Source organism: Anas platyrhynchos, chromosome Z (assembly GCF_047663525.1).
Source record: "Anas platyrhynchos isolate ZD024472 breed Pekin duck chromosome Z, IASCAAS_PekinDuck_T2T, whole genome shotgun sequence".
Taxonomy (NCBI): domain Eukaryota; kingdom Metazoa; phylum Chordata; class Aves; order Anseriformes; family Anatidae; genus Anas; species Anas platyrhynchos.
The window spans coordinates 47,679,377-47,814,259 of NC_092621.1; the positions used below are offsets into that span (position 1 = coordinate 47,679,377).

The following is a 134,883-nucleotide window of genomic DNA, read 5'->3' on the forward strand; positions in this document are numbered from 1 at the left end:
GGTAAGATGATGTGGTTTATATCTCAAGTGTCAAAACAATACAAATGCATTGTCTCCATAGAGATGGATGCAATCCATTGTCAGATCACGTGACACATTTAGCTGCAGATTCAAAGGAAAATGAATTTTGCCTCCAATTTTCGAAATGGACTGCTGGTTGTAAATGGCAACACACTATTGTAATGCCATGACTCATACAGATATTCCTGGAACTTACTCACTACAGATGTAAATTAGATTGGCACATACTTTAGTAGGATTTTTATAATTGAAAATTAGTAAAAAAAATATATATATATATATTAAGTCCATTTGTATATTTTCTGTTATTCCTGAGGGTTGGCATCAAACCAGCCCCTCAGTGTCAAAAAACTCTACAATGAGCAAACCACATGCTAGTCACCAGGTCTGGGATTCAGTTAAAACAATAAAAAGCTAAGGGATGATTGTTGTTTTTGTTGTTGTTGTTTGGTGGTTTTTTTTGGGGGGGAGGGGGAGATTTTGGTTTTTGTGTTTTTGACTACAGACCTGCAGTCACTGTAAAGGCAATGTGTCCGCAGTCATATTTACATGTATGTCCCTTAAAATGTTACTGTCGTAAGAGGCAATGAAAGTAGTTTTTATGAAATTCAGGTTATTTGTTATTTTTGTTTTATTCATCTATGCTGCTTCATGCATTCTTGAAAACTGAACTGAGACTAACCTGCTTTGCTTCCTCATACTCTAGTAACACCTCAGAGCTGTAAAACCACACTGTGGAAGAATTGTGGTCTAAAAAAAACAAAGAGAAATAACCAAGCTTGCTTGGGTGAAAGTACTTTTGTTACAAAAACATTTGTGATAGATAAAATTTGAGAAATCCATTTATTGTTTATTTGTTTTGCTTTGTTTTGTTTTGTTTTCCCTCACTTCTTGTTCTTTGGGCTGCTTAAGGGGCCATGTAGAGCCTCTGCACACTTTCTGCCTGGACTTTTATCCACAGAATCTTTTTTAACACAGTAGTATCAGGGATATTTTGTGCTCTGCTTGGAAAACATCCAAATACGTTCATGTGATTGTTGATTTCTATGGTGTTACAACTGTGTGAGGTGAAAACAAAAACAACAACAACAACACTGTGGTTTTCAATATTACAGCTGTGACAACATAGTGCTATTTTGTTTCACATAAGGGGAATATGATTCTCTCAGGTTCTCTTTGTAACAAATGTCTATGTGAAAATAGCAATAAAGCTTCAGCTGTTCCTAATCAGACAGGACTTCCTTCATTCTTGATCCAAATTTCTCAGACCCACAAAGCTACTATTTTCCACTGTTGTTGCAAGTCACAAACATTTGAGGTGTTAGCTTCAAACCTTTAAAAATAATACCTGCATCATGAGTCATGGAAGTCTCTCACCGCAAACAAAGTAAAAACTAAACTTTTCATTGAAGACAAATTTACTCCCTACAAAATGATAGCTAGAACTCCCTAATATAGGCATATATAGAGACATGTATACAGACAAAATATAGAGACATAAAATGATTTAAAAATATGTTTTCAGAATTGAGCTATTTTGGGCAGCTTGTTTGAAATGTCTGGCTAAGCAAAAGTGTGAAAGGAAGAGGTATCTTTGTTTCACAACTCATACCTGCTGTGCTGAAGCAAGTTCTCCATTCCTCAGAGAACAGTAGGTTTGCAAGGCAGGAATGCTTCCTCCCACTGTTAGTCATGAAGCATAATGCACAACTAATTTGTCTACAGAAATGTAAATTTTCAGATAGAAAACTGAAGTAAAAGTGGATCTCTGTTGAAGTATTAGCTATCTGCTAAATTAGGAAAATCATGCTGTATATCTCTGCCCTGCTAACTAGTTCTTATCTTCTTGTGGGTCTCTGTTGTCTTTGACATTTCTATTTGCCATGTGTAATAGACATAATAAATATCTTTTTAAATGTATAGTAGATTATGTTCTTAGTTCTGCTTTCAACTGCGGTATCACTTAAATACATTTATTGTATGTGTTATTACACTTTTGAGTCAAAGGAAGATTGAAAATTTATGTAGATTTAAATTCAAGATTTTGCTCTTGAAATTAAATGTACAGACCTCTGTCACTTTCATGACTGTTCATCCCAAGCCTCCACCATCAGTTTCCTGACTTTCTTTTTTTATTAACATCATATTTATTTCATAATATTAAGTGATTCCAAACTATTTTTCCTGTAGTATGACAAGCCCAATTTCTATAACACACAGCTATTTAAAGCATGATACTTGTTTAACAGTGTTGGCTAAATTACATTTTTAATGCCTACATATTCTGTTCATAGAGCCAAAAGAAAAAAAAAAATGTAAAAAAAAAAGGTGAGGAGTGCAAACTCAGACTCATCCATTCACCCTCTAGAGCTTTCAAAACTGGTGATGGGTAGACAACTCAAAGACTGCGTTGCACACTTGTTGCTCCTGAACAGTGAATTCCTTGATTCACCTTGCCTTGCATCCCTTACACATTTTACTTTGGTTAGTTCTTGTTTCTCTTCCCATCTCCTCATTGTAGTAATACAGTAATCAGGGTAGCTCTTCCTTTACACAGAATCACAAAATGGCCAAGGTTGAAAGGGATCTCTGAAGATCATCTAGTCCAACCCCCACTGCCAAGCAGGATTACCTGGAGCACATTGCACAGGATGGCATTCAGGCGGGTTTTGAATATCTCCAGAGAAGGAGACTCCACAACCTCTCTGGGAAACCTGTTCCAGTGCTCTGTCACCCTCACGGTAAAGAAGTGTCCTCTCATATTCAGCCAGAACTTCCTGTGCTTCAGTTTGGGCCTATTGCCTCTTGTCCTGTTATTGGGTACAACTGAAGAGAGACTGGCTCCATCCTCTCAACACACTCCCCTCAGATATCTATGCACATTGATGAGGTCTCCTCTCAGTCTTCTCTTTTCCAGGCTAAACAGGCCCAGTTCTCTCAGCCTGTCATTGTATGACAGGTGCTCTTGTCCTGTTGCTGGGCACTATTGAAGAGTCTGGGCCCATCCTGTAGACATCCTCCTTTCATATATTTGTACATATTGACAAGGGCACCTCTCACTCTTGTCCAAGCTCAACAGGCCCAGATCTCTCAGTCTCTCCTCACATGGCAGATGCTCCAGTCCCCTAATCATCTTTGTGGCCCTCCTCTGGACCCATTCTAGTAAGTCCTCAAGCTCTTGTACTGGGGAGCTCAGAACTGGGCACAATGCTCCAGGTGTGGCCTCACCAGAGCCGAGAAGAGGGAGAGGATCCACCTCCCTTGACCTGCTGGCAACACTCTTCTAAATGCAGCCCAGGGGCTTCTGGGCCCCAAGGGCACACTGCTGGCTCAAGTTCATCCTGCTGTCTACCAGGACTCACAGGTCTTTCTCCACAGGGCTGCTTTCTAGCAGGTGAGCCCTCAGCTTGTACTGGTGCTTTGGGTTATTCCTCCCCAGGTGCAGGACCCTGCACTTGCCCTTGTTGAACTTCATGTTGTTCCTCACTTCCCAGCTCTCCAGTCTGTCCTGATCTCCTGATCCCTATGGTTTGTCAGCCACTCCTCCCAGTTTTGTATCATCAGCAAACTTGCTGAGGGTGCACTCTTCATCCAGGTGATCCTTCATCCAGGTCACTGATGAATAATTTGAAATTATGAATTATTTGAATTATGTTTAAGCTGAAATTTACTTTACCTCTAAGTCATTTGCAGTAGCATTGCTGGTTATCAAGATTGCAAGCCCATGTAAATACTCACTGTTCATGAAAATGGATTTACTGATCCCTGTGCTTCCAAAGGTGCTTCTTTGACTGTTCTCTTCACCTTGCCTTTCATGTACAGAAAAACATGTTTTTTCCAAGTAGACATAATTATGAACAATTTCTAAGTGCTTATCATCCCCCTGAACTCATTTCCTCCTAACACTGCTCATGTCAGAAGAAACAGCAAAAGGGGGTGGGAAGGTATAAGGATAAAGCAGTAGAGTCAGTTGTTATCTATCAACACTGTTCTGCTTAGTTAAACAGGCCTTTGGCTGTATTGGCGCACAACCCCTCCTCCCACTTTTTTTTTTTTTTTAATTCATCTAATTTTATTAACAGAACAAAAAATTCTAGATTCAGATAGATCCTAGATAATTATTGATAGAAAGCTTTACAAAAGTCACATAGCCGTATAGAACAAGGGCTGCTCAGCAGGAAGATAAGTGCCACCCAGCCACTCACTCACTTTCCCCAGGTGGCATGAGAGAGAATCAGAGAGGTGAAAGAGAGAGATCTCATGGCTTGAGATAAAGACAGATCACTAGACAAAGCAAAAGCTGTGTGTACAAGCAGAGCAAAACAAAGAATTCATTCACCACATCAGCATGCTGGTGTCAGCCACTTCAGAAAAGCATGTTTTATCACACATAAAAGTTTCTTGGGAAAACAAACACCACCACTCTGAACGTCCTTACTTCCTCCTTCTTTACCACAGTTTTATTTCTGAGAATAGCTCCATATGGTGTAGGACATTTATTTGGACAGTTCGAGTCATCTGTCCTGGTTCTGTCCCTTCACAGCTACTTGTGCACCCCCAGCCTCCTCTCTGGAAGGGCAGTATAAGAAAATGCAAAGTCCTTGACTTAGTGTAAGCACCACTCTGCAACAACTAAATATTGGGGTCTTAACACTATTTTCATCAAAAATCCAAAACACAGCATCATACAAGTCTCTACAAATAAAATTAACTTTATCCCAGCCAAAACAATGACACACTGCAAGCAACAAAGTCAAGGTACTGCAGAGGCAAAATTTAGTCAGCTAAGACTTTAAAGAAAACAAACAAACAAACAAAAAGTTCTATCTTGTCTCCTCTATGGTAAAGATACCTAAACTGTACTGTATCTAAACTAATACCGTAAAATCATTCATTGAAAAATCAATTTTTTAAACATTAGTTTAACCATAAAAGTTCGCTTATTTTCTTGTTTTGCTCTTGATAATAGGAAGAAACACATAGTTCTCCATTTGAGAACTGTTCTGGACCCAGTAAGGCACTTATCTGTATAATTAGTGAACTTAAATCAGTTCTCTGTACATAGGGCATGAGAAGGCAGATAAGAGGCAGCTAGTTTGGTCCTGTCCTCAGACTGTCAGGCATTTAACTGAAAAAAAATCAGCATTTCTGAGCATCAAAGCGTGGAAATACATAGAGACTACCACATCTCAGAAGTTATTTTTCCACTAAATATCCCTAAAGCATTAACACTCCTGCCCACCTCCACATGAGATTTGGTAGAGTAGGAGCACTCCTAGGCTAGCCACTTGAGAAGACTGGGAAGGCATTGTATCCTGCTATCCTAAATCTGCTTCATGAATTTAAATACATAACAGATGCGCTTTGTAGGCCATTCTGCAGTTCTGGTTCACTTGTGATCCAGACTGCAGGGGAACTACAAAGTCCTAGCTTCCTCCCACAAATTTTGCACCACAAAAGAATCCAGGGTATGCATAAGGATCCCCTCAGGTCTCTTGCAGTTGGTATGTAATATGGACACAGTGAAATGTTTTTAAGGTTGCCAAATAAAGACATGTTCAGTGCCCTTCATACTTATTCGGTCAAGTCATTTATATTAAATCTGTCTGCAGTACCATTCACAGCTGCTTATTTAATGCTTGAAAGTTTTTTATCCATTAACTCTGTGCATGTGTGTGTATGTATCTGCATGTAGAAAGTGTTTATCTTCAGATTGATACTCATTCACTATGACCCAATTTTACTACCAACATATGCCTTTCTTTTCTGTAAGATAATAGGTATATCATGTTATATGGAGCATAACAAAGATGTTTTAAAATCAGATGTGCTCTCAATTCTCTTCTCTAAATAGTTTCAAGTTTCAGTTTTGTCCCTTTTTTTTTCCATTCCATGCTCACAATTTAATCCCACATTAATCAAATAATTTAATACAAATAGAGATTGAATTGTTAGATGACCAGCTGTTTGCTGCTTCTTCCGCTGTAGAGATGTATAGCCAATTATAGCCAAGATCCTTTACTGTATGTTAAACAATATATTAACACCATAAAAATATGAACTGTACTGCACTGCTGGGAATATGTATGTCATGAAAATCTGAAACAATTCAAACTTGCAGAAAAATTGTCTCACTTTGTGTATTTACTGAACCCTGCTGATCCCAGATTTATTATGATTTTGAAGTCAAGTTGGTAGAATAAAATTCCTAATGTATTGAACCATTAATAAAAAGTTCTGAATGAAATTCATAAAAAAATGTGAACAATTTTAGACATTGCATTTTCAGTGAGCTTGTGCTATGATTTAAATTATAGTAAAAAAAAAAAAAAAAAAAAAAAGTAAGAATTACCAGTAAAAAAATAAAATAAAAAATAAGAAATTAGTTACTTTAACATATGCAGATCGACTGCATTAATACTGTATTTAAAAAAAAAAAAAAAAAAAAAAAAAAAAAAAAAAAAACACTTTATAATTAATTTCATTAGTTTATATTTTTCTCTGTTTGTATCTCGTGCTATTTTACCGGTTGAGATGAATCTATGCCATTAATTTTATGCAACTCAAGGCAGAAGAATGTGACTGCTGTGGGAAGAGAGTTAGTGCTGTGGAACACAAGGGAAGACCTCTCATCTCAGCAACTAAAATAATTAAAATGATAAGTGAGATACTTAATCCTGGTTGCTCCTAGAGCCTACTGGGGTGAACTTTCCTAGGAAAATGCAGAATAAATGAACAGATCTCTACAGAAGGAAATACGTTAGTCTTTATTGTATTAATGAATGAGTCTAGTTTGATATTTTGAAATATTTCTGGACAAACTACTTGGTAAAGGTTATCAAATGCCACTGTCGCTAACAACTTTCTAAGCACTTTTTTTTTTTTTTTTTGACTAAAAAATGGTAAAGTGACATTTTCTTAATATTTTCTTGATATATCATCTTGGGAAAAAAAAAAAAAATTAGAAAGTACCTCTAGAGGTCATTACCTTGGGACTTGTTTGGGTGAGCTTTGAAACTCTCTGAAGATTCCACACTGTTTTTGGGCACCTCCTTCCAGGATCTGTCCCTTTGCACTGGAAGCAAATTGTTCTTTATAACTAGCTAGGTTGTACACCACTGTGATTTATGACTCGTTTTGCTGTGCACCTCTGGGAAGTATCTGGCTGGTTAATGCTACCACATGTCCATTCACCTGGAAGATCACTGTTGGAGTGTAATGTACAAGTTTAGGTATCATGTAAGTAAAATGATGTCCTGGTGGACAGCAGGCTGACCATGAACCAGCAATGTGCCCTTGTGGCCAAGAAGACCAATGGTACTCTGGGCTGCATTTGGAATAGCAACTAACAACTCTTTTCAGTTGTGCCCATTAACAGAGCACTGGAACAGGTAGCCCAGAGAGGCTGTAGAATCTCCTTCTCCAGAGATGTTCAAAACCCACCTGGATGTGATCCTATGCAGTGTGTTGCAGGTGACTCTGTTTTCAGGGTGGGGTTGGACTCGATTATCTTCAGAGGTCCTTTCAGCCTCAGGAATTCTGTAATTCTGTAGTGGAGATTAAAGATCTTCTAAACTAAGAAGAAACTCTTAGTTTATTTACTTATAGTCTCAAGTTTCCTCAAATGTTCTTCCAGTTTTCAACATTCCTTTCACTATATAAAGCTCTTTGTAGCTAAGAATATTGCAACACTGGCAACAAAGCTCATAATAAGACCTTGTAGGAAAGGAGAAAAAAAATAAATAAATAAAAAATAAAAATAAAAATAATAAATCACCCATACTGTCATACCCACCAAGCACCAAGAAGTGCATGTCCAAATTGTTTATCAAAAGTCAGGTGCTGCCAAGGGTGCAGCTAGGTGTCTTTCTAGCATTCAGACTTCTAGATGATGCATGGGCTGTTATTCCTCCATACTTCTTCTGGGTCTCTTTTAACATTGTTGATGAAGTGCTGACTTGGATGTACATTTTTATTCTTGTTAAGATCTGATAGACTCTTCATGCTGTCCAGTGTCTGTGGATCACTGGTATTTACTGACTGCCTTTTGTCTTCCAAAGGATGCTCTGATTATACACATAGATTTGAAGGGATCTTGATGATCTGCTAAAATAGGTGCCATTAACTCATTCCATATCCACATCTCTTCTGGTATTGTTTATTCCCTTGGATTCTCCACACGCAGACCCTCTCATTAAAAACAATCTAAACCTTTGTAATACACTACCTCCATCTAGACAGTCATTTGTCAAGAGTTTTAAGCCGGTGGTGCTGACCCCAAACTTCTCCTGTGTGTACATATGCTTGTCTGTATGTAATCTACAATTTTCCTAATGCTACTCAAGCAGCTGTGTCAATACAGTGCAGGAAGGAGGTGGTGAGATGGAGACAACAAGCTGCAGAGGGAGGTAGGAATAGCTTACTGTCCTGATAGTGAGGAAAATGCAGCCACAACCTAAATCCTCATTTCACATCTCTAAGTACTCTGACTGCTTTCTCCTTCCACTGTGCAAGCTGGTGTTGCTAATTGGCCAGTCCATGTTACTTGTTTCCTCTCATTAGTAGTATGAAAACAAAATAGAGTAAAATAAAATAAAGTAAAATAAAATAAAGTAAAATAAAATAAAGTAAAATAAAGTGAAGTGAAGTAAAATAAAACAAAACAAAACAAAAATATTTATTTTCCACCAACATGATGGAGAAAGTATCTTTGAATTCTCTGGAACCACAGAGAGAAAACTTCAAGGATCATTTTCCTCACTCTTTCTACAACATAAAACTACATTTACAACTACAACTACAGCTGAAGATATTCGTAGAATTGTAAACTCATAGAATGGGTTGTGTTGGAAAGGACCTTAAAGATCATCTTATTCCAACCTTCTGCCAGGGGCAGGGACACCTCCCACCAGACCAGGTTGCATAAACAGGTTGCCTTGAACACCTCCAGAGATGGGGCATCCACAGCTCCTCTGGGCAACCTGTGCCGGTGCCTCACCACCCTCTGAGTAAAGAATTTCTTCCTAATGTCTAATATAAATCTACCCTCTTTTAGTTTAAAACCATTCCCCCTTGTCCTCTCAATACACTCCCTGACAAAGGTCCATCTCCTGCTCTCTTATATTGTAAGGCTGCTATAAGGTCTTCCCGGAGCCTTCTCTTCTCCAGGCTGAACAACCCCCCAGTCTGTATTCACTGGAGAGGTGCTCCAGCCCCTTGATCATCTCTGTGGCCCTCCTCTGGACTTGCTCCAACAGGTTCATGTCCTTCTTGTGCTGTGGGCCCCAGAGCTGAGCTCAGTACCCCAGGCAGAGTAATCCCAAGAGTAGAGTAAAGGAGGAGAATCACATCCCTTGACCTGCTGGCCAAACATCTTTTGATGTAGCCTAGGACACAGTTGTCTTTCTGGGCTGCAAGCAAATGTTGCTGGCTCAGGTTGAGCTTCTCATCAGCCAACACCCACAAGTCCTTCTCCTCAGGACTACACTCAATCCATTCTCTGCCCAGCATGTACTTGTGCTTTAATTCAAATATAATCCTGTTGCTAATACTGCTAGTTTCTACTAGTACATAAGACTTCATTGAATCATAAGCTTTTTTTGTGGCATAACTCTAAACGTCTCCTAATAGTAGGAAAGTATCATTTGTTTTGATTTCCTAATGAAAACAAATTCATTCTGTATCAAAAATTAATAGGAACAATTTGCCTAAGTATTTTTCAAATCATTTCCTTACTCTATTAAGTATTACCCAGAATTTGCTTGCTAAAGTACAAGGCTATCAGTTGGTCAAAACTCCTACATTCAGAATTTTGTCAACAGAAGAATAAATTCTCAGAGGCTATTTCACTTATTTTAGATATATTTGATTCACTTTAATTCAAGCCAGAACTGTTTGAGGCAACTTTTCATATTTTTCAATATTGATTTTGTTTTTATCGCACATTTACTCTTCCCAGTGAGCACCCAATTTCAGGTTAGTAGTTTCCTATCACTGTGGAAGTGTGTGAAATTCTCATTTTCCTTTGACAAAAATATGTTTTCCTCAATATAACACTTGAATTAAAATATTTCTGGTTTGTTTAAAACATGATATTTTTTGTAACTATCTACATTCCAGCATCCACAGGCTGTAAACTACTCAATTCTGTCTCAAGAGATGAGCGCCCAGATTAATAATACTTATGCAAGATCTGAAACAGCACGCTGAAGTCTGTCAATCAGTGCTCAAATGCTTATGGAAGACTGTAAGAAAATTTAAATCAGATCTATCAACTTACCCGTGAAAAGTTTGTGTTAATTCTTACTTTTAAAATGGAAAACATTTTAAAAAGTTTGGAAGTTTAAAACATGGAAAAGTTTAAAACATGGAAACATTCAAAGTGTTTAAATGGCAAAGGTGACACATAGAAATGAATGGAAGAAACTGCTGATCTAGAATGGCAGTGACCACTTAATTCTATCACATGAAGGGAGTACTAACAATCTTTCTTCAATAGAAACCTAAATGCTGGATATGTTTCTCCTTCAAGTTAAGAAAGACAGAAAAGATTTGATATGCAGATGCCGGAACTTTGAACTGTCATCCCTGAACTGTATATTAACTGTGTATTAGAAATATATATTGTGTGCTACATGTTGGTTCCAGACTTCAGAAGAGTAGCTGTCTATTCCAATAGTGTTATTCAATGAAAACAGGCTGAGAAGACATGATCTTAGACTACAGACTACAGAATTTCATTACACGAATAATCAACACACTTAGTCTAGTTAGGTCTGGCACAAAAAGCATGGGAAAGCCTTCAGTCCTCTTCTAGACTCTTATGCCCACAAGAATATTAAGGTTACAGTAACTCGACTAGGTATTTATACATGACGTAATTTCTGTTATTGCTTCTACCAATATAACAGGGAGTTGGAGGCAGAACCAAAACAGAATAATTTTTAAGTTATTTTGAGAAAGGAAACAGAAATAATACACACTGAAACAAGATATTTAATCTAAATTTAACTGAATTGTACTAATCAAGATAAAAAAAAAAAAAAAAAAGAGAGAGAGAGAGAGAAACCGATGGTCAACACCACCAAGGGTCCAGAAAATGTCAGAAAGGGATTAAGAAAAAATGAGTGCTAGTTATGAATAAATGAAATTTTAGACCATGTATAGAGGAACACCATGTAAAAACAACATGCCAGTATTTTTATTAATTCTAGTTAGGGATTTTTAGTCCCTTTCTATGAATGTTTGTTCCCAGGCTTATTTTTGAAGTTTTTTTAGGCACAAAGGGTCATCATTCTGTGTAAAATACACTATAATTAAATATGTGTCTCTATCCTCCATTGACTGTCTGGCTCAATGCTGATCAGCAGTAGCTATAATCCGTGCAGTTTCCACAAAGACTAATGATAACTTGGGTTATATCACATTCTGGTAAGCGTATGTATGGAATTCCTATATTTTGCTAGCTCAGCTGTAGAAGGCACCTATTAAAATGATTGTGAAGGTCTTCTGGTAAGTCTTTTTACCCACTAGCCTGGTGCAATCTGTTCTATTTGTTATATAGACTCCTTGAAGCCTGGCTCTAATGAGTCTCTTTGGGCTGTGGGGAAATGGGATTTTTGTAACACACAAATTTTCTTTCAATATATTTAATGAATTCTCACAGAACTTTCAAAATGCAATAGTATATAATTAACTGTATGAGTTATCTATAGTTTTTTTTGTTTTTTGTTTTTTTTTTTTTAATTTATTTTCTATGCTGAGCCTCTCAAACGGTACTACCTTCATGAATCTCCTTGATTTCGTAACATCCTTTTCAGGTGGTACTGCAAGTGCAGAAGTATACAAAGTAACTGAGGCCTTTGTGCAAGTGCATGTTTTAGATCATTTCTGGTTTTAAGAAGGTGCATGTGTTAAGCACACCTAGTAGTTTGTAGGTTGCCGTTTCTTCTGTTGTGCATCATCCTACTATAAGCTTACTGAAAAATATCCCTATCAAGGCAACACCATTAATATACTTAGACAATCACCATTAATATACTTAGACAATCACAGCTGAGACAGCACTAAAATACAGTAAATCATTCTACCAAGTTATGTACGTACTCCATCTGCAGTATCAACACAGAAAAGACTAGTATTCAATTTTGTATTTACACTTAAGCATAAAAACTAGCAAATGAATCTAAACTGAAAGTCACTTTATTATAATTATCACCTCCCCTTTTACCTCCCCTCCAAAAAAAAAGGTAATGAAGATATTATACATAAAAATGTAATGAAAAGGAATAATAAATACAAAGTTATATAAACACTATGGAAAACTGAAACAATCTGAATATTTGTTAATTAATCCAACATTACTATATGCAAAATCACATAAAGGTTATCTGTATCATATTTTCTATCTTGTATGTAAATAAAATTAATTGCTTAAAAATGGATCAACATTTCCTATTTTTTCACTCCTCTCTCAGTATTAAATTTTTTAAATAATAGAGCTTCCCTATCTTCTTCAAAAGCTATCAATAGGTAAAGTTGGGATGTTATGCCTTTTTATCTGATATTTCTCACAATGTTTTTTGTTGTTGGTTTTGTGTTGTTGTTTTTTTTTTTCCCCTTTTTGTATGTTTAAAATATTATTCTTAAATTCTCTTGGAAAGTATTAAAACACATTAAATAAACAGCATATGTGTCTCAAATATTTCTCTACCTGCTTTAGAGCAAAAATTCTCAAATTCTCAGGATGAAAATGAGTATCATGTATTTGCAAATTAAGTTCATCAAGCTTCTTGTGTTTCAAAGTCCATCTAAAACAAATAATGAAGAAAAGATGTATTTTGGAGTATGATCTTTCTTGTCTGTCACAGAGATTTTTTCTATCTACAGAAATTATCAAGGGGTTGGGGGGGAGGGAATGTTATACTTTGCCTACCTGACTACTACTTCTGTGTGTAAGTGAAAGGCAGAAGGGAAGATGTAAGAGTGGGAGGAGAAGGGTTTAAATTTCTGCAATAGCAGTATGGTTCATTTGGTATTCTCTCTTGCTGTGACCAAAGAAAATCTGTGAATAAGGGTCTCACCTTACATGACAGAAAATCATATCTGTTTTAAAAGGATGTCTGGCTAATATCAGTATTTTCCATCCAGGCACATTTACTAGACTCCTTTTCCCCTTTAGGAGTTTATCATTCCTTGACACATAGTAAGGAATCAATTAATTACAAAAGGTATGTAACTATTCTAGTAAAAATGAAGAATTTTACTGACTGGAAGAAAAATCTAAGTATGGATTGAGCCTTAACTATAAAAAAATAAATATTTTTCCCCTAGAATTTCCCCATATTGACTAAGTACTGAGAATGAGAATCTCACTTTATATATGTTATACGTTTTTACAATAAATCCTCCAGCTCTCTAATACTAGTGGTTTATTTTTGAAACCCTTTAACTGGATTGAATTCATTCAACCCAATAAACCTGAGGCTGAACTAATTGAACCTTTCAAACCTCAGTTAGTTTTTGAATTTTAGTAGGATTGAAGTATTGATTTAATTTATTTTAAATATGATTTTCCACCTATTTTTGACGTTTGTTTCAATTCTAAATAAAACTGATTCATTGTAAACTTGCCCCCAGAAGTCAAATAAGTTAATCAGAAGTCACCATCTCTGCTGCCCATGTAGGTGGGGCAGTGTCTCTCTCAACCTATTTTCCTATTTCACAATGCCAACAAAACTAAAATGTCTAACTGTGCCTGCATCTGAAATAAGAGTGTGTCCTGGTTTCAGTTAGGACAGAATTACTTTTCCTCCTAGTAGCTGGTAGGGTGCTATGTTTTGGCTTAGGATGAGAAGAGTGCTGATAACATGCTGATGTTTTAATTGTTGCAGAGCAGTGCTTACACCAAGCCAAGGACGTTTCAGCTTCTCACTGTCCTGCCAGCGGGCAGGCTGGGGGTGCAGCAGGGGCTGGGAGGGGACAGACTCAGGACATCTGACCCAAACTGGCCAAAGTGGTATTCCATACTGTATAGGGTCATGCCATAGAGCAATAGATAGGGGTGGCTAGCTGGGGTGGGAGGGGGGAGGAGGAGCAGCTGCTCGGAGATAGGCTGGGCATCAGACAGGGAGTAGTTAGCAATTGCATTGTGCATCATTTGTTTGTATACATTATTAGTAGTAGTACTATTATTATTATTATCTGTCTTAATACACTGTCTCTATCTCAACTCACAGGCTTCACTTTCCTGTTTCTCTCCCCCCTCCCAGAGAAGGAGGGAGGAGGGTGAGCAGCTGTGTGGTACTTAGCCTCTGGCCAGGTTAAACCACAACAGAAGGGTGGCAGAAGATGACCATGGACCTTAAGAACTACCCCAGCCTCATCTCTCAGACATTCCCTGGTATGAAACACACATGCCTGGGAAAGGGTTGAGTAGTGCTCCTGAACCTGTCCGAAGAGGTGAAGACTAAGCTTTAAAAACCCCAACACCAGAGAGTCCACCAGCCAAGAACCTGAAGAGAATATGTCAATGCAGGATCCATGGGTGGTGACATCTCTCTCTCATTTTCTATCCCTATTCTATCTCTCTCTGTTCTCTCTCTGTCCCTATATTTCTTTTGGTTTATTTAGAATAGATGTGCTTTGCCAAGCCTGTAATGATTCCTCAGCAAATTATCAGCAAACGTTTAACATTTCTGAGATCCTGAGAAACTCCCTTTGTCTTCCTTTCCCAGTCATAGAATCAAACAAACCTATCTACTACCACGGGAAGCTGGATAAAACACTGGGATTTTTGAAGCGTTGTATCCTCCCCCACACTCCCTCCCCCCACCCTGCCAGGCATGGTTTCAGTTTTGGTTTGTTTTTTTCCCTGTTCTGTGAAAGAGAATTTAAAGATCGTCTTATTCCAGCCCTCTGCCAGGGGCAGGGACACCTCCCACCAGACCATAGGGCAGACCAGAGATAGGACATCCACAGCTTCTCTGGGCAACCTGTGTCAGTGCCTCACCACCCTCTGAGTAAAGAATTTCTTCCTAATGTCTAATCTAAATCTACACCCTTTTAGTTTAAAACCATTACCCCTTGTCCTCTCAATACATTCCCTGACATAGAGTCTATCTCCTGCTCTTTTGCAGGCTCCCTTTAGGTACTGGAGGGCCACTGTAAGGTTTCCCTGTAACTTTCTCTTCTCGAGGCTTAACAACCTCAAATCCTTCAGTCTGTCTTAATAGGAGAGGTGCTCCAGCTGCTCTTTGATCATCCATGTGACCCTACTCTGGACTCAGTCTATGTTCTTCTTGTGCTGGAGTCCCCAGAGCTGAACATAGTACTCCAAGTGGGGTGTCACAAGAGCAGAGTAGAGGGGGAGAATCACCTCCCATGACTTGCTGGCTACCTTTCTTTTGGTGCAGCCCAGGACATGATTGGCTTTCTGGACTGTAAGTGCACTTTGCCAGCTCATTGTGAGATTCTCATCAAGCAGCACCCACAGGTCGTTCTTATCAGAGCTGCTCTCACTCTGTTCTCTGCTCAGCCTGCATTAGTGCCTGGGATTGACTTAGACCAGATGCAGCACCTTGCACTTGGCGTTGCTGGACCTCATGAGGTTTGCACAGGCTTACTTCTCAAGCCTGCCAAGGTCCCCTTGGGTGCCATCCGTTCCCTCCAGCGTGTTGCTTGCATAATGCAGTTCAGTCATCAGCAAACTTGCTGAGGTTGCAATCTCCTTGTCCATGTCACCGACAAAGATGTTAAGCAGCACCAGTCCCAATACTGACCCCTGAGGAACACCACATGTTGCTGAACTCTACTTGGGACATTGAACCATTGTCTGCAACACTTTGAATGCAACTGATAGCAGTAGATATTTAATCCTGTTTTGTATGAAAGAGATACAAATAGGTATTTTAAGGGAAGGCAAGATGACCCAGGCCTTGGCAATGTGTAAAGGATGACTAAGTGAGGAATTGCTCATCAAGAAGACCATTATGCTGACATTCTTGAGGGAGACATCCTGACTATGCCTTTGAACAGGCACCAATCAACATAATATGAATAATTGGCTGAAAAACAAAGATTAGAAGTATTCTAGTGTAAATTACCTGTGAACTAGTCTCATCATATAGTAGAAATCATGTCCCTACACTGGGAGACCCCTTCCCAGCAAGGGACCCTTCTTCTCTGAGGATACACAGAATGATTCTGTCATGTCAGTAGTATGTGAATTGTGTAACCAACCAGAGGCTATGGGCTTCTACAAATGTGTATTTGCAGTGATAAGGTATTGAATAAAGAATGGCATCAAAAGTCTGAATGTGTAGCAACTTTGTGGGAAACCACCTGGAACCCAGTCTTGCACAATTCTGAAACAAATAATTTCTAGATCTAGTGTGTGGATTGACTTATTGCACATCAGGTAATGAATCATAATTTTTTATCAGACAACACAGACATCCAGACGATTCCTTAACCTTCAAGTGGTCCATCCATCAAATCCATGTCTCTCCAATTTAGAGACAAGGATATCATGGGGGACAGTGTCAAATGCTTGGCACAAGTCCAGGTAGATTATGTCAGTTGCACTTCCCTTATCCACGAACTCTATAATTCCATCTTGGAAGGTCTCCATAGATTTGCCAGGCATTATCTGCCCTTAGCAAAGCCATGTCAGCTGTCCTCAGTCACCTTCTTATCTTCCACGTGCCTTAGCATAGTTTTATTATAAATGAAGTCTCAACTCAACCTGAATTTTGTAATATTTATAAAACAAATATTTATAAAAGGTATAAAAGCTATAAAAGGTATAAAAGGCAAGTAAACAGCGCTGGGTGTGTGGGGAGTCTATGCTCCACCAACACGCACACACAAACATCAAACATTCTAAATATACAGAACATTGCTTTTACATACTAAACCCGAGTATGCCTATACAATCAGAAAAGGTAACAAACAATCCTTTAAGTTCCATGACTTAACAGTCTCCGTCTTCCATTCTTTTTCTTAATTACAAACAAGTCTCCATTTTCCATTCCTTTTGAACAATATGTCTCACTTTAAGTTGTAAAGCAACTCGGTCTTCAGGCCTTATGTATCCCATTCATCCCATGATTATTGATGACATCATCACATCGTGTTGCCTTTTTTTTTTTTTTCTCTCTTGATGGCAGGCTCCTTTCTTGTACCCTTCTCTCCACAGCAGTTCTTTTCAAAACAACTTTGCATTGGTCAAAGAACTTCACATATAACAACAACAGCAAACACCCAGAAACTTCCATGCCTTAATGGCTGAAGAACACGAAACCCTGAGTCTCCTGAATCACCCTTCTTTGTTCCCTCTAAATTTTTTTTATATTCCTGATGGCCTCACCGTTAAGAATCTAATGTTATCTCAACCACGGGGCTTTCCAACCCCCATGGCCACATTCCCAAATCTTCCCCTTCTTTACTAATATCAACCATTTTCTTGACATGGATTACCACTCCATATATAACAGTTTCCAGTAAGATCTGCTCCATGATCTTACCAGGCACAGAGCTGAGACTGACTGGCCTGTACTTCCATGGGTCTTCCTTCTTTCCGTTTTTAAAACTGGGAATCATGTTTCCCTCTTCCAGTTCACTGGACTGCCACAACTTCATAAATATGATGGACAGTGACTTAGCAACTTCATCCACCAGTTCTCTCAGGACCTTCAAATGCATCTTATCAGATCCTATTGTGGGAACAAAAATGTTTTTGCACCAGAATTGGTAACATAAGCACAGTAAGTACCAGACATTCTGCTTCATTAAAGGAGGCTGTAGCGAGGTGGGGGTTGGCCTGTTCTCCCATGTGCCTGGTAACAGGACGAGGGGGAATGGGCTAAAGTTACGCCAGGGGAGTTTTAGGTTAGAAGTTAGGAAGAATTTCTTTACTGAAAGGGTTGTTAGGCACTGGAACGGGCTGCCCAGGGAGGTGGTGGAGTCACCATCCCTGGAAGTCTTCAAAAGACGTTTAGATGTAGAGCTTAGGGATATGGTTTAGTGGGGACTGTTAGTGTTAGGTTAGAGGTTGGACTCGATGATCTTGAGGTCTCTTCCAACCTAGAAATTCTGTGATTCTGTGATTCTTGGGAATACCCAATGTATGGCAGGAGGGGAAAGAAAGACAAGTACTATATTGATATTCAGTAGAAAAGCATTTATTGGATGTATGTGACCACATAAGAAAGAGATTTTTTTCTAGAGATGTTACATTGCTTAGAGTTATGTTTTTTAGAGGAAAGGAACATGGTATTGAGGTGTGCTTGCAGTGATAAGAAAGCTTAGCAGAGAACCTTGTAAAATGCAGACAACCAGACTCCTTAGAGCAAATCAGGTGAAATTCTCAGTATCAAGTCAAGACAGATAAGGGAAGAAACATTACCACCTCAAAGAGTTAAAAAAAAAAAAAAAAAAAAAAAAAAAAAAAGTCAAAAGAAATTTGAAAAATAACAGGCTGGTAACTGAAAGCCATGTATTGTCTGTGAAGCATCAGATAGGTTGTGAACCTGGATTACCCAGTCACTGAGGAAACAGGGGAGGGTCCTTGTCATTGAGAAATACAGCAGATAAACTGTACTTTGTGACTAGTAGGTACGCTCCTGTTTGCAGGACGCCCACCATTGCAATCATGAATTGATGCTACTTGACTGAGATCCTCATCTGAGCATATGTTACTGGCAACAGAGTGTTTCTCACACTATGGTGGACCTTCAGGTTCTTTAGATGATCTTGAACCTGATCTTCTCCTACAGTGGGTAGTTCCATCATTCTCCCAGTCCCTCTTTGCCTTCTGGGACTTGGGCCATGTGGCTGAAGCTCTTGTCAGTAAAGACTGAGGCAAAAAAGTCATTAAGTACCTCAGCATTCTCCATGTTCCAGGAAACCACGCCTTGTTTCCTTGTTTCCTTCCACAAAGGACCGACAACTTCTCTAGATTTCCTTTTATCACTGATGTAGATGTAAAACCCCCTTTTTTTTTTTTTTTTTTTTTTTAATTGCTCTTGACATCCCTGGCCAAATTTTCTAGTAGGGCTTCAGCTTTCCTGATCTGATTCCTGGCTTCTCAGACAATTTCTCTGTTTTCCTCCCAGGCTATCTGTCCTTGCTTTCACCCTTTGTTGGCCCCCTTTTTCTGCTTGTGCTTGTCCAGGAGCTCTTTGTTCATCCATGCAGGCCTCCTGGCATTTTTGCCTGACTTCCGCTTTGTTGAGATGCATCACTCCTGAGCTTGGAGGAGGTGATCCTTGAATATTAACTGTGTGATTAATTTTTTTTTCCAAGCTTGCATTATCCACTGACTCATGTAGCTGGAGGCTGGATGAACTCTCACATCCAGGTCACATTCAAAGCTGCAAGGGTTAAACACTTAGGTTTGCCCTACCCTGCATAAGGAAGAGTCAGGCAGCAGCTGTTAGCAGTACAAAAGAATGGGTAAATGGCCTTGATGGGCAATCTATCTCAAGCCTTCTCAATCAATTGGACAAACTTTCTGACCAGCTCAGGGGTCACAGGACCACGGATAGGTCTGCCATAGGAATGCATGGCCATGCAATTCTCCCTTCAGGTAAGAACACAGAGTATTCTGTGGACAATGCCCAATACCCAGAAAGAGACAAAGAGCTACTGGCTTGTGATAATCACAGAATGGCAAGGTTGGAAGTGTAGCCAATAACATAGGTGAGGATCTCAGTGAAATAGCAATTTTATTCATGATTGCAATGGCGGGTGTCCCACAAGCAGAAGCACACCTACTAGTCACAAAGTACAGTTTATATACTTTCTTTCTCAATGACCGGGACCCTATCCTGTTTCTCCATTGACTGGGTAATCCAGGTTCACAACCTATCCGATGCTTCACAGACAATACATGGCCTTCAGTTGCCGGTCCATTAATTTTCAAATTTCTTTTGACTTTTTTACTGCTTGAGGTGGTAATGTTTCTTCCCTTATCTGTCTTGACTTGATGCTGAGAATTTCACCTGATTTGCACTAAGGAGTCTGATTTTGCATTTTACAAGGTCGCCTGCTAAGCTTTCTTATCACTGCAAGCATACCTCAATACCATATTCCTTACCTTTAAACAATGTAACTCTGTGCAAAAGCAACATTTTTAATCCCACAGAAGGGACATGGGAAGATCATCAAGTCTAACCCCCTTGCCAAGCAGGATCACCTGGAGCACATTGCGCAGGATGCCATCCAGACAGATTTTGAATATCTCCAGAGAACGAGTCTCCGCAACCTCTCAGGGCAACTCTCTGCAGAGCTGCTCTCCAGTAGGTTAGCCTCCAGCCTGTACTGGTGCTTGGGGTTATTCCTCCCAGGTGCAGGACCCTGTACTTGCCCTTGTTGAACTTCATGAGGTTCCTCTCAGCTGACCTCTCCAGCCTGTTGAGGTCCCTCTGAATGGCAGGACAGCCCTCTGCGGTTATCAGCCACTCCTCCAAGCTTTGTGTCATCAGCAAACTTGCTGAGGATGCACTCTGTTCCATTGTCTAGGTTGTTGATATATAAATTGAACAACACCAGACCTTGTACCGACCTCTGGGGCACACCGCTAGGTACAGGCCTCCAATCAGATTCTGCACCACTAAGCATGATCCTGCTCTCAGTGGTTTCCCAAGGTATTGGCTCTCTGGAACCTCTCTTTTGTTGCCAGGAGAAGACCACTACAACTGCCCAGAATTAGATGCTATAGTCTAGCATTTCCTTTTTAATTTCTCCTCCCTTTACAGGGTAAAGAAACAATAATGTAGGTGTGTTGGAATGAACACATTCCTTGCAAGTGAGTGCAAAAATTTCTCAACAAATGACTTTTTTGGATATCACATGTGGTCTGATGATTTCAGGTATTGTCCCCAAGACGATTCTAGTTGTTCTCAAACAGTATTTCATGCAAGAAGCTGTCCTAAGGAGCACACACATCTTAGTTTTATTCGGCAGCCCATAAACTGAGGGACAGGTCCTTCAGTAAAAGCGGATGGCTTGTGCAGGTTTAGCCTGGCTTTCTGCATCCTCCAGGTAAAAAAAAAATGGAACTCTAGAATTGGTTCTTACAGAAGTCACTCTTAACACTTCTTATTTTATAACCTATAGAAGCAACAAAATTCTCAACACTGTTTGTGTAAAGGCAGTATGGAAAGTGATAAGATAGACCATGCAGCTCAAGCTAAAAAATGTTACTAACCTTCATAAGTGGGTGATTAAATGATGGAAATGCCCATGGAGCATCAGCTGTCCTAAGTAGCAGATTCTATGTCTGCTACGTGTGAAACATACACTAGACATTGCAAATTGACCAAACTGAAAGGAAATAAAATTGACTCTTGGGATATCTGGACTCTGTTGTATGCCTCACATCATGCATAGGATCAACTAGGAGAAAAAGATGAGGAGGTAAAGAACTTAGAAATTCAAAATCCAAGGAGGATAAAATTAACAGAACACCATCTTAATCAGAAAAGAAAATCTTAGGGCTTGTGTACATAGGACCTTTGTTTGCAAACTAAACAATTAGAAGTTGAAAAAGTTCAAGACTTAGAGAAGGGTTTAGAAAATGAGCTAGAGAAAGCTAGAACAGCAGCTTAGTTCCTAGCAGAAGCAACTTAAAGCCATGTAATCAATTTATCAATTCAGTCATTGCAGATCTAAGAGAAAATTTCCTTTGCATGAAGTGTTAATAGCTGTTGTGAAGGCCGAAGGAATTTTTGATATTCTTCTAAACCTTGAACTTTCTCGTGCAATTTTTTTTTTCCAGACTTTGTCAGCCTTCTCCCAAAGACACACTGCTAGAAGTTCCTTCCAGTCCTGAGCTGGGGAGAATTCACCCAGTCAGCACTATAGTGACATAAAGGGTTGGAATAATGGGAAATAGCAAAGCAAGTGTCCAATGAGAAGTACAGGAAATTATCCAGTGGAAGCCCCATGAGGGTCCATTGCAGAATGCTTAGGCCCTTCATATAGGAATACTGTAATTGGTACAATCAAGAGCAGAGCATGTATCCACATTTAGGTGGAGGAGATGCAACTTGGCTCATGGAAGTCTGTCTAACACAGATACACGTATGCTTAGGGAAGAGTTACAAACTTTAGCCAAACCAGACATAAACCTTAGCAGGTGGATGCAACAGATTTTATCCCCGTTATTCCCAGTGAAGAGTCATAATCCTCTCTTTTGAGAGTAATTGCACTGTCGTAGCACACTGGAATCATCAGAAGGCATAGTCAGTCACAGGGGAAAAACTGTGAACCTGTTCAAACTGTGATTTATTCTAATCATGGCCCTCACTCAGCTTCAGGGACAGGATAGAAGATTTCATAAAACCCAAACTTCAATACTTCTACCCACAGTAGTCTAATCTTTAGCCAGAGGAGACCAACCTTTAACCAAAACCATGTGGATAAAGAAAAACAAGGCTATTGAAAGGTGCAGATCAAGTCAGCCTATGGAAATCCCTTTACAAAATCTCTGGAATACACAGAAGATCTGTTCAGATATTTACTCTGAAAGGAATTGAATGATTTTGGAGACTTCAAGAAGCGCTTAGACAAGGTGCTATGAAATATGATTTAGTAGCTTAGTGTTGGTGATAGGAGGATGGTTGGACTAGATGATCCTGTAGGTCCTTTCCAACCTTGTATTTCTACCATTCTATGAGAATATAATGATCTACTATACCCAATCAATTGATACTTTTATGGAAGCTTTCACAGAGATGGAAAGATGAAGCAGGGACTAGAGCACCTTCCACCAGAAATCACTACAAAACCTGACGCCTTTGCCAGTGGATTCTTGAGGACAATACTCAGTCAAAATGGCCATTAGGAACCTGGGAAAATTGGCTCAGTTTGAGACAAGGAACAACGTGAAGGATGTTGATTCTGTGGGTCTTAGCTAACACAATTGCATGTTAACCACAATGACAGGACAACGCCAAAGATAAGGGAGTAAAAGACTGTATTCATAGATAATGGAACCAGAAAGAACTGGCTTGACTGCTGAAGCCTGTCAAAGAAAGGAAAGATCACAGGTTTAGTAGTGAGGAAGACTTCTGGCCATCATCAAAAGACCACCAGCGTACACTGGACAACCACCCAAGAACTCCAGAATGCATGTGAATAGGGATGGAAACCTATGTTAATGATTTTTCAGAGACATGATGAATACGCAAGAGACATATGGGAAATGCAATGAATATGTATATATGGCACTAGTATAAGCACACTGCCAGTAACCCTTGGTGTGTGTGTTAGGTGGAGTGATCCCCCACACACCCAGTGCTGTAATAAAGAATACATGCTTAGTAACTTTGGTTACAGAGTTTTCACTGTGTCAGGTTCTTAACAGACACAGGAGCATCCGTGAACATTATTGCACTGTCTATAGTAAACTCAAGCCAGAAAACCTCAAGAGCAGGTCATTTTAAGTAGCTAAGATGGAGGCCATCTGGATGCCCCAGTTTGGGAAAACATCACATTACAACCAGATAAATTAAAGGGAATAACATATAGCACTATTAGCAAAAGTCCAAAAGGAAGAATTTGGGGTGTATCAAACTTAAAGTAAAATTACCTTACAGTGGATTTGTCAAATACTTTTTAATGGTATTTTGAGGAAGGACCAAGTTATTTCTGTTGTGCATAGCCATAATGCACTACCATTGTTGGACCCATTGCAACCACAACTGATGATGCTTGGGCAGGTAAATTCATGAAAACCTGGACACAAAACAGACGGAGTGTGGTAGGATTAAAGCTGATACAATGATTGAAGTTTGCAATCATGCAACTTGAAAAAAAATATAAATACTGAGATGAGACTGAGGTAGTAATTAAGGTAATAGAAAATTTTGTACATCAAGGTGTTCTCATAGAGATGTTGACAATCTGTAATGTTCTTCTGTGGCCTGTGCACAAAGGAGATCAGACTTCGAAGCTTGGTCTAAAGAGCTTTGCCTGTACACTCTGGAAACTCTTGTAGTTGCCAAATAAAAGGAAGTTGTGACAGCAATTGCAGCAGTGTCTTTGTAAGTAATTATTACTGTAACAGACACCCTTGTACCCTTGCAGCAGGCTTTCTGTTACAAATGTGAGTTTTGTATTTCAGGACTTCTTTTTGCATTCACTCACACCCCCAAGGATTACTAGTCTTCCTTCAGTATCGTCTATACACATGTAATCACATATGTCAGAAAAATTGTGATCAGAACCCAAGCAGTATGTAATGTCATTTGTGAATGACATTTTAATCCACTCACACACCAAGGAGAGAACAAAAGAACTCAGAGAAGAAGTACTTCATATTGCAATTAAAATATGACTTAAAACCAAAAGGCAAAAGGCTCAGTTAGTTCAAAACTAAGTCAAATACTTAGAGATGTTGTTGGGTGAAAAATGGTTGGTCCTTAGATGTTCATAAATTGGAAACACTACAAAAAATCTGCACTAACCAATATTTACTCGTTATGGTCATTTTTAGGCCTAATTACTTTTTCCCAAGATATTACAAAGCCCTTTGGAGAAAAAAAAAAAAAAAAAAAAGCCATGGCTCTACAGTGGCAACTCAAGAGAAATTGTAAAAAGAAAAAGATGTGGGAAAAGGAACAGAGTCAAACAGAGTCAAGAGTCAAAGTCAATATATTTACAAAGAGCTACTGCATTAGCCCACCCAGACTCATCTCTCCCCTTTTCACCAGTTACCTGGATCCTATGAAAGCACTGGAGCCATCAATTCTCAAATTCAAACAGGCAAGTCAAGGCTTATGCATCCAGACTTTGGATGTAAATGAATAGAAGTTCAGCTCATGTGAAAAGGTTTGCCTCATCCTAGTATGGAATATGAAATATTGGAGTTACGTAAATGGAAGGTCCAAAGTGATGATGAAAACTGTACATTCCACTTTAAGGTAAGTAATTTTGGGTAAAAACAAGGAGAGTCAGGTTAGCAGCATCAGAACTGTACATCAGACAGTAGTTTTAGCTCATCATAATGTCAGCAATATCAATGCTGTTGTCAAAACTCCGTCCCAGGAATCTGCAGCCCTATATGGGTGGTTAGTGGAGGGCGACTGGAAAGGGATATTCCATACCATATGAGGTCACACGCAGCAATAAAAGGTGGGAAAGGGGAAGGAGGAGGTTCTTGTTATGAAGATGACTGTCCTCACAAAAAACATGACACGTGTATTGAAGTCCTGATTCCCAGGACATGGCCAAGCATTGCTTGTTGATGAAAAGTAGAGAATAGATTTTTTTTTTCTTCCCTTTTTGCTTCCACATGGCCTTTCACCCCACCCCCCAACCCCCCATTTACTCTTTAATTAAATTACCCTTATCTCAACCCGTGATCCTTTTTTTTTATCTTTCCATCATACTTTCTTCTTCCCTCTTTTTGAGGAGGAGGAGTACAAGAGCGGTTTTGGTGGAGTTTAGTTGTCCAGCAGGGTAAAACCAGCATAGAGCCACAGGCACTGCTGGAGGTTTTGAGAATTTGAATTGTCAAATGTTCTTCTGGTGGTTTTTATGGCTCAGCCTAGATCAAGTCTAGCAACAGTCTGGCCTTCATGTTCAATTAACAAGGAATCTGGAGACTTCAGATGGCAAGCCAGTAGCACAGAGCTCAATGGCAACAAACAGCTAATCTTTTCCAGATGAAAACAGGAGTTATCAGAACCACACACTCCTGAACATAGTGAATAGCAAACTCAAACAGCACACTGGAAATAAGAAATAGGGTCAATAATATGTCCAAGTAAGCTGTATACAAGTCTGAGCACAGCACAGAGCACTATCCTGCTTGCAGCTGTAACAACTTGTGTTCAGGGCAGAACTGGGAAAGTCATTTTGGAATTCAGCATCCTCTTGGAAGGGGACCCTGAGTTTAAAGAACTGGCTGAAGAAGGAAAAGATAAATCAGATCAACTCACCACAATACAGGAGAGGAATAATTATTACAACACAAGAAGAGTGAATGACACTAGGTGGAGACCTAATATAAAAATGAATGTATACTGCTAGTATGAGAACTGACTTTCTTGTCTATGGCCAACACAGATTGCACAGAAGTAAAAACTCCAGTCCAGAACCAATATATTAAATGACCATGGTCAGCTGATTGACTTTGGGGTACCTCTGCCAGTGACAGTTCAAAACAACATATATATTTTGGTTGTAGTAGAACCTTTAAGTAACCAACACTGCAGCCATGACTGCGAGGTTGTTTTTTAACATCATTTTATAATTGAGTCTGCCCCATACAATAGATTTTGATCTCTGCACCCCCTTTCTCAGAAAAGTTATATACAAACTGTGCAAAGCCCTAGGAATAAAGCAGAAGTTCTACACTGCCAGGCACTCCACATCTTCACATTTAGGTAAACCACACAATTAAGGAAGCTTTAGAAAAACAGTGCAAAGCTAACTGCAATGCAAGAATTAGGATGAGAAACTCCCCATCATTTTCATGGAACTGAGAGAATCTAAAGCAACTCATGATGATAGTCCTAATTTATGACGGGGCAGCAAAGGAGAATGCCCAGGTCCTCATGGTTTGGAATAGGATTACCTGACCCAAGCATAAAGTAATTACAGATGAGTAGGTAGAAACATAGAAATAACTAGGGATCACCAACACATAGAAAGACAACTGGGGAAAGCCCAAATGGATATGGATGAAAGGTTAGCATGTGACTGAAAACCAGTTATGTGGGGTGTAAATGAGGCAGTAATGTACGGGAAATAATACCCTGTGAACATTCTGACACGTAAGTGGGATGGACCAGTCTACTTTGTGGATGAGGTTAGTCCTGATGTTTATCAGGCTGAAATTTCACAGGGTAAGCGTGGTAGGCCATGGAGGAAATAATTCCGTTCTTCTCAGTTGAAAAAATGAAAAAGTGAACCTTCATCTGCCAAAGATAAGCACCCATAGATGAGTTCGCTGAGCAGATTTGATTAACTTAAATTTCATCTTTGCACAGTGTGGTAATAGCCATTAAAATGTAAATAGTTTCAAACACTTCTGTTACAACTTTGTCCTTTACTGGGGCATGGGGGTGAGGGTTTGGCCAAAACATCCTTCTCTAGTTCTACTCTTCACAAAAACAAACAAAAAAAAAAAAAAAAACATGCAGTGATATTTACTAATTTTGTTGATAAATGCAATGAGAGTAATAACAGCCAAAAACATCCAAACAACTGATGAGGAGCTAAGACCTGTGCCTTTACTGGTTTGGAGTTGCTGTACAAAGTAGTACATTGGATTGGACTCTTATATGCAATGGTTTGAAGGCAACAGCATGAGTGAAACAAATGAATAGACCTCTCATACTTTCCATACTCTCAGATGACCTGATAGTCCCATGTGCCTCTGGTGATTTGCTATGCTTTTATTATAGCACACACACTTTCATAGATGATCAGAAGGGAATTATTGTGTCTTGTAAACCACTGTGGAATTATGCAGGGAAAATCCCAGATGTCAGCATCACCCATGATGTTTATACTGAGAAGCATGAGGCAGCACTGTCACCCATTGCTTGAGCTGCAAGTTCTCCTCTTAGTTTTGTTTTTGTAACAGGGCCTAAAGTCTTAAAAGAGACAGGCTGTGTCTTAAAAGAGATGAACTGTACTTTGGTTCAGACACCCTCACCTGTCTTAAAACTAGCAGAGTTGCTGCAGAAAGGACTTCTGTGACTGGTACCCTCTTCTGACCCTTCGTAATATGGTTAACATAACCAACACCATTTTGTAAGGCAAACTGTCATAACTTGTAAGGGGAGTGATCACATATAACCCCCTTTTTCCCTACCTGTTTTTGGCACTGTGATAAGAACATCAGCCCACCAGTGATATCAAAGCCTGAGCACGAGGTCACGAGTGTGTGATGACACCCATTATGGAACAGGGAATTGTAACAGTATTTGAGATACAAAATCAAGAAACAGCACATCCTAAGTGGAACTTGGAACAGATCTGCTACTGGACAGAAAAACCTTTGTTTCCCTGGTGGTCAGGAATGCCTCCACCATTGCCATCTTCCTCCAAGGATCAACTGAGTGACTCATGTTCATTTAGGTATAGATTATGATTATTGGATCACACACTGATCATTAAGAATTTGACTGAGTCTTCAGAGGGTCCAGGTGACTGAAGAGTCCAGTATCTCAGAATTCTAGATAATAAGAGAATTACACAAGTTAATAGCAATTCTGCGTAATGGTAAGCTATGCCAATTATTAGAAATTCTGTGTAAAAATATACTGTGTTAACTATTAGAAATCACAGATAATAACCCATGCTGATTGCTAAAATTTTCATGTAATCATAGAATCATTAAGGCTGGAAAAGACCTCCAAAATCATCTGGTCCAAATATCCCCCTACCATCCATGTCTCTCTCTAAACCATGTCCCTAAGCCCCACATCCAACCTTCCCTTAAACACCTCCAGGGATGGTGACTCCACCACTTCCCTGGGCAACCTGTTCCAATGTGTGACTGCTCTTTCTGAGAAGAAATGTCTCCTAATTTCCAGCCTAAACCTCCCCTGGCACAACTTGAGGCCATTTCTTCTAGTCCTGTCACTAGTTATTTGCCAGAAGAGGCCGACTCCCAGCTCCCCACACCTTCCTTTCAGGCAGTTGTAGAGAGCAATAAGGTCTTCCCGGAGACTCCTCCAGACTAAACAAGCCCAGTTCCCTCAGCTGCTTCTCACAGCACTTGTGTTCCAGGCCCTTCACAAGCTTCGGAGACCTTCTCTGGATGTGCTCCAGGGCCTCGAGGTCCTGTATTAGTGAGGTGCACTCAATTCCCTCATTCAAATCATCAAAAAATATATTAGAGAGGATGGGCCCCAACACCGACCCCTGGGGAACACAACACAATCCAGCTGGTGACCAGTCGCCAGCTGGATTTCACTCCGTTCACCACTACTCTCTGGGCATGGCTGTCCAGAGAGTTTTTATCCCAGCAGAGCGTACCTGTAATAATGTTCTACACATAACTACAACTCTGTGGCCAGTCCTCATTCTACAGAGGATCCCTAAAAGAATCTGTCTGTCCCTATAGCAGTGTGTGACAAAGTCCTTCAACTGGGCCATTAAAGACAGAGATTTGAACAGAAAGTATCACATTGGCTCATCCCACTGAATGGAACCACATCCAGTAAAGATATGTCAGTTATCCCCTACAAACGCTTTGTGGAAATGTAAATTATCTTTACAGAAAGTCTGAAAGGGAATTACACTTTGGCATTGGGAAGAAAAAAATCAAACTCTCCATGGGTTTAATCCTATCATCATCAATTAAATGTATCTCTAAAACAGGACAAGCCAAGGCATTTAGAAACATACAAATTCAAGTTTAAAAGAGGTTTGCAGAACTTTTTAGGTCCTGATGGAGCAGGTTTGTTTGCTAGTGATGCTGTAAATCAACTAGACAGCAGACAGTGGGATATTGGTAGAAGACTTCTGATGTGGGAAAATATTCTAGAAAATCATGAATTGTTTTTGCTTTCAAGTACTCAGTATTTGGCAAATACATGTATTGTATATACGGCTATACTAAGTACGCAAACTCAGGAAGTATTAAAGATTATAATCATTGTCATGGCTGGAATGGCTAGAATAGGTAAAATTTTTACAGAGGTGGTATAACTGATCAAATAACAACCATGACAGAGATATCTCTAACTGAATGCAGCCCATTGATAAATGCTACTTAACATCCAGATACAGAACAACTGATTTTTCATAATCTCAATTTCAGATGCTGACGTATTTAATGTCTATCCTGTAATCCACTTCTGTTTGCAAACAAACTAGGATTTAGCAATGTTTTCTAGAGAGATGAACCACTATACAAACAAATAAATAAACATCTCTATAAGTACGAATGCAGAAGGTTGTCATGAATATGAGTCGTGGTGTTGTTTGTGATCTTCAAAGGCTAGAGAAACAATCCTTCTTGCCACACCCCACAAACTATCTTTATGTATATTCAATTTAGTAAAGAATAACTGCTCTATTGTCTAGGTTGGTAAAGTTTTGTGTGTCAGAGCTCCTGGCAATTACTGTCATTTAAATCTAGGAAAATTAAACAAATAGTTGCATTTCTCAATAGCTGTTCCTGTAATAACTCTGACATTCATATGGGATTTCCGATTTGACAACCCCATTTAAACAGTATGCCATTATTAAGTTCCAATTTCAAATTTACCAATTCTTATCACATATTTTATTTGGTATAGGTCTCAACATAAAGAGAGGTTCTCAAAGTGAACCTTATTCACCCAGTCCATCTTATATCAACAGTTAGAGCAGTAAAAGCAATTTGAAAAACAGCACCCTTCATTTCCATAACAATATATTTCTAGCATCAATGCTAAGGTAGGCAGGAGCAAGGCATTATGAGTAGTGTTAGACCTTGTTAAATTGGTTGCTCTCCCATAAGAGATGTTCTCAATCATCTTCCATCCCATAATAACAAATTCAAATACTCACAGTTCTCACAAAATTTTGGATGGCTTGTTGGACCAAAATGAAAATTTGTACAGCTTGAGACACTGACTTGCAATCACTCACAGTTCTTCTTCTAGAAAAACACCCTGGAAGGTGCCCAGCAAAGACTGTGCAGGGAGCGTAATGCAGACTCCAGGCTTGCGCTCAAGCAATCCCGGCTCACGCAGTCTGAGTCCAGCTGAAGCAGAACGTCCCCATCACATCCAAAGCTGCAAGGGTTAAACACTTAGGTTTGCCCAGCCATGCTTAAGGATGAGTCAGGCAGCAGCTGTTAGCAATACAAAAGAATGGGTAAATGGCCTTGATGGGCAATCTATCTCAAGCCTTCTCAATCAATTGGACAGACTTTCTGGCCAGCTCAGGACCACCGATAGGTTTGCCATGGGAATACATGGCCATGAATTCTCCCTCCAGGCATAAACACAGAGTCTTCTGTAGACAATGCCCAGTACCCAAAAAGAGAGAAGAAGAGCTACTGGCTCATGATGATCCTGCTCTAGGTGGCTTCCCAAAGTAATGGCTCTCTGGAACCTCCCTTTTTTTCCCAGGAGAAGACCACTACAACTGCCCCGACTCAGTCCAGGATTAGTAGAAAACTTATTATTTTGTGCTTGTACTGCCTCAGAGTTTTAAAGCTATGGACTCAATACATGAAAATCAAAAAAGATGGTGTTTCACTTAATTATAGGGTCTATATGTAGGAAAGACAGAAGCATCTTGGAAGCATAAGTAGAAGCATAGAAGGAAAGCAAGAAGATCCAAACCAGACAACAGAGAATTGCACTCCATCCCACACAAAACTTCAAGACAGGTATGTAATTCTCCTTACCTCACTGTTCTAAGAGAATGAACCCCTTTCTTCCACACAAACACACTTTTTTTCTAATGGTCTTGGAGAACTGTATCTTTAGTTATCTTTGCTGAAAGTTTCCTTAAGGTGTGTGAGAAACACTCCACAGCCAATAACTTAGGCTCAGGCGAGGATCTCAGTGAAGAAGTAATTTATTTGCAATTGCAATGGCAGGCACCCCACAAGCAGGAGAGAGCACCTCTACTAGTTCCAAAACACAGTTTATATACCTTTTGATGGCAGGACCCTCCCCTGTTTCCCCACTGAGTGGGTAATCCAGGTTCACAATCTATCTGATGCTTCACAAACAATGCATGGCCTTCAGTTTCCGGCCTGTTAAATTTCAAATTTCTTTTGACATTTTTACTGCTTGAAGTGGTAATGTTTCTTCACTTATCTGGCTTGACTTGACACCGTGATTTTCACCTAATTGTCCTAAGGAGTCTGGTTGTCTACATTTTACAAGGTTGCCTGCTAAGCTTTCTTATCACTGTAAGCATATCTCAGTACCACATTCCCTCCTTCTAAACAATGCAACTCTGAAAAAACAACATTTCTATTCCTACAAGGTGTAAATAGATAATCTCCCAGATTCTGGGGGAGACCTTTGCAAGAAGAATTCCAACCATTACATACTATCTTTGAAGAAATAGAGAATTGTGAAATTAACCTAGAGCTGTCTAAATTCTTTATTCTCCTGTTTTGAGCAAAATATATATGCTTGAACACTTATGGTCTGATATTTTATTTTCTCTCTCAAAAAAAAAAATACTATGATTGAGAATTTGGAGCTTTTCCTGCACAATTGCTACAACTGACTACACAGATCCCAAATGTATAGACTTGCTTGAAATAATTTCCAAAAATAAGTTTCCATTTTTGTACATTGACTGCATGTCTCTCCTAGTTACATACCTACACCTAACAATACTGCATGGTTCTGTTGATGCATTAAACTTTCTTTGTCTTACAAAGTTTTAAAGAAAAAATCATATTGTGTCTGATATGCTTGCCAAGGCCTACCCTGAAAAAAAAGCACTCATTGCATTTGTTGAGACAGACCATGCCTCAGCTGCTCAGCCGCTTTCAGTGTTGGACCAATTATTTAATTTGTCAGAGAACACCATCCTACTCATCAATGTTTCCCATTCTGTTCTCTGTCAGTCTGAAGCTATGAATGGCTCATGGACTTCCATGCTTGAACAATGTAGCAAACCCTGAGGGGCTATGACTTGATGACACCAGAACTCATTTTCATCACTCCATCTAAATTTTTATTCTCTTTTCTACCAGAACATCTACAGATGATTCTTCTTGTCTTCTGGCCTATGACTAGGTGCTTATGCATGGTTTCATCTGACAGTGGGATTGAGTGCACCATCAGCAAGTTTGCTGATGACACCCAGATGTGTGGTGCAGTCAATGTGTTGGAGGGAAGGGATGCCATCCAGAGGGACCTGGGGTGGACCTGGTGGACCTTGAGGGGTGGACCTGTGCAAACCTCATGAGGTTCAACAGGGCCAAGTGCAAGGTCCTGTATAAATCCCAAGCAAAAATACAGGCTGGGTGGAGAATGGAGAATGGCAGCTCTAAGGAGAAGGGCCAAGGGGTGCTGGTTGACGAGAAGCTCAACACAAGCTAGCAATGTCCACCTGCTGCCCAGAAAGCCAACTGTAGCCTGGGTTGCATCAAAAGTATGGCCAGCAGGGTAAGGGAGGTGGTTGTCCCCCTCTACTCTTGTCTTGTGAGACCCCACCCGGAGATCTGCATTCTTCTCTGGGGCCTTCAACGCAAGTACACTGAAATATTTTTATGAGTCCAGAGGAGGGCCGTGAAGATGATCAGAGGGCCAGAGCACCTCTCTTATGAAGAAGGGCTGAGGGAATTGAGGTTGTTCTGTCTGGAGAAGACAGCTCCAGGGAGACCTTATAGTGGTCTTCCAGTACCTAAAGGAGACCCACAGAAAACCTGGGGAGGGAGTCTTTGTCAGCAACTGTAGTGGTAGGACAAGGAAAAATGGCTTTAAACTAAGAGTGTAGATTTAGATTAGACATTAGGAAGAAATTCTTTACTCAGAGGGTGGTGAGGCACCAGCACAGGTTGCCCAGAAATGCTGTGGATGCCCCATCCCTGGAGGTGATTTGAGGCCAGGCTGGATGGGGCTTTGATCATTCCGGTTTAGTGGGTGGCATCCCCGCCCATGGCAGGGGGTTGGAACTGGGTAATCTTTAAGGTCCCTTTCAACCTAAACCGTGCTGTGATTCTGTGACAACCTCTGGTATGTCTCAGTATATTTCTTCCTTGTATTTAACTCTCTCAAGACTGTGCACGTTTCTTTGATTAGAAAATGATGGCCACTGTTAGAGATGAGAAGCTTGCTGCCCCTACTCTAGATGTCCCTGGATTTAACACTGATGGCTCAGTAGATGAGACATGTCTGGCAATTTCTAAACAGTTGCCTTGGCAGTTGACACAGGTGTTCTCCCAGCTGCCATCTCAGGTATTGTCCTTCAGTGTAATGAAGACAGAAGTGGGGAGCACCAACTTAAGCTGGGAGTCATGAGTGAAGACCGTGTTAAGAAAGTTGTCCCTAAGGCTCTTGCTGCTGTTTGCCTGGGATTCTGGAGGTGCACCCCTGCTCCACACGCACACACGCTCTGTTTTCCTCCCTGCTGCATGGAAGCAAAAGAGGACACTTGTTGGGCACCGCGCTGAGGGACCCGCTCCGCCATCCCACGAAGCGATGCCACCGCTCCTCCGACACGAAGGCAGCCTCATGCCAAGCGCAGCCTTCGCCCTTTCGAGGTCTCCTTGCCCTCCTCCCGCCACCGTCCCCCCCCCCCCAGCACCCGCTGCTCCCCCCGGGGCTGACGGACAGAGAAGGGGAGGGGGTGCGCTGAGGCGCCCAGTAACAGGGCAGGAGGGGGCGGCGGGCGAAGCGGCCGCGCATGCGCGCTGCGGGGAGGGGCGGGGCGCGCTCCCTGCGCTCCTGTCGCAGTTGTGCCGGCGCAGTGCGCCTGCGCGGAGGCCGGGAGGGAGGGGGGGCGGCGGAGGGCGGGGCCCGGCCCTGTTTTGAACGGGCGGCTGCGGTTGGCTCACTATTTGGCAGGAAGGTGAGCAGGCCTCTATCCTGCCGGCTGCGCTGGCGTAGGCAGCGGGGGGCTCCAAATGTGGCAGAGCCGAACAGGAGGAGGCGGCGGCGGCGACGGCGGCGGCGGGGGGCAGGCGAGACGAGGGGAGCGGCCGAGCCCGCTGCCGCCGCGGAGGAGCTGAGCTGAGCGGCGAGGCCAGGCCAGGCACGGCGAGGCCAGGCGCGGGGGGGCGGCTGCAGCAGCGCTGGCACCCCCGGGCCGCCCGCCCCGGCGGCAGGTGAGCGGCGGGGGGGAGGTGGCGGGGGGGGGCCGGGCCCAGTACCGGGCAGGGCCGGAGGGAGTCGCTGTGCGGGGAGGGAGCCGCCGCCGCTCCCGGCCCGGCCTCATCTCCCCTCCCCTCCCTCCCCTCTCTCCCCTTCCCTTCCCTTCCCCTCCCCTCCCCCGGGGCCCGCACCCTGCCCTCCTCCCCGCTCCGCCCCCGGCCCCGCCACCGCCACCCTTCCGTGCTCTGCGGCCCCGCTCGGCGCCCGGCCCCCGCGGCGGGGAGGGCGGGCAGTGCACCCCCAACCCCCCCCCTAACACAGCACACCCTCCCCTTCCCCTTCCCCTCCGCCGCCCAGCCGTTGCACTGCACCGCCGGGCTGGGGCCCGCCGAGGGGCCGCCCGCACGGCTGCGGCCCCCGGGGTAGCGGGGGCGAGGCGCCCCGAGCGGGTGTGTGAGTGTGTGTGAGTGTGTGTGTGTGAGTGTGTGTGTGTGTGCGGGGATCCTTTGTCTGCCGCCGCTGTTCCCCTCCTCCCTCCCTCCCTCCCTGCCCTCGCTCTCCCGGTGCCTCTCGCGCTCTCCTCCCTCTCTCCCTCCCTCCCTTCTTCCTCGCCCTGCTCCCTCCCTCCCTTCCTTCCCCTCGCTCCGAGCGCTGCTGCAGCTGCAGGTTTGTAAATACTGGACCAACACACGCACACACACACACACACACACACAACATGGCTGACGCTCGCCCTGCTCCTCCACCAGGCTCTCCGCCTTCTCCCTCTGTCTCCGCCGCTTAGCCTCATCTCCGATTAGGCTTTTGTTTCTTCCCCCTCCCCCCCACCCCCCTCTCCTTCGTCTCCCATCCAAAAAAAAAAAAAAAAGGGAGGAAAAACAATTCACCCTCCTTATTGCGCGCATGGCGGGATTTCAAGGGTAAGGATCCTCGCTTTGGGAGCTTTCTCCTTTCGTTTTGCTGTTTACCACAAAATGAAACCTAAAATTCAGAAGGGGTTTGGGAACCTGGCAAGGCCGGGGGGAGGGCAGGAGGGGAGGGGGAGAGCTGGATGAGCCCTGCTGAGAGAGGCTCGATTGGAATGTGCGTATCATTTTCGCTTTTTGGGTGGGGGGAGGCCGATGCACCAAAGTGCTGGCACAGACGAAATACTGTATTACACTTACAGAATGATCTAGGGCCATTTCTTTCGTTTCAGGGTGTAGTTCAGTGTAAGGTATCAACTCGGCACAGTCACATTTAAAAGACCTGAACTAGTTGGATCAGAACAGGCATTGTGCAGATAAAAAAAAAAAAACAAAAAAAAAAACAAAAAAAAAAAAACGCAGAACAGTCTTTTTGTGTTTTGTTGCATTCCCTGTATCATCTTGTCAATATCTCAAATAGCTGGCAGATCATGGGGTACAAAACTGGAATTAATGCTTGCCAGGTCTTTGTGTTGCTAGTTTTTTATCACAGATTAATTTGCCCTTGTGATGACAATAGCAAACTGAAGCATTTCCTTTTTGTTAAAAGGAGCACTCCTGCCTTCCAGCTTCCTTTTTTGTTCAAAAGGCACGGCATCGTGACTTAACTGAGCTCCTGAGCTAAAACAAGACAGCATGCTTCTGACCTCTCCTAATGCAAGGCAAATGTTCAGTTCGATACCCCTCCCAACCTCAGTTATTCAGAGCACCCCCTTATGGCTTCGATGGAAATTGTTTATTTTACTGCTTTCTTATGGCCTAAAACCAAAGTAAGGTAGTTCGCTGGGCACATCTGAAATGACCTACTGTGAACAGATTTATACCTAGGATGTAACTGTAGGGAAGAATGGTGACGATGCAGAGGTGGATGCCTCCTATTGCTTTCAAGATGTGTTATTGTCACTCGCAGTAAATGTTTCATTCTTCAAAGGTTGAAGGCATGGGATTTATTCAAAGCATATGCATGTGGATTGCCCCGGCTTCTCTTAATACCTTAGCAGTGCCCTAAAGTAACAAATGTCCTAGCTAGCTCTGTCCTCTTTGTCTACTTGGCTTTGGAAGCTTCTAGTGGAGAAACACTGGGATGGCATAGTCTTACAGCTTTTAACTGATACATAGTTACTTAATTCTAGTGTTACAGTGTAATGTATATAAATACTTTTTAATTTTGTGACTCTTTTCACCTGCTTTTTCTATCCATGTTAGCAAGTGTTCATTAACGGGCATGAGTAGAAAATAAATTGTAGTAATGAGTTTACAACAACGTAAAACTCGAGTGGAGTCATCCAAGTTACAAGATCATTTTGGAATGTGTATCTACGTCATGGCTCCTGAGCCAACTGTAATACTCAGATGGAAAAGTCTGAGCAGAAGTCTGTAACTTGATATATCATTAGTTTCCTACAGCAGTCAGTTACTCTTTTTTACATTTAACAACCTGTTCAAGAAAAGAATTTTGGTAAAGCCACTAGAATACTGTACTAGCAGTAAATAATCTGTCGCTCATTACAATAGCCACTAAATATTTTGCAGTCACCACTCTTCTACTAGTAGTGTGAGATGGTACCAAAGGGAAACTGAGGTATGCAGCTCTTCGATCTGAATAGACCTTTGGGTGCTTAAGCCTGTTCCTTAGGCTACTGAACAAAATGAACAAAATAAAAATATGCTGTCCACAACCCACCCATTTAAGGATGGATATGGATTGAAAAGAACCACTTAGTTGCATTTCTTATTCTACTTAGTTGCATTTCTTATTCTACTTAGTTGCATTTCTTATTCTAGTACATTCTAGTTTTGCTACAAATGTTTTATTCTGTAGAATGCAGCTATGATTTGTTAGCCTTATTGAAGTTACATATTGTTTATAACATCTTTGCTCTAAGTTGGAATTGTTCTTTTGTGTGATACCTGGAAGACATTTCTTCTGTCTTTTTTGTGTTGATGATCTGGTCAAAAATCAATATTGTTGCTTTAATAAGTGTCCCATGATGAGCCAATCTAGTTCAGTAACTTGCCAAATCTTTGTGTGTTTGGTGCTTCTAAGTGAGGACACTCCAGTGTTTTTGTAACTGTGGGTAACACCGGGCTCTTTTTAGCCAAATTAAAAACTAAGTATTGGTAAAACCTTCTTTTCCAAAACTGTTCAGTTGTTCATATTGGGAAATAAGCCTGAGGAAAAAGTCAGTTAACTTTGATAGTTTGCTTGCTACTGTAGAAATGAATAGTCTTTTTTTTTTTTACAAGAAATATTTTTCAATAAATCAAATATGTTGTGACGCAGTTCTACATGTCTGTGAAATTACCAATTGAAATGTAAAGTCTTGAAGGTAACAAGTACTTCTAGTTGATCTCATGCTTCAGTAATTCCTCTGTATTATTTTGATCCATGTGTTCTTCCATTGACTTTTTAGCCCGTGTCATCCATTGCCAAGATTCACTTTTTGACATGTTGAGATCTGTAAACATCCAGCTGATGCAATAACTGCTTTAAAGTGTTTTTCTTAATGTAACACTTTATTTGCTTAGTGTTTAGCAAAGGAAAGAATCTCACTAAGAGTATATTTCTGAGGAAGCGAAAAGAAAAGGCCAGTCTTTGTAGACTTTAAGGCCTGTTGCTGTGAACTTTTTGTGCTTTCATTTTGTTTTTCCCTACTTGCTTCCCTCTTTTTCCCCCAGGTATTAGGTAAAATTTGATTTCCTGCTGGTAAGGCATCAGAATGTGCTTTTCTTTTATTTTCTTTTTTTTTTTTTTTTAATGACTTTAAAACTTATTTGATGAATTATTAAAAAAAATAAAAATCTTTAGAAGCTGTTAACTGAAGCTGAACCAAAGGAGAAAATTAACTGTTATGGAAGGGTTATCTTTCCTAACATGATCAGATAGCTTGCTTCTCATATCCAGTGTGAGATAATTTATACATATAAAAAACTAATATATATATTTATATAGTTTGTTTTTCTCGTTTTCCTTGCCTGACTACTCTGCCAAGTTTGTTAGTTTTATGATTGGAAGTCATAAACATGCTGATGTTTCTTGATACTGGTTTTCCTTGTAAGTACTTTCTGTATATCAAGATGTGTCCCACTTGCTATGCAGATGCTACTTAGATGTCAGCATACCACATGACTTAAAGGAATTTGGAACGTGGTATAAATGTTCAGACCACTTCCATCTGTATCTCTGTGACATGGATAAGTGTTGAGTTCCTCAAAGCAGTGTAGTTAACTAACTTGCAGTTATGTATGAACAGTTGATTCTAGTGACAGAGAGGGCTACATCATTAAAGCAGTTTTCAAGTGATGGTGAAAACGTTTAATTCAAACAGTTCTTTCAGGGTGTGGTAGTGGTTGGATTTTACTTCCTATTATAGCGTAAAATGTGAATTTGCTGAAGGCAAGCAGAAGTTAGGAGGTGTATTGATTTGGCTATTAGGTTTCTGTACATGTTTCTGGTTATTAGGTTTCTGTATGTGTTTCTTTTTTGTTTGTTACCATGTTGTAAAACTGCTGTAAATCCATGCTACATGAGGTCTGTTTTGACATGCTTACTTGGAAATGTTATTGTAGTGCTTCCACAAACTGCTGAGTTAGAAGTTGTAGTCAGTAACTGTGGTGACTAAAGACTAGCTAACTGTATTCGGATATTTGCCGTTATTGCAAGGTGTTTGAGATGTTGGACTATCTTTTGTGATTATTTTTTTTTTTTTGTGCTCTGTCTACGGAATAACAGTAACTGATAATATACTGTAGGCACAGGTAGGTAGGTTATTATAGCCTTTTTGTTAAGGTCAAGTTCATAGGTTTTTTTGATTGCTTGGTTATTGCTTTTTGTTGTTGTTGCTGTTCATTTGTTCCCATTACTGTTGAATGCTCGAATAATATATTCAAGTTCTTGAGCTACAAATAGTGGTCAGAGATTATAAGTCTTTTAACAGTAGCTGTATGGATTTCAATGATCTAGTAAATAATTAACCTATACAGAATGATAGTTGAGCTCTAGATTTTTTTATTTCAGATGTTAGTTTGAGCAAAACAGACTTGTATCATTTTACTTACTCTGTTACTGTGTTCTGTATTAATTTTGTGTTTATTCTGGCATTGCTAACAGTGGCCTTGTACAGGGAGAGTATTTTTTTTATCATGGTCACCAGTTGCTGAGCCCTCTTGCCGTGTTTGAAGGCATCTTCTATCTCTTCCTTTTTCACTTCTTGCATAGCTGTATGTGTATACTACTTTCTGATCATCTTGCAGCTGGAAGTCCCCGTTTGGCTGTGCCAGCTACCCCAATTGAAAAGCCTTGGGTCCAATCACTATTGATAGCAGAGTGCAGTAACAAAACAATTCTTGATCCTTTTCCCAAGTTGTTTTTTTTTCTCCTTTCTTTGATTTAGTGTTAAACTGCTGCGGAGCCAATCTGGTGAAGTCTCAGACCACACGTCTCCAAGTTTGAAAATGCTAGAGAATTAAAGTGCACTTGTAAAATGTTTTGCTACATTTAAGGTCAGAGGTGGGTCTTTCACCCTTTTGGTTTAAGAGCTTTCCTAATTGTTCAGAGGTAGTCTTGTATCATGAGTAACCCTGACACAGTAACCACGTAACTTTGGGAGTAGCCTGTTAAGATAACAGTTCCCTGGGAATGTGTACTTCCAGTGTTGTTTTTTTTCCCTATATGTTATGCTACTTGTCTTTTTTTTTTTCCTTCCTAGATGCCTGTTATAGCAAAGCAATTAATGAACACAGAATGATTGTGACTTTCACCTGTTTTAAGATTACTCTACTGAGTTGTAAAGTATAACATTACTTGGTAGTTTCATGTCTACCATTGGTGCTGCTGCTATGTGATATTGCTCTGCACAGATGTGGTCAGTCATTTGTTAAATAAAAAAAAGTAGAGGTTTAATACTTCTTTTTGGTAGTGTTAATATACTTGCTGTGAAAGCTGTTCTAGATGATCTATGGTGATCATCCTGAAGGCTGCAAAATTTTACCTATATACACTTTGACACCCCCTCAAAAAAATCAGATTACTTTTTTTTCCCTTTATTAATCCAATTTAAATCTAAAAATGAATTTTACTAGATCATGTTCTCTTACTCTCAGTGGGTGAAAACTGGAAGATTTGTTGAGTTTCTCGTCTGGTATTTATTAAAATCAAACAATTATGTGTTGCAAAACCCATTTTACTACATTTGTATGTATGTTCCCCATGCAAAACTCTTCACCAGTGTGTTGAAAAAATCAGCTTAAATAAGGTGTATAATCTTGTATTTGCTGTTGAGGTTTTTAAGTATGTAAGTTTCTATCATTTTAGATTTAATTTAGGTATTTTGAGCTAAGTAGTATAGAAGAGAGCATATTCTGGAATACTTCCTTAGTGACATTTCTGCTAAGTTCTCTTGGCAACTTTTTCAAATACCTTGAAAAACATAACATGTGCTTAAGTTCATCACAGTGTTCAGGTCTCCAGTAAGCAATAATATGTACCTGTCAGATACTGATGAACATCGTGCCTGTTCTTCTTTGTGTCTGTAACTTAGTCACTGATCTTCAATTTATATGCTCCAGTTTTCATTGTAAAAATCTTTGGAGGGTAGACAGACTCTCTTTTCTTTTTTGGTAGGAATGATACAATGAAAATAAAGCTTGGAGGGTGTAGGTCATGTAATTTATATCTTCTACTCACAAGGCAGTTGGCTATGTCTTTAATTCTGGACAGTTGCTTGCCCATTGTCTTCTGTAATAGTGTTTCATGCAGTCACATGAATAGCAAAGTGAAATCAAAATGGGAGCAAATACATTAGAGATTAATTTACTACCTTTTCAAAATCCTTCGGTTGCAGGGAGCTTTATTAATGGGCATAATAACTTTTTGTTCATTAATTGCTTTTGGAAGATCTTTGTCTTCATCTTGAAAGATGACACACGAATTTGTTAATGGTTGTTTTGCCATCAGTGGAGCTGCAGCTTTGAGAGATTTGATCAGTTAAACTGAATGCTATGACAAGAGTATATTCAAAAAATAGCTTATCAGAAAAGTCTGTCATTCTCTGATTCAAATAATTAACAAAAAAAAAAATCATTATCATAAGTTCTTCTAGAGTTAAGGAATAGGCAAGGATTTGATGTAACAATGAACCAGAGTACTGGGTGCTTGCGCCTGATGTCATGTTGGTAGATGGAGCTTTCACAGGGGCTGTCCTCAGGGTCATAGTCTCTCTCTGCTGCTGAAGGGAGGAGAAAAAGTCTTCTAGGGGTGAATGAGGACAGAAGTCTCTTAGTCCCTTGACTGCAGGAGTGTGTTACCTTGGGGTGAATTATGCCTGTCAGTATTCCGCACCTCCTTTTTTTTTTTTTAAAAAAAAAAAAAAAAAAAGAGTATTGTTAGTTGCTAGCTATAAGGCAGAGAGGGAAAGCAACCTTCCAGATCGTGTGTTGGCCTAAGTTTTGGGGGTGGGATTCACTCCTACTCTCTGTTTTACCTGTATTGGTTTGTATAGAGAGGATCATGAGACAATTTTTTTTCATATCACTAGGGACATGTGACTTTTACTTTGCATCCATTATTAATACACTTTAAAATAGTAATACCTTCCTGCAAACATGATGGAGACGGGATGATGAAGGAAACTCATTGCATTACAGATAAATCCTTCCTGCATGTACCCTAAAACTTTTATAGGAGAGGGAAGTGATTGTCCTGCTCTACTCTGTGCTGGTGTGGCCTCACCTCAAGTACTGTGTGCAGTTTTGGGCACCACGGTACAAAAAGGAAGTGGAAACTGTTGGAGAGTGCCCGGAGGAGGGATCCAAAGATGGGCCTAGAGAGGAAGACATACGAGGAGCAGCTTAGGTCACTTGACCTGTTCAGCCTGGAAAAGAGGAGGCTGAGTAGAGACCTCGTCTTGGTCTACAGCTCAATAAGGGGAGTGGAGGGGCAGGAACTCATCTGATACCTTTAGTGACCAGTGGTGGGACCTGCGGGAATGGTGTCAACCTGCAGCAGGGGAGGTTCAGGCTGGACGTCAGGAAGAGGTTCTTCACCGAGAGGGTGGTTGCACACTGGAACAGGCTCCCCAGGATAGTAGTCGCTGCACCAAGCCTGTCTGAATTTAAAAATCGATTGGACTGTGCACTTAGTCACATGGTCTGAACTTTTGGGTAGACCTGTGTGGAGCCAGGAGCTGGACTCGATGATCCTTGTGGGTTCCTTCCAACTCACGATATTCTGTGATTCTATGCAATGTATTCATTTGAGATGTTTCTTTTATCTTTGTTCCCTGGGTGTATAAAAATTAACTGAAGGAGAAAAAGTAGTGGGGTGAGATTCTTTGTGTGTAAACATCCTAGTTTCTGGTCATGCTTAGGCCTCTAACTACGTTGCTCGGAGACTGTATGTTTGAGTGGAGTGGGCACACAGCAGGGATCAGCACGAAAGGCAGAGAAGTAATTCCCTATTTTTGTGTGCACCCTGTTTATCTACAGGACAGATTTCTAGAAAGCCTGTCTTGGTTTTATGGGGATAGATACCCTGCCTTTTGAGGTGGTGTTTTCATTGGAAGGTGCCTGTCTTTCCTTTTCTGGATTTCTTTCTCCCCGTGTCTGATAGTTGTGTAGATTCGATCTGATTTCAAGCACTAAAGGTCAAAAAAATTGCACAAAAAGGTGTGTTGTGTTTTTTTTTTTGTTGTTATTATCAATGCGTAGACTGTTGTAAAATTTCAGGAAAAAGGGCATAATTATGTGTTTGTTAGTTAATCTATTTCAGGTCAGACACAGAGCTTTCTGCAGAGACTACCAAGCTAACAAGAAGAGAAAGATCTATACCTACCTGTTGCTGCAGCTGAAAGTTCTTGCTCTGAAGTCCTATCTTGATGAATGTGCTTTCTCATTTCTTTTCCATTTGTGCAATACAGTAATTACATACACAGTAAAGTAATTTCAATGCAGGATTTTTGACGAGAGCTTATTATCCAAGTCTAAGAAAGGAATGCATGTTTTCTGTGAGACCAATAAGGTATGGTAGGGAATAAAGAGTACTTCAGAATCACTTTGTTTTTAGGGGCTTGACTTCCTTCTTACCCTCATTTTTCACCTTTCTACTATGACAGGACAAGAATTAAATGTTGGAGGCAACTGTTCTTGCTTGTCCGTAAAGGCAGTTCCTCAAAGCCAAGCAAATTTATTCACAGGCAGTACTTCCAGTTTTAAAAACATTTTGAAATACAATTCCCAAATAAAATTATCTTGCTTCTGTATTGAATAGTGTCTTGCATTTGTGAATAACTTCTTGATAGCATTTACAAACTCCTAATTCTACCAAAAGCCACAAAGGGAGTGTTGATTCCCAACGAAATAGATACCACGCTTTGGGAGGGGAGGGAGACACCTCTAGAAAGGGGGATGAGTAGCTGGTGTAGACTGAGATACAGGCTGCTTTTGACAGCTGAGTTTAAGCGGATCCCTTGATTTTTAGATTAGTTTTTCTAATTTCTGAGCAAAACTGTCATATACACAAACTCTTGCAGGTATTCTCTAAAATACATTTCTTCCACAGTTCAGTGAATGACTTTTCACAGAGCAACGTGAAACCTTTCTACAGCCTTTTAAATACTTCAAGATCTAATTAGGTTAATGAGTGTGCAGGTAGCAGTTTCAGATCTAGCTCTTTGTGTATTTATCTGCCTATTAAAAAGTATGAGAATTAACCTGTGTGGGGTTCGATCTGTTTTCATTTCCTCACTGCTTTTGGGAAAAACCATTACTTTCAGAATTGTTTCCCACCTTCCTCTTTGCAAGCTGTCCTTCCCTATCAGCCTCGACCGTTGCAGGATGTGGTGTGTTTTCTGCCAAAAATCTGAAAGATCTGTATATAAACAAAGAAAATACCATGTAGTGTTCTAATGCTGAGGGTTCTCATCTTTCATACAAAGAAAATAAATAAAACAGTATAATCAACAATTTAATAAGTACTTATCATTCCTTTGCTCATTTAGCCAGTGTTGATTTAAATATTTAAGTAATCAGTATTGGAGATTTCTTTTTTTTTTTCTACAGCTTTACTGCTCTTCTACAAGTAACAGTTTTTATTTTAAAGTGCTGTTCTTTCCCTGACCCTACAATTTTATCGGAGTTGGGAGGAAGAACGCGCACAAAAACTAATGTATTTAGCTGCAGCTGCTAATATAATGCTGAATTTTGTTTTCAGTGCCTTACCATTACTACACATGACAACTTTGACAATCATTGTTTGACAATCATTGCAGCTATTCACCTTCTAAAGCTGATAATCTGTTTAGGTTGATATTTATAATAGCACCGTAGAAGCAAAGTGGATATTCTGCAGTTGGTCTGAAAAATAACATATCATTGGTTGCCGTGGCAAGAGTCTTGGCATTCTTACCTGCAAATGCGTTCACTTAAGTGACTTACTGTTCCAATGTAAACAATTACTTTAATGTATTTGCATGAGAACTGCTTTTGGCTAAGTTAAAATGGCTGGAGGTGTAGAAAATAGGTAAGATAAATTCAGTTCATGACTAGTTGCTTATTTTTTTCAAGATGCAAATAAAAGACAAGAGATACTTTCCGGGAGTCTCATTTCTTTTTTCTCAATTTCAAAGATAAGGTAAAACTGACTGCTGATGATTTAAATTGTCTAATCATGTCTGTAAGTTTTTCTTTGAATCAGGCATGTAAGGAGACATTTTTTTCTTTTTTTCTTTTTTTCTTTTTTTGCACTTTGACTAGCAACTTAAGATCTCTGTATTGGTGTCATGCAGCAGCTTGCAAGATGTTAATAGTTACAGTAATTTTAATGACATTATCTGTTCATTTTTTACGTGACTAGAGGAGGCTTTTTGAGTCCTGATTTACCCACTGTCTCTAATTCATTAATTCCTTTCCTTTCCCCAACTAATTTTAAAAGAAACAGACTTCTAATAACGTAAGGGCAGTCAATATTTGGGTATGACAGATATTCAGGTTAGTGCCCCTGATGCATTCAATGGTCTGATATGATTGTAGTTACAATGACTTTGATTGTGGGAGAAGTATAGGCATGCATGTCTCAAATCCAAGAATAAATGGGCTCATAGAACAACTTGTCAACTTTTGGGTTGTATATAGAGGTAATGCATTGGAAATGCATTGTCCCTCTTACCGATTATTTTGCAGCTGTATCTTTTTTAAGTGCCAAATTATTGTTTATTTGTTTATCGTTATTCATTATTTAGGTTGAGGTTTGTAGCAATTAAATTTTGACTTCTTTTAATTAATGCTGTGAATGATAGCTTGTCATGATAAAAAATTCAAACATGCATTGATTTTTGTCTACTTTTAAAATTGGTAGATTAGTTGCTGTAGCAAAGATCTTAAATAATGTTACATAAATACTTGATTTACTATCCGACACTGATGTCTTCTGACACTGAATTCTAGCTCCCTCCAGACTGGTAATCTGCTACTGCTCATCTTGGATAAAGTGATTATGCTGTGAGTAAATTATAAAACAGCTACAGAAATTGAATGTAGACCCTAAGAATCAACAACTTCTAAACCTTGGACTGTCATTCCTGAAAGAAGGGAACAAAATATGTTCTTGGTTGAGGACCTTGGTGAATTAAAGTTGTAGAAGGCTTAGGGAAAGTTCCAACTATGTCACCAGAATGTTTGCTCTAAAAAACTGGTGCCACAAATTTTAAGGCTGACTTAGGAAAACACTTCAATTACGCTTATTTTAAATTCAGTGTCACAGTGGCTTAGTTCAGTACGCCTTAGAATCCAAACGCGTTGGACTTAGAGGTTCTCAAAACACATGTTAAAGACAAATTTTTTACTTACAGTCCACTGGTAAATCAAGGAGCTTGAAAGTGGTCTGTGATACAGCAAGTCTGTTTTTTCCATTCCTTTATGTTATGGTATCAAACTTACATTGCTGCCAACATTGTAGGAATGTGTAGCAGGATCTGCTAGTCTGGATTGTTGAGAACTGACTATTGGACACTTAAAATGTCAGTGAAAGATCAAACAGTCTCCTGAAGAAATGTGAACCCAAGAGTTTGATTTACAATGATTAATTAACATAAGACTAAGTGTAGCAACTTACAGTCCATTATCTTCTAACAGCAGGGTTAACTATGTTTGCCCTGGGCTTGCTCTTCAGAATGCCTGGTATATCCTTTTGACTAGAGCACATTTTAGACTTGGAGAATAGCAATTAAACCTACCCTTCAAACAAAAGCTAATGACTTAAGTAGCACCTTTGAGGAGACACTTAAACAGGGAACAGGGAAATGTCTTTTCAGACAGGCATTTCCCTCTCTGATTTGCAGAGATCTGTCATTGTAACTGTTAACCAAACCAACACGAGTAAACTTGCTTACAACTATAAAAAATGAGTTAGGTCAACTCAATCTGTAAAAGAATGAGTAAGGACAAAATTTGCATTATACTACTAGAAGTTGCATTTACCACAGAATGAGTGCGAGCGCATTATGACTGGCAGCACCTTATTACAGTACACGTACCCTGGGCAGGGGTTGTTTCTGTGCATATGCTGTTGGGTTCGGAGGAGGAGGATGGCCTATCCGTGATCAGAAGCTACAGTACTTTGTATTTACCATGATGGTAAAGTGTGCAACTTAAGGCAATTATGTGGACGTGTAATAGCTTGTTACCGTGATGCCTGTACATGTTCTTGCCCTGTGGTTAAATGCAAGGTAATTTGAAGTAGGCTAAACAATTAGGAGTAATTTATGATTACCTTTGGGTAAAGGGATCCAGGGAAGGTTCTCATGGATTTGAAAAAATACACAATCTTTTCAAATGGTTGATAGGAGCATTGCCTTGTAAGATTTTTTTTTTTTTTAATATTAAAGGCTGTGCCTTTATTAAATGATCAGTCAGTAGAGTTGGAACATACAAAAGGCTTAGCGAGTAGTTTTGCATTGCCATGAAGAATAACTGTGGGATACCTTAAAAGGTCCACTGTGCTTCAGAGTCTTGGCATATTGTGCAAAGTCACAAGAAGAGCTGAAGCACTGGGATGAAAAGAAAGTCATATCTTTAATATTACCAAGCGATAAATTTTACCACTTTCAAAGCTAGCTGGCTAAACTAGCGGTTTATATTGGTTCCATACTAGAACAGAAGGATACTGAAATCAAACTGTTAAATTCCTATTCTCCTAATTCTTCTGTTGGCATAGACAAATCATTCCAGAACAAACAAAAGTTTTTGCTTAGCCAAACTGCTTGAGGAGAGTAGAGTACGGATTTAAAAACTCTAAAAATGCTCTACGATTGTGTCTTCGGTGTTCTGGTACTGAAGGCATGCATAATATTGCAGTAATGGGCAAAATATTCTTTGGCACAACTAGTTCTGCCAAAGAATAACTGAAAGTTTTGTATATAGAAAAGTGTTACGCTTGTTTTTTCCACATCTTAAAAGGGAACAGACCCATAGTTAGTTTTTTAATTTAAAATCCTCTACGTAGTTTCAGGTGGAAATTCAGTTTGTTGATGAGTATATTCTGTTGATTTTCTTTAAGTAAGCTTTTGTAAGCACATTGGACATTAGCCTATTCTTTTCACCCTTTTTAGCTCAATTCCTATTGATAGTGGAACAGCCAGCGTGCATGTTTTTAATACCAAAGTTCAAATCAAATTTTTGTGATTTTTGTGTTCTGCTTTGGTATGTGTTATTTGGATTAATACTGTAAACAATGAATTCTTCAAAGGGCAGAGATATGGCAATAATGTCATTCAGTCCCTTAGCCAAGTATTGGTGTGATGTTGCTGATGTGGTAGGCAAGTCAAATAAGAAACCATTATGTTTAAATCCATTTGATTTTAGACAAATATATGGTACCTGGCTTTACTGTGGGTAAGTCCTAAAAGCAGACTAAAACTCTAAAGCTCTGCAATATGTTCTCCTGGAGAAATTAACCCAAAGAACTAAAAGTTATTTTTGAATGTGTTCTTAAAGTGGTAGTCATATAGTTGTCCTTTCTCCTGATACCTTGGGGGGAACTGCAGAAAACTAATTTTATTTACTGTGATATAAAACTTCAAACTTAGAGTTCAAACAGTTTGTCTTTTTTTTCTCATTACTTTTTGAATATATAACTACCCATTCCCACCCCCTTTTTCCTCAGGAATTTCATTCTTTAATGATTTTTGTCACTTTAGTTTTGTTAGTGCTTTTAATTTTTTTGTGTGTGTGTTGATGTCTGTCTTTGAAGAAAAATCCTATGCCTATACTGAATGGTAACCATCAGTGGACATACTTACTGACAGCCTGTCTGGTTTAGTGAACGTTGTTTGCTGTGGTCAGTTTCTTACAGTCAGCCAACATGACTTGAGGATAGGTACTTAAAGATTGGATATAAAACCCAACTTCACCAGTTACAGTGAAAGTGATACAAAAAGGCTACATGTCTTCCTTGGCCTTTTTTGTCCTCTGAAGAATTCCAGGGACGTGTAGAGCAGCACATAATTACCATAATGATTTGATCAGAGGTCCCCTAAGAGCTTATAGTTTATCTCAAGCCCAAAACAGTGGGAAGAGCCTTGATCTATGAACTACTGAGCTGCATCAGCCACAGTGAACATTTCTTGTTAGGTGCACCTGTCAAGGAAAGATCAAGAACTTTGGAAAACAGATGAGCTAATTTCTACATAGCAGTACTGGTCTGAATAATGTATCTTCTCTGACTTCTGTGTGAAAAAATGTTGAAAAACAGATCAAGCACATTAAAAATACACTTTTCTTTCAATGAAAGCCAAGTTAGTTATCCCCTTTCTGTCCTTCTTTATCCATGTTTTTAAGTCCACAAAAAGAAAAATCAGCTGGCCTATGGCTAGCTCATTTGGTAGCAGAAGGTTCTGGGGAGAAGAGGAGTCAGTCTTGTGTATCTGCATTTGCAGTGCTGTTGTGAAGATCACTCAGTTTTAGTATACGTGGGTATATCCGCATTTGGTAGTCTGCATGGTGTGCAAGTTCCTAAAGTTCAAAGGAATGCATTAATTTGCTGACTATACACAAGACAAAACTGAATATGTAAGTTTTTTGTATTGCTTTGACTTCAGTAATTGCTATCCCTAATGCATGAATAAGGCTACAACTTGAAAAGAACTGTGCTAGAATATTTTACAGACAGCTTAATGTTCACAAATTTTATGGAAGCTTAGTATTTCTGAAGATTTCTACTAATATCTGCTCTGCCAACAGATGATTCTTCCTTTTATTAGTTCATCGTTCTTCCCTGACCAGTTTCAATGGCAGTATCAGCCTCTAGTGGTTTGGAAATTCTGCAAGTCTGTTTACAATTACCTGTATGGATTTCTTGCTTTCTGTTGAGCTTATATTAGCTATAAGTTATCCAATGTTTTAACATTATTTAGGAAACAGATCTCAATAACTGATAGTGAGTTGTCCTATGTCTTGAATTGTTTTGCTGCTTGGAGTTAGTAAGCTACATTTCAATGCTGCCAATTTGAGGGCTGAGAGGTATATTTCTTATCAATTAATATCATTTAAAACTTGTGAGGGCAAAAGAGGAATTTCATTGCTGAAGTTCATTGGGATAATTTACCTTGACTGTGTTTGTGCAGGTATTAAGATATACTTTAAAAGAAAAAAGGGGGGAAAAAAAAAACTATATATGGTGATATTTCAGGTGTTTGTGTGCACCAAATTTCTGGACTGTCAGTTTTTCATGAACTCATCATTTAAAAATACTAGTAGTATTTATAAAAAATTACTGTATTTTTGCTCCATAAGGATCTGTTGCAATGTTTACATGTTCTTTTGGGAAACTAAATGTTAAACCTATTAGAAGTATTTTTTTAAACATAGTGAGATATAGTGGGGGAGTTGTATTGAAACAAGTGGCTGGCTATTGCAACTTACATCAGTGGATATCTGTAAGCCTTCAAAAGTTCCTTGCGTAATCTGCTAACGTGTCTTTATAGGTGTTCCATAGAAAATCCAAATATTTAAGTGTTTAGATTATTAAAAATATCTGTTTTATTATAGCAGTAAATCTTTCACTTAGAAGTAGTTAGCATGGTTGGGATATGACAGTAAAGCTTGTGGAACCTTTTGGTGGGTGGTAGGTGCTGAATATATGGGAAAATGCAGTAAATCAGTTTCTCATACTCTTTTCAGGAAAGAAATCTTATTGGGTAGCCCCGTACCATATGAATTAAAAAGCAAAGCTGCACTCACGTTGATTTGAAAAAGAACAAAGTCACTTTCTTTCATCAATCACCTAGTCTTTAAATGAAAAAACATTGTTTGCTTTAACCTGCTTACGGAAGCTGTTAAGTACCAAAAATAAATTATGGTTGTGTACTGAGAGGTAGTTTTCATTAGGAAGGTTGGTTTCTTTAGCTGTTGATGGTTCTTATAGACATAAAATGTACCATGGTCTCCTGGGCAGTTCTGATAAACAAACCATGCTTAGCACATCTTCTGGGATTCGTTTTCATTCATGTTCCATTAGTGATACAAAAGGTAAAATGGAAGCATGCTTACAAAATTTGACAGAAGATTTTTAGGCAGCATACTTCCTTAAAAATAAAGATGGAAAATGTATAGGGACAGTATAGAAACACAAAATTTAGGAAGTATGGGTTGAGCTTTAATCAGCATTCTGTCAAATAAAGAGATTAAAATAGATGGCCTTGAAGACTTCTCAAAATGGTCTGCTTCTCTAAGGTGCTGTTTCATTATATGCATTACAGGGAGGGGGTAAGCACTTACCTGTCTGTGAAGCCTTCAGAATACACAATAGCTCAGAAACATCTGGAAAAACTATAGACTGGTAATGCAGACATCTTTAGGAAAACTGTTGCCTTGTTTTTATATAAGCTGGTAATCACTATTTTTAGAAACAAAAGAAAACGCTGATAACTGAAGTAAAACTCAAGAGTTCGGTCAATTACTTGCTTTTTTGTTAGGGTATGTGTTTGTTTGTTTCAAAACAAGTTTTTTTAATTTGGTGACATGGTGTGGATCATGTTGTTTACTGTAGAGGAAAATGGTATCCTGCCCCTGTTTTTAAAACAAAATGAAGAGTCTTTCTTAAATCATATGAAGAGAATTGAACAATGTGATAAATTAGTCTTAGGACAGCCAGGATCATCATATTCTTATTGTGTTCAGACTGGACCACCGGCATATTAGTAGAATTAGGTGTTAAGGCTTCTAATGGAAGAAATAAAATTCACCAACTTGTTAGTGAAGTCATAACCCAACTGCTGGTGTCCTGGAAAATTAAAGGAATAGGATAGATTTGTTTTCTAACAAATATTACAGTTTTTTCTTGTGTTATTACAGCAAGGCATATCCTCTAACTCTACCAGTATGACAAAAAAAATCTTACAGAAATAGGATTACATTAAATAACAATGTTACCTTTTCATGATTTCATTATACTGGGTTAGTAGGACACCTCAGCAGTGTTGGTCATGGAACTCGATTCCAGCCAGCTCTGTGTGTGAAAAGATCTGTAATGCAATGGAAACGGAGAATATTAAAAGATATGATTGCACAAGCTGAATGTTAAAGCTGATGGTCTGGGGAACCTTTCAGCCTCAATATTTATACCTAGAAAAGTTAGCTTCTCTTCTAGAGAACTAGCAAGATCCAACTTTGTGACTCTTTTGTAAGGAGTTGTAGCTCACATGACCAAGGCTGAATTACATTATAGTAATCTTTCATTTAAAAAAATAAAAATCAAAAATCCAATGCATTGCTAATGGAACTAGTTAGCATGAGAAACTGTGTTTCTGAAGATCTTCTAGAAATAGCTGTATTAGTAGAGAAGATCAAGAATGATTTTGGAACGCTAAGATCCTGCTAAGTGCATCATGAGAGGTAGATGCTGAGTTGCTGGACAATTGGGCCAAGTGTTTAGTGTGGTGTTCACAGCTGGAATGTTTGGCTTTTAGAATATTGAAAATGCCTAAAGCATTTCTTAATACCATTTAATTAAATAAAAATAAAAAGTGGTTTTGGTTGTCACAAATTGGGTGCCTATGTGCACTGGTTCAAGAAAGCAAGAACAATAAGCAGGTCATAGAGTCCCAGAAAAGTTTGGGTTAGAAGTGACCTTAAAGACCACCAGGTTCCAACCCCCCTGCCATAGGCAGAGACACGTCTCTCTAGACCAGGTTGCTCAAAGCCCCACCCAGCCTGGTCTTCAACATATCCAGGCATCCACAGCTTCTCTGGGCAACCTGTTCCACTGCCTCACCACCCTCTGAGTAAAGAATTCCCTCCTATCATCTAATCTAAATCTACCTTCTTTTAGGTTAAAGCCATTGCAATGAGTCTTAACACTGCACTCTGATAAATAGTTCTTCTCCATCTGTCTTTAGATACTTGGTCAGAAAGAACAATGTTAGGTGACTGCCTCCCATAGAAAGAGCAAGGGACAATTTCTCTTCTCCCCAAGGTGGGAACAAGAACAGATTTCCTGTTGATCTGCAACTGACAGTCTTAATTCACTGACTTTATAAAACAAGAAAACTTTTATCTCTTTCACTAGAAATGTTGATGATCTTACTAATTCTCTATACCTAAAAACTGTTGCTTGGTTAGTGTATGTGAAGTGCTTATGTGATAATCACACTTTAACTTGTTTTCATCTGTTCTAGTTAAATATTTTCTGCTTGTAGTGCTGTTCCACCTTTCAAACCTGTAAAGTGAAGATGTCATCCTGAGTTACTAGTATAGTTCTTTTGCTGTAACCAGTAATGTATGTATGGATACGTGTGCTTAAAATTCATTCTTATCAGTGATTTTCATTAGCTTTCTTCCTAAGTGTTTGCTCTGAACAGTTGGGAAAATCAGCTTCTTTTCAGTCACTTTCATTCATCAAGAGATAAAGGCTGATGTGATTAGGGCTAATAAAGTGTTATTTGACAGGACTTTTGCTTCTTAACAATATTAACTCAATTTGGTCCATTTTGCAGAATTTGGTAAAATTACACTTTTTAAACAGGAAGGAGATGTGAAAAACACTTCCAAATTCGTTTTGTTTGTCCTTAAAGTTGTGACTCATAATTTAAAATCAAAACTGTGAGCCATTGAGTTCTATGTATTGTAATGAAAAATTTTGCTGGGATTACTTAACTATTTTTTCAAATACTATTTTGAAAGCTTATATATACACCTTTTCTTCTATAACTTTAAGAGAATATGTATAACTGCTTGTGTGTGTCCTGCATCGTGCAGTAGCATGGCTTAAAAATCTTCGATATTTAACTGAAATTGATCTATGACTTGTCAAGTATCAGGTTAAGTTTTTGGTCAAATGTGGTTCATTATTAAGATTCACTTAAGGTTCATTATTATGATACACTGCAATGAGTGTGAATTAAGAGCTGAATGAACAGAAGAGAAGAATTAACAGAACTTCTGTTATACAAACTCTTTATGAATGTGGGTGACTTTGTGAATTGTCCTGGTTTCCATTAGGACAGAGCTAATTTTCCTCCTGGTAGCTGGTAGGGTGCTACGTTTTTGGATTAGGATGAGAAGAGTGCTGATGTTTTAATTGTTGCAGAGCAGTGCTTACACCAAGCCAAGGACTTTTCAGCTTCTCACTGTCCTGCCAGCGGGCAGGCTGGGGGTGCAGCAGGGGCTGGAAGGGGACAGACCCAGGACAGCTGTCCCAAACTGGCCAAAGGGGTATTCCGTATCATATGGGGTCATGCTGAGCAATAGATAGGAATGGGGGGGGCGGACTGCTCGGGGATAGGCTGGGCATCGGTCAGCAGGTGGTGAGCAATTGCATTGTGCATCACTTGTTTCGTACACGCTATTGTTACTAGTACTGTTATCATCATTATTGTTATTATTATCTTTCTGTCTTAATAAACTGTCTTTATCTCAACTCACAGGCTTCACTTTCCCATTTCTCTTTCCCATCCCAGAGAGGGAGGGAGGAGGGTGAGTGAACAGCTGTGTGGTGTTTAGCTGCCGGCGGGTTAAACCACAACAATTGTAACTGATACTTCAATGGGTAAAAAGAGGGAGGGGAATCTGATTTGAAAACTTTGCAGAAACATGTTTTCTCTAACAAAAAGATGGAAAGACCATTATTCAGCAGTTGGTCAGAACTGGTTGGTGTAAGATTAGAGATTTAAAATTGTTTTCACTTACTGCATTTTGGAATTAACATGGCATGCTGGCAGGATGGTACTGTGGTTGGTAAGTGATGCTACAGAAGCTATATAGAATTTTGTGGTCCTGGGGAACTGTGGTTACAGTTCTGATATATACAGGTATCTGATTCTGTTTATGCTGGAAGCTGCTTTGTGTTTAAATTTGGAAGTATCTGTTTGCAATTGCTTTTGTTTGCCCAAGGTGGACCATTAAAGTTTGCTCCTTTTAATGCTAGATGTATGCATTAAACTAATTGAACTTCTAAGAAAATTTCAACCAAAATTGCTTATCTGTCTTCGCGATGATATAACAAAGAAAAATATTTTTTTCCTGGAGAAACTGTAGCCTTCTGGATCTCATTTGACCTTTTAAATAAGAGAGGTGTAACTGAGGATTATACAAGAGTGTGTGTATATGTGTATATATATGTCTTTGATAAGGACGTGGTGTTACTACTAATGAAAAAATAGTGAACTAGTAATGAAGAACATCAACTTGGAACAATTAAACAGTGAGCAATTCCTGTTCATGCATATTTAGCAGTGACCTACTGGGGTTTGGCAACAGAGTTCTCTCTAAGTTCTTACATATGTTTTCTTTCTATCCAGCATTGTGTGGGATGGGTAGGATTGTGACCATAATTTGGGAGTGTGGCATTTGTTGTGCTGCTGAAGACCAGAGAGGCTTTGTCTGTTTGTATTCTCTGTTCTGCTTTGTGTGTTTTTCTTTTATTTTAATAGATTTATTTTTGACTGAAATGCAGGTTTTCTCAGGGGTGATGGCTAAAAGTTATTTGTGACAAGTAGCCCTCACTGAGAAAACCTAAACCCCAGGCAAGCATGTATTAAAACCAGCTTTACAAATAGGCTTAGACAGAAAAAAATGCTGCAGTGATTCCGAGAGTATTGGTGTGAGTAACTATGTGTAAAAAAATATTTGTGTGTGTGTGCGTATATATAAAAATATATCAGTATATGCAGGGAAGAGTGGAATCTGTAGGGAATAATACAGGAAGAGGGTGTAAGGCAGTGCTTGGGAAGTAAGGTCTTTAAACCATGTTTAAAAAGGAGTGAAAAGCTTGTTTTGCTTGCATTGAACATGCTTGGAGTGATAGGTTTAGAAACTATAGTGCAACAACATGTTTTTGACAGATAAAGAGACCTAGGCAATCTAGAAGGATAACTGATGCGTAATGAATGTGGAGAGCCAGACAAGGTGGGTGCTGACAGTGGCAGAGACTTCTTAACCTGATACTTTCAATAGAAGTGCTTCATTGTACCTATACAGTATTAACAGGCCTTTCTGTTATGCAATCATTAGGGCTTATCTCACATCTCAAACAGCATTATCCTTGTACTGAAAATACTGTGAACTGTGAGAGAAGCATAGCTCTAGAGAACATGGCAAAAATTAGCTGTATTTTTGTATTCAGAGAAGTACAGAACTAGAGTGCACAGCTGGGCGATTGGTTGGACTTAGGGTTACTGTAAGTGGGATTACATCAGTCTGGTAGCCAGTCACTACTGGGGTTCCACAGTACAATGGGGCTCCATTTTAGGGCCAGTCTCCTTTAATCTTTTTATAACAGTATAATTTGTGGTCTCTGTTCCACTCTGCGCTTACCTCAAGTACTTGTGTGAAGTTTGGGGTGTCACAGTATGAGAAAGACAAAACTATTAGAGAGTATCTAAAGGAGGGCTACGAAGATGGTGAAGGGTGTACAGGGCAAGACATATGAGGAGCACCTGAGGTCGCTTGGTTTCATCAGCCCCAAGCAGAGCAGGCTGAGGGGAAGCCTCCTGGCAGCCTGCAGATCCCTCATGAGGGGAGTGGAGGGGCAGGCGCTGAGCTCTGCTTTCTGGGGACTCCGAGAGGGAACGGCATGGAGCTGGAACAGGGGAGGGTCAGGCTGGGGGTTAGGGAAAGGGTCTGCACCCAGAGGGTGGTCAGGCACTGGGACAGGTTGCCCAGGGCAGTGGTCACGGCACTGAGCTGGTGAAAGTCAGGAGACATTTGGACACTGCTCTCAGATGCATGGTTTGGTTTTTATGTGGTCCTGTGTGGAGCCAGGAGTTGAACTCAAAGACCCTTGTGTGTCCTTTCCAGGATATTATATGATTCTGTGATGCTAGAGTGAAACAAATCTAATGGGTGCAAGACTTTGCTATTAAGTAAGAATTAAACATATATTAAAAGCAATGTGTTGTAGCAAGTACCAGGAATCCTACGGGGGGGGGGGGGAGGAGGAATTGTATTGATTTAGCAATGTAGAGTAATGGGAAATTTTTCCATAATCTTCTGTGGAATAAGAATCTCACTTTACACATTTATCAAATAATGTTTTGTACACCAAAAAAGTCAAATTTAATGTAGGTGTGTACAGGCTTGTTTTCTTTTTTGAACTGCATAGATGAGGTTCAAATACTTCCACAGATATTTCACAAGTACACAAATACTGTGTGCTGCTTCTTGTCTGTGTGTTTAGTTTGGATGTTATTTGAGCATTTTCTTCATTACTGTGAAATATGAAAGTAAGTAAAATGTTTATCTTGGGAGTTTTAGTAGTGAAGGCCACAATTGTTCATGTTGCAGTTATTACGTAACTTTATATGTTGTAAAGCAAATAGCTTTATCATTTTTCTTTGATTGAAAATGTCCTGGGGTTCTACTTCCCACTTTTACTTCAGTTTAACAGATCTTACTCCTAAGAGAACCTGTAGTAGTATCAGGCAATTAAACACACAAAATGACTCTGATATGTGACCCAAGTCAGAAGTTTAAACCTAAAACTTATGTCCAATGATATTGGTGTCAAAATTTTCACTTGTAATTATTTTGTAATTAAATCTTGCTGCTGCATAATATGTAGATGACACATACATAAACATCAAGGTTCTGGTTGAGAACATGATGAGTTATGAATCTTTCTGTGTTAGGTAGTAGAGATATCCAGTTCTATTCCGTAACTTCTGGGTGGTAGTCTGTCTAGGGTAACTGCTAATTCTGACACTGCTTTGTTCTGAATGTCCAGTTATAGTGCTTTCTAAAAGTAGTCCTTTGACCATTATAAAGTCAGCATGAAAATAAAGGTGTTTTTCTGAACTGCCCTGTTAACAAGTTACCTTTTAAAATTATAGTAAATTCTAATAAATTCTATGCTTAATCCTTTTTCCTCTAGTATGAAGTTAACATCAGAGTAGAAAACTAATAATGGAAAGGCTTGTTAAGCATTGACCTCCTAGCTCTGTAGACATATAAAGCAGGGTTTCATTTTCGTAACTGCATGCTAAAGCTTCCTGCACAGTGGTATCTTGAACTACTTTGAACAGAGATTGGAGGTTTAATAAATAGGACTTTTTTCACACTACATTGAAATTCTTACTTGACTTTATATATAGGAAACTTAAGATGATGTCATCCAGAGGAACCTTGGCAGGCCTGTACAATACTCATGCAGTTCAAAACAGCCAAGTCCAGGGTCCTGCACCCGAGCCAGCGCAATCCCCAGTGTCAATACAGACTGGGTGATGAATGGATTGCAAGCGGCCCTGCAGAGTTGGCTTTTGGGAGGTACTGGTGGATGAAAAATTGCATATGAGCTGGGAATGTGTGCTTGCAGCCCAGAAGGCCAATTGTATCCTGGGCCACATCAAAAATATCTAGATGATCTTTCAGGTTCTTCCCAACACAAACAATTTTGTGATTTTTCAGATGCTTCCAGGCATTTCTTTGATGGATCAAGCTTCAATTTCTGCTTTTGTTTGCTAAGAACCTTTGGACAACTTGTTCTAAAGGCTTTTTACTCCCCCACTGAAGATAGAAAATTCAAGCTGGTACAACCTAAAACTTGGTAACATTAAAGGTAAATACCAGTTCTCTTGTGATGTGTTCAAACATACGTAAGCCTACTTGAACACGACTGAATGTTTTAAAATATTCAGTCATCCACATAAAAGTGTGTGCAAAGGAATAAAATCCTTCATTTGGAAGGGACCTTCAAAGACCATGCAGTCCAACAGTCAGACCTCTGCAGAGCTAACCAGAAGTTAAAGTATGTTATTCATGTCTATTGTATATCCAAATGCCTCTTGAACGCTGACAGGCTTGAGGAATCAGCCACCTCCCTAGGAAGCCTGTTCCAGTATTTGACCACCCTCACGGTACAGAATTTTTTCATGCTGTCCGGTCTGAACCTCCCCTGGCACAGCTTTGTGTCATTCCCCTGCATCCTGCCATGGGTTTCCAGGGAGCAGAGGCTGGCACCTCCCTCTGCAATTCCCCTCCTCAGGTTGTTGCAGAGGGACTTTGAGGTCACCTCTTGGCCGCTGCCTCTTCTCCAGAATGGACAACCCAAGTGTCCTCAGCCTCTCCTCATGCAACATCCATTCCAGACCTTTTACCAGCTTTGCCATCCTCTGGAATACTGAGAAAAAGGGAAAGAAATAATGTGAAGTTCACATGCAGTAGTACTACAGTGCATGCTGGGCTCATGTGCCTAAATGTTGACTAATTTTAGCTAGCTATCTGTACTAGGTCTGGACTGTTTTTTATTTTTTTTTAAAGTTAAATTGAAATGGATCTGAGGTACATGTGTGCTTTCACTGGACAGATGTGCACGTAGCCATAAGGCTGTGACAGACAGCTCATCTGCTAGTCACGTCATCTCAGGACAAATTGTTTGACAAGCTTAATATTCACTGGTTTTGCTTGTGACCCACTCAATGAAATCTTTGATATGTATAAATGCAGTGCATTTCGTGCAAACCCCTTGGAACTACAACTATTGTATATCACTTTTAGAGGCTCTTGCATTTTTAAGCCAGAATGCTGCATTCATGTTGGATGTAGGTTTTTTTTATTGTTAAGGTTAACATACCACATCAAGCCAGTCACATGAGGATGAGATGACATTGCTGTAATTTGTAGATGACAGAGAAGTCTAAAATACTCCTGATTGTGGTAGGGTTTAGATAAGCTCTAAAAATTGCCACCTTGCTATGTTTGAACTCCTGAACTTGAACTCCTACAAAGCGAGAGTTGAGTTCTAGATACCTAAGCTTTCAAAACAGTAGCTTTTAATAAAACAGTAGCTTTTAATATCTGGAGAGACTTTAACCATTATAGCTTTCTAGAAACAGTGCTGAAGGAAGCAATTTCACAGGTGTGGCACTAGTCAGATTCATCCCACGTTCTTGGGAAAACATTTGAATGTCTTGCATTTTGTATTTGCCTTTCGCATATGGATATTTTGTTTTACAACTGCAACGTATACTTCTGTGACTGTCTTAAATACCCTGCCCTTTGTTGTAGGGTGCTTAGAAGAACTAACTTCCTGAACCATTCTCTCTCCAAGTAACATACAGCTTTTCAAGGGACAGATGCCAGCAAAATACAGCCAAAGTCTCGGTCCTTGAATTGCATATAGCATATACTTCCTGTAATTTATAGCAGTTGTCCAGGATGGAAGAATTGGATATGATCACCCTGTGTTTGTTCGTTTGTTGGTTTGTTTGGTGTTTTTCCATAGAAACTGAAAAATCCTATTTGTTTTCTTGTGTTGTAGAATATTAAGAGGTGGGTGCTGTAATGCAGACAGGAACACGCTTAACAACTTCTGTACCTTTCATCGCCTGCAGCATCTATTTCTGTAAGCGTAAGGGTAATGCAAACTAGGCTAAAAATTATTCTATAAGGTTTCAGAGGAAATAACATATTTTTAGCATTTAACCTGTAACAATCCTTTAAAGCCAGAAATAGGTGCCTTATATGATGCAGGGTGAGAATCCTATGCTCTTATGCTTTCTGCACCAATATTTTTAGTACAGTTTTGAACTGTAGTATGAAAGTTCTGCGAGTTAGTCTTGTGAGATGGTATTTTGATGTTAGAAGTGTGATCACTGAGCCCCTGAAACTTAAAATACCAAAATTATTTACAATACCAGTTTGTACTGCTGGATCTAATGAAGTTCATCCTGATGCCTCTACAGAGTGGCTGAATTACGTACTCCATCCAAGTTTGTTTTAAATTAAATCTGTTGCAAAAATAAGAGCTCTTAAATGCTAAGTTGGATGAAGTAAGGGAAACCAAGTGTTTTAATAGTATACGTTATGATGAAAATTGAGTGGAAATAGAGAAAAAAATATTCTGTTACTGCAGTAACAGCTACATCTTGGTAATTCAAGGGAAAAAACAGGTAGAGACAGGAAACACTGGAAATGGTACTTGGAGGATTTTTTATTTTCTGTGTAAGACCTTTAAATGCAGTCTTAGAGCTACCATTTGTATGTGTTGTTGCAAAAATTATACTAATACATAAGTTCCCTGCTGTACTTCAAAACAAAAAACTCCAGGTTTCACCCAAAATACCGTTTCTAATTTCAGTAAAGCTACGGTAAAGACCTGTGCTTGAAAGCTGGCTTAGACAAAACTGGTTCAAATAGTTGCCTGAGATAGCTTTACAAAGTATACCAATCTTAGAAGTCTACCTGTCTTGTTCTGAATCATTTGGAGTTGTCAGTAATACCTGTGGGGGGAGTATTGGGGTAATTGGTAAATTAATATACTGCTTATAGTTTTTCTTCTTTTTTCTTGTTTTGTTTTTCTACAATTCCTAAATGATCTCAGTTTCTCTGGTTCTGTGCTATATTGGGAAGTTTTTGTCTCCAGAATTTACAAACTGTCCACTTTTTCTTTATGTTAACATTTTTATCTAATCTTTCCATTTGTTTATGCTAATAAAAAGGTATTTATAATCAAAAACTGCAGTGTGCTGTCTCTTGCAGTGGACACAAAGTACAGGAGTTTGCTGAAAGGTTAAAACACTTTTTTTTCAGGTCCAAAATAATTGTATATTTTTAATCTGATATGTTAGTCGAACATTTTATTGTGCTAGCCTTTAATAAAATCATCATAGTACTTCTTTGCTTTATGAATATGAAGATACTTAAGAAAACAAACAAACAAAAACAGTAGTGTTTCTTTCCCTTTAGCAGAAATGGTATATTGTTTACAGTCCCTTTCTCCCTAGAAGTCACATGTAGAGGCACCCTATCAACAAAAAGTAATTTGCACAAGTTTCAGGTTGTCAGTCTTCTGTTGAATAATCTGCAGTTGCATCAATGTAGCATTGTAGATAAAAAATAATTTTATTTCTTAAGTGTGTATTTGTTTATTTTTGTTTGTATATATACACACAGAGCCTTATGCCAGTGCTACTTGTTTTTGTACAATTCCAGACGAATAACACACCTATGGGTAGAAGAAAAACTGTATAGGATATTGAGGGAAGGGAAGCACTTGATTTGGAGTCTGTCTGTTGATAGATCCAGAGTTGAAATGTATTGCTCTTCATCATTGTCAACTGTAAATCACCTTTGTGTTTACAGGTTAATGTACTCTTATCTTTTTTTTCTCAACTATTAATACTTTTATGAAGCCTTAGTGATAGGGAATAAAGTTTTTAATAACTAATTTGCTGATGAGTCTGTAGGGTACTTATACTTGAAAGCAGACTTGTAATTTGAATAGTTGAATTCTCACAGCATGGGAAAGCTTTTGTTTTTCTGTTTTTTGTTTGTTTTAAAGTAACACTAACTGAAAGTAGTCATGTATTTTTATGCTCCCAGTTATTTAGGGGATATTCTAACATTAAGATCCTGCTTAGGGGAGGGTGCGTGTGCAGAAGGCTTGAATGCAATCATCCTTTTTGTTCCTATGGTAAAATGTAAGGAGTCTGTGTTGAGATGCCTGCGTCATCCCAGTAGCTTGTGCTGAAACCATGGTTCTACTCCAGCTGCAGTGTATACCAGCAGCTCCGAGCCGAGTTGCACAGATCAAAATGTTACTTAGCAAGACATCTCTTCAGCTGACAGACTTCATCTCAGAATGTCTCCTTTCACGAAGTGGTCTCGGGACATGCAAGGCTGATCCTTCGCTGAACAGACTGTCAGTGCAGGTTAAGAGGGAGCTGCGAGCAAGGGCAATGTTTTGAATATCAAACTGGAAATGTTAAGAGCCCGCTAGGTGGTGCCAGAAGGCCTGCTCACTGGCAGCTCTTGAAGCTGTAACAGACCTTAGAAGGCAGAAGCCTGTAGCTAATATCAGAGGTGTATATTTTGAATTTACAGTTGTGTGTCTTAAGTTATATAAGCAACATGTGCTACTACCCTCTGTCTCCTTCCAAACGCTTCCTCCTTGACTGAAGCAGTGCCTCAGTGAGTCTGCCAGTACTTGAACACAAAGGTTCCGTCTGTGTTCATGGTGGTTAAAGGTTAGAAGCATCTAAGGCTATGTTTTCAGTGCCATTTGTGTTGATTATCACAGCTATGATGTTGTGCTACGTAACATCCCTCTTCCATGGCAACAGGAGGGTCCTGAAGCTTTCACTAGAATGCAGTAAACATTTTTTGCTATGTGCTGCAGTGAAATATGTGCAATTTAATGGAAAAAGAAATGTGAACATGAACTGAAAGTTAAGGTAGAGTATGATTTTAAGTGTTTATATTATGATTTTAAGTGATTATATTAATTCTGTAGAGTTAAAAGCTCATATGTGTGTTTAATTTTTTCTAAATAATGAAAAGGTTATAGAGGGTGGTTAAACTGTCTTACAGGAAAAGCTGTGTAGTCTGTATGCATGCTGTTTTTTCTTTTTACCTTTATGGTGGAAAAAATACAACTTTAACGTAGCTATATTTTTTCAGTCTTAACGCATCTTCCTCCCTATTCTGTTAGTATGATTGTACTATTCTAACCTGGTCTTAGCACTCCTTATTTTGGAACAGCCTTCTTAGTTGGTCTTCACAACTGTCAGAGTGAAGCTAAGACATAAATTGAATTCATAATGCAACCTTTAGAAAAACACATTTTATTTCATTTTTATTAAAAATAGAGAAGTATACTAGTTTGCAGCTGATTCTCTCTGGATTGTCAGAAAAATGGATTTCTCTTATCTGGGTACACAGAGGCTGTGAGACTCAGTATTGGCAGTATATGAGAACGCTGCTGTGAATTCGTTTGTTTTCATAATCAGGAATATTTCTGTGTTAAAGTATTTTGATCTAGCATAAAGTATTTTTGAGTTTGGTGAGGAAAAATTGTCCTCATGCTGTGTCCTAGTAAAGTGGTTAAACCAATTGCTTCCTCTTGCATCTTCAAGTGCTGTTTAAACTTACAGTGTTGTTGCCCTGGTATCCTTCAGCATTGTTGTGTATACAGTGGTAGATTTTGAGAGGAGGTGAAATGTGGAAAAAAATCGTATGCTTCTTTAAAAGAATGTTTAACTTTCATTTCACAAATTTGTACAAGTTCCTGACTGAATGTTTAAGTTAATTCTTCTAAACAGTGATCTTTCTAAAAACTCTGCTGATTACCAAATCCATGCTTAAAATAGAAAAATGAGAAATTGGTAAATAGTTTTGTCTCCCTGCTCTTTTTTCCTAGGAGTATTCCTCTGTAATACTCCAACACGCCTAGAAATTAATGAATGTTATTCATGGAACAATTGGCAAATGCTGTTAGATGTAAATTTGCTCATTTTGCATAACACTTGCACCATACCTGAAGGCATGTCCTTGTCTCTTCCACTTACTCAGTAAGGCACAAGCATAAGATACACCTTTTCTCTCAGCTTGGTCAGTGGTTAAGGGTATTCTTTTGTTTTAACCTGTGTATCAAAACTGACAGCAGGCTGCAAAACAGAAATAAAAGGGGGAAAGCCATCTTTTGTTTAACAGATTACAGAGAACACGATTACAGCAATGACATTTCTTCAGGAAAAGGAGCTAAAAAGGATGGTCTGACATAACCTGATGTCTTAACTGCATACAACCCAAAATTAAAATGCATAATTGAGAGTATTACCTAAGTGTCTCTTAACTGTGGACAGGCATGGGTCATATATATATATATATTTATCTATATATATATTTATCTATCTATCTATCTATCTATCTATATATATATATAATGTTATCTGTTGTATATCCAAATGCCTCTTGAACACTGACAGGCTTGAGGAATCAGCCACCTCCCTAGGAAGCCTGTTCCAGTATTTGACCACCCTCACAGTACGGAATTTTTTCGTGCTGTCCGGTCTGAACCTCCCCTGGCACAGCTTTGTGCCATTCCCATGCGTCCTGCCATGGGTTTCCAGGGAGCAGAGGCTGGCACCTCTCTCTGCCCTTCCCCTCCTCAGGGAGTTGGAGAGAGCCACGAGGTTGCTTCTTGGCCTTCTCTTTTTGAGACCAGATAACCATAGTGTCCTCAGCCTCCTACACAGGATATGCCTTCTATCCCTTTTACCAGCATTGTTGCCTTCTCTGAGATGTACCTTGCATTCATGTATCTTCACGTCCTTTTATGTTGTGGAGCCTAGAACTGTATGCAGTGTTCAACATGAGGCTGTACCAATGCTAAATGTAACAGGAAAATCACCATTTTTCACCGGCTGACTCTGCTGCATTAATGCACCCCAAAATGTGGTTTCCCTGCTTGACTGGCATGGCACATGTCTCATGCTGAGCCTGCTGTCACCAGCACTCCCAGGTCCTTTTCTACTGAGCTGCTGCAGCTGTTTGCCTCCAGTCTGTGCCTGTGTCTGGCATCACTCCATCCCAGGTGCAGCACCCATGTTTTCCTGACATTTGTTGAACTCCATGCCATTGCTGATTGCCCAGAACTCTAGATCCCAGTGCTATCTAGATCCCTCTGCAAGGCATCTCATCCTTCTCAGGAGTCAACAGCACCTCCCAGTTTCATATCACCAGCAAATTTACTGAGGATGCATTCCACTCCTCCATCCAGATCACTGACAGAAATGCTGAACAGGACTGGCCCAAAATAGAGCCCTCGGGGACGCTGCTAGCGACTGGCCACCAGCAGGATGTAGTCCCATTCACTTAAAAGCCTTTGAGATCTGCTGTCTAGCCAGTTCCACACCAAGCATGGTGTGTGCCTGTCCCGTTTCAGTTGGACAGTTTGTCCCTCATGGAATTCGTCTGGACAGTATCAAATGCCTTTGTAAAATCCAGAAAAAACTACATCTACCATCTTCGCTTCATCCACTAAACAGATGATCTTATACGTTATCAAATTAGTGAGAAAAGCCTTTCCTTTTATGAATCCGTGTTGTCTATACCTGATGATTGTGTTATCACTTGGCACTTTAAGTGACTTGAGTTTACTAGTTGTTGTAACTTAAATCCTCACTAGGACTGGAAAAAGTTGTCCTCAATTATCTCCTTCATCTAGAGGAATGTAATGACTGAATGTTCTAGGACTCCGGTGACTTTAGAAGTAGAGAATCACCAAGAACTTCTGTAGGTCTTCTGTGAACCGATGACTTGTTCAGCTAGTTGATCTTGGGTAGTTGTAGTAATGGAGTCTGGTTTTGATACCTCAAAACTCAAGAGGTTTTTTCTGCAGACTTTTTTTTTTTAAACCTTATGTGGAAAGGTTACTTTGCTATGTGGGTGTGAAGTGTTTTATTTATAATAAATGGAAATAGCAAGAGCTGAAGCACAACCCTACTGAAGGTAGAAACCTTGAAACAAGAAGTTGCACTAAGTTAGTAGACATTCTTCCCTGTGCTAAGCTAAGTGGTTTTAAAGAAGCTTTCGTATGTTGTGTGTACTTGATGTTGATTTGATATGGAACTTGACTGAGTATGATGGAAAAGCAGTATCCTTATTGTTTGTTTTGCTGTCTACTGGCCTACATGTCCCCTGTTTGCTCAGTGTGTTCAGAATAACAGAATATGAATGAAATTCCAACTGAGCATGAAATCAAAAAATACTGTTTTATTTTAATGCTTATTTTAACAAAGCTTCAAATCAAACTACTTATACTTCACCTATTTTGTTTTTCAGAGCGATATAACTGAAAGTGCATCTTCTACATTTGAAGAACAATTTTTTCATTGAATAGTGGATTAATAAGTAGCTGTTTTATTTCATAAGAAGAAGATATCCTGGGATCTGGGAAGAACTGGATTTTCACCCTAGTCCAGCAGCTTTGCTGCTCACTTAAACACAGATGAATGAAGACCCCATTTGGAAAATCACCAGGTCAGCGGTCCAGAGCTGATGCAGGTAAGCCTGTTTTTTGGTTTGCCTTTTTGGTTTGTTTGCTTTCAGGAGGTAAAATTATTTTTACTTTGTCGATTTTTTTTTAAAATGTATTATTGCCTTTTATAAAGGTGTTGTTATTTCCATCTTAAAAGAGCTAATGTTACAGAAGCTGATAAATTTAATTATGTCTTTTTAATTTAAGTGTTACAGACCAGTATATAAAAAGTATTTAGTAGTCTATAATATCAAAGTCTTTGTAGAACTGTATGTTAAATAAAAGTCTGAAGTGGAATAAAATGAGCTTTTTATAGGATTACATTGACATTTTAAGGGGCAAATTCCTCTCTTGCTTATCTCAAAGATTACAGACTATTGCTAGGATGTGTGTTATCTAAATTGAAGATTAGTCAGAAGTATTTAAAAGCAGTTCAGAGAAATGCGAAACACAAGTTAGCATTCAGACTCATATGACCAGTTGGGCTTATTTAAAGTTTTGCAGCTTGGCAAATCTCAGTCAGTCTTGGGTTCTCTACAGGATCATCAGGATTACCAGTGATGGTAAGTAAGTATTATCAGCAATGATGCAACAAAAGCATCAAGTGAGTAAACAAGAATTGTTCAATATTTTGCTGCTTAGTCCTGCAGAAACTAAGCTAGGCTCTTACCTACTTCAGCAGTGCATTCTGTCTGGACTAGCGTGCAGGACAGGGCCTAGGAGTTACCATTTGCAAGTTAAGAATTCTATAAACCAGTGTTTGAGGATGAAAATGTTATAGGTGAATGTTCATTCTTCTGTTTGATTGTCTGTTTTTTAGTAGTACTTCTTTAAGTAACGTAAATTGTTTTGTATATTTAGTCAGTTTTCTGCTATGAAGTGCCTTAATAGTTTTTATCTTATGCTGTAAAGTATCTTCCTATTTAATACCGAAATGAAACTCACTAATGACCTGCATAGGAAAAAACTGTAGATGCATGGTGCAGCATATTGTCTAACACTAACCATTGTGAAGCGGTGCTTTTCTAAAAATCTCAGTAAACCAAATGAATATCACCTCAAACTGGAAAAGGTCAGTTAGCTTTTTAAAATACACAAGAAGTAGCCCATTCTGGTGGTTTCAGATACTTTCCCAATTGCTTCATGCTGAAGCAACTGATGATGGACGATTTCTCTGAAATGTGTTAGTAACTTTCTGTTTTTACATGTGATTAGCTTCCATTAATGTTTCAAATATGACTTCTGCAAATATTTTTTAATAAGTAGTTTCAAAGGAGTGATCCATTGCAGAGTCATAGTCACTTGTTTCAGTGAGTTTTCATCCAGACAGCTGGTAAATCATCCTTCTTCTTGACACTAGCAGAATACCAGTGGGAAGAGAATTGTATTTGTGGGAGGAAAAAAAACGGAAAACCTCTGTACTGAAGGTTGACTTCAGTACTGATGACTTTGTAAGTATTAGTGAATCACTGCATCCAAGTTCAAAAAATTCAGACACAAAGGTTTTTTTTAAGGGAAATGTTAGAATTTTTATCTATAAATCAATTGTGATATACAATTATCAATTAAAACTACAGTACAGATTTGAAATGTCATAAAATTAAACATATTTAGAGTATGATTGCATGGCTAGATTGTATCTATTTAAAAAAAAAAGAAATTTAAATAAAATTTATTGTAGAAAATACTGCTTCCTACTTATCCTTTCAACTGTTACTATATTTTATTTTTCAACTTTTTTTGAAAGGTTGCACTTTCCATTATTATTTCATTGTGGTTTACCCTATGCAAAATCATCAGTAAATTTACGCTTGTTTCTTTAGATGCTCCTTTTGCTTTATAATATTCCTATACAACATTTACTATTTAAATCTTTTTCATTATCAAATTTTCTAATCTTAACTGAGAAGTCCTTAAATTTATAGTAACTTGATGAACTCTCATTTAAATATAACCCTTAAGTCATATGCATTTGGTCAGCCTCAACTCTTAGCATAGTTACTATGTAGGCTTGTGTATTGCCTCTGGCTTTTGTTTTCTTGAGGCAGACAGCTGCTGACCTTTTTCCTGTTGTTGCTTTTGGTTTTTACCATATTTGATGGACTGTGTTTCTTTTGGAGAAGCAAATGTGGGGATGCAACTATTTGTTATTTATTACTTGATTATGGATGATAAGTAGGACAGCAGGCAGCTGTCATTAGAGGGACTGCATAGGCCACTCTGTAACAATGATCAGGCATGGAATTTTATTTTAAAGGCAGATACTTTATTTTAAAGTCAGGAAAGAGAACACTGGCTTATTACAGGAGAAATTTTACTGAGACTGATCACATTTTCCTTTGCGAAGAAAAATAGCAATAATTGAGTTTGTCAGAATTTATAAAATTATTCTGAAGGCAGGAAGTGATATAAATTAAAATTGTAGTAGGATAGTTGTTTTTATTTTTTTTGTATATATTTTTTGTTTTTTTAAGTGTCTGGGGCAAAGGAAGCTGTCAAGCACAAGTCAAGTGACAGTGGCTAAATGATGACTGCCTCTTCTTCATAAGGAGAAGATTTTAGGCTGCAAATACTAAGGGATGTTCATCCTTAGTTGTATGTTAGTAAGCTTTATTTGCCAGGGAAGAATGACTTAGCCCTGTAGTTGTCACAAAATCACACCTGTTCTATGTGTTAGGATTAGCTACAGTGATCCTTATGATCCTTATGATACACTTTTAAAGTGGTCATGTATTTTTTTTTCTCATTTGGAAGTGTTAAGGATTTATCCTATTAGTGACAGTAGTGACCCTGCTAATCCTACTAGGATTTATTTTATTAGAGCTTTTCAGAAGAAAGAAAATGCTTAGTTGATTACTAGACTCAACAATTATTTTGTTTAAAGTACAGGGAAATGACATGAAAGATGTGGGGGGAAAGGTGATACTTGCTACATATTTAATATTGTTAGGACAACCGTGAAAGGGAATCTTATACATTAACAAGTAACTTCTAAACAGCACTTGCTGTGTTTTTACAGTATTTGTGGGAGTATCTTTGCTATTTTGACGTTCATTGTCTTCCTTTTTTAAAGACAGTTGCTGCTTCCAAGAAACATGAACAAATCAGCATTTAAATCACAGAATCACAGAATTGAAGGGGTCGGAAGTGACCTCGAAAGATCATCCATCGAATCCAACCCCCCTGCCAAAGCAGGTTCCTTAGAGCAGGCTGCCCAGGTAGGCATCCATGTCCAGACGGGCCTTAAATATCTCCAGAGGAGACTCCACAACCTCCCTGGGTAGCCTGTTCCAGTGCTCCATCACCCTCACTGTGAAGTTCTTTCACATGTTGGTGCAGAACTTCCTGTGCTCCATCTTGTGGCCATTACCCCTTGTCCTGTCCCCACAAACCACTGAAAAGAGGTTAGCCAAATCCCTGTCTCCCACACCTCAGGTATTTATACACATTGAGGAGATCCCCTCTTAGTCTTCTTTTCTCCAGGCTGAACAGACCCAGGCCTCTCAACCTTTCCTCATAGGGAAGATGCTCCAGGCCCCGTATCATCTTTGTGGCCCTCCGCTGGACTCTTTCCAGGAGATCCCTGTGTTTTTTGTACTGGGGAGCCCAAAACTGGACACAGTATTCCAGGCTAGGCCTGACCAGGGCAGAGTAGAGGGGGAGGATCACCTCCCTTGACCTGCTGGCCACGCTCCTTTTAATGCACACCAGGATCCCATTAGCCCTTTTGGCCACGAGGGCACGCTGCCGGCTCATGGTCAACCTGTCAACCACCAGGACCCCCAGGTCCTTCTCCTCAGAGCTCCTCTCCAGCAGGTCGTCCCCCAGTCTGTACTGATACATGCGGTTGCATGGTATTAACTTAATGAAGCACATGCTAAACATACATGACTACAGTACTCAAATCTCCACCTAAATTCAGGGGTGACCTTATCGCTGTCTACGGGTACCTTAATGGAGGCTGTAGCAAGGTGGGGGTTGGTCTATTCTCCCATGTGCCTCGTGACAGAACGAGGGGGAATGGGCTAAAGTTGCACCAGGGGAGGTTTAGGTTGGATATTAGGAAGAACTTCCTACTGAAAGGGTTGTTAGGCATTGCAATGGGCTGCCCAGGGAAGTGTTTGAGTCACCATCCCTCAAAGTCTTTAAAAGATGTTTAGGTGTAGAGCTGAGTGATATGGTTTAGTGGAGGACTGGTTAGTGTTAAGTCAAAAGTTGGACTCGGTGATCTTGGAGGTCTCTTCCAACCTAGATGATTCTGTGATTCTGTAAATTACACCAAACATCACTCCAGCAGGGAGGAACAGATAAGGTTAGGATATAAACTCAAAAAAGAAAGTGTGGAAAAAGTGTTAGCATTGGGAAGAAGAGTTTAGTGCTAGCATGTGTTAGATAAAGTGAGAAGAAAGCTGGAGAAGCAGGAGATAAGAGACTTAGAGGCAGTCGATGATCTGTGCTCCTTCTCTTCCAACAGTTCAGGGATGCTTGCTTGGTAAGCTTTGTGTCTTCACTTTTGTGGGAAATAGCTGGGATAGCGTTTTGCTAGTGCTATCATTGTATGTTAGTGCTAGTGCAGTAGATGTATTTATGAACAGCAATTCCTAACCTGTTTTATGTATCAGCTTATTCAATGCTTTAAACTTTGCAAAACTTTCTCAGTGCTAAGTCCTTGGCAGGGCTTTGATATAAATCTTTGACTCTGATCAAAGTACTCCTTAATGCAACACCATGTGACAATTAAATGCTTATTTCTGTTGCTCTTGACTAGGAGTTAAGTTTGTGTTCACTTTCTTTTAGGAAAAATACATATTACTAAGCATGTAAGAGCTTGAGCCATAAATATTTTCCCCTTTCTCAGATCCACCAAAGTTTGAGTCTTTGCTGCTTGTTACAAAGAACTTTGAAACAAATCCATTTACTTCTAATTTTTGTTCAGTGTTAACTTATTCTTTTATTTTTATGTTCAGAACAATTTAGTTGTACAGAGCATTTTCAATGTTACCTAAAATATAGCATATCATGGAGTATTCTAGGTAGAACTTGCCCTTCCATAATACAGAGGAGATAAAGAAAGTTTAAACCCATTCAGTCAATGGCATTTGTGGTATACATGTATAGGATGTTCTCTAGTTAGCATGTTAATTAATATTCTCTAGTTATAGTTAACTTTTCTCTTTGGTCACAAGCAGTAATGTGACTTCACTGCTTGACCCTAAAATGCTTGGTACACAGATTTTTTTTTTCTCTGGAAAGATTTCTGTGAAGATACTGCCCTTTAAATAGGGATTTAAAAAAATCTTCCTGCTGCAAATCGGGCACTTGACAGAGAACATGATAGAAACATAATTAGATTAATCAAGTGGCTGTGATAATACCACATACCTGGGGAGAATTTATGTAGGTTGGGTTATTGCTTTATGTTCCACAATCATTAGCTGAAGGAGAAAATCAGCAGTATATTCATATGTTAAATGATAATATTTTTTTAAATTTGCTTTCAAATGTTTTATATCAAAGACACATCATAGGTGTAATTCGTTAAAATGACATGTATTTACAAGTGAATAGCTCTGTAGAGAGATCTACAAGCTCTTGGTAATTCTAAATAGGGAAAGAAGAATCCTTTGCCTCGTTTGTCACAGGAAAATAAGTTTCTTGTGCATCTTTTATGGTGAAAATTTATTTCTCCTTTTAATCTTCAGTGAAAAAAAATAAATACATAGTACTTAATTCTTTTCATGTTTTAGGATATCTTACTACTTTTTTAAAGTAGTAATTTTTTTTTAATTTTTTAACTCCCTTAAGTAAAAAAAAATGGAACAACATCTCTAAATATTTCTTCTGGGAATGTGTCCTGATGGATTTTGCCACTTAAAAGAAATGTTTTTGCATCTATTTGAAGGCCATTCAAAGGCTGTTTTGTTTCAGCTGCTTAAAACTTGTGTGTGTGTATACACATGCACATTTAATCCTGACATGGGTTAGGTAGTATTCATTTTGGAACAGATGGACAATATAGGTGCTTTATGGTGCAGTTAAATGGAGTTTTTGTTCTGTTACATGAACTGTGCACGTTTTTCCCCTATTTTCTTTCAGAATCCTCACTAAAATTACATGGATTATTGATGTACTTGTTAGCAGTAACCTGGATTCTGTCCAGAGTGATAAATAATAAAGTGGCACTATTTACATCTTGAGCACTTACTTTCCATTCACATTGAAGTCTAGCTACAATTCCAGAGTGTCTCTGGATGCTGTTGAACTTTGTTGAACACAATGAAAAAACTTTGCTTGTTGAACTTTTCATTGAACACAATGAAAAAAAAACAACACAACTATTGCTGAACTATTTGCTCGAACAAAGAAAGACTTAGGCAGAATGATTTCTCAGATAATTCTGCCTTTGGCTAGAATATATTACATGTAAGGATTTTGTGGTGTTCAATCCTCCTGTCTAGAGGTCCTGTAGGTGAGATAAATGTTCACAATTCAGTGAACTCTTGCTACAATTTGAGATTCACCTGAGTGAAGTGCTACACAGTTCACTAGTTTAATTTGAGAGGTCTTTGAAATAAACATGTCTTTTTGAGACATCAGTTCAGCCAACATAAAATCTAAAGGTGCTTTATTGCCAACAGGCTTGTAATCAATACCAAAATGGGTTTGTTCTAGGATTTTCACATACATGTCATCTTACGTTCTTCTAAGTTTGTTATATATAAATGTAACTTGTCTATTTATCTTAAGAGGGCTATCCCAAAGTACCGGTGTGAGGACCTGAGCAATGGTCAGTCAGTTAGCTTTGGTTTAGAGCTTTAACTGCATGAACAAACAAGTTTCTTCAGCACCTGTCAAGTTTTTGTCTTCACCTGACAGCAAAAACAGTAAAAGTCACCTCTCAAACCTTAGCAGACTTTTATTGTAAATACTTCTTGGTTTGATACTTTCACTTATGTGGAGATTGTGTATGCATAGTCAAAAAAAAATTTGACCTAAGTGAAATCAAGAGAGAATAAATCTGTCTGTAGAGCATGGGTCATATCAAAAATAAGTTCACAATGTAAGTTACTGAGCATGGCAAAGGCCTGTTCCCAGTGGTCTGCATACCTTCTCCCTTGAGGTTCTTACTTTTGTATACCTCTAAATTTCTTTTTCTTCACTTTGGGAAGTGTTTTGGGCCTCCCTTCTTAGGCACAGGTTCACAAGAATCCTTGAGCTGAGGACAGAAAGCAAGTTTTCTGCAGAGTCACTCTGCAGAATAACTAATGAAAAGATAATGAACCCGGGGAATGCTCCTCTAAACCATGACGCTCCATACTTGCAGGTAATGGGGTCAAACAGTGCACTTACTAGAGCAGTGAGGAATGACACTCAATCCCAACACAGGATAACTCAGTGTCCTTCTGGACAAAATGTTCAGTGTACAGCTAGACAAATATAAAATACAGTGCGTGAACAGGTGACTGATGGGTTGGACTTAAAGGGGTTAATGAGGTTAAATCACACTGGTGGGATTCCCAAGAGCTCAATTATAGGGACAGTCCCCTTTAATGTTTTTATAATGAATTAGGAGGAGCTGTTGACACCCTTGAGGGTGGAGATGCCTTGCAGAGAGATCTTGACAAATTAGTGTGCTGGACAATAACCAACTTTACGAAGCTCAGCTGGAGCAAGTGCCAGATTATGCACTTGGAACAGGGCAACCTTGGCTATCTGTACAGGTTGAGAGATGAGAGTCTGCAGAAAGGGATCTGGGGGAGTTCTAGTTAACAGCAAGTTGGTCATGGGTTGACAGGGTGCCCTGGCAGCTAAAAGGGCCAACCATATGATGGGGTTCATCAAGCATGGTATTGCTAGCTTCTCAAGGGAATGGATTGTCCCACTCTGCTCTGTGCTGGTGTGGCCTCACCTCAAGTGCTCTGGGCAGTTTGGGGTGTCACAGTATAAGAAGGGCATAAAACTATTAGAGAGCCTCTAAAGGAGGTGTGCAAAGATAGCGAAGGGTCTAGAGGGCAAGACATCTGAGGAGCAGCTGAGGTCCCTTGGTTTGTCCAGCCCAGAGCAGGGCAGGCTGAGGGGAGGCCTCATGGCGGCCTGCAGCTCCCTCATGAGGGGAGCAGAGGGACAGGCGCTGAGCTCTGCTCTCTGGGGACAGCGACAGGACCCGAGGGAACGGCATGGAGCTGGGACAGGGGAGGGTCAGGCTGGGGGTTAGGGAAAGGGTCTGCACCCAGAGAGGGGTTGGGCACTGGGACAGGCTGCCCAGGGCAGAGGTCACAGCTCCAAGCCTGCTGGAGTTCAGAAAGTGATTGGACAATGCTTCCAGACATATGGTTTGGTTTTTGATGGTCCTGTGTGGATCCAGGAGTTGATGATCGTTGTGGGTCCCTTCCAACTTGGGATATTTTTTTATGATTCTGCGAAATGCATGCAACATGAGTAACAAACATGAGGAGGAGGTTGGTAGCTGCTGTCCAGCTGGAAAATTGATTTGATTGCTGTCAGGGAAACCTGATGGGATGAATCACACAACTGGTATGCTGCAGTCAATGGCTACAAACTGTTCAGAGGGGACAGACAAGGAAGGAAAAACTGGGGAGTTGCCATCCATGGAAAAATAAATGGATTGATTGATCAGGGAGAGAACTGTCATTGAAGAACATGTATGCACAGGTCAAGAGCTTACGGGTGAAAATCAGAACAAGTCAACAACAGAAACTTTGTGCTTAGTGTCTGCTACAGGACACCGATCAAGGGCAGGATGTTGATGTTGAGTTTTTTTTTCAACTACAGGAAGCAATGCATTCTCAGGCCCTGATCCTGTAAAGTAATTTCAACCACCCTTACATACCACCCTTACATCTGCTGTGTGTGTAAAGAAATTAAAAAAAAAAAAAAAAAGACATCTTTTGGAGGGCACAAGAGCTCTCAGTTCTAAAAACAGGAGGTTGGGCAGGAAAGGCAGGAGACCAGCTTGCCTAAGTCAAGACATCTTAGCCAAACTGAAACACAAAAGGGAAATGCATTGGCAATGGAGGCAGAGATATCCTGGGAATATTATAGGGATAATATCTTTTGAAGATTATAGGCATATATATGGCTTAGGAGTGCAGGGAGCCAAGGCATAGCTGGCATTGAACTTGGCTAGACAAGTAAAAAAATAACAAGAGTTTCTTCAAGAACATAGGATAACAAAGGAAGATAAAAGAAACTACCCCCACTGAAAAGCAAAACAAAAGACCTGGCTACAATTGATATGGAGAAGGTTGAAGTACTCAACTTTTTTTGCCTCAATCTTCACAGGCAAGTGCTCATACCACACCTCCCTAATCCCAGAATCTATAAGCAGGGACTGGGAGAACAAAGTCCCACCCACTGTAGAAGATGAGGTTTGAGACCATCTAAAGAATGTGAATGTGTACAAGTCCATTGGACCTGATACCAATGAGATGCATCTGAGGGGCCTGAGGGAAGTGATGGATGAAATTGCTAAGTCACTGTCCATCATATTTGAGAAGTTGTGGAAGTCCAGAGAAGTTCCCACTGGCTGGAAAAGCAGAAATGTAAACCATTAAAAAGGGAAAAGAAGACCTGGGGAGCTACAGGCCAGCCAGTCTCACCTCCTGTGACCCACAGGATCATGAAGCATAGCCTTCTACAAGCAATGCTAATGCGCATGGAGAACAGCGGTGACTGGTGACAGCCAGCATGACTTCACTAAGGGGACAAATCATGCCTGACAAATTTGGTGGCCTTCCACAATGTAGTTATGACATTGGATAAGAGAGGGGCTACTGATGTTGTCCACCTGACTTGTGCAAAGCATTTCATATTGTCCCATACAGTATCCTTTTTTCTGAAATGGTAAAGAAACATGAATTTGATGGTTGGACCACTCTGGATAAGAAATTGTCTGGGTTGCTGCACCCAGAAAGTTGTAGTCAATAGCTCGGTATCCAGGTAGAGACCAGTGATTTGAGTGGTGTGCCTTGAGGGTCTGCATCAGGAATGGTTTTATGTCACATGTAGCATCTTTGTCAGTAACTTGGACAGTGGGATTGAGTGTACCCTCAGCAAGTTTGCAGGCAACACCATGCTGAGTGGTGCAGCCAACAAATTGGGAAGGGATGCTATCCAGAGGGACCTGGACAGGATCAAGAAATTGGAACATGCAAACCTCTTAAAGTTCAAGAACGCCAAGTGCAAGGTCCTGCATCTGGGCCAGGGCAATCCCAAGTGCAAACACAGGCTGGGTGGAGAATGAATTAGGAGCAGCCCTGAGGGCCTCGGGGTGCTGGTTGATGAAAAGCTCAACATGAGCTAGCAATGTGCGCTTACAGCCCAGAAAGCCACCTGTATCCTGGGCTGCATCAAAAGCTGCATGGCCAGCAGAGTGAGAGAGATGATTCTCCCCCTGTGCACTGCTCTTGTGAGAACCCACCTGGAGTACTGCGAAGTAGTGGATGCCTCATCCCTGGAAGTGTCCCAGGCCAGGTTGGATAGGGCTTTGAGCAACAACATGATCTAGTGGTAGGTAGGTGTTATTGCCCATGTCAGGTGGGGTGGAACTGGATGGTCTTTAAGCTCCCTTTCAACCCAAACCATTGCATGAGTCTATGATAACGTACTACATGAATGTGTATTCGTGTTCTGATGGTGAAGTTCCATGGTGAGAACAGGTTTATTTTTTAATAATTGTTTTTAATAAAACACTCCCTTATTTTTAATAAACAATCTTGTTACATTAAGTATAAATTATTCATGTCCATCTCATACACAGAAGAGGTAGCTAATGATATGGTCAAAAAGTTTGTTTAGTTGTAGTCAAGTCTCAATTACTCTTGAGTTTCTAGTCACAATTTTGTTACTGGTTCTGAATTCCTGTTAATAGTTCTTATAAAGATGCTCATACGAGCAAGTGTAGAGTCCTGCACATGGGAAGGAACAACCACACATATCAGTACAGACTGGGGGACGACCTGCTGGAGAGGAGCTCTGAGGAGAAGGACCTGGGGGTCCTGGTGGATGACAGGTTGACTGTGCACCAGCACTGTGCCCTGATGGCCAAGAGGGCCAATGGGATCCTGGTGTGCATTAAAAAGGAGCGTGGCCAGCAGGTCAAGGGAGGTGATCCTCCCCCTCTATTCTGCCCTGGTCAGGCCTAGCCTGGAGTACTGGGTCCAGTTTGGGGCTCCCCAGTACAAAAAACACAGGGATCTTCTGGAAAGAGTCCAGCGGAGGGCCACAAAGATGATACGGGGCCTGGAACATCTTTCCCATGAGGAAAGGCTGAGAGGCCTGGGTCTGTTCAGCCTGGAGAAAAGAAGACTAAGAGGGGATCTCCTCAATGTGTATAAATACCTGAGGTGTGGGAGACAGGGATTTGGCTAACCTCTTTTCAGTGGTTTGTGGGGACAGGACACGGGGTAATGGCCACAAGATGGAGCACAGGAAGTTCTGCACCAACACGTGAAAGAACTCCTTCATAGTGAGGATGATGGAGCACTGGGACAGGCTGCCCAGGGAGGTTGTGGAGTCTCCTCTGCAGATACTTGAGGCCCGTCTGGATGCCTACCTGGGCAGCCTGCTCTAAGGAACCTGCTTTGGCAGGGGGGTTGGATTCGATGGATGATCTTTCGAGGTCACTTCTGACCCCTTCAATTCTGTGATTCTGTGATTTAAATGCTGTTCTAGTTACTCCGTCTCATAACAGCATAAAATTGCAAAGAGAATCTTTGCTGTATTAGTTATTATGAAAGGCTTGTTAATCTGCTTTTCTTTCATTGCTGTTTTATATGTTCTGTAGGCTGAACCACACGGATACTTCCCTTGTGCTGGTCTGGCTAACTCAGAAAGGCATTCATTTGCATTAACACAAAGACATAGTTACACAGTCAATTGATTCTCTTAAGTGTTGTAGGGAGTTGATCTTCTCAACTGTTGTGGCCTTTCTTCTAGAACAAACACAATTCAGGTCCCTGTTGTGTTAAATTCAGCTTTCTTTGTAGCTATTGTGGTCAGCTCATTCCCCAAACTTAATGAGCTTGTAGTCCTTGTCTGTTTCTGCAGAGCTTTCTCCCATTGTGGGAGTTGATTGATCGATCACAACGTGAAGTGTTTGGATAGTTTACATTCTGGCACTTAAAAGGAAAATTCTTACATAAGCTCACTTTCTTTGACACTGTATACACGCTTTATTTTTCAATAATTTCGTCATCATTTATATTGTAGGTCATGCAGGAGTCTCTGCCAGCATGATGAAGAAAAGAACTTCCCACAAGTAAGTTGTCATTATTTTTACAAAAGCATAGCTCTCAGTAACTTGAAGGTCTGTTCTAGAAATATATCTGTATTGTTCCAGCCACTTTTTTTTCCTGAAAATCTTATGGAATAGTATTCAGTCTGTATGCGTGTTTAGGGTCATAGGAAAGACTAATCCACTAATGGAGCTTTAAACAGCATTTTCAATGTTACTTTGAAATTGTCTTGTGAAAAGAATTTTATAATTACTTTGGAAATCTGAAGCAGTTGTAAGCCAGAAACTGGGCATTTTTCATTTTTATAAAGTAAAGAACATACTGAAGTACTTCTGTGAGAAGGCTGCTATTTGTGTGTGAAGGATACCTGCTTATACTATACATTCACAGCATGCATTATTTCCCGTTCAACATATTTAAATAGCAGCAGCAGCTGAATGTTGGTGTGTAGCTGTGAGAAAACAGAGGTAGTACTCCAGACATGACTGACCTTAGTATTGAACAGTGAGGTGTATATGGCTGCATCTCTGGTGGGAGAAATCTGGGCTGGTTAAGCGTGAAACTTTTTAAAAACTTTATTAAAATGTTATTAGTTGCATTTGAAGTGTAAAGTACTATAATGATGGTATAGAACATGCATCAATCCAAATCAATTTGTCTGGCAGGTGCATTTTCTATGATTAACTTATTTGATAATTGTTTCCCAGAGACAACACCTGATGTAAAACTACTCTAATCCCTTCCACCAACTCATCATTATCCATTCTTGTCTATCTTCATAGAAGGCAAACAGAAACATTTATTTGTCTAGAGGCAGGTAGAGTTGGTTAAAACTTAATTTTTCTTGTTCTTTTTCAACCGCTCAGAGAAAGGAGTATATGATGGGAAGACTATCAGAGGTGGGTTGCCTTTTGTACTTGAGGGTGGCTAGATTTGTCTTTACTGTTGTGTTGATATACACTTATTTAAATACCTAAATAGGCTATATATATCTTAGCATAAAGGCTATATGACATGATCATGAGCATTTAAATTAACCATCCAGTTTAGCTTTACGTTAATTTAGCCTAGTTCTATTGTTTGTGAATCATTTAGTAAAGGTGTTGTGTAACAAACCAAGATGCGTGCTGCTCATTGATACCTCAGAGAATGAGAGACGAGTAGAGAATTGTTTATATGTGTAGTTTACAGTAAGCTAGTGGATACTAAAGTCTAAAACTGTATGCTGATACTACTCTGAGCTGCTAGAGTAGACTATGAGTTAGTAATGCATGTTTTGTTGTTGATATAGTTAAGGTGACTTTAACATTCCTCATTTAAAGAATAAGGAACAAGCCTACTGGCACTTGAATGCCTGGGGGGGTGGGGGGTGAGGGGTGGGGCAGATTTTAACAGGCTTCTGAAGGTTTGTGGCAGAAGGAGGAGCCGAGAGCATGGAAGAGGGCGTGACTCTGTAATCAAGGAAGTGATAAAATGAGCAGCACGGGATAGGTTTTTGAACTCCTATATGGTAGTTAATTGCTGAGCCATCTGGGAAGGGTTCCCATGGCTATATAGGTCAGTTACAAAAGGACAGTTCTTCCAAATGCTCTGTTAGTGGGTAGTGATGATCTCTGAATGTGAAACTGACGTCACTGGTGTCAGATCAGTAAGTAGTGTCTCAGATCTTACTCTCTTTCCACCTTCCTTGCATAAGGAAAGAGTACTAGAGTACATATAAAAACAGTCCTTTTCCTTTATTCGTATGCTGCCCAGACGTCTTGTAGTTGACAATTCAAGGACCTCAGTGCACAGGTTGTACCTACTGTTTAATTAGCAATGAGCCTAGCCTTTTGAATTTTTGAGCCCACTTTAACTTGCATTCATGGCTCCTGCAGCATCATAAGATGAATTTTGCAACCGAATTACGGCTTTTGAAAGAGAATGGAAAATACCTTAAGGTTTCTGCCTCGATTGATGTGCCTCATAGTCTTAATATTGTGAAAAGTAAATAATAACAATTCTTGCCATTCTGCTTTTGGTGGTAGTCTGTAGTAAGGTCACAATTGTAGTAAGTCTGTGTCCTATTTTTAATAACTTTTCTACTTTACACCATGAAAGACTGAAATTTTACTGACTGTTTTTACTGTGCTGCTCCAACACGTATTTTAGCATTTTCTTCCCAGATTTTTTTTCAGTTGTGCCTTTTTTGCAAACTCTGACTTATGGCTTTCTTTCATCCTTTGCTGTTTTTCTTCCTTAGTTCTACGCTGTGGTGTTTCTCTGAGATGAACATCAACAAAAAAATAATTAATCTAAAGTTGTCCATTTAGGTATTTTATTTTAGTGGGAATCGCCATGCTCCTTTTATAAATGCCCATTTATCTTCTAAGTACCACCATAGGGCAATGATTTTCTGCTACCAGTCCTAAGTAATTCTGCACTACATTGGTTTCTTGGTGGCAGCTGCCAAATAAGTTTGTATAAGGACCATCTAAACGCAGCTTCAAAAGCTATGAAGGTTTCTTTCTACCTGTGTAGTCTCTAGCAAGTTTATAAACTATCTGGTTTTGATAACGAAACCTTTTCACATAACTAGGTTTTGTTTACCAGCATAATGCCTTCAAGATAAGGAAGAGGATCTGAAACCCTTGGGGACTGAAGGGCCATTTACGATGAGGACATATCTGATGTATCAAGAGCTGTTTCCAGGACTTGCTGTTTTCTGGTTTCACAAATCTAGGAAAACTTACATCAAACTTTGAGGAAATCTTTGTGGTATTTTTAAGGATAATTCTAATAAAATTGAAGTAAAACATTTTGGGTCTTACAGGTATATCATCTCAGAAGGTTATGTATTACTTGGTGTATCAACAAGACAGTGTATGCTTGAGGAGATTTGGGTTGACTACTGTTGTCTTGTATGAAAATACATTGGTAGCTTTTACCTATTGTCTTTTAGGAAGCTATACTCTTTCTTACCACATATTCAGATGCAAGAAAAAGTAGATTTTCCTTGTCAATTTACTTGTTTAAAGATCTCATTTTTTTAGAGTAAAAACCACTGCAAATGAAAAAGAATGGCTGTTCAGTAAGTAGGACAGCCCTCAAATCCAGGTGTACCTGGATTGCTTGACTAGCAATCGTGCACCTCATGCTTTTTGCTCTGTGAGGCATTTTAAAAGGTAGTTACCAGTCTGAACTCAATTCTGTAGTGTTTTTCCATCATATTCTTTAAAATGTCTGTGAAGCTTCTCATTTAGTTGTTACAGTTTAAACGTTAAAGTGGGTTACGCTTTACAGTCAGAAAGTAAAATCGACTGTGAGGTCAAAAATAAACAGTGTATTTACCCTTTTTAACGATCAGGTAATTGGCAACATAGACAAACTGTCAAAAACTGTGACATTATTATGTCAGTTTTCAATGAGCTGTTTTACCTTTAGTTTGCTTTATTCTGTCTCAAAATAGAAGGCTGATTCATTAGAACTAAGGAAATTAGTTACATGTAAAACAAACTCATTTCAATGACAAGAACTAGTTCTTTCATTTGGTCATTCATAGTAAAGCATGACAGACACTAAAAAAAAAAGTGAGAACAAGAATTTGAAAATGTGTTCTATTTTCTGCATAAAAATTATAACCAGCTTCATGGGAAGGTATCAGTTAACAGGCAGAGTTTATAATTTGTGCTCTCAAAGTTAGGAGTACAAACACAACATGGTTATCCTAAAAAGTCAAATTGTCACAATGGGGCATTTTGACAATTACTATGGAACTTACTGCTAAGAACTTCATCTGGAGGTGGGACAGGCTGATGAAAAAATGATACATCTTATTTTTGATAAAGTTTGATTTCTATGTATTTCTATGTATTTGATGTATGATTTCTATATGTTCGTATGCATAGAAATATTTATATCATATAGTTATATATCATTACTCTGTAAGAGTGAGATTTCACTGTTATGACTGTTTCTGGTCTTTTTTGGATTTATATCATACATGTGAGGTTTCGTCATTTCTAGAGATTTATCTATGGTTAGTGTCTCTAATCTAGGGAACAATACTTTTTTATTTTCGCAATTGGTATTCATTCTTTCCATGTTGCTTTTAAGAATGCTGTTGGTGTGCATATTTGACTGTCATTTAAATGAAGTGTTGTACTAGTAGTAACTAATCCAAAAACTTGTTTTAGAACTAGTTGACATGCACAATAATTTTGATCAGGCAACCCTCTAAGTAATCATTTTAGGAATCAATGTCCGTATTGTAACATGCTAAAATAGAAATGTTATATTTTTTTATCACCTGTATTCTGTTACATTGTTCAGATGCTTCTTCATTTGTTTTTAAAACTGTCAATAATGTTTTTAATAACTGCATAATAAAGCTTTGTATAAAGCTTTCTGTGGTTTGAAATTTCAAGCCAGCTTACATGCCCACTGATTAGAACAAGTGATACTCAACAGAAGAAATTGCCATGCAAATTCCATGAAAATACAAAGGAAAAACAGAAAAATACATTGAATCATTCTACTATGTTAAAGAATATCGCATCTATTGCTATTACTGTTGCACGTAATTTTTCTTGTGTTGCAATAAAAAGGAATGCTAGAGGAATGTTGTTTCTGACATGTCTTGGAGTTAAAAATATACCTAAGTGCAAAAGGAACCTAAATTGAAACCACAAGTAATAGGAGGGGAAAAAAAAAAGGCCATGGAAGAATTTTAGTCAACCACCAGTTATATCCACCAATTTCTTCCCCCAGGATAAGGGAATACTATTGCACAGAGAAAGCAACAAGGTAGTAAAGTTGTAATACTGTCAGGTAACTTTGTGCTTTGAGACCTGTTCAGGTGAGTTTCACATTCAGTGTTGCAACTTAGTTCTTAAGCAAACTAGTTTTAGAAAGGACACTTACGAAACTGACCTTCTGAAGCATGTCAAAAGTGTTCCACTACTTCTCTTTTTTTTTTTTTTTTTCCCAATAGTATGATATGCTTTATATCACCTTAAAACAAAGTATACACTTGTTGTCTGGAATAGAATTTTGGATATGTACTTGTTTAATATTATGTTTGTATCTGTGTACAGAAAACATAGAAACAATGTGGGACCAAGCAAACCTATTTCTCAGCCACGAAGAAACATTGTAGGCTGCAGAATACAGCATGGATGGAAAGAAGGGAGTGGACCTGTAACACAATGGAAGGGCACAGTTCTCGATCAAGTTCCTGTAAATCCCTCTCTTTATCTTATAAAGTATGATGGATTTGATTGTGTGTATGGACTAGAACTGCACAAGGATGAAAGAGTTTCAGCACTTGAAGTCCTTCCAGACAGAGTTGGTAAGTGTTGTTTTTTTTCCTAGATACGTAGAAACGGGCATTTACTATTAAATGTTCTCTACTAATCTTTCATGACATCTCCAAGATAACATCTGACTATTTAAATTACATTAGTCAAATGCATTTTTGTCACATGAGAGGTAATCTAAATGTTCTATTTAAATTTTCTTGATTTCACAAAGATTTGATGATACCAGTGAGTACAGTGGTATCTCTTGTCTTTAAATAGTGTGCAGTATATTCTGTAGTTTTTGTTTAGGGTTTTACACTTCGAGTTTATGAGAAGTTAACTTCGGTATTTCTGTTAAAATTTGAAATGTAAGATATTTTGGTTATATTGTCTGCTCTGTGTGTGATATTTTTTCTCATGTACTTCTTCCCCTAAGTATTTCTAATAAGAGGAGGAAATGTTTTCAGAGTAAAGTAACTTGATTAATAACATTACTTAATAAATGTCACAGTTAGTACTGGATTATTAAACTGCAAGTTTTTTCAAACAAAAACAAAAGAGAGTTCAGTATTTAACCTAGTTAATTCCTAACCCACGAAAGGACTAAGCTGATGTTTCTTAGGACCGCAGACCAATCAGAAGTTGTCTTTAGAGTGGTGTTAGAGGAGAACCAGTCCCAAAACTTCCATTAAAACTTCATAGAACTGTTCTGTTTGGTCTTCTGTAGTCTTCTTGGCTGGCTGCCCTTCTCCCTGTCGAGTACCTTGTTAAAATGCAAAGAGTCTTCATTGCTGTATCCTCAGTTGTTCTTCCTTTACATTTGATTGTAATTGCTTCTTCTTGGGCAATACAATGTGTTTATTATTTTAACAACTCTTCATTTTTCTGTTTTTCTTCAATAGTAAACTCTCTGGAATGGACAGTATTTTTTATATATGAATTAAATAACTCCCAATCAAACTTGTTCATGAATCGTGAAAAATTGTTTTTTGAATGTACTTATGAAATGCTGTCATTTCAGCTTCATCTCGGATTAGTGATGCCCACCTGGCAGACACAATGATTGGCAAAGCTGTCGAACATATGTTTGAGACAGAGGATGGCTCAAAAGATGAATGGAGGGGGATGGTTTTGGCTCGAGCTCCTATTATGAACACGTGGTTTTATATTACCTATGAGAAAGATCCTGTCTTGTACATGTACCAACTTTTAGATGATTATAAAGAAGGTGACCTTCGCATTATGCCCGATTCCAGTAAGTAGGCCAGTTACACCTTTTCTATTAGAAAGTGACACCTTTTTATATTACTGTTTGGCTATGATTTATTTATTTACATGACAGTTTGTTTTTGGACACGATCTTGTTTGTTCATCCCTTTTTTTAAATGAAGTATAATATGAGAGCTAACCAAGATAACAGTGTAACCAAGATCACCTGTGTTAGCTGTTGACATATTTTACTTTAATCAGCAGAAGTAGTAGCAAAAAAAAAAAAAGCCATTTTCCATATTTATTCCTAATTCTGCTGAAAATATGTACTCTGGATTTTTTAATAGAAACTGGCAAGTGAGAAGTTTTTCACTGTTGTGTATAGTAAGAAGTATCACAGATCATAGAAGTGGCTCTTGATTTGCATTTCTGAACTACTTCTTATAGGAATAATATTTTGGGGCCTATTTGTATAATCAGATTACTTTAGTTGTGATAGGTGTCTTCAGTGAGGGAAAACTTTCAGTAAAGAAAGAAGCACTAATCTTTTGAAAACTTATTTTGTCTAACACATTGCAATACATGAGCAAGAAAAATAGTTCAGTAGATGAGAGGGATATTTTTTCCTTGTATTTTGAAGTGAAAAGTTTTATTTTGTTCTTCCTAGTTATATAGAAGAATTTTCACAGAATGAATATTGTTCAAAACATTTGGGTAGCCAAGTATAAAAAAGAGAAGAGTTTTATTTCTCCCATGTACCTAAACCACTTCTCTGACAAATGACTTGGGTTTCAAAGAAAATTAATAATTGGGTAACTAGTGAAAGGCTAGATAGTGCTCTATGGAAGTATTAGTTAAAACTGATTTGGTGAATCCTTCAGATGTACATACTACTGATAACATGCAGTCTGCTGACTAAATAGACAAGTGCAATTTATTTGTTTCTTGTCTATAGTAATCGTTTATTTAGATGTTGTTCCCCAACCCTAACGAAAGCAATATATCTGCCACTTGTAAAGCGTAAGCCACATACATTAATGAAAAAAGTGACCTTCCTATTCCTAAATAAATAAGGCAAGCACCTGTCTACTGCTTGACTCTCTTTCCAAAACCGTTCAAATATATGCTACCTTCTGTGAATCTGAATGTTTTCCAGATAGATTGATTTGTGTCCTTAAATCAATGATTGGATATTATGGGTAGTATTTTTCAAATCAGATTTTAATCTACCTGGAAGTACTTATGTTAGTTTGGTAGAACTTTACATAGTAAACTAAACTGTAACTAAAACTTCCAGGGCATTTTTTTCCCCTTCAGCAAAACTCATTTTTGGCGCTTTTTTTTTTTTGCTTTTTTTGCTTTTATTTTTTCTTTTTAAGGGAAAAATGCATTTCTGGATCTTACACTAAAACTTGATCAACATTGCATAATTCCTTCTAAATTAAAATGTGTTAAGCTTGAACTTAGGCTAACGAAGACTCTTTACATAAAGCCGATATTAAGAGAATGATAACTATGTACGATGATGCATTTATAGAGAATCTGAAATAAAGATTTGCAGAGAAACTTCATAAGTTTGGGGAAGAATCTAAGTGTAACTACATCAAGCCAATCCATTCATTCATTTGGGAGTTCTTTCACAACTCACAAAATCGAAAAGAGAATGGATAAAATCTGTACGGGGTTCTCAACACAAGCACGAACAAAGTATTTTAGAGGCTTAGGATTTCCAGAATAAAAGCCACAGCAGGTTGGACCATTACTAAGAAAATTCCTCACTGGAATACAAAACACAATTTGAGCTAAGTGTATTCTAAGTGTATTCAAAAAAAGAGAGACAAACTGAGAAATAAATGTATGTTTTGATGTGGTTAGCTTCCGATTCTCAAGTATGGTGCTTTTACTGCTTATCACATTTGTTCTGTAATTGCCTTGTAACCAACCCCCATTGGCATATTATAACTCATGCCCTTTTGCATCCACATTTGGCATAGGCATTGCTGAAAATACAAGGATATTTCTGGGAAGGTTTTGCTAGACAAGCAAATAATATGGTTACGCTTTACTAGTGACATCTATTCCAACATGGGATCAAAAGCCCTTTTTAATAAGGTTACATTTACTAGACATCTTAGAGGTGTTTTTGTTGGAAGGGCATGCATACATTCAAATTTTGAATAACGTGTATAGGGAGAGGGGAGGTTTAGTGTGGCAGCTAATGAGGTAGATACAGTGTCACCTTCTGCAGGTGGCTTAAGTTCAGTTATCCACAGAAATTTTCTATAACTTCTGTGTAAATCTTCATGTTGATAGATTTACCCCTTTAACGAAAGTGCTGTTTTCATAAAATTGAAAGGGGCGTTGGGGTGACCACTGTGGTTTCCAGAACTGTAACGGTTATTAAGTGCTTGTCTGAACAAAGCTTAATTTCAGCATACTCTGTATTTAAGCCTTCTGATTTTTTTCTTACCCATTTTGTAGAAGATTCTGCAACTGTTTTGTGTACTGAAATACCATCAATCCCTGCCAATTTACACTATTTTTGTGTTACAGATGATTCACCTCCTGCAGAACGGGAACCAGGTGAAGTTGTGGACAGCCTGGTAGGCAAACAAGTGGAATATGCCAAAGAAGATGGCTCAAAAAGGACTGGCATGGTCATTCATCAAGTTGAAGCCAAACCATCAGTCTATTTCATCAAGTTTGATGATGATTTCCATATTTATGTCTACGATTTGGTGAAGACATCCTAGACATCATTGTGAACTTTTGCCAAATTTGTGGAACTATTAAATGTAAAATTTGTAGACACAAAGACTGGACTGCTTTCCAGTTTAATGAAAGCTTAAATGTCCCTGCGAACCCACAATCTCTGCCAGCAAAACTGTTTTGTTCTGAGTAATACAAAAAAAAATGTATGTGAACGTGACACATTTTGTGTAAGAGAACTCCTTTTCTTGAAGGAAGTCAATATATCTGGGCAGGAGGGAGTTAAAAGCAAAGAACAGCTGCAAATTCAAGCTGTGTAAAGTTGATCTAGTGTTGTAATCATTAATCTAAATTTTTTTCATAGATTTTAACTTTCTTCAACCTTGCACTCACCTGTTCAACTGCCACATGCAAGTGTAGTTTGATATTTTGATATGCCTTCTTTTGTAACATTAAATTTAATTTCTTGGCTTCTGGCAGTCCTTGTTTTCAGGGTTGGGACAGAGTTGACTTTTCAGAAAGGTTTTAACAGTTTGTGCAGCATTAAGGAGTGCCTAACCCAAGTGACACCAATCTGCTGTGTTTCTACACTTTATTTCAAATTCAGCTTTATAAGAATTGCAGTACGTGGAAATACTTGTGCATTTTCAGTAGTCACAGGGCAGTAGGATATCAAGTGTTTGACTTATGCACCTTTCAGTGAAAAGGCTTTAAACTATAAAAGTATATTTAATCTGTATAACCAGTTAATTAGAAAATGCAGGTTAATGGCCCATATTTACAAGTTGTAGGAACCAGTAAATACGTGCAACAAGGCTGCCTTCAATCCTAAATGTTGTATTTCTGTATTTGTTTGTTATATACACTTCTTAGCAAAACCCAAGTGCTTGGTGCCACAAGTTTAGCAGTATATATGCTACTTCAGAAGACTTTAGACTACGCATTGGCAATCAGTAGTCTCTCATTTAATATCAAAACCTAGCAACCTGAATGTTTGTGTGTGGACTTAGATGCCTAACAGTAGCTAATATTTTACACGGTAAATACAATCTCAAAGGGGGGAGGCGGGAGTAATTTTTTTTTTTTATTGAAGACAACTTTAGAGAAGGAGAGGCATTTGTTGCCTTCTGCTCAGTCTGTTGCATTCCTTTTTTGGTTGTTGTTTGATTGATTTCTTTTTGTTTGTTTGTGTATAACCATTTTGTTTTAAGAAGGCATCTTCCCAACTTACTCTTTTTCTGGCTTTCCCACATAAGGAGTGTCCGGACAAATCTACAGCTTAAACCTGTTGCCTTTTGTGGTGTACATTGTACTTGCTTTGAGGTATGCTGTTAACGTGAATTTCATTCTATGAACACTAGAGTTCTGCATGCCAGTGGTGTACTATCTAATGGAAGCTATAGGCAGTCTCAGTGGTTCAGTCATCTGCATTAGATTGTGGATGTAAATAGCAGCCCACAACAGCAAAATCCTTTCACGGTTTTAATCTTGCAAGATAGTTGTAAATGAAGATTAAGGTTTTTTTTGTGTGTGTGTGCTTTTTTTTGTTTGTTTGTTTTTTGTTTTTGTTTCTTTTGTTTAAGTGTGGCAGCTTTTGAAAGTATCAGAATGGTAACAACGATCAGCACAGCAACAAAATTGTCATGTTACATTAAGGCAGAGCTCTGCAAGTTTCAAAGAACTGCTTCACAGAAACGCAGTTTGTGAAGACAGTCAGCACTGCTGATGGAAGGAACAAATACACTGATATCCACCCTTATGCCATTAGTGGAAGGATGCAGGAGAGGTGCTGTTAATCAGAGAACAGAGGTCTGTATGACCTCAACTGTGGGTATTCTTGATACCGAAGACTCAGTGGTTTAAGCCCCTTTCTGTCCATTTTTTTGCCTATTTCATATTTTAGCCTTAAGGCTTGTGCCTCATTATGCTGTTGAATGGTAATTAATACTCACCATATAAATATGATACCTTAATTCTTTGTCCATTGCTACTATATTGCATTATGTCCAGTATTTCATCATGGGCAACCAAAGTCAGGCTATTGTATTTCAGTGAATAGCTTCTCAATGCAGTCCTTAATTCTAAGTACCCAAGTCGTAAATGTTCCTTGTGTTTTGAACAAAGTGAGCAGATTTGCAACACAGTGTTTTCATCCTGCAGATCTGTTATGTGTTTTCTATTGACTCTTAAGAGTCCTGCATGTAAATCTCAAAGCTGAGCCTGGCTCCATGAGCCCAAGTTGATATTTGTGGCACAAGAATGAGTGAGTGTATTGATTATACACAAGACACACAAATAACCTAGTACACTGAATTTGGGGCTATACATCTGAGGAATATGAGGTTTGGTTTGAAATGTCTGAGGTTTAGGTCTACTGGAACATTTTTAGCATTAGGCTTGCATTTGTGGGTTTTCTGCAAGCCACTTTAATACACCACATATTATGCCAATTAGAGTATAATCTATAAACTGTAAATTTTATGGTTGTTTTTAGATGTCCCCACTGTCTGTTGTGTAGGTATTTCTTTTAATCTTTTTTTCCTCTTTCCTTTTTTTTTGGTTTTGTTTTTGTTAGCTTAAACCACCTTTTTGAGGCTTGAGACTAATTCCACTCCCTGCCCATCTGCTTTGGGCTTTGTTTTAGGCTCATGTTTCAGATCTGCATGCAGTGCTTGCGTTACCCTGGTAACTAAATGTTGGTTCCTTGTTCTAGGGGTTCAACATTACTTTCCAAAATTACATAGGGCTTGTGATGGCACAGGCCATGGATCTTTGTATAAAAGTTATTGGCCTTTCACATTTACCTGCTGTAGTATTGTTGTATATTGTGTGTGTGCGTGTGCGTGATGTCAGGCTGCCATGTAAAACTTTTTAAAAGAAAAAAAAAAGTTAAATGCAGACCATCCTTTTTTGCATGCTTAGAGGGTTAGAACGTTCAATGTAACAAACTAAAGTTGCATGTTAAAAATGTTTAGGTTTTGGTTTTGTTCTGTTTTTATTTTGTGTTCAGTTTTTTGTGAATTTGCTTATTGTGCTGTTTTAATGGTTGTTAGTAGGATTAAATGCACCGGTGAGACGAGCATAGTGCCAACGGAAGGTAATTTTCCAGTTGTATGTGTCATACAGCATTTGAAGGGACCACATAATCTGTTAAAGAATAAATAAGACCACAACTGATCAGTAAAACACTACATTTTTTTATTTTTCTTTTGAGTGCCAAACCCTAAACTAGGTAGGAATAGACTCTGGGGAAACCCTTTTTTATTGCAACAGGTAGATGCCTTCATTAAATAAATCATTTAAAAACGGAGGCTTTATCTTCAGATAGAATTGATAAATTGCTTCTGGGGGATATAATTACATTAAAAACAGTTTCTGGTTCCTTGAAAATGCTGTGCTTTTTGTATTTTACATCATTAGTGCAATTTGGATGGTTCTTGGTATGTGTATAGTTCAAAGGTCTTCGTGTTCACATTTTAAAATTAGGTAATGACTTCATCTTTAGAGCTTGGTTTCATTATTTTTATTTTATTTTGAACAATGTAGACAGTTCCCTGTTCTCTGCATTTAGAAGTATAAACACTTTAAATCTGTTACTTAATTCTGTAAGTAATTTTTATAATTATGATGTAACTCTATCCTTAAAACATTTAAAATAAACCCTTTATGTGCAACTTATGACTGTAAACTTTGTTCTCATGAGCAAAACGTAGTGATGTGATTTCAGATTGTGAAGAAGCAGTTTCTTCAGTTTTCTAATTAAAAAAGATTTATTATTTTAATGCTGGGCCATGTATGCTGGTATAATACCCTATGAAATAAGGTTGGTTGTAAAGCTAAATCTTTACTCTTTTTTTCCAAGTGAGTATAAATGCTGGTAAGATGGAATTTGACTATGGTGTAAAGCATACTGCTTAAATTGTATTTTACCAAACAGAAAAATTTTTGTTTGAGGGATTACACTATTCTGTGAGGGAGCATCTATTTCCAGAGCACACAAAAAGTATTTCAGTGGTGGTGAACAATAGAAGCATTTGGCAATGTTTAAGTGATACATTTGTTTGCTTCAAATTAATGTGCTTAATTCTTTTTCCATTAAAAAGTAGATCCAAATTAGAGGTGATGAGTCATAAATAGAAATAACATCACCATGCTGCAAGTTTTCTTAAGCCATGGAGGTTTTTCAGACTATCGTGAAGATTTATTTCTTTTATGTTGGTAAATTACCAATGCAGGCTTTCAATATTGAAGAGATTTTCTTTATTCTGCCCTCTTCCTTCATAGCACGATGGAAAGTATTGTATAGATACCTTGAAATACATATTTTGGCACCAAGTTCATTAGATGTATGCTGGAGATTATGCAACATACCAGTATGCAGTTGGGATGAATACCCAAGCTTCCTCAGTTCTCTTAGTTCAGTGTCCTGTTTATTGTATCGTGTTGCCTGAGAGACTGGTCCCTGTGCATATTGTGTATATCTGCCAATTAGGGAGAATCTAAGACTTGTGCTGAGCAAAAGCATCATCAAAAAGCGGATGTTAATCTGTGTGAGCTGCCTACATTAAATTAAGGTTAAAAATAGATACACAAGCATTTTAACTAATGCCCAAACCTATTCTGTATTACAGCTGTTGAATCAACATCAGTTTTGTAGTAATTTTTATCTTTTCATAAAGGAGAAGTAATCATGAAAACAAAGACATTTTAGTTCTCTGTTACTGTAGTAATATAAAAGTGCCCCTGAAAGCTGGTTGCTTAGGAGGCCATTTGCAAGCAGTTTAAGTGTCTGTTTTGAAGACAGTAATGCCAGCAGACTTGAGCTGGGGGTGGGAATCCTAGCTGGAGCTACATTCTGCATTCTGCTGTACTCCACTTCCGCATCTGCCAGGTTCCTCTTTGAATAGGCTATTTTCAGAAAGAAATATTATTTTCATCTTTGCTCAGTGAGATATTTACTTTGAAAACTAAAATATTTTTTTCAGTATTCATGCTGTATGCAGTTGATCCACTGATGACTTCAGCAGATTCCACTGCTTATAGGAAAGGATAAGCTTTAGTAAGGGTATTTTGGAAGAGCTTGGGCTGATGGAATTTATGATAATGGAGGTCTCAAAGGAGAAGTAAGAACAGGGTTGAGAAAATGGTAGGTATGTTATTTCGTCCTTAAGCACTGGATAATAAAGATTTTAACTTCTTGTATGCTTCTTAGATGTACTTCTTCCATCTGATTTGAGCAGGCTTCTTTTGTTTTTTAAGAATTTGCCACCCTGACTTGACATTTAAGAGTCTTGTTTCTAATAATAAAACTGTCACAGAATCACAGAATGGTTGGAAGAGACCTAAAAGACCTTCTCATTCCACTGGCCCTGCCATGGGCAGGGACACCTTCCATTAGACCAGGTTGCCCAGGGTTCCATGTCCCTGTACATCATTATCCAATGTATAGCATCCATGCTGCATTTAAATTATATCAGGCTGCTCTCTTTGTCAGAGAGAATTGTTTTCAGCAAGGAATAGCAGCTTCCACAATGTCACATCTAAATTCCTGCATGGTTCATTATGTATCTTTTTCCATTTATGTTGTGTTCTAATATACTCTTCTGTAATTCTCCTTGAAAAGTCACCACAACTTAAAGCACACTTGATGCTACTTTTAAGTGCAAATTAAGTTAAATTAATACTATTTCATGTAACTAGCTACTATGTTGAGAGGGGAGAGAGGTTTGTTTTGTTGTTGCTGTGTTTTTTTCCCCTCCTCCCTTACACTGTTTATGTGGATGATGGCTCAGTGACAGGGTTTTTAGTCCTTTAAATATGAGGAAGGAAAAGTAATATCCTTTTGCCACACTGGAACCAGGTTTTGGTTTGCTGTTTTCAGTCTTGCTGCACTAACTAGTTGGACTAAACTGTAGCAGAACTGCGCTAACTATACGCATGATACATACCTTTGAGCTTGATTGTTGGATGACTTCTTAAACTATCTTCATGAAGACTTTGATCTTCCACTGGAGTCATATGCCCTGGGAATACTGGTTGTTGTGCTTTCTGTAAAAGTTCTAAATAAATGGGTTTTAAAACACTGTTTAACTCCTAGACATTTTTAACTTACAAAAGCAGATGTCCATTGAACACTCGTGAATGTGATGAATTAGGAAACAAAACAACCTTTTAGGACCTCTGTAGCTGGGGGGGTAGCCTTGCTGAAAGGGACCTGGGGTCCTGGTGGGCAACCAGCTGAACATAAGTCAGCAGTGGGCTGCTGCAGCAATGAAGGGAAATTAGATCCTGCACTGCATCTGCAGGGGATACTACTAGTGGAATTAGGAGACTCATTCAACTCGACACTTTTCAGGCCATACATGGATTACTGTGTCTAGTTCTGGTCCCCACCATTCGATGAAGTTGTGAACAGACTGGAAAGGGTCCAAATGAGGGCCACAAAGATGGTCACAGAGGCTGGAGGGCCTGCCCTGGAAAGTATGAAGGATTTGAGTCTTTCACCATGAAGTGGCGGGGGGGAACAGGAGGGCACCTTAGAGCATTCCATTTATTAAAGGGTAGCTACAACTAGGATGGAGGCGCTCATGTCACAGTGAGCCACATGAAGAAGACAATGGGGCAATCTGGTACACACTGCATCAGGAGGGGTTTTATCATGATACAATTAATCACTGGAACATCCCCAGGGATGTGGTAGAATCCAATCCTCATCACTACAGGTTTTCAAGATGCAGTTGGATGGTGCTAGACAATCTCATGCAGGCTCCCTTTCCACATGAGGGGTAGGACCTGATGATCTTTGGTGGTCCTTTAGAACCCAGGCTTTTCCATGATTCTATGTTTCTTTTAAGCTTTAAGGGAAAAAGAAAAAATCAATAGTAGAAGCAATGCAAAAGAAACCTATAATATAAATCAGAGCCTGTGCTCAGAGGTGTAAAAAGGATAGCAACAGCACTATAAGAAACCATTCTTGTTGTTTACCCCACACTTAATTTGTGAAAGGATGAAACTGTATTTTGTTGTGAATCTCGTGTTTTGTTCACTCATTCTGTTTCCTGCCTTAAAAGAATATTTGTTCTGTCTGTCAAAGTTCTCTTCTAGTGCTGTTTACTGAGAAACTGGCAGAAAGAAGGAATAAAATGAGAAATTAGGATTATGGGGCAGGGTTTCCGTTTGGTTTGTTGGCTTTTTTTGTTTTGTTTTGTTTGTTTTTTCAAAATCAAGGAAGTAGACCTAGCCTTACTGAGTTGGAGAATTTCTGACAGAAAGGAAGAAATATATTGAATCATAAACCAGAAATAAGAGCTCGTTCCAAGAGAATAAAAATATAGCTAACCAAAAAGATGCTGAAAGTAAATAATAAACAATGTTTTAAATGTTGCTGAAAAGAAAAAAGTTTAACTATTGCCTGGGATGGTCAATGTTCTCTAATGGGGTAAATCCAAATATAGTTCAGCTGCTCTTTTAATATAAAAGTCTAGAAATGTACATGAGGAGAATATTCAAATCATTCTGGCTTCCACAGAATTAATTTAACATGGAGAAATTCTCGTATGTAAAACATAATCAAATTGCTTAGGCAAATGGCCTAAATTAACAGCATATGTGCTCCTGATTCTGAATTTTTACAACTTAGCCAATAATATTCATATTACAAAAGTACATCTAGCTTAAATTACTGCTAATTATTGCTAACAACATACACTTGGACATAACCTGAAAGTGTGAAAATGAAAATCTAAATGGCTTGAGACTACAGTAGGTTGTAGAAGGTAAGGAAATACATGATTAGTATTAAAAATCTCACTTTTGAAAATGTGATGCATGCAGTCATCTCCCTCAAAGCCATGTTTTGCCTTACTGCTTTGTGCTGAGATGCTCCTCTGTGAAGTAAAAACCTTTTTAGTATTCAACACAGGATGTAAATTGCAGAGATAAGTGATGCTGATGACTTTTTCTATTTGGGTCTAGAAAGAGCAAGGGAAAGAATGCACCTTACTGCTGAAGAGAGATTTGAAGCCTGTAGATTCTGCCTTCTGATGTATCTCTGTTTTTCAACAAATTATCTGATTATATTGGTGGCAAGCACCTCAGAAATAACACAATTGTGAGATTTTGTTTTTTTATGTTTATGCTTGCATTAATTGTTAATTTGAAATGGCTGCATGGTGACATAAAGGTGCAGAAATGTCTGCTAGATAAAAGGGTGCTGTAGAGTGAAGAGGTCACTGGGCCAACTGACTGAAATTCTGAACCACGCGTTGGGATGGCAGTGAGACAGCAGGCTCCAGCAAGATACAACAGGAACTGAATCAGCCTTTTACTGGCTCTTTGCCATAGCTGTAAGGAGATAAATACCTAGTTCTGAAGCAATAATCCTTTAATTACTGGGTCAGATCAAGGCTGGTCCAGTCCCATGCTGTAGCGCTCTTTGCAAGATTGTTCACAAGAGAGAAGGAAGGCTCTGCCTCAGTGCTCTGAGCCACCATAGACTCCTCCTGTTCTAAAAATCTGTTATTTGTTTTTGAGGTCTAAGTGCATCTCACAGGAAGAGTTTGTGGCCAACATGTGTTGTGGAACATGATGTGGTTTCACTGTGAACATTGAAGATATGGTTTGACTATTTTTTGGGGGGATGAGGACAAAACTAAACTACCTATCTGTACAGGCAACACATCTGACCTCGTAGCAGCAGCTAACTGACCCATAGAGCCTCCAGGTCCTTACATCCTAGGCCTGACCTCCTACCTCTTCACAGTGCCCCATTTCCAGTGACCAGCTCCTGTGGCTTGGCACCAGCCTGTTTTCAGGATTAACAGCCTCCTGGACTGCGTTGTGATTGCTAGCAAATAACTGAGTAATACCATAAAAGAGGTTTTCCTGGTCACAGCCAAAAGGCTGTCCGTGTGCGGGAGCCCACGGTGGAGCAGTCCGCTCATGAAGGACTGCAGCCCATGGCACAGACCAAAGCTGGAGCAGCACCTGCAGGGCTGCGGCCTGTGGGAAGGACCCCATGCTGGAGGGGAGGAAGAGCATAAGGAGGAAGGAGCAGCAGAGATGAAGATTTATGAACCAATACCAATCGCTATTCCCCATCCTGCCTATGCTGCTGAGGGGAGTATGAGGAGGAAGGAGGCTCAGGAGTGAGGCTGAGCCCTGGAGTATGTATGGTGGGAGTGGGGAAAAGGGGTATTTTTTGGTCCATGTTTGTTACACTGCTATTCTGCTTGTAATTGGCAATGAATTAGAATGGTTTTCACCAAGTCAATCTGTTTTGCCCATGATAATGATTGGAAGGAAACCTCCCTTTCTTTATCTCAACTGTCAAGCTTTTCCATCTTTTTTTTCTTCCGCTGTTCTGTTGAGGAGTGATAGAGAACTGGATGAGGACATGGTGGCCAGCTGAGGTCAACCCACCTCAAGAGCATAAGAATTTATTCTATTCAACAACCTTATGCATGATGTTTTCTTTTGGCTAGCTAGGATAATTTTGTATGTACTTGAAAATGATGTAATTATGTGAAACTCAAAGATGACAACAGAGAGACTAAACAGGTAACACCTGATGTCTTTCATTCACCCAAGCTGAAAGTTATTCCTGAGGTCTCAAATACTGTTGCTGTTTTCTAAACCCATATTAACCAGAACAGACCTTCAATCTTACTTCCTAGTTTTTTTTCTTTTTAAGTGGCGTTTCCAACCTATGCCAATTATCTGGTGTTAATTATTTCTCGGTGAAAAAAAAAAAAAAAAAAAAAAGTGTTTTAATTGTCTTAGCTCTCAGTTTCTAATGGTTTTAAAATTAAAAGGCATGAGACTAAAGGCATGCAGATGTCACATTTTCTGTGTATGCCTGTACAAGGGGAAGTTCTTTGGGATTGTATAGTGGTTAGATAAAGCTTGTTCAACACAAATAACAGCGACTCTCAGCTTTGAAGTGACATTCCCTTTCTGCAATCAATAAAAGCAGAGATTTGCTTATGAAAATAAGGATATATAGAGAAAACTATCTCTGTATGCATCCTCCTGAGACAAGTGATTGCAGTAGGGTCAATGTGCTTTGCTAAAGCTCCTATGAGGAGCTCCTACAAGCAGGTGTCACAGCTACATTGGCAGCTTGATTTTTTTTCAGAAGAGTATTCTAGATTTCATCCTTGAAATACTTGCATGGGGTTGGCTGTTTTTTGTTGTTGTTTTGTTTTGTTTTTATTTTTTCCCAGGCCTTGGACCTTTATTTGCTAATGAAGGAAGTTATAGAATAGGAAACTTGAACAGGGGGAATAAGAAAAAAAAGTACTCAAATGCATGCTCTGTGTTTGTGTTCATTTTGTGTAGTATGTATCTGTCATGAACATAATAATCTAATAAAACAATAGATCGTTCTGAGTACTCTTTTAAGGATCAAGCTAAATATATATATATGCTGAAAGTATTCTATACATGATAAGCTTTTTATTAGTGTCACCTTCCCTTCTATAAATAAGAACAACACCATCCTTGTATTCTTTAAAATAAAACTCTTTCAAATCATCAAACAATACTGTGAATGGTCACCTGAAATCCTTGCATTAATTAAATTATTCAAAGTCAGTCTCAATAGAGGCTGCTAACAAGGTTGACAGAAGTAGATGCTGGCCGTCCTTTCCATGACTTAAGCACATTATTTGAGTTTTGCCAGAGGTTGTGTTTATATAGAGTGATGCCGTTTACTTTTATATGCGCCTACCAAATTACTGAAACAAAGCAATGGAAGCAAAATACTGGAGTCCCTCCTACTCAAGTCTTTGTGAGAGCCAGGCTGCCTTTCTCCATCAAAGGCTCTGGAAACAAATAGGATTAGATGGTGGTTGCTGGCGTCATTAGAGGACTAAACTGGATTCTGCAGGAAGTCTCAAACTGCCCTGCATACCCAGAAAAGCACAAAAATACAGGATCTCATTAATGCTGGATGATTCTGACCCTAGGAGGGATGGACGAGTCAGAGGTCTCATCACAAAGAGATGTCTAATTACACTAAATAAAAAAGCAAAAGAATGAAGAGGGGAGTGTTTAATTTCAAATGAACATGAGCAGATTTTTATTTCAGTATTTTTCCATTGCTGCAGGTACAAATGCTGTCACTCGTTGCCATGCTGCTTCTGCTGTGTTACATCCCTCTGAATTGCTTCCCCACTGAACCAGTTTAGAAGTCAGGTATGCTGCAGCACTGACTGGGATAGCCTAACGCTGTTTGGCAGGTTAATACACAGGATGAAGTTAGATACAAAGGATGCTTGAATCAGGATTTTCATACTGTGAGAAGAAATCAGTAAATCTTTGCTAAATTATCGATGCTCAGCTATGTTAGTTTTGAACCCAGGCACCTTTTGATGGCTGCAGTATGTCATTAGGCACATGACAGTTTGAATAACAGTAATAAGACAGGGTCTAATGGTTTTAAACTGAAAGAGAGTTGATTTAGATTAGATACTAAGACAAAATTATTTGCTAAGAGGGTGGTGAGGCACTGGAACAGGTTGCCCAGAGAAGCTGTAGATGCCCCATCCCTGGAGGTGTTCAGGGGCCAGGTAGGATGGGGCTTTGACCAACCTGGTCTGGTGGGAGGTGTCCCTGCACGTGGCAGGGGGGTTGGAACTGGGTAGTCTTTAAGGTCTCTTCCAACCCAAAGCATTCTGTGATTCTATAATCATACAAAATTGTAATCTAAAGAACCTGCATGCTATTGATTTGGTTAATTTTCCTACTTGAGAAGAAAAAATAGTAATTGTTTCTTCTTTCATTGTTGGAACACAGTGAGGTTGTATAGCGAAGAGTAGATCCAAGAATATTAACTAAGGAACATTCACAAAGTATTTATATTACTGCAATATATAATAATGACCCATGTATTCAGGTCTTCTGATCTCAGCTGAGAAAACAGTGTCAAATGTGTTAAATCTAAAGAGTGCTATGAATATCCTATAACTATTTTAGCTGACAGACTGTACCTGAAAAAAATGAATACTTTTGGCTCAGTATCTTTGTGCAGTGGTCTCTTGTCACACAGGTCACTGGTTAATGTATTGGGTTGAAATCAAAAGGGTTTTCTTCCTTCCCTTTTGGAAGACACTGTGTACACTGTGGAGAGTCATTTTAACTGTTTTCTCATCAATAACTCAATTACAGTAACACTCTTCTCTAAAGCTTATTACTGTGAAGTACATAAAGGACTTCCTCAATGTCCATGTTGTGGCTGTGAATTAAAAAATAACTGCTTCATGTTGTTGCAACTATTCTTGTTATTTATGTAATTAATTAATCCACTGGCATTTTCCTTCAATCTATGCGTTCCTTCTGTTGGTGTCTCCTTAGGGGACTGCCTTTCTGACTAGCAGTTTAAACACAGTGGTATGCCCAAGGGCCAGTTTCTAATCTGACTTTTCAGGGATTACATTTAATTTTGCCCAAATAAAGTTCACTTTGATCAGGTCTGTCACTTCTATTTTTAAATCGGGGTATTATTAAGTAGATTTGTTGTGTTTACTGTATGCTAATGATTAAAATGAATACAAGTCCAACAAGCTCTCACCCACGTAACACTGCCTTTTGGGTACACTTAATCAGTCCTTGCCTTACGTCTTCACTCTGTGTGTACATGGCTTGTCCAGTTGTGTTACACAGGCACATGTTCCCTACGGACTGCTTAAGAATTATGAACCAACTGAAATTTAACAACTTTTCAGTATATACTAGTATATAATATTATATACTGCAAGCGATAACTGGACTTTTTAGAGACTACCTACTGGAAATGTTTATTGGATCAAACCCTTTACTACTTAGAACAGTGCCAGCTGTGGAAGAGGTAGATGATTTTTATCTCAGTTATTTTACCCTGGGACTTACCAGGAGGCTTCCTCTGGATGAGTATTGTTTACAACCTTTCTGATAGCGTCATCTCTGAGCTAAACACCAGTTCCCTTGAGAAAGGCTCACATGTTCCGAATAAAGAGCTCCATTATTATCAGGAGATGGAAACCAGGGAGTAAAATAATCACAATAGTTTTAGCACCTCTAATGAGAATAGTAGTAAAAAAAATGAGTAGCCAAAACAGGTTCTGTCCTGCTTGGGATGCATCACAAAGTGAAACTTGGTCCATGCTGGTATTACAGATCTGACTTTACAGTCAGATCACAGAATCATCTAGGTTGGAAGAGCCCTCCAAGATCACCCAGTCCAACTTCTGACCTAACACTGACAAATCCTCCACTAAACCATATCCCTAAGCTCAACATCTAAACAACTTTTAAAGACCTCCAGTGATGGTGACTCAACCACTTCCCTGGGCAGCCCATTCCAATGCCTAACAACCCTCTCAGTAAAGAAGTTCTTCCTAAGATCCAACCTAAACCTCCCCTGGTGCAACTTTAGCCCTTTCCCCCTCGTCCTGTCACCAGGCACATGGGAGAACAGACCAACCCCCACCTCGCTACAGCCTCCTTTAAGGTACCTGCAGAGAGCGATAAGGTCGCCCCTGAGTCTCCTCTTTTCCAGGCTGAACAACCCCAGCTCCCCCAGCTGCTCTTATTTCTCCAGACCCCTCACCAGTTTCATTGCCCTTCTCTGGACTCACTCAAGCACCTCGATGTCCTTCTTGTAGCGAGGGGCCCAAAACTGAACACAGTACTTGAGGTGCAGCCTCACCAGAGCCAAGTACAGGGGGACGATTCTTTCCCTAGCCCTGCTGGCCACACTGCTTCTTATACAAGCCAGGATGCTGTTGGCCTTCTTGGCCACCTGAGCACACTGCTGGCTCATATTCAGCCGACTGTCCACCATCACTCCCAGGTCCTTCTCCGCCTGGCAGCTTCTCAGCCACTCATCTCCCAGCCTGTAGCTCTGCTTGGGGTTATTGCGCCCCAGGTGCAGGACCTGGCACTTGGCCTTGTTGAACTTCATACAGTTGACCTCAGCCCATCGGTGCAGCCTATCCAGATCCTCCTGCAGAGCCTTCCTACCCTCAAGCAGATCAACACACACACCTAACTTGGTGTCATCTGCGAACTTACTGAGGGTGCACTCAATGCCCTCATCCAGATCACTGATGAAGATATTAGAGGACCGGCCCCAGTACCAAGCCCTAGCAGATGCCACTAGTGACTGGCCTCCAACTGGACTTGACTCTATTCACCATGACTCTTTGGGCCTGGCTATCCAGCCAGTTTTTAACCCAACTAAGCGTATGCCAGTCCAAGCCACGAGCAGCCAATTTCTTGAGGAGAATGCTGTAGGAAATAGTGTCAAAGGCCTTACTGAAGTCAAGGTAGACCACATCCACAGCCGTTCCCTAATCCACTAAGCGCATCACTTTGTCATAGAAGGAGATCAGGTTCGTCAAGCAGGACCTGCCTTTCATAAACCCATGCTGACTGGGCCTGATCGCCTGATTGCCCTGCAAGTGCCGTGTGATGACTCTCAAGAGAATCTGCTCCATGAGCTTCCCTGGCACTGAGGTCAAACTGACGGGCCTATGGTTTCCTGGGTCAACCTTCCATTCCTTCTTGTAGATGGGCGTCACGTTTGCTAGCCGCCAGTCAACTGGGACCTCCCCCGACAGCTAGGACTGCCGATAACTGATGGAAAGCAGCTTGGCCAGCTCCTCTGCCACTTCTATCACCATCCTTGGGTGGATCCCATCCAGCCCCATCGACTTGTGTACATCCAAGTGCCATAGCAGGTCGCCAAACATTTCCTCATGGATAGTGAGGGCCACATTCTGCTCCCCACCCCCTTCCACCATCTCAGGGTACTGGGTATCCAGAGAACAACTGGTATTGCCGCTAAAGACTGAGGCAAAGAAGGCATTGAGCACCTCAGCCTTTTCCTCATCTTTTGTAACTAAGTTTTCCCCCGCATCCGTTAAAGGATGTAGATTCTCCTTAGTCCTCCTTTTTGTGTTGATGTATTTGTAAAAATATTTTTGTTGTCTTTAATGGCAGTAGCCAGATTGAGCTCCAGATGAGCCTTTCTGATTTTGTCCCTGCACAGCCTCACAGCATCCTTATAGTCCTCCTGAGTGGCCCGCCCTCTTTTCCAAAGATCATAAACCCTCATTTTTTCCTAAGCTCTAGCCACAACTCTCTGTTCAGCCAGGATGGTCTTTTTCCTCAATGGCTCGTCTTTGGGCACGTGGGGACAGACTGCTCCTGAGCTATTAAGATTTCCTTCTTGAAGAGTGCCCAGCCTTTCTGGACTCCTGTGGTCTTCAGAACCACCTCCCAAGGCACTCTGTCAACCAGTGTCCTGAACAGCTCAAAGTCAGCCCTGCAGAAGTCCAAGACTGCAGTTTTTGACTTCGCCAAGAATAGAGAACTTTACCATTTCATGGTCACTCTGCCCAAGACAGCTCCCAATCACCACATCTCCCACCAGTCTTTCTCTGTGTGTGAACAGAAGGTCCAACATGACACCTTCCCAGGTAGGCTCACTAACCAGCTGCGTCAGGAAGCTATCTTCCACACACTCCAGAAACCTCCTAGACTGCTTCCTCTGAGCTGTATTGCATGTCCAGGGTATGTCTGGGAAGTTGAAGTCCCTCACGAGAACAAGAGCTGATAATTTTGCAACTTTTGCCAGCTGCCTGTAGAATTCTTCGACCACCTCCTCATCCTGGTTTGGTCGTCTGTAACAGACCCCCACCAGGATGCTTGCCTTGTTGGACTTCCCTAACCTATAAGGACTCAACCTTATAATTCCCAGGCTCAGCCTCAAGTTCCACAACATCAAAACACTCAGATCAAGAGCAGGTGCAAAATAAAACTTTCTGTGATATCATACTATGTTTTTTTTGTGAATGTCCTGTAATGTCCTGACAAAGATTATCACACTCAGCTTTTTGGGGAAGGTATTTGGTTTCTCAAACATTCTGTAGCTATTTACTATGTAGTTTCAATAACTTTATTATGACTGTCATTGAGGCTTATAACCTAGAGCCCATCAGCTAATAATTTATAATTTTCTTTAAATGCTAATATGAGTGCATGTGCCTATCTTCTGTATAGACAAGGTGCTTTATCCATACAACCTTCCACACAAGTTTTATTTTCATTTTGTATTTTTTTCCTGCCCTCTCTTGCTTGTATGCTTATGGAATGGGGAAACAGTCTAAAGTGATTTTGGAAGGCAGTGCAATTTTCTTCTCATATACAAGATCATTGTTTTTACCAGCTGGAAGAATAACCAGAGGGAAATAAGTGGTGGTTGATTTGCCTGGTGGCAGGCTTTCAGCGAGTTACAAATAGAGGGAGCTGCAAAGCACTGTATTATTTATAGCTGTATTCCCTGTCAGCCTGGATTACCTTGTCTGCTTGTTATTTTTGTCACAAACCCCAGTACAGACAGCTGTCAGCTCAAGCCTTTTGCATACAGCTTTTTCTCCCATGGAGCTGTAGGTACCTGGGAACTTTTCCCTGCTTGCCCAGAGGCCTAGAAGACTGTTCTCATGGAACAGTGCTGTTTCTGGTTAAATGGCTTTCTAAAATACAGAGGTGGAATGGTCACAAGTTCCTTGGATTGTTGCTTCAGTTCATAATTAACTGAGGAAAAATGTTCTCACTGGTTGAAGGAGAAACTGGAAGGAACACCAACAACAAACCTATGGAAGCCTTAACTTGTTTTTCCTGTGACTCTCCAGGCTCCAGAGGCCCTGACTCTGCCCTTTTTCGAGGGTAGTCTCACGAAGGCAGACAGTAGAGCAATCTGAAGGATTTTGTTAGCTGAACTTCCCTTGTGTGCTATTTTAAACACAGGCAAATTTTTATAACAGCTTTTATCTTCTACTTTGGATATCAGGTGGAAGTCTGAGGGAGAACAGCACAAAACAGCTTTCAAAACTTAGAGAAACAATTAATAGGAGATAGGAGAAATGCAATGATTACATTGTTTCACATATCACTTCTGTTTTGAAAACAAAATTTGGGTATGTTTTCAAATCCAAACAAAACAGCATAAATCAGCCACCCATGAACATGGATAAATATTGCACATGAATCAAAAACTCTTTCCAAATGCCCACAGCATTTTTTTTTTGTTCAGTGAAATACCAGAATAGTAATTACAAATTAGTCAGATACTATGCCATAAGTTAAAATACTCTGATTCTAGAGAGTAATTTGCATGTATTTAAATCTCTTGTAAAAGAATAATAATAACTAGACTCCTGATTATGCCTTTTTAAAGATGCATGAACTTTTGCATAAGAAGCAAGCAGCCTTTTCATTAGCAGTTTATTTGTATTACCCTTGAGTCCTTTAATAAAAACGAGGTGAGAGAAAGAACAGGTGGATGCATCTCTCAAATCATATCGATCCAACCACGCAGTTACTTTTGATAAAGCATACTTAAATACGATTGTTGTGTTATTTTTGTGATGCTTCTTTAGGATTTCTCTGACAAACTCAAATTTTTAAAGAGATAACTGGTTTCTTTCACTTAGGACAGAAAGCGAGGGTAACTAACCAAAAAGGTGCGTCAGGTCAAAACTTCACGAAGATCCAGGAAGAACGGGGCAGGGAGGACCTGTGCTCAGTTTATTCCTGTAATAAGTTAGATTTGAATTTTGACTTCCAGTATTTCAGTTCTTACAGTGCATCCTATACAGTTAGTAGATGTATATGATAGATGGTAGATGATCAGGAGACTTCTGTGGAAGTGGGATGTCATTTCACCGTGGACTTAGTTGCAATATACTTAACCACACACTTGTTATGATTAACATTAGTTCCACTCTAGTACTCATTATTCAAATCACAATACACACTTGTCACAACTCTCTGTTCCCAAAGTAAAATCGACAGATTTTTGAGGGCCAGCAGCTGAAAAATAGGAGCAACAGCCAGTCTAGAAAGCATTTGCATACAGAGTTTTAATGTGAAATATTCTATATGATAGCTCTGTACTTTGATACTTGAAGTATCCATTGTAAATATAGCAGCACTTGGTTTGAGGAATATTGATACTTCTTGTTTAAGCTATACTCTCTTTTAATCAGATGTGTAATTAATGAATATGAGACAATGCATCAGGTGTATCAACCTGTCACATCCCTTTAATTAAATTTTAGAAGTCTTCTACAACCAAGACTTAATTACTTTTTTTTTTTCTTCTTCTTCAAAAGTTGCTTTAGGCAGAAGAGATTGCACACTTGCAATATAATGCTATTTTTATTAATTTCTATCACAGTATCTGGTGGATAAGCAGTATTCAAGCCAAACACGTCAAATGCACTGGAATAGAATGTGACTTTCTCCTCGGCTCGGACAGAGGACAGACAGACCTTTATACAAGCAAAATTCAGAACGCTTCCCGTGCTAGAGAGCAACCCAGAGTCAAATACCCAACAAAAGCTGCCAAACTCTTCTGGGGAGACCTTCCCAGGAGAAAGGGTGAAACCCAGAGCAAGCTGATGAGCCCTGACGTTGGTGCAGGAGGGATTCGTGCTCCCACTCATTATTTTCAGTAAGTTGTAAGCCCTGGCCTTCACAGAAAGACGTGAAAAGTCAGCTCTGGGTCAACCCCCCCCCTCCCTACGTCCCCGACCCCCCGCCACCCGCCGCCCTTCTGCCCGTTACCGCCCGAACAGCGCCTCACGGCGGGGGGAGGGGGCGGTGCCTCTCCCATCCCGGCGCGGCCATTGGCCAGCTGCGCTGTCAGTCATAGCGGGCGGCTATAAAAGCAGCGGGGCGCGGGGGGTCCTGCTCCCCGGCGCGGGGCGGGGGGCGCACAAGATGGTGGACGTGTTCGCGGGGCGGCTGCTGGTCGGCAGGGACGGGCGCAGCGTGGACGCCGAGGAGGCGCTGCAGAACAAGGTGGTGGGCTTGTACTTCTCGGCCGGCTGGTGCGCGCCCTGCCGCGACTTCACCCCCGTGCTCTGCGACTTCTACACCGAGCTGCTGGAGGAGAGCCAGCCGCCCGCGCCCTTCGAGGTGGTCTTCGTCTCCTCCGACCACAGCGCCGAGGAGATGGCGGGCTACATGCGCGCCATGCACGGCGACTGGCTGGCGCTGCCCTTCCACGACCCCTACAGGCAGTGAGTACCGCGGCGACCCCCGCCCCGGGTGGGTGGCGGGGGGCAGCCGGGAGAGCCCCCGGCTGCAGGGAAATGCAGCTGGGGGGCTCGGACAGGTGCGGGGGGTGCACAGCAGCAGTGAAATCAGGGGTAGTGAATTCAGTACTGCTGAAGGGTGTCTCACCTTTTAATAGTGTACAAGTACACTGACAGAGTCATTGTTACAGCTGTCACCAAAGTCAAGGTGTTCGGGTCACTTTTAAACATGGACTAGGATGTTAAAGCATAAAAAAAATTAGGAGACATAGTTAAAGTTGATGAAGAACACAATTCTAGTGCTTCCAGTAACCTAGAGAGCTCGTTTAACACCAGACCCACACCTGCGTGCTACCCAGGACAGAGCTATCATATTCCCGAGCTGCTCGTTCAGGTCGGTGTGGGTTTACGAACACTGTTTGGTCGGTGCACTTGGAGAACCTCCAGTGCAAACAACCTGAAGCCAGGAATTATTTCATCCTTCCTTGGCTCATTCCTGGGTGTCAGCAACCAGTTAGTGCTAGGTCTTTGTTTTTAAGGACAATTTCCATTGACTCAAAAACAGACTGTAAAAAAGGAGCTTTTTTTTCCCATAGTTCTCCAAATGCTCCCCAGGCAGTAATTGCATCTAGCAACTACTAATAGTAACAGAATTCAGGAAAACTACCTGAAGGCAATGTAGTGTTGCATGCAGCACGCTGTTTGGCATAGGCCATGGGAATGCGATTACAGCTTCAGGCTCTGTGGATTAGGGTTTTGTTCCAGACTCTGCTGTGACTTGCCCAAGTCACGTGGAACGCAGGTATGGTGGCAACCTAATCGGCTTGTCTGTGGAAATCCTTCATGACCTCCAGACTCATCTACAGAAACATGGCTTGTGCTGCTGGGGCAGCTGCACCAACGTAGCATTTGAAGAAGCTCATGGAAGAACAAAGTATAGAGAGATAGGAGAAAACAACGATTTTGAAGTGACTTATTGCATTTTACTATAAGGATCTACATGGAAGTGTGTAAGAAGTTTAGTTGGAATTAGCTGGCAATCTGGCTTCAGAATGAACCGCTACGGACATCAGGCAAGATGGATGCATATTTGTTAAACTTCAATTCTGGCTAAATGCTTTGGTTCTAAGAACGCAATTCTAAACCTAGTAACAATTTGATATTTTAACACTTTATTAGTTAAAATAGTTTAGCTGGTGACTTTAGTGTTTAAGATACACATCTGCAGCATAGACTGAAGTCCTTTGTAGGGATAAAAGAGGCAACCTGAAGCTGGATAAAACACATTTCATATCTGGAGGCGTGGAGTTTATGGGCGATGAATTTTGGCCTACTTAGAAATAGCCTGTGAGGCGGTGTACAAAGTGTATGTACCTGCAGAGAAGCAAAAATTTGAATTCAGAGCAGGATCTCAGGACTCTCCTGTGCTGTCAGCTCTGACAATTTCCCCAATTTCCCTGATGTGGGGGCTGCATCTTTGCTGCTGCATATCATCTGTGCCATGACTAACAGGAAATACTGCTCTTGGTCCCTTGACTGCTTGTGGCTTTAATGTTGATTCTGCTGCTGCAGGCACAAGCTTTTGATCCTTGCAGAAGTGGGGACAAAGATGATTTAGAAAGAAATAAGCAATAGAAGGAGAGTGGGAACAGAGCAAGAGGAAAAGAAGGGAGGGAGCATTTGTTAACAACTAATGATAGTAAATGAGGACTGCTGTATACGTGATGGTATGTGAGGGGACTGCTGTGTTTATACTGAGCCCTGCTATCTGCTATGAAATCAGTCATTCTCTGTAGGTAGGTGTCTGTGGCAAGCCAGTAGATCTTCACGCTGCCAGGCAGACTGGTATTTAACGGGGTACATGGGTGACACACCTCAGTGAAAACTGGAATCCTAAAAAAAATCTGGGAAAAAAGTATGCTTATGTTTTATATTAAGAAGCTTTAGATGAGTAGATGAGTGTGGATTGGCAGCTGTGGGGGTATCTGAGGATGGTGAAACTATCTGTGAGGAGCTGAGCTGTAGCCTGTTCCTGATCTGTCTATTCAGACTGTTATCCCAAATCTCATCAGGCACTAAAACAGAATCACATCCTTACAATGTGCATGCTTGTTAGTCACTTAATAGTGACGTCACACTTAATGCAGTAAGTTTGTTGCTAAAAGAACACACATGGCTGTGGATTACAGTATGCACTGTGGAAGTGGATTAGCAAGCTGTCTACTGCTTTTGAGCAAAAGCAGTTCCAGGTGAAAGCTGTTAAAATTCAAATGTTGCCAAAATTACCCTAGCGTATGAACATGCTATTTATATTCCCAGTCTGATAATGACTTTGCCCCATGTTGTCTATCTCTCAGAAACCCTCATGTATAGGTATTAAACAGGGAAATAAAATTATTCCACATACGTTGTTATTCCAGGTATCAGCAAAGCACCACATGACAGCATGTTCATGTCACCCGGCCCAGTGTGCTGGGAGAAGGAATGGGAGTGGAGGAAACTTGTGGTTTGGGATAAAGGCAATTTAAGATGAAGCACATCTGCATACACAAGCAAAGGAATTTGTAATAAGGAATTCATTTAGTACTCCCTGTGGTGGATGTTGATTCATGTCCAGAGAAGCAGGGCTCCATCACACACAGCGTTTACCCAAGAAGAAGACAAATGTTGTAAATCTGAATATCCTTCCTTTTTCTCAGCTGTTATTGCTGAATATAATGCTACAAGGTACAGGACATCCATCTGGTCATTTGGGGTTAGCTGTGTCCTTTTCCAGACTCTTGCCCACCCCAAGCCTCCTTAGTGGCAGGGCAGTGTGAGAAATACAAGACCATGACTGCGCCAGCACTGCCCAGCAGTAGGCACTTCTCACAAGAATCAGAGGCCTAACAGTTGCAATGGCTTCCAGTTTGCCTGAATAATCTTCACATCCTCATTTCTTGTATTTCATATGCAGATGACAGTTGCTCTCTTGTGTGGCCAAGGCCATTTTCAAGGATTTGACTGAAAGTTTCTCTGTGACTAAGCAAAAGTTGCTCATGCAGTCTTTCTTAGCTATCTTTTTTTTTTTATAGCTTCCTCTTCTGAATTGTCTTTTTGTTTCCCTAGTCAGTAAAGACACTATATGTACCTCTACACTTACCTCGGAATATCTCAGCAGCTGATCTTTGAAAATGTTATCATCACTTTATTTTACTGCAAGAAAATTGAATTTCCCTTTGGTATGTGATGTTCCTGCTTGCAGGCAGTGACTTCATAAATTGTCTTTGGAGTTAGCCCGTGGATGGTCCATATAGTTCCCTGGGCAGGTGAGTCACAACATCTGAGATCCCCGTAGGAGAGAGAAGGTCATCTTAATAGGTTTTCAGAAGCTTTCATAAACACCTCTACCCATATTAATGGTGATGAAGATGCATTATCTGCAGATGTGTTCCTCAGTCATCTTCAGGTCCATTCCTATAACCAGCTGTGCACAACACATAGGACATAGGCAAAATCTGTGTGCATGCTTCAGTCTGGTTTGATGCAAGCAGCCTTCAGTCCAGAGCTGTGTAAACAAGAGGCTGTGCTGGGGTGGATAAGCTGTATATGCATTCCCTTAGCAAAGCAATTGATTAGTTAAATCCAGTCTCCATGGGAAATGAACATCAGTTTCCTACTGTTCTGTTTCTGCTACAATTGTGTTAGGCATCTCAAACTATTTGATTGTCTGCTGAACCAACAAAACACATCTTCCATCTTGTTACTCATACCAGTGGTATGAGGTGATGACCTTTTGCATTCTTTCTACATGAGCTTGCTTCAGACTGGTTTATTCCTCCCATTTTAGCAGACTTAAGAACAGTCTGTGGAGATTCTTGGTAGCTTGCTTTTATTCCAGAACTGTCTGAGCAAGCAAACCTGTTGTTAGATGGTTGTATTGTTTCTTCTTTAATATTTCTTGTATTATTGCTCTGCCAACTTACTGTCGGAGCAGTATCCTTCACCTGCTGGGGATTTTCCTTCTCTTGGAAAAAAATAAAGATGGAAAGATGTGTTTCAGGAATGTTTTGTCTTGGCCTGTATTTTGCTGAGGATTTGCTTTTTGTATTTTTAAGACTCCTCATTTCAGTGAAAATGTAGAGAATGTCTATATGCATAACAACTATTATTTCTAACAATGCCTACAAATGTTTTATTGCATTCATACCACTAATAATGTGAAATGTCACTTCTCAGGGTGACTAGAAGGCATTTTTTGAACTTGTGCCTTCCAAAATGAACAATACAAATTTAATGGCATCTACGTAGTTTGATTCCTGGGTCTCTGATCTGAACATCTGGATACACGTGTTGAGAGCATGCTATGGTAGGAAGCAGATAATTTTCAGACTGTCTCACTTAATTTGAAAATAATGGGAAAAGACACTGGTGTGGTTCAGACGTTGTGACAGTCAGTGTGAACATGTTTCCCTTCCTTTTTGTATCCAATAAATAGTTTACTTTTATTTTGACACTGTGTGAAAGTAGTATTTTTTTGCTGTTTCGTGTATTTGGAAACAATTTGTTTTTGCAGTGTTGTCATAAGCAAGGGAAGAAACTTCAAATATGCCATCTCTGCTTTTCTGCCTGATTTGGAGTCAGGACTGTGAATGGGTTCTGGAGTTCCTTAAAACATTCAAGGCTCCTATTTTCAGCAGCACGCTCAACAACTGTTTTTTTTTGTTGTCCAATTAAATTGAACATGAACTCTGTCCTGTGATGCCAAAAAACAAACTTCTTTCAATTCCCTGTGTTATTAATAAATAAAAGTAATGCCAACAAATTGTTAGTGCTAGTGTGTTTTTTTTAAGTTGTAGTCTCAATATTGTTTTATTTCTGGCTTGTGTCCTAAATTTTCCTTTGTTACTGAAACTAATAATTTACCAGAAGACAAAACTCATTTCTTCTGTATCCCAGTAACATCATTAAGGTGAATTTCTTGTGTAGAAGAGATTATCTTTCTATGAAGATAAATGCACATGCCTTTTTCTCTCTCTGCTCATTATTTTGTCCTGTAGGAAGTAAGCAAAAGCTGTTGTTGCTGTTAAATTCTTTTCCCTGGAAATCTTTCATCTTGTCATTTCAGTTTCATATGTCATGATCAGCTGAAATGGTTTAGTAGGTAGTATTCCTCAATTCTCCCTTATCGTTGCATGTTTCTATTATTTACATCTTACTCATATCTTTCAACTCATCTGCAGAAACAGTCAGTGAAGTCTGTTTTATGACGTGTGGCTGGTAGCTTGCTATTTCTGCATCTTCATTTCTGGTGTGTGATTTATAGTCATTTTTGCTGACATCAGTGTTTTTGTTTTTCTTTGGATGTCTTGTGTTCTGTCTCTTTTTCTCCCAAGTATTATTTTACTTCCAGTATTGAGTTTTGTCCCGTTGAAATTCCATCCTTCATAAGTCTTTTCTCACAGATTTTTCTTGGGTTACCTTCTCATCAACAGTTTGGAACACTGTTGTTTGTTAGGCTTTTCAACTTTTAACCTGTATTTTAATTGTTTTGTGTATTTTAAGGCAGTCAGTTGTAATGTATCTGGATTTCTCTGTCTCCTGACTTTGAGAAATGGCCTCTATCAGTAATGTCTGCATGATGGAGAGAGGAGTTGAATTTTTTTCTTGATCAACTTCTGTGTGGCGCTGCTTCCAATTTTTCTTTTGTTTATGTTTCATTATATAGAAGCCCTGTTTCACTGAAGGAATTTAAGACACTTCTACAATCTCTTCTTACAGTGAAGAATTACGAACCATACTTTAATGAAGGCTTTAGGAAATACCTTTATGTAGTTGGCCCACTTCAACGTATCTGTACTGGAGTAATAGCTAATTCTAATTTAAGTGAGATTGTTCTCTTGTATTTCTTCCCATCCATCAAAAGCAGACTAGAAGACACCTGGTTCTGGCTAACAAAAACAAGGTGGAAAGGTATGTCACACTTTCCTGGACCTCTTTATGGTCCCCGAGAGTCAGTCTCTGCTCCTCTGGAGACTACAAACAGCAGTTATGGGAAGGTTGCTGCAACTCCCTCAGCTAAGTTTCACAATGTAAATTCCCAGTTCAGGTTGGGTAAATGATATTGCAGCCTTGCCCACCTCTCTATACTACCCAGTGCTGTGCCTCAAACTCTGAGAAAGTCCAGACACTCATTCTTTCTGCTCTCCCATGTGTAGCAACCCAAGTACCCTTCATGAGAGACTAGTTTTCCTAAAATGATTCCTAATGATGTCTTTTATTTTTAACTTTTTTTTTTTCTCTCAGTGATCTGAAGAAGAAATACAACATTACAGCAATTCCTAAACTGGTGATTGTGAAACAAACTGGAGAAGTCATTACTGACAAGGGAAGAAAACAGATCAGAGACAAAGGGCTGTCCTGTTTTCGGAACTGGCTTGAGGGTGCAGATATCTTTCAGAATTTTTCTAGCTAAATATAAGTTGAGAGATGAAATCATGGAAAACTTTGTAGAGCTCTCAAATGATTGTCATCTTCAGAACAAGAAGGGTAAGGCTGCATTATTTATCTTTGCTTGAAAACAAAATTTATTTTCAACTTGAAGATTAGCTATTCCAGTAAGTCATAAAATGCAGTTTTTATTTTACAATTACTTGTATTGTTTTATCTACTGAACCATGAATGAACCAAAGCACTCCTGATAATACAGAAGAACTTAAAGAGAATAGCCTATTTTAGATGGTAATGAAGAAGCACTATAATATCTATGCAAATAACTTATTTTGCAAAATCTGTACAGTAAAGATCTCGTTCACGATCCGATTTTTCTTGGTGATCTTTTCTGGGGATTAACACATTTTGTCAAGAAAATCAAATTAAATTGTTTGCTTTAATAAACATTTGTGAAGTATACAAGTCTAAAGTTCTTTTTTTTTTTTAACAACCTAATCTGAAAATGAGATGTTTAGTTGTCAGTACTGATGAAATACTTTCTCTGGTTTTATATTTGGGGACATTTATGTAAGTCTAGGTTCTCTTTACCCCTGGATGTCTAAATTTGGCACTGGAAGGTAAGTTATCTCTCCAGTTAACGTCATCTGCCTGATCAGGTGGTGTGTAGCAGGTACACACTGTTAGAGTGCCTGTTTTGGTCTGCTGTTATTCTTGGTCTGTAAGCTTTTACTAGCTGCTGAACAGTACCAAGGCAGACCTCCACAAACTCCAGCTGCTCTCACACGAAGTGCAGTATCCCCTCCTCACTGTCCTAGCCTGTGCTTCCCAGAGTCTGCTTCCATTGATAGCAGAACTCCAGTTTTGTGAGCTGTCCCACCACACCTGTGATGCCAAGGAGGCCTCTATCATCCCAGGCTTCTGATTTGCCCTGTTTGTTTCCCATGCTGCATGTATTAGTTGAGATGCACCTGTTTGGTGATTCCCCAGAATGGGGTTGATACCTTTACCCATGAAGCTGTTCTGTGCATACTCCCTTCTTTACATGCCTGTGCCTAAAGTGTTCCCACTTCATCTCTGTGTTATTGGTTGCAGCATTCTTTCTGTCCTCATTGCCCAGGGCCTTGGCTTGCCTGCCATCCAGTTTCTTTATTTTTTTTGAGGAATTTTTTTCTGACCATGAGGAATCTCAGCAAGGATGGCCTGAAATTGGTGTGTAGATGATTTTACTGTACCTGTGTCACTCTCCTTTAATGTAGGAAAAAATATTTCTCCCCTGATGAGTGTGTGTCCGTGTGGAAGGAAATATGTGTAAAAGAGGTCATGTGCACCAAGTCAAAAAGCAAGTACTCCAGAGAAACTAAGTTATTAAAATCAAAAATATTAGATGTGGCAATTGTTCAAGAGTTGTGAGTCAGAGCATCTCATAACTGTTCTTTAAATGACAACTGTGGGGATACTGCAGGCAACTTCTAATTTTCCCTGTGTAACTGTATAAACAATTCTCAGGTTCTCTGCTAATGAATGCCAAGCTCTCTAGTGAATTTTCCGTGAAAGTAATGTGCAGGCTCTGCATGATCTTCTGGGACCAGATAATGGCAAATGCGTTTCAAACAGAAGATGAGAAAAGAATAGTAAAAGTATTTCAGAAAAAGTTTTTACACATGGTGCCTGAGTGTGGAAAATCATGGCAAGAGCATCCACAGTAACTTATTGGCAGATATCAGGCATCACTTTGACCCAGGTAGATTGGTACATTGTATGTACGTAAATGGAAAAATCAGGATTTTAAGACTCAGATTGAATTAGGTCCTTTGAATAATTCAGACGTGTTGATTCAGTAACATAAGTTAAAATTCAGCTAGGAAATTTATGATGAATAAAAGTATATTACGAAATATTTTTTTGAGACTCATTGAGGGCTGGGTTTGCATATCAGTGTTTAGAATCTGAATTATCTGTTTCCCTTGTGCTAAATTAATGTATATTTGAGAAAAATTTACACTAAAATATAGACGAAATATAGGGTAGTGGAGAATACTTATTAGCAGCACCACATGAAATTAGAGGGGCAGATCTCAGTGAGATAATAGTAAAGGTTTGTTAATTTGGTGTTAATTTAGTGTTCATTGGGAACTAAATGTATCAACATATTAACCTGAATTGTAAATGCTATTTGTTAAAATATCAAATCAACATCTGATGTTAAAACAAAATAAAAACACCACAAAATCATGCTGTCTGTGGACAGTTTTCTATGCTTTTGTAGGGATCCTCAATACAGTAACTGAAATAGTAAAAATGAAGGGATTTTAGGTGATGTTAAGTTTGCATTCATCTCACTGCGATGGTCAAAGGAATTTAGCCATGTGCCTATGTGGTTTTCAGTAAAGGGCACTAACTTAAAAAAAAAAAAAAGTTGTCATTGACAATGTATTATCTATAATTTGAATGCTGTTTGGCAGTACCTCTCCTGCCTTAATACTGCTGCTACCTGGCTTGTGGAAGAATAGAAAACAGACAGAACTACAAGTTTTTTTTTTTAACATCTATTCTCAGTTCAAAACTGTGTCACAGTCATACCTGAAGGTTATAATTCAATTCTTTCTTCATTATTACTAAATAAAGTTAAGTGGAATATGGTCCACTTCAGTTCCAACAACTAGTCACTGTCAGTTTGTGGTTCAAATAGTGAACATTGAACCAAGAATAAAATGGCAAGAATATTTTTCTGTGTGTTACAGAGCAAAAAGCAGTTTGTTTATCTAGTTGCAGAATTTCAGGTCATTCTAAATTGTGCTAAAAAACTACGTTATTTAGCTGTTAATGCAATTCTAATAGTCTGTCATTGGATCTAGCCACTAAAAGCGGGAGTAGCCTGAATGCATGTTTTTGTTAGGAAAAGAATAAAAGCAAAGTAACTGTTACAAAGGGTGTATTAATTTTACATTACTTTGACAAAATACTTTGATGAAGCCTTGCATTTTTCTTTCACATTTTGTCCAAAACAAGGTTCACATGTTTTTGACTAAGTAGGAAGTGGGTTTTTTTGGCTCTGGTTGATGGCACTTCACCTAGGGTTGCAGTGTGTCTGCCAAATAACATGTATGCCAATTTATGCCTAGTAGAGCAATTTCCTGTGGTTAACAGTCATGCTTCCTTCCAAATGACTTCTGAAATTCTTTGTCCACCAACAACCTCTTATTGGTCTGGAATTATGTTTTAGAATCAAAAGTAAAGGTCTTTGATCCACATGAAGTCAGATACATGGTACTAAGTTCAGTACTTTTAGTTTTTGTCTCTTGGGTAGAACATATATTGTGGCTACTGTTATTACTGAGCACCCTTGTAATAAGATACATTAAACAGTAAGAACAACTTAGTCACTTTTACAATTTATATAGTTCAGCAGAACACATTGATAGATCCAAAGACAAGGCCAGCAGAAAGTTTGGTCTTTCATGTGATTGCAATTTTTGTATGACTTGCAATGACAGGAATACGCAGGTTTGCATATTTTAGCCTTTGGGTCTCCTGTCTAGATGGTTCCTCTGGGAGCTCTGGTTTAAAAAAAAAACAAAAAACGACTGCAAATCTTACGCCAGAATGTGATGGAACCATGAACCATGATAAATACCAGAAAACAGTGATCATAATAAACACCTTTATTTTCTCTAGAAATAGGAAAAATTAAATTAACAATTTTGTCACACCTAAACAATAAAATTTTGAAATTTGGGCTGAAGAATAATGATCTAAAGTAGTTACTGCCCTCTTGGGAATTTCTTCAAATACTGTAATGATTTCTTGAACATATATTTATCAGTTTAATATGTTTAATCTTTTATTAAAAGTTTAAACTTTACTTTTGCCTTTTAAGATCAGATGCTGATAACAGTTGGCTCTAGCAGTTCCGTGTTCTTTGTGTTGGTAATAATAATAAATATGAAACCCTAAATTTTCTGTCAGGTTCTATGAAGATAGACATAGAAATAAGCGAACCCAAACAGATGTATTTACGCATTCTACCTCCTCAATTTCATTGAACGTTCCCTAAATCAAGTTCAATACAGTTCATGACTCTCTGAGGTCTGTCACTGTGCATTGAAGAAGTTCCTATGGAAAATGCTGTTTGTATTACATAATAGTGGTAATAATAATTAATCACAGTGGTACAATCCCACAGAAATACTTCAGCTGCAAGTTGAAATAATTTAGCACAAGAGTGTTCTCAGACTCCTGCAACACTGGGTCCTAGACAAGAGTCCTGACAATTCAAATAGATAAAGTACTACAGGCAGGTGGTGAATAAGACAAGTATTGTCCTGAAAATATCTGTGCCATGCTGACACTGCAATTGTGCCTGTGTAGATTTGTAAGATGTTGATAAGTGAATATATCCTATAAGATGATAAAGGATTGTTTTGCATAGTCAGTAGCTAATCTTCTCATATTAATAATCTGAGATGTAAGTATAGGGCATCAAAGAAAACAGTTTTCAGACTTTTATCTGTACAATGTTAATTTGCAATTTCCATGAAAATATAAAATGTACCAGTATTACTATTCTTGGATCAGAACGTTTTAAAATAAATGATTTTAAACAAGTGGATCTGAATCAGGCTGTTTAGTGAGGTTTTGTACTTTGGGTATTTTGGTTTAAAATACACCCAAGTTACTAACAGGACTGGTTGAGGCTCTGTCTTTCATAAGCTTGTCTGCCTGGACATAAAAGAGGATATTTCGAGTCAATTTTCAAATTTTCTTCTTCACATCCATCTACTCATTATGTTTATTTCTCACTCTGAGATTAAAAACAATTTTCCAAGCCTCAAAAGGTAACTTGGGGTTCCAAACCTGTAGTGCAAATAATGCGCACTCTCTGCTCACAGTTTCTTCTGGAATAACATAACAAAACAATGAATGCTATCTCTAGAGACTGAGATGTTAGAAGGCTGCTGTGGAACTCCAGGTAAGTTGATGCAATGCCAATGCATTTTGTGACTCAGTGTAGTATGTGTACATTGAAGGTGTGTGGCTGCATCATTGTCAGTTATACCAAAGCAGAATTCCATGATATAAAATTAGGTGTATTTTTCCTATGGCTTCCTAAAGTAGCTATTACAGGTAGTCCTATGCGGTGAACAGAAGAAAAACTGGAAGGGCAGACAAAGAGAATGATTTGAGTTCTTGATTGTATCCTGGTGTCCCAGTCCTTGTTTACTTATCTATGTTAACACACACATCTGTAACCCTGGTTCTGTGTTCAGTTATTCAGCAATGCAGCTAGTCTGTATTTAGGAAGAGCACTGCTTTTGCTAAAACCCTTAATTAACAACTATCACCTACTTAGTGTTCAAGTTAATAGTGTCTCAGTTTAGATTTGAAGTTGACACATTATCACATTCTTCTAGGAGAACAGAACTTGCCTTTTCCAAGTGGTAACTGTTTTGAAATCTAAACAATTGCACATTTAAGCTCACACAAGAATTTGAATATATGTGGAGTATTTTACTGTGTGCGGTGCAGAAGGAGGAGAGAGCACATGCAGGGACCAAGGCAGAAGCATTCCACGTATAGAAACAAGAAATGAACTGTTTGATGTACACGTAGCTGTAACTACAGTTATGAAAGAAACTGCATCTCCTAGCAAATGCCCCAAACCAAACAATTTTCTGGCATGGAAGCAGGCCTCTACATGCTTTCAACTGGGTCAAGGGGGCATAGCAGTATTGTGAGCAAGAGCTGGAAGGAGCTGCATGGAGGTAGATGGAGGCTGTATGGCTGTGGGAACTGAGCTATTGGGGTGGAACCAGTACACCCACTGGAATTAAGTTTCTTTCCACACAGATGCTGCTCTGCCATGTCAGGCCCCTTTGCAGAGCAGTTTTTTGTCTGCTATAAATTTATATAAACCCTAGTACTACTTTAAGTCAGAGTTTGTATTCATGGAGGGCTGAAAATCTGTTGCTCTCTGTTCTCCAGTACAGCTGAAGAAGTGACCTGATTCTGCCTGACATGGACCTGCAATGTAGGCTGTTCGCTACACAGCATTATTTTGTCTAGTGGTGCACAAAAGTATAATAACTTAGACTTAACAATTTTTATTATGTTCTTCAATTGTCTGCTCTGCTCGCCTTTGGAAAAGCCAGAGAACTGCAGCCTGGAAATCCAGGTAGAATGCTTCTTGCTCACCAAACAAGCCACCCTTTATAATCTGTTTACCAGATTTGTTTTGGAAAGAGTTGGCACATTTATCCTTTGAAAGAAGACAATGGGTTTGAGTTATTTGATTTCAATCCCACCCTAGAACATCCATATATAATTGTTGCATGCCAAAACAAAACACAGCAGAAGCTCTGAGGACACTAGGTGCTATGTTGAAAGTACGTGATCTGCTAGAGCTTAAAGGAAAGAACTAGATGGGACAATTGTGTGCAGTCTGGATAATCCCAGCTGTACTCATTTACAAAATGTAGTCAGCAAATAATTTCAGTCACCGATGTGGAGATCCAGCAGCAGGAGATAAGCTTGGTCCTTAGCTTTGCAAAGTGAGAGAAGGAAAAGGTGGCAAACTGCATTGTAACCTCCTCTCCCTGCCCTGTTCTGTGCCCACATTGTGAAGTCCTATCTCTTGACCTGCTTTCAGGATTCTGATTTTGCTTCTAAATCCTTAATGGTTTACTTCAAAAAGAGATTCACAGTTCCTGAGGACTTGTGAGAATGGATATTTCAATCTCACCAGGTATCACACTAGACTAAATACAAGGAGAGTTCAGCTTAATGCAGGTGTTAGCCCTGGAACAGTGGTTACCTGCTATTTTTCAGCATATAACCTTAACTTTTCTATGTGTTTCTCCAGTTCTCATTATCCATTTTTATCACTAAATTACACCAGCTCCCAAATTTCTATACGTTAGTAATAAAAAACCAAACAGGCTTGTTTTGTTTAAATTAGGTGTATTTTACCACGTATGTTTTAAGTAAAAGTTATTTTTTGTTCGTTTGTTTTGAGTTAGTCAGAAATTTAAGCCAGAAAAATAAGTTTAAAATTGATGGTCTATGTGTGTATGTCTGCTTTATGCATGCATAATTTTGGTTTATATTTGATATATTTTTATATATAATTTGATATCTATCTAATTTTTATATAATTTGGTATATCTTCTTCTTCACAGTGAGGGTGACGGAACACTGTAACAGGCTGCCCAGGGAGGTTGTGGAGTCTGGAGATATTCAAGACTCATCTGGACACCTATCTGGGCAAATTGCAGAGAACTCTTAATCAGACAAGAAGGCATTTCTCATTTGTAGTAGTTACCCAAAGTAGTAGGATATGTGACAAATAAACCAAACAACAACAACATGAAAAAATAAATCACAGAATCATTTAGGTTGGAAGAGACCTCTGAGATCATCCGGTCTAACCTTTAACCTAGCACTGCCCAGTCCACCACTAAACCATGTCACTAAGCACTACATCTACATGTTTTTTGACAACCTCTAGGGATGGTGACTCAGCTACTTCTGGGCAGTTGTGAAGCATACTTCACAACACTTTCAGTGAAGAATTTTTTCCTAATATCTAACTTAAACCTCCTATGGCACAACTTAAGGCAATTTACTCTTGTCACTTGGTGCTTCGGAGAAGAGCATCACCTCACTCCAACCTCCTTTAAGGTATGTGTAAAGTACATGAAAGTCTCTCCCGAGCCTTCTTTTCTCCAGGCTAAACAACCCCAGCTCCCTCAGCCGCTCCTTGTAGGACTTGTTCTCCAGGCCCCTCACCAGCTTCGTCGCCCTTCTCTGGACTTGCTTGAGCACCTCCATGTCCTTCTTGTAGCGAGGGGCTCAAAACTGAACACAGTACTCGAGGTGCAGCCTCACTAGAGCCGAGTACAAGGGGATAATCACTTCCCTAGTCATGCTGGCCATGCTATTTCTGATACAAGCCAGGGTGCTGTTGGCCACCTGAGCACACTGCTGACTCACATTCAAACAGCTGTCCACCAATACTCCCAGGTCCTTTTCCACTGGACAGCTTTCCAGCCACTCTTCCCCCAGCCTGTAGTGCTGCATGGGCTTGTTGTGTCCCAAGTACAGGACCTTGATGAGCCTTGCTGAACCTCGGACAGTTAGCCTTGGCCTATCCAGAGCCATCCTGCTCTCAAGCAAATCAATGATCACACCTACCTTGGTATCATCTGCAAACTCTTGATGCACTCAATCCACTCATCCAGGTAATTGATAAAGATATTGAAGAGGACTGGCCCCAACACTGAGCCCTGGGGGACAGACACCACTAGTGACCAGCCTCCAGCTGGATTTATCTCTGTTCACCACAACACTGGGCCCCACCACCCGGCCAGCTTTTAACCCAACAAAGCATGTGCCTGTCCAAGATGTGAGCAGCCAGCCATGCTTATTTAGTGATATATTCATGATCATACTTTTTTTTTTTTTTTTTTTTTTTTTATCATCAGTAATTAATCACTACTGGTTTTTACTCCTAACTTTCACCACATTGAAAAGCCCTCTATCTTCTTGTTTGTCTGGAAAAATTAAACTGTTTCTTGATAGTCTATTGCACTGAAAAGAAACATCAAAGATTTTCTAAGACATAAACCTTGGTCTGCCCCCTGAAGCAGAATGATCCTGAGAAGGCAAGCCTATCTTCACAAACAGTGTCATTGTAGGTTGGGAAGAATATGGACTCATCAAACTTACACCTCATTATGGCCTTCTGGGATTTTAAAAAGGCAATAAAATTATGCAACTAGATTTTTAACAGATTTGAAACACAAAACCTTTTTCAACCATGAGAAATTGACCAGGATGAAATATCACTTATTGAAAGAAATGTTTTACATTTTTCAGTGAGTGATTGCATAAAGATCAAAATTCCTTTGATTCTCTTAATTCTGATTTCAAATTGCTCCAATAAAATTGGTTTTCATTCTTTCTTTCTTTCTCTGAATAACAGTTCAGAGTTTCACTGACCTGACACCCTTCAAGGTCTGATCCATATGAGAATACTCCCAGTGGCTTCTCAGCCTTCTGGTTTATCACAGGCAGGAAATTTGTTGCTGTGTGTAAAATAAAAGCAACTGTGAAACAGTGCTTCTATTTAAAATTAATTTAGCTGTTAATCTTTTTTATTTTCTCACCTTTTTTTCTCCCTAGTTCAGATAGTGAGATATTACCTTATTAGCTACATGCGTGTCTAGCATTATTCACAGCACTGAGGAAGTTAACTCAGCACTATGCTCTCTCAGTTAGGTGAGAGTATTGAGGTATACTATGATAAAAAGAACAGTTAAATAGATAAATTCATCAACTATTTGGAAGGCACACATATGAAACCAGCCAGATTCTTTAAGAGAACTTGTCCTGTATGCAAGAGCAGAGTTGATTGCCCACTTAACTTAAATTTAATGCTGAAAAGCAGATTTAAGTGAGTTTTATATCATTTAAGGATTATCTTCAGCATAGCAATAATGTTTATCTTTCCCTCCTTGTGCTGACATCACCACAATCATGACACTGATTTCTGGCTACACTTTTCTCTGTTTACTGCCAATGAGTATCTCCAGAATTTACATAAACATTAACCATAATTTTGGAGGAAAATAAAATGTGTAGCAGCTCCCGTTATGTAACAAAGTAACAATTATTCTCCACTTAAAGTGTCCAAGTTCAAGCATTTTTATCAGCATGCTCAAAAATAATGACCTGTCCTTGTATATTCTGAATGTGGACCAGCGGTGTACTTTTGCATTACTTGCATTAAGTGGAAATTCAGCGGGGCTGCTATAGACCAAAATAATAGCAAAAGCAAAATGACAGAAAGAACAATGATGTTTATAGACCAAAATAATAGCAAAAGCAAAATGACAGAAAGAACAATGATGTTCTTTGCATAATTTTTTTTTTTTTCTCTTAGGACTCATAACAGCAAAGCGGATAGTACGGCATCTATTCTAATTATGAAACTGGCAAATGGATTCACAAATGGAAACTAGTAAGCACAAGAAAAATAGCAGATTCTCAGGCACATTTTTACAATTCTGTTCTTAGCCTTCAGTTAAACAGGATTTGTTCACTAAGAAGAAAAAAAAAAAAATCTCTGTCATGAGAAACAATGCAACAGTGTTTTTTTTTGTTTGTTTGTTTGTTTGTTTTTGTTTTTGTTTTTTAGCTTAGCTTAGTCTAGTAGAGAAATCTTTCTTTCAAAACACTAGAAGCTGAAAAGCTGTAAACTAACCAGGGAAATAATGACTTAAAAGTTGTTCTTAGCAACAAAATAATGAACATTATCTAGTGGCTAAAACTTTTTTTTTTTTTTAAACAAACAAACAAACAAAAACATTGTGCCAAATTGTTCCATTATCCAGATCCAGTGAATGCAAGGCAGCAGCCAAAGGCTGTTGATTTTTATTTTTTTCTGCAAGGCTCTTTCAATTTGTTTTCGTTGTCTTCTTTTGTAGATAAATCTTCCTGTTTTCTGTGACTGCTAACCTTGATAATTTTATGTCAGACACACGATTCAACAAGAAATTATGAATGATTTTTGACATTTAGTCTTTGGCTATTTTTATTTCTAAATCTGCTTTTCTTGAAGTCTGCTCAAGACTAACCCTAAACTAAAGGTCTCATTTGAACGTAAAATGGCACCAACATTTTGTGCATGTCTAGTCACATCCATCCAGATTTCACCATCATCAAAATACCAGTCATCCAAACAGTCCTGGGAAGCAGCTGATACAATCTGTATTCATTTTACTGATGGGGAAAATAAAGTATAATAAAACTGTCTGGAAAAGTTCCCCATGAAATCTGTGGCAATGCCAGGACCTGAACACAAACTGTAGTGGGATTTGATTCCTAAACCAGTAGTTACCAAACTATGCCTGTTGACTCACTGCAGAATTATGGTAAATATTATATAGGTGATCCACAAAACCGTATTGCTTTGATAAAGCTTCCATTAAAAAGTTGTTAGGAAGGGAGTATGAGAAGTTATGCTCTCTGGGGTTAAAATATTTGGAAAGCACCACATTTTGCTGTGGATAAGAAAAAATATAACATAGTCAAAAGGCCTGTAGCTTTAATTGCTAAAGTTTGTGTCTTCACGAACCTGCGTTTTTCTCTCAAGAAAAGTATGGACAAAAAACATGATAGCAAGACATGTTGTTTAAATGCATCCACAGCACCAAAGGTATGCTTATCTTAGGAAAAAGGAAAAAAAAAAAAAAGTGAGGTAGGGAGGAGAGAACATTTACTACAAGAAAGTTGATATAATTCCAAGCACACACATGACACTAGAGATAATGGAGGAAAGATGCAGAGACCCCCACAGGTGCCTTCTAACTTTGCTTCAAAGAGATGGGCACACATTTTTTCTAGGACGCGTGCTCTCAGTCTTGCCCAGGCAGACTTTTGGTAGAAGCAGCTCATACCTGTGGTTTTTATCTCTGTGAAAGCAGGAGCCAGCACTGCTGTGTGGGAGCTGGAGCAGCAGGACCAAATCCAGCAGAGCAGGAAGAACCAAGCATCTGGGGCCTGGCTGCTGAACAGAGGGCTTGGGGAGAGATGGGCAGAGAGCGTAAGGCTGACAGCCCAGGGTGAAGAACTTAGGGAGACACTACAAAGGGATGGGATGATCCACAGTGGGAGAAACTGAATTTTGGTCTTGCAACCATATGGTTCTGATCTGGGATTAGAGCTGAAGCGGCAGGGGGCTGTGTGTTACAGGAGGGTCCAGAAGCAATGGGGATAGGGCTAGACTGCCTCCACATGCCCTGCAGTGCCATGCTGCAGCAAGGGGGCCAAGAACGCACAGCTCCAGTGGGAGGCACAATATCCAACACAATAAAAGTAGGTATTATTTGGAATTGCTTGCTCTTTCCTCCATTGTATTAGTCTGAAAGACATGCTAAGTGAACATGGCTTCTTTTTGTGTGCATTGGTCTGTTAGATAGTCCTTTTATCTCCCATATTATCTTTCCAGCAGCCAGCTGGATCTTCAAAGCACCACTTGTTCTCTGAGCAAGACATTGCTTGCTCATTCTCTATTTGGCCTCCATTGCAAGTACATTGAAATTGAGACAGTCTGAATAAGAACTTCATAGGTGTCGTGGTTTAACCCGGCCGGCAGCTAAACACCACGCAGCCGTTCGCTCACCCTCCCCCCTCCCTCTCTGGGACGGGGGAGAGAAATGGAAAGTGAAGCCCGTGAGTTGAGATAAAGACAGTTTAATAAGACAGGAAAATAATAATAACAAAATAATAATAAAATAATAACAATAATAATACAATGGTGATAATAGGAAAGTAATAATAGTATGTACAAACAAGTGATGCACAATGCAATTGCTCACCACTCGCTGACCGATGCCCAGCCTAACCCCGAGCAGTCCGGCCCCCTCCCCCCGGCTAGCCACCCCTATATATTGTTTAGCATGACGTCAGATGGTATGGAATACCCCTTTGGCTAGTTTGGGTCACCTGTCCTGGGTCTGTCCCCTCCCAGCTCTTACTGCACCCCCAGCCTGCCCGTTGGCAGGACAGAGCAAAAGGCTGAGATGTCCTTGGCTTAGTATAAGCACTGCTCTGCAACAATTAAAGCATCGGGGTGTTATCAGCACTCTTCTCATCCTAAGCCAAAACACAGCATTCCACCAGCTACTAGGAAGAAAATTAATTCTGTTCTAACTGAAACCAGGACAATAGGTAAAGGTTTTACTTAGTGGCTGCAGTTCCTACCAACATTCATATATACATCATTCATTTATATATACACATGCACATATATATCATAGAATCATAGAATCATAGAATATCCTGAGTTGGAAGGGACCCTTAAGGATCATCAAGTCCAACTCTTGACACCGCACAGGTCTACCCAAAAGTTCAGACCGTGTGACTAAGTGCACAGTCCAATCTCTTCTTAAATTCAGACAGGCTCGGTGCAGTGACCACTTCCCTGGGGAGCCTGTTCCAGTGTGCAACCACCCTCTCTGTGAAGAACCCCCTCCTGATGTCAAGCCTAAATTTCCCCTGCCTCAGCTTAACTCCGTTCCCGCGGGTCCTGTCACTGGTGTTAATGGAGAAAAGGTCTCCTGCCTCTCGACACCCCCTTACGAGGGAGTTGTAGACTGCGATGAGGTCTCCCCTCAGCCTCCTCTTCTCCAGACTGAACAGGCCCAGTGCCCTCAGCCGTTCCTCGTACGTCTTCCCCTCCAGGCCTTTCACCATCTTCGTAGCCCTCCTCTGGACACTCTCCAACAGTTTCCAGAACATTGCTAATTTAGTGAATTCCTATGTTTTTTTGCTGCAGTGGTTTACTGCTGCTCTCACAGTGGTTAACAGATCTGGGAATATTCTTCTAGAGTTGAGAAGAAAACAATGTAGTAATACTTTCCATTAGTAATATTAATACGTAATATGGCAGCCATGGTGGGACAATCTCCATTACTATACGATGGACTTTCAGCACAGTCCATAAAATTTACGTCTTCTCAAATGAATCCCATCTCTCCTGCATCTCCCCACATTATACTGGGGGAACTAATCTCTCCGGAGATGTGATCTGAACTACTTAGTCTAAACACTTGTTAACAGAAAAGAAAGGGTGATCTGAAAGCACATCAGTCCTAGTCAGATTTGGCTCTCACAGGCTAAAGTGAGTGCTCTGTGTCTTAGCCCCTAGGCGAAAACACTAAAATGTGATGTTTTCCCATCTTCCTCCAGCAAAGAGAGTCTTGAACAGATACAGAAGTATGTGGCACTTACAGGTAGGTATCTGGTTCCTGGCTCATAGCCTCACAGGTTTACTCCTAGAGAGCACACCGAGTTTTCTAGCCACAACCAGGTCCTGATCCTGCAGCACACGAGAAGTTCTCATCTCAATGACCTGAGCACATGAAATGTGCTTTCTGGAGGCTGTGCTGAGACTTGCAGTATTACTTCCACGAAGGCTGCATTAGGATTGGTTTGCCGTTTTCCATTTCAGCGATTAGCCACGAGAGGGCAATGTCATCCTTACATTCAGTTGCTGAGGAGCAGAAAACTTCCAGTCTGCCGTCCGGCATGTTACCCCTTTCACTGATACCATCATACGCTGCTCACAGAGCTGCTCTTATTTAAACAGATCTACTTAACAGTATGGTTATTAATCATCGATAACTGGAAGGCTATTTGTTGGCAAAGGTGCTGAAACATCAATAACCAGTGGACCATTCACCAGTGATGGGTCACGTAAGCCCCAAAATTCTTTTTTGTTACCCGAGTCTGAAATGTGTGTGCTCTCCTGGAATCTTGTAAGGTGTTTTCTGCATTTATATTCAGCAGGTAGGCAGCTTCAGACTTTAGTGCTGGCCTGCTATCCTTAAGTAGCGTAACTATGAAACACGTTACAGAACACGATCCCTGTGACTATCTGTGAGAGGTGGGAAGCTTTGGGGTGGGAGAGGGTGAGGAGGGGAAGGTGATAATTACTGTTAAGTGCCCTGGTAACATGCATCAGTGCACTGATGCACATTTACATAAATTGCCCTTTACACCAGCCTTGGATTATTTAATCGGTAAGAGCTCTTCCTACTTAACAGTTAGCAATCTGTGTTTGCTTATTTGACCCCAAGATGTGTTAGACAGTGCCTAGTCCCTCCATGATGTACACCCACCTCTTTAAAGTTTTTACAGGTAGTTTTTCTTCTCTTAGCCTTTATAGTCACCCTTAGCCTGTTCCAGTCCAGGCTGGATGGGGCTTTGAGCAACCTAGTCTTAATGGGAGGTGTCCCTGCCCATGGCAGGGGAGCTGGAATGAGATGGTCTTTAAGGTTTTCTAACTGGAGATATTCTGTGATTTTAGGATTCTACATGCAGAGAGGACAAGCTAACAGCATCCGTGCCAGGGCTACCATTTTATTTTGCCACCTAACACTTCAGCACATCAGCACAGTATTGCAACATCCAGCTCCTCCTCATGATTCTCTCCTCACCACAGCAGCAGCAAAGATAAATGGTGTTCCAGAAGGGACACCTCAGCAGAAATCCATGCCAGGCACACATCTCTCTGTCTTACATGAGGCATTTAATATCTTCCAGGATCGAGCCTACACAGCTTGCCCAAGAGAGCCTGTGTCACCCCCAGGGTTAAGCATCAGGGCTTCCTGGGTCCAGGCCTTTTGTTTTGACACAGCCGTTTGGAAAGCAAACTGTAGGCACATTCTGAGGGGGAGGATTCAGTCTTACAATTGGTGAAGCTCCCACAATAGTTTGCTTAACTGGGAACAGACGCTGCATATTTTAAAACCCTAACATCAAGAAGAAAAAAAAAAAATCATTCCCATTTGAGTTCAGGATTCTAACTATTCTAATTTTTTATTTTTTATTTTTTTATTTTTAATATATCCCAAAAGCTTCATGAAACAAAGAATATTGAAACTTGAATAAGTTATATTTTTCTGAGATTTTTCTGGAATTTTGTCATGCAAAGATTTGAGAACCAGAAAAGTTCAAATTGCTGATGTTTTTTTTTTCCCAACATTTGAAAATGTTCCCAGCAGATGCCTTTGTTTGCATTCCTTGATGCCGTTTGCCATAGTAGATAATGTTAATTCAGTGGATGGTGTGATTATTCATGTGTTCTGATAGTGATGAGCTCTGAAAGGAACTTTGTTGCCTTACTGTGAACAGTACACTGTCATCTCTCATCTGCTTTGTGGTTTTGACTGCCTCAAAGGCTATTTAGCATCTATCCAAAGCTTCTTCTGCTACCTGAATGGTGCTTAAGGATCAAATCATAAACATGCAGGCTGTAAACATCCATACATTCCAAATTACAATTGCTTTGTAACTCCAATCTCACTTTTCCTAGCGATTTAAAACTTTTTATTCTTCAGCGATTTTTTTTTCTTCTTCTTTTGTTTTTGTTGGACAGATGTGCTTATCAAAAAATGCAAGTCAGTTAAGTGTATACATTTAAAGTGCAGTTCTTAGTTGCTTGCCAGCTTCACAGTTGTCTAGACACAACCTCAAAAACAAAAACAAAACAAAAAAAAAGAACAACAAACAACTACTACCAATTAAAAAAAAACCACAACTGTCAGTTCAATTAAGTGCCTCATTCCAACTAAAGAAGCTAAATGTGAGATAGAATATTCTCTTAGCACCTTGTCTGCACTTACAGAATATATCCAATTTGAAACAAGAGATGATTGGACAACTAGGCTGACTGGGGAAGCCTTACACATGGCTCTGCAGTGGTAGGCTACCTGTTGGAGAGTTACGATCATACATACACCGGTCTTTTCTTGCACTTGAACTAAGCTGGATGGGAAAGAATAGGAAGTTTATTTCAAGCTTTATCTGTCCTATCATGGCTTATCTACTTTCCCTCACATTCTGGGATCTTCAACTCTAAAACACGTCTGGGGACAGAAGGATATTGTTTTTCCAGAACTTGTACTGTAGTTTTTGGGACCCTGGCTTAGAGATGTGGGACGTGTGAGATGTCAAGAACAGATTTTCTTTTGCTTCTAAGTGGATATGTTTTCTAAATGCTAGACTGTATTGCCAGGTACAATACTAAAGAGCATGATGCATACAAATATGAAAACCTGTCTGATTGATTCAACAAGACACACTATTGTAAAAATATTTTAAAAAGACCTCTGACTATTCCAAATAGCAACACTGTTCTTTGCTGAACATTTTTTAAGCCACTATCATCATTGCAGGCTACCTGGATCTGTTCTTAACCAAAACCCTTTAAAATAAATAAATAAATAAATAATACTTTGCAAAATAATTCAGTTTGAAATCATGGTTTTGTTTGTTTGTTTTGTTTTGTTTATTTGTTTTCCATTGGATCCTGTAATGATTGCCTTCTCTGTAGCTAGGAAGGAAATCTAGATAAATGTTTTAGTCTCTCTTATTTGCACTCAGATTTTGTAAGCTGTCATGTTTTCATTTTGTCTTTCATGGATTTTAGCAGAGGAGTTCAAATGCATATACTTTCCTGTTCTTTGAACATAACACAATACTGGCCAAGGAAACATTTGGCTTGAAATTAAAGCTTGGAAAAGATATATATATGAAAGAGCAAGTGGTTTCCCATCAAAAAGTCAAATGAATTTGACAGAGGTTTACAAATGCAGTACTATTGTTATGATTCCATGTTCCCAATGCCTTAGAATTTTATTTCTATGTCTTTTCATTACATCAGTATTTGTCTGAGGGTATAGAACAGAAATCTTATGCATAGGAAGAATCCTGTGCATGGTAGAGTTTTTATTTCTTAAACATATTTGCAATAAAAATAAAAAAAAAAAGACAAAAGATCTGTACAGTAGATCATTCAACCTGCAGTGATAATGTGATGGTTGTTGTTACTGGCGTGGAAATCCCTACAAATGCTGCCATGTGTTATTGGCTAAATCCAACATTAATAAGGATTAAAGCCTTATTCTAATGCCCTATTCATTTTCTTCCTATTATGACAAACAGAAGACTAATGACTTGTAGGAGAAACAAGCATGTTCCTTGCCAGCTTCCAGCCCCGCCTGTTTCCTGATGCAGCTCCTAGAGCACCATTGACCTTCCCATTTTTCTCACCCACCACCTATTTCCGCTCATTAGCACCAGTGGGTTTTGACCAACTAGATCATACGGTCAGAGTGCTCTTTCTGGAGTGATGTGGAAGATGTGCAGTGTCATGGCAATGAGCTCCAACTTCCGTTATTGCTGGGACTGTGTGGGTCAGAATATTCCTTCTCTTCTGGCTCGAGTTGGAAGAGGGGGAAGCTGTGATCCTCTAATGCTCAGACACAGTACTACCAGACAAAAGTAGGTTAAGCACAACAGACAATGCTTATGTGTCTAAATTAAAAAGAAATTTCCAAGGACTTGTTCTCCTGACAGTAACAAGGAGTTGTTTGGCCACCCCAGGTGTGGTCTTCTGCTACTTTCTGCCAGATGTTCCATTCTGGGGACTTGGTCTCTATCAGTTTCTTCTATTTTCTGGAGGCTTGCCTGTATCAGAGACACCGGCAGTCCCTGTTTTGCTACCTACCTTGTGAAATCACCTGGCAAAATGCAGCAGAGCAATTCTCCTGTAGAGATATCAGACCTGAACAAGCCATGGGTGACAGCAGGCAGCAGCTCCCTGGGTCTGGGTTCTGGAGAAAGGAAGGCCCGGCAGTGCCAGCTGTAGTAAAGGAGTTTTGGGCTTCAGGGGTGCTCTGGTGAGGATAGGGATCTTTGTTACAATCACAGAATCATAGAATGTCTTGGGTTAGAAGGGACCTTAAAGATCATCTGATTCTAACCCTCAGTCATGGACACAGACATCTCCCACTAGACCAGGTTGCCCAGAGCCTCATCCAACTTGGTCTTGAACACCTTCATGGATGGGCATGCACAGCTTCTCTGGACAACCCTAACCCTCTAACCACCCTCTGAGTGAAAAACTTCCTCTTAACCTCTAATCTAAATTTCCCCTCTTTTAGTTTAAAACCATTCCCCTTGTCCTGTCATTGTCTGCCTGAGCAAAAAGTTGCTCTCTATTTCTTTTTTATAAACCTCCTCTAAGTCCTGAAAATTTGCAATAAGGTCACCCCAGAGCCTTCTCTTCTTTAGGCTGAAAATCCACAGCTCTCTTAGCCTTCTTCATAGGAGAGGTGCTTGAGCCCTCTGATCATATTTGTGGACCTCCTCTGGACCCATTCTAACAGATAAAGCAGAAGATTTAGCATACAAGTGTGCACCTGGAGTCCTGCATCCTGCAAGGTGTTGAACAGTTCTTGAGCAGTGCTGGTATCTAAGAGAAAATGCTTTTTAATTGCTTGTTTTGTGTGCTGAGGATCTTTGTGTGCTAAGCTCTGCTTAGAGCTTGTAGCAGGCAATGCAATACAAAGGACCATCCTAATTTCATTAGTAGCCTGTGGGCTTTGTAACAGATGAATTATACTTACTAATTAAAATCAAGAGTTGATTAAGACTGTGAAATCTTAGTGCGACTGAGAATAGCTTAAAAATGTAAACTGCTTGCAGGATGAAGTCTCAACATTCTCATGGAGATTTATTATTTTTGTGATCAGGAATTCGTGATCTTTCTAAAAACACAGTGTGAATATAAGAAAACAGTGTTTTGACCTTTATTATGGCAATAAGCTGCTGTCCTTCTTTCTCTGAGAGTTTTTACAGAAAGCAATGAGCTCATCCTATTGTGCATTCTGCAGACCAAGTGGCACTCTCAGGGAAGCACTATTAGTCTTGGGAAGAGCTGGTGCAGGCTTAAAAGCTGTGATTGAAGTGGGATGCAGACAGAAGACTGTTTCCATCTCCTATTAGATGCAGAAGTAGGAAGAGCCTGTCCTGTGACTGAAGAGTCAATGAGAGCAGATGTCTCCCAGGGGAAAGCTGAGAGAGCCAGTGATCAGGGAAAGATACTGAAAATCACACTAGTTTATTTTCTTTACAGCTTCTGAAATTCACTTGCTTTGTGACCTTGTGCAGATCTTCCAGCTGCTATTTCCCATGAATTAAATGTGGGCGATGTTTTTCCACCTTCAAAAATGCTTTGAAATCAGAGGACACTAGAAACTGTAGAATTTGTCTGAGAAATCAAAAGTGACCTGTTGTACCCAGGAAGGTTACAGCAGAAATAGGCCTTCACTTTTCCCTTGCTTTAATGCTAGTAACACTTTGTAGTTCTCTGAGGACTTCTCTTCTTTTTGTTTCCCAGATCTTGATCTTTTTTTTTTTTTTTCTTTTTTTCCTCTTATCCCTCAGACCTCCTTTTGAATCTTCTGTCATCACAGTTGCACAGCATCACACCTAAAAAACAAAGCAGCAAATCTACACAAAAAACTACATTGTCACCATTTCCCAAATGCTCACACCAGCACCACCAGGGGCTGCAGCAGGGCTGTAACGCCAGCCTGTGTGATAAGGAGGGGAAGTGCTTTGGGCCACAGGCATGTTCCTGTGAGACTCTTCAGAGGGGCCTGGACATGCTGCAACTGCATTTCTTGGGGCAGGATTCTCCTGTCAGCTGCAACCACCCTTAGTGGCAAGAACCCTTGTAAAACAGGACATCTCCATCACAAAGGGTTCTGTCTGAGCTGTCCTACTGCTCCTTGTTTCCCACAGGGGGTGCAGCCCTGAGTGGTGCTGATGGTGGTTCATGGCAGGAGCGACGCTGGCACCTCTCCTATCATCTGTGCAGATGATGAGGTGGGTTATAAGAGCACCCTTGGCTGGCAGCCACTACAGTGGGCCCAGGTCACAGCAAGAAGAGCATTTTACTTCATCCAGCCAGTGATTTATCTGCTCCACAGGGAAGTGACAAGGGATCTGGATTTCTCCCAAGGGATCTGAGACTTCAAAAGCTGCTCTTAAGGGTCTGTGTAGTGCCCCATGGGAAAGATTCCCAGTGGATCTCATGATGTCTTATGATCTGCCAGATGCACAGGCTCAGTAGAGATAAGTAAACTGAAGTCCCCAGTTTGCTAGCAGGCCAGAGTGTCCATTGGGTAGCCATGACAAAGCTGGCATCACTCTTACCCCACTTTGTGACTGGAAAGTTCAGTGAACCACCCATCACAACACTTCCTATGGGGAGACAGGGCACATCAAGTGGTGTCACTCCTGATTTTGATCCAGCCTAGCGTGATGCTCCTTGTGTTGACTCCAGAAATCACAGGAACCCTGTGGGAGGCAGCTGTGGGACCACCCGTTCTGCAATAACACGCTGCCTGTCTCTGAGAAAGGCGGGCTGCAGCACTGCCTGGGACTTGGCACTCTTTCAAGAAAGTGTTTGTTATAACTCGTGATGACACCATCGGATATTTTTTATACCTACACCCAGTGCATTGCAGCGCACAGGTAAACATATATTTAGTTTTAAAAGATGCAAAACAAATAAGTTATTTTC

The 134,883-nt window shown here is 39.6% G+C and overlaps 2 protein-coding genes across 6 annotated transcripts; both read left to right on the plus strand.

Annotated features, from left to right (window-relative positions):
* The first annotated feature begins 34,428 nt into the window (after positions 1 to 34,428).
* Positions 34,429 to 92,106, plus strand: SPIN1 (spindlin 1). Of its 5 annotated transcripts, none has more exons than XM_038169953.2 (6): positions 34,429 to 34,524; positions 66,779 to 67,000; positions 79,206 to 79,254; positions 84,307 to 84,560; positions 85,532 to 85,765; positions 88,273 to 92,106. In XM_038169953.2, exons 2-6 carry the CDS (start codon positions 66,949 to 66,951, stop codon positions 88,470 to 88,472), a joined length of 789 nt encoding a protein of 262 aa, XP_038025881.1. In that variant the 5' UTR covers positions 34,429 to 34,524; positions 66,779 to 66,948; the 3' UTR covers positions 88,473 to 92,106. The 5 variants fall into 5 exon arrangements, with proteins under 5 accessions (XP_038025881.1, XP_027301842.2, XP_038025880.1 ...); XM_027446041.3 differs by having other exon boundaries at positions 34,445 to 34,780; XM_038169952.2 differs by lacking the exon at positions 34,429 to 34,524 and adding an exon at positions 35,079 to 35,686.
* Positions 92,107 to 107,106: 15,000 nt separating this feature from the next.
* On the plus strand, positions 107,107 to 114,407 carry NXNL2 (nucleoredoxin like 2). The gene is made up of 2 exons (XM_027446856.3): positions 107,107 to 107,498; positions 113,799 to 114,407. Exons 1-2 carry the CDS (start codon positions 107,197 to 107,199, stop codon positions 113,965 to 113,967), a joined length of 471 nt encoding a protein of 156 aa, XP_027302657.3. The 5' UTR covers positions 107,107 to 107,196; the 3' UTR covers positions 113,968 to 114,407.
* The last annotated feature ends 20,476 nt before the right edge of the window (positions 114,408 to 134,883 follow it).

Coding starts and splice junctions, on each gene's coding strand:
- SPIN1 (XM_038169953.2), top strand. CDS start 66,949: ATGAAGACCCCATTTGGAAAATCACCAGGTCAGCGGTCCAGAGCTGAT. Junction 67,001..79,205: donor GCGGTCCAGAGCTGATGCAG/GTAAGCCTGTTT, acceptor TTTATATTGTAG/GTCATGCAGGAGTCTCTGCC. Junction 84,561..85,531: donor AGTCCTTCCAGACAGAGTTG/GTAAGTGTTGTT, acceptor CTGTCATTTCAG/CTTCATCTCGGATTAGTGAT.
- NXNL2 (XM_027446856.3), top strand. CDS start 107,197: ATGGTGGACGTGTTCGCGGGGCGGCTGCTGGTCGGCAGGGACGGGCGC. Junction 107,499..113,798: donor TTCCACGACCCCTACAGGCA/GTGAGTACCGCG, acceptor TTTTTCTCTCAG/TGATCTGAAGAAGAAATACA.